The 144,179-nt window shown below is 43.4% G+C and overlaps 3 protein-coding genes across 12 annotated transcripts; 2 read left to right on the forward strand and 1 right to left on the reverse strand.

Annotated features, from left to right (window-relative positions):
• The first annotated feature begins 9,950 nt into the window (after positions 1 to 9,950).
• Positions 9,951 to 20,667, forward strand: CNOT8 (CCR4-NOT transcription complex subunit 8). Of its 3 annotated transcripts, none has more exons than XM_084839244.1 (7): positions 9,951 to 10,035; positions 14,411 to 14,593; positions 16,171 to 16,364; positions 16,875 to 17,036; positions 17,888 to 18,032; positions 19,195 to 19,305; positions 19,530 to 20,667. In XM_084839244.1, exons 2-7 carry the CDS (start codon positions 14,477 to 14,479, stop codon positions 19,677 to 19,679), a joined length of 879 nt encoding a protein of 292 aa, XP_084695370.1. In that variant the 5' UTR covers positions 9,951 to 10,035; positions 14,411 to 14,476; the 3' UTR covers positions 19,680 to 20,667. The 3 variants fall into 3 exon arrangements, with proteins under 3 accessions (XP_084695370.1, XP_084695369.1, XP_084695368.1); XM_084839243.1 differs by lacking the exon at positions 9,951 to 10,035 and adding an exon at positions 10,043 to 10,650; XM_084839242.1 differs by lacking the exon at positions 9,951 to 10,035 and adding an exon at positions 10,043 to 10,195.
• A 78-nt stretch (positions 20,668 to 20,745) lies between these two features.
• GEMIN5 (gem nuclear organelle associated protein 5) lies at positions 20,746 to 80,898 on the reverse strand. Of its 6 annotated transcripts, none has more exons than XM_084839241.1 (28): positions 80,639 to 80,898; positions 78,192 to 78,346; positions 75,923 to 76,104; positions 74,385 to 74,536; positions 74,111 to 74,224; positions 72,014 to 72,146; positions 71,537 to 71,699; positions 70,563 to 70,775; positions 69,529 to 69,614; positions 67,177 to 67,259; positions 63,845 to 63,981; positions 61,333 to 61,406; positions 60,131 to 60,312; positions 58,563 to 58,702; positions 57,407 to 57,578; positions 56,497 to 56,727; positions 55,760 to 55,867; positions 53,175 to 53,303; positions 50,831 to 50,926; positions 49,807 to 49,944; positions 49,313 to 49,460; positions 47,824 to 47,943; positions 46,882 to 47,092; positions 40,288 to 40,545; positions 39,865 to 40,027; positions 26,851 to 27,358; positions 24,060 to 24,156; positions 20,746 to 22,928 (listed from the first exon to the last, which is right to left on the reverse strand). In XM_084839241.1, exons 1-28 carry the CDS (start codon positions 80,805 to 80,807, stop codon positions 22,764 to 22,766), a joined length of 4,527 nt encoding a protein of 1,508 aa, XP_084695367.1. In that variant the 5' UTR covers positions 80,808 to 80,898; the 3' UTR covers positions 20,746 to 22,763. The 6 variants fall into 6 exon arrangements, with proteins under 6 accessions (XP_084695367.1, XP_084695363.1, XP_084695362.1 ...); XM_084839237.1 differs by having other exon boundaries at positions 56,497 to 56,724; positions 74,111 to 74,221; positions 80,639 to 80,885; XM_084839236.1 differs by having other exon boundaries at positions 74,111 to 74,221; positions 80,639 to 80,885.
• A 93-nt stretch (positions 80,899 to 80,991) lies between these two features.
• MRPL22 (mitochondrial ribosomal protein L22) lies at positions 80,992 to 103,791 on the forward strand. Of its 3 annotated transcripts, none has more exons than XM_084839246.1 (7): positions 80,992 to 81,051; positions 81,140 to 81,185; positions 89,204 to 89,339; positions 92,069 to 92,134; positions 99,515 to 99,592; positions 100,037 to 100,106; positions 103,329 to 103,791. In XM_084839246.1, exons 1-7 carry the CDS (start codon positions 81,027 to 81,029, stop codon positions 103,538 to 103,540), a joined length of 633 nt encoding a protein of 210 aa, XP_084695372.1. In that variant the 5' UTR covers positions 80,992 to 81,026; the 3' UTR covers positions 103,541 to 103,791. The 3 variants fall into 3 exon arrangements, with proteins under 3 accessions (XP_084695372.1, XP_084695371.1, XP_084695373.1); XM_084839245.1 differs by having other exon boundaries at positions 81,140 to 81,551; positions 103,329 to 103,627; XM_084839247.1 differs by having other exon boundaries at positions 81,140 to 81,551; positions 100,037 to 100,063; positions 103,329 to 103,606.
• Positions 103,792 to 144,179: the final 40,388 nt, after the last annotated feature.

The following is a 144,179-nucleotide window of genomic DNA, read 5'->3' on the forward strand; positions in this document are numbered from 1 at the left end:
TCCCTCTTCCAGTTTCTGTCCCTGCTGGATATCTTCCAGGGCAGTGATTATTACCTTGAGTGGCAGTTGCAGACTACTATTTTAGTTGTTCTTGATAATCAGCTGCTTCTCTCAGCTCTGGCTGAGTCCCTTTCTAACATTTTAGCCAGTCCACAGGAGGCTTCTTGAGAAGCTTCCGAACTAACACTTTTCCTTCTTCCGAAGCAGCTGAATGCACTGAGTAAAGGGCTGGTGTTGCTAGACTTGCATTATGCGCCATATCACCAAGGCATCCGTCAGTCAGGGCTCTACTCTTTAGGACAGATGAGGTGGAATTTTCATCGCATCCTTTGTTCTGCAAAAGATATTCAGTGTTTTTTATTTTTATCATGGTCTTGCAAGCCGCTTGAAATGGTGCAATAGACTGCTGGTTCAGATCACTGTCCTAATTTAGGGCATAGGGTGAGAGGAGCAGGGATGGGGAAAGAGATGAGAAATGCATGGGATCCACTCTCACTGGAGAACCTTTGTTAGTGCAAAGGTCAGGGAAACGTATCACCTCTCTACTGACTCTGTACCTTGGCCAGCATATAATAGGTCCATATTCAGTCCTCTGCCTCATCCCAACTGATTGTTTTCACTGATTTCTTAGGAGCTCCTGCTGCTATAGTGCCTCCGTCCTAGACAGCCAGTTTCAAAAGGAAATTTGGCAAACGTGATTGCAGTTCCAGTAACCCCTGAGACTGACCGTGGCCAAAGATAGCAGGCTCTGGAAACAATGGCAGCACATGCTCACTGCTTAAAAATAGATTGATGCACTGTTATGTTATGATCTTGAACCATATTAGACATCCCTCGAGAAATATTCATATTGGCTGGATGTACGAAATCCTCTGAAGTTTAATTTTTGTACATGCTCCAATACATCTTCCTGTAACTATGGACACACAACCTGAAATAACCTCAAACATCTCATCATGCAACTGAGGAGCTGCCATGTGAAGTAATATTGGAAATCTCTTAGTCCTTGATGATTGGCCTATCTGAAATTAGCTTATTCTAACTTCCCAGTAGCAATAACAATCACAGAAAAACATATAAGTTAAAAAAGTCAAGGACTTGGCGAGGAATCAACACATCAACAGTAGAATTCTCCTAATTATACAAGTCTTGAACTCTGCTGAAGTAAAGACCCATGCAGGGGTGTTGGTTGTAGTTCTTTTATGACATGAAATGATAATCTACTTGTCCATTTATTGTCCAATATACAGGCAATTAAAATATACACCTTACAGTCTAATCCTATGCAAGTAGGGTTACAATATTTAATTAATCAGATAGACGGATTAAAGTAGGGTTACAATATTTAGTTAATTAATCAGATAGACTGATTAAAGTAGGGTTACAATATTTAGTTAATTAATCAGATAGACTGATTAAAAAACCTTTGCTGTATGAGCATGAAAGATCCCCAGCTGATGAAACATCACAGAGAGATAAAATTATTTTATAAGAGAGGGTTTTTGAATTTGTGATTGGATGGAGGAAAAACACTCAGGACAGAAAGGTAGAGTTAGGTGTCATCCATGTGTAGGTCATGGGAGGTGAGGCTGCAGGCCTAATCCAGCCGATGGAGGTTCCCCATCTGGCTCATGGAGCCTCCTTGGATTTGTCCATGAAGTGGGGCAAGCCCCACCCCCAGAGGAATCCCCACTGTTATCTCTGATCTGAGATTGGAGATAACAGCAGGTGGTGGGGGATTCAGCTGGCATTGGGAGAAGTGGCTGGCCCTCCCAGGCCCAGCTGAGTTCCTTTCTCTGTGCCTCTCTCAGCATGAAGAAAGGCAAAATGGGCAGGGGCAGGGCGCTGACATCAGCAGACATAGCCACACCCCGTGACATAATCTGTCCGGTGTAGGAACTGGTGGGGGGAATTTGGCTCCCCACCTAAAATTGGTACTACAAGCCATGGAATCTGTGATGAATTCACCAGGACCGGTATGTAGACAGAAAATAGCAGAAGGCTAAGAACAGAACCCTAAAGGAACCCAACAGAGAGAGGGAAAGCAGAAGAATAGCTTCCCTGTGTGGAACATTAAAAGAGCAATTAGACAGGTAGCAAAAGAACCAACTGAGAACAGACTCACAAAGACATAGGGCAAAATAGAAGCCAAGCAAAACTGAGTGATGAAATGTATCAAAGGTGGTAGAGAAGTCAAGGAAGCTGTGGACCAAGTTGAGACCTTTGGATTTGGCATCAAGGAGATTATCCATTATTTTGGTAGGGTGATTTCAATAGTGTTGAGGACAGAAGACAGATTAGACAGGATCTAAAGCAGAGCTGGAGAAGAAAAGGTTGAGAAAACAGGAATAAGCAGCATCCATTTGTCTTGGAGATAAAATGTAGAAGGAAAAGTGGGTGAAATTGGACCATACACACACACGAATGTAGAATGGAAGAAACCATGGTGGAGAGAGAGATTGTTAATGTGATCATGAGGATATTAGCTGGGGAGATGGCCTGGGAGGGTACAGGATCAAGGGAGCACATGGGGGAGTTAGATGAGGATAACAGGGTAGTCAACCCATCAAGTGATACAGGGGAGCAGGAAGAGGAAAGGGTTGGGGGACAGACAGAACAGAGTAGAAGATTCTAGCACTGAAAAAGTAGGCAAAGTCTAAAGCAGTCGGTAGAGAGGAGGAACTGAGAATTTCTGGACCTGGAACTGATCAGGTTGGCATTGTTGTGTTGTTTGGACAGGTAGATGGCAGAAGAAGAGGAGAGGGAAAATTTATAGTGGACAGAATCAGCCATATTTTTCTGTTCTCCTCCTGAGATATTGTGCTGCACAAGAACATGAATGGAAATACGGGATGGAGTGAGTCAGGGCTAGGGACAAGAGGGGTGAATACTTTGTTGAAAGATCTGAAAACAGGGATGAATTGAAGGTGGAAACTGCAGCGTTTAAAGAGCAGGCATAAACAACAGATGAGAGGAAACAAAGCCTCAGAGAAAGTCATTGGATCAACGTACTGGAGGTCATGGGAGCCAGAGGCAAAAATGTGAAGAGAATGGACTGTGAGCCTTGTTGAAGGTGATAAGCTGGTAATGTTAGCGAAAATACCACAGGAGAGAGTTAGGGACGGAGCAGCTCAGAGTCCAGAAAGCCCAAGGAACATGTAGGGGGAATCTGTCCAAACGAGGAATTCTTCTTGTTTCAAAAGGGCTTGCCTCCTACTAAGGCTGCAATAATCCCATGCAGTTACTTGGGAATGAGTCCCAGCAGGGGCGTTGCTAGGTTCTTAAAAGATCCAGGGCACAGGCCCCTAACACAAATTTGCATATATATGTAATATATACATATCCGAGTCTAAGCGCACCTCATATATATATGTGTGTGTGTGTGCTTGTGTGTATGTGTGCTTGTGTTGTGCTTGCAGGTGTATATACATTCCATACATACATACATAAGAAGTTTGCACTGACTCCCCACCCAACTTCAACTCAGACCCAGATTCAATATTTTGGAAAACATCTTGCTTCTGCTTGGGCCAATTTATAGTCGGACCATTTCAGCTCAGCACCAAACCTTAGTCAAGATTTGGAAAAATGAGTCTTTATGCTCCCTGCTGATTACCATGGGAAATTAGAAAAAAACTTTTTTCTCTTGGTCAGAACTGGATGGTAATTTCAGGCATAGTAGCCCCCTAGAAGGGGATTACACCTGCCCAATGTCAGAAAAAATAGCTGCAGGGTTCATATTTTGATTAGGGGTGCACGAAACCCACTTACCTGGTCTCGCAGCTTTTCGCGGTGGGGGGGAGCTGCTTCGCAGTTCTCCTCCCGAAGTTCAGGCCGGGGGGGGGAAGGCTTCCCACCTCGCCCGGCCGAAATTCTGGCCGGGGGGGAAGCTTCCCGCCTCGCCCAGCCGAAATTCAGGCCGGGGAGGAGGCGCCTCGCCTCGCCCGGCTGCGAAATAAAAAGTTTTTTTTTAAAAAAAACACGCCCCTGTGATAGGCTACGTGACGATTAACGTAGCCTATCACGGCTAGATCTGCAAAGTCAGCCGTGATAGGCTACGTAAATCGTCACGTAGCCTATCACGGGTGACTTAAAAAAAAAAAAAAAGCGCGTACGCAAATGGCGGCCCCCATAGGGAGCCGCCATTCGCGTTCCTTATTTGGTCGCTGTAGTCTACGTAAATCTTTACGTAGACTACAGCGACCAAATAAGGAACGTGAATGGCGGCTCCCTATGGGGGCCGCCATTATCCATACGCGCTTTTTTTTTTTTAAGTCACCCGTGATAGGCTACGTGACGATTTACGTAGCCTATCACGGCTGACTTTGCTAATCTAGCCGTGATAGGCTACGTTAATCGTCACGTAGCCTATCACGGGGGCGTTTTTTTTTTTTTTAGTTTTATTGGAATGGCGGCGGTGGCAGCCGGTTGAAAGATCGGCTGCTGCCCCCGCCCCTGATGAAGATCCGACGAACCGCCGCCGGGACCCGCCGCTGGGAGGGACATTCGGGAAAGGTAAGTCCCGTCCCGGGGGGGTGCGGGGGCGGGGGGGTAAGGAGAATTTCTCCCCGAAACTTGTTCGGGGGGCCGAACACGTTGGCGCTCGGCCCCCCGAAGTTTCGGGAAGAAATTCTCCGCCAACCCTAATTTTGATTTAAAGGGAACTGCCAGTAATATTGTTATTCCTTGGAAGAACTGGATAAACATTTCAGGATTCATTGCCCCATCAGAAGAGATGATGCCTGCCAAATTTCAGAATGATAGCCACAGGAGTTTCAGTGCAAGGGTGGCCTTGACATTTTGAGGTCTCCAAAAGAGGACATACTCATCTCCCTATTTTCCTTGTGGACCATTGTTCTGAAAATTACAGACAGCCTAGAGTTGTCCCTAAGTAGAAATGAGCAAAGTTTCAGAAGGATAGGTGCAGCAGTTCATGTGGAAGGGGAGTTCTCCAGCTTGGGGGAGGGAGTGATTTGCTTTCCCTTCCCTTCACCCATTCCCAAATAGTTTTTGGGTAAGTTTGTATGAAAATGCACAGGTCATTAGAGGTGTCTTTCAGGCAAGAAACCTGCAAAGTTCCTGAAGGATATACATGCCTTCAAATTTAGAATTACTAGAATTTATTTACATTTCACCAATGTTAGCAGCAGGGGAACATGGGTGGGAATGTGCTATTGCACTCATGTCCTGCTTGTGGGTTTCCCGTGGGCATCTGGTTGGCCGCTGTGTGAACAGAATGCTGGACTAGGTGGACCTTGGTCTGATGCAGCACGGTTCTTCTTATGTTCTTAGAGAGTGCCTCTGAGCATATGCAGAATGCTTTTCTTTCACCACTGAGCACTTACATTCTCCCCTACCAATTCTATTCCCCTCCATGCGACCATCCCTCCTCATCCTACCATCCTCCAGCAACTCTTCATAAAAGCAGATGTTTTGTTTTGTGCAACTGTCCTCTACCTCCTCATTATACACAACCTCTCACTGTATCTTCCTCCCCATAACTTCATTTGTGCCAAGACTTCACCAGGATTCAGCCAATGAGTCTGTTTTCAAAACTAGGGTTAAATTATGGAGCAGCTCTGAGCATGTACTAAGTGCCTTTCCCTCATCACTGAAGCTAGAGTTCATGCAAAATTAAAACACACACATACACATACAAATGACAAAACATGCATAGGACTGAGCTGAAAGGGTAGTCAATTCATTAGAAGGAATTGGGCAGGCACTGTATGAAGCCTGCAGTACCATGCTCACAACTCAAGACTTATTTATGAGTAAACGCGCAGAACATCAGGGTGCAAACCTTCCTGCAAAAGTAACTTGTGGTGGAATCCTATGCACACTTTCACGTGGGCAAGCTTCATTAAACATAATGGGGCTTCTGAGTAAGGATACATAGGTTTGCATAAATGAGCAGTATTTATCTCCCATCCACTTAAAAAACAAACCCCTAAACTATTTTTATTAAAGCTTTCTGTTCATAGGAACATAGGAAACTGCCTTATACTGAGTCAGACCCTGGGTCCATCTAACCCAGCATTGTCGACACTGACTGGCAGCAGCGGCTTTCCAGGGTTTCAGGCCAGATTCTTTCCTAGCCCTACCTGGAGATGCTGGGGGTTGAACCTGGGACCTTTCGCATGCCAAGCATGTGTTCTGCCACTGAGCTACACCCCTTCCTATTGCTGGATAATGGCTACTGACAAACAAAACAGCCCGTTTTGTTTCTCTGCACCATGTGAACCCACTTTTCCCAAAAGCTTGAGTGAGGAGAAAAAACAATCCTCTTGTCTGTTTGTATAAAGTCAAATACAGTTCAGAACTTCTCTTGCCCACCAAAGAGAATTATCTTTAAGAATTCCCCAAGAAATGCTCTGGGTGGAATAAAGAAGAGAATGAAAGGACAGGATAAGGGAAGGAAGAAGAAAATAAGTATGGTAATTAGAAATGCAGTTTGTCTAGAGAGAATTCCCTAAGCCAAGTGGATCCTTTCAGAGAGGTAGTACTTCAGAGGAATTTAGGAGGCTGGGGAGGGTTTGTGAGGATTGCACGTATTTAAGTTAACTTTATGAGGTGAGGTGGCTGAGGGCTTTTTCTTGCTTTTTAAAAAACTGTACACCTATTTAAAAGCCTCAGCAGTTCCTCGATCATGATGCCACATACAGTCAGGGCCAGAAATATTGGAGCAAGGATAGCTGTTTTGGCAGTTGACCTCTGTACACCACCACATTGAAGTTGAAAGGAAACACACCCAGATGGGAGCGAAGTCAGGACTTTCAGCTGTAATTCAAGGGGTTGGACAAAAGTAGGGCACTAACCATTCAGGAAGTAGAGCCAGTGGCACCCCCCCCCCCATCGTTGGTGGCTCATAAGTAATGGAACGAATGGCTGACAAGCAGCTGCATGGCCATGTGTGGCCTGTTTCCTGGGTACCCCATGACCAATCAAGCAGATAAAAGGCCTGGAGGTGGTTCTAAGTGTTACATTTGCATTTGGTAGCTGTTCACTGGAACCCCCAACATGAGGTCCAAAGAAGTGTCCATGCGAGTGAAGGAGGCCATCATTAGGCTGAGGAAACAACATAAACCCATCAGAGAGATAGCAAAAACAGTGGGAGTGGCCAATACAACAGTTTGGAACATCCTGAAAAAGAAGGAATTAACTGGCAAGCTCAGCAACAGCAAAAGGCCTGGAAGACCACAGAAGACAACTAAAGTGGATGACTGCAGAATTCTGCTCATGGTGAAGAGGAACCCTTTCACAACATCTAACCAGGTCAAGAATGCTCTTGAGGAGGTAGGCATGTCATTGTCAACATCTACAGTCAAGAGACGGCTTTATGAATGTAAATACAGAGGCTTCACAACAAGGTGCAAACCACTGGTAACCCGCAAGGACAGGTCAGATTAGCCTTTGCCAGCAAACACCTAAAAAAAGCCTGCCCAGTTCTGGAATCAGATTCTTTGGACTGATGAAACCAAGATTAACTTGTACCAGAATGATGGGAAGAGAAAAGTATGGAGAAGGAAAGGAACAGCTCAAGATCCAAAGCATACCACATCATCTGTCAAACATGGCGGAGGCAGTGTTATGGCATGGGCATGTATGGCTGTCAATGGAACTGGGTCACTGGTGTTTATTGATGACCTGACTGCTGATAAAAGCAGCAGGATGAATTCTGAAGTGTATAGAGCTATACTTTCTGCTCAGATTCAGCCGAATGCTGCCAAACTGATAGGACGCCGCTTCATATTGCAGATGGATAATGACCCAAAACATACAGCAAAAACTACCCAGGAGTTTCTCAAGGCAAAGTAGTGGGATGTTCTTCAATGGTCAAGTCAGTCAGAGCATGCTTTTCACTTCCTGAAGACAAGACTGAAGGCAGAAAGACCCACAAACAAGCAGCAGCTGAAGGCAGCTGCAGTAAAGGCCTGGCAAAGCATCTCAAGGGAAGACACTCAGCATTTGGTTATGTCCATGGGTTCCAGACTTCAGACAAAGTCTGAATTGACTGCAAAGGATTTTTATCCAGGTATTAAAGGCGATCCTTAAGTGTGAAATGATGTTGGTTTGTTCCATTATGAGCCACCAACGATGGGGGTGCGTGTATGCCACTGGCTATACTTCCTGAATGGGTAGTGCCCCACTTTGTTCCAACCCCTTGAATTACAGCTGAAAGTCCTGACTTCGCTCCCAGCTGGGTGTGTTTCCTTTCAACTTCAATGTGGTGGTGTACAGAGGCCAACTGCCAAAACAGTTATCCTTGCTCCAATATTTCTGGCCCTGACTGTAGTTCTAACCCTCCTTTGGAATAATTTGAGTCCTACAGCTATTTAGGAGAAATTAAAGTGGAGGGGGAGAAAGAAGTTTGTGGAGGCTGACTGGATCCTTTCCTGTACCGAAGCTACTAAACTTCTGCAGAAGTCAAAGGTTCCAGTTTGGGGCAGTAAAATCAGATGCTGTGTGAAATACCAGTATTTCAAATGGAGCGCTTTCTTCCCTTCCTTCTCCATCTTCAACATTTCATTGCAAGCAAGTTCCCAACAGTGGGTATGTAAGAGCAGAAAAGCAGGGGAGAGAGGTTATTTGCACCTCAAAAAAACAAAACAAACCTACACCAGAGATTAGGGATAGCAACCGCCTAATGGCCACCTTAAACACCTTCTGATTAGGCTCTCTAATCCCTTGTGTGGTTATTTTTTTTTTTTAATCTTTGAGAAAAGTAAGCTTTATGCAGAGTTAGCACAAAAGCCACTGGACCTGTCTGAAATTTGGTAGGTTCAGTCAGCGCCGTAGGGGCTGCCAGGTCTCCAAATTCCATGAACTTATGTGGAAGTACAAAAAAAATATAGCTCTTTGACAGATTTTCTGGAAAAAATCTAATTTTACCTATGGCTAGCACAAAAGCCAGTGGACATGTCCGAAATTTGGCGGATTCAGTCAGCTCTATAGGGGCTGCTAGGTCCCCAAACGCTATGCACTTATGTGGAAGCACAAGTAAATAAATAAATACAGCTCTTTGCTTTGACAGATTTTCTTGAAAATAGCAAATTTTACATGTGATTAGCACAAAAGCCACTGGACCCAACTGCCTGAGACTGGGCAGATTCAATCAGATCCATGGGGTTATCAGGTCTCCAAAACTCATGTATTTACCATACAAACTAAAAGAGTTATGGCTGTTTCTGTTTTCAACTGCAAGTCAATGGGAAAATGTAAAAAAAAAAATGGCAATTAGGACAGCTCAAAGATCCAGGGGACAGCTCAAAAGATCCAGGGTCCATGCTCAGGTGAGCATTTCCGTAACGACGCCTCTGAGTCCCAGCAGGATCCTCAATGGGGCTTACTTCCAAACAAACATACGGAATACAGCAGCCTTCCCCAATCTGGTGCCCTGCAGATGCGTTGGACTACAGCTCCCATCACCCTCAATTATTGGGCATGTTGGCTGGGGATAACTGCAGTTGTCGTCCAACATGTCTGCAGGACACCAGCTTGGGGAAGGCTGATACACACAAGCGTGCTCGGGATTGCCGTCAGACAGCCCAATCCTATGCATGTTCAGTAGGAATTTCCAAACTAGCCTACTTAGGATTGCAGCCTTAGGGCGCAAGCCTAAGCATGTTTAGACAGAGAGAAAGTCCTACAACTCCCAGCATTCCCCATGCTGGCTGGAGAACGCTGGGAGTCGTAGGGCTTTTTCTGTCCAGACATGCATCGGATTGCGCCTGTAATTGCTGTAGTGCAGGTTGTCGGCGGAAACAAGCGGGTCCTCCCCATAACCGCCTCCCCGCCCTTCTCGGGGGACGCTGCCTCCGGTGCTGAGAAGCGCCACGCAGCGGCCTCCCCGGAAGCCTCGTCCGCCCGGTCCCGCGAACTCAGCGCCGCTGAGACATGCGCAGTCGGAGCACTGTTCCTTGCATCCGCACCCGCGGCCCCACGCATGCGCAGCCGGGCGCATCTCCAGTCCTTCCGGTATCGTACGCGGGACGCCGAATGTTTTTCTGCTCTGAAGAGGCTCGTTGCTGCTTCGTAAGGCGCATGCGTGCGAGGAGGAGAGGGGGAAACAAACAAACAAACACGCATCACCGAGTGATGGAGAAGCGGTAGGCTAGAGCGGCCCCCCGCCAGAGGAAGACGAAGGCGGCGCAAAGGATCAACGGCCCGAGCGCTCGGTTCTCCCGCGCTCTTGGTGAGGCGGCGGCGCTCCGGGGTTCCTGTTTAGACCGCGGGCCCGGAGGGCAGGCCGGAGACGGAGCCCCGGGGCGGGGCAGGTCCTTTGTTCGCAGACCGGATTTCCTGGCTGCCGCGAAGCCGCCTTGGCTCTCCTCGGCGCTCGCTCTTCCTCGTTCGCGTGTGCGGCGGCGGCGGCCAGGGGGCCACGCGGGCAGCCCCCGGGGCTTCCCACGCCGTCGCTGCAGTGATTTGGGGGCGTGCGGCCTCTCCCCTCAACCCCGAACAAGTAGAAGCGAGGACGGAAACTCAGATTCGGGTCTTCCTCAGTAGGGAGGAGCATGTGGAATTCGAGAGTAGTAGTAGTAGTAGTAACAATAATAACAATAATACAGAAATTGCCCCGCAAATGCTTTTTGCGTGAGGAGACGGAGGAACAAACTGCCCAGTATTGCCGCCCCCCTATGGCGACGGGTAAGCAGGGATGCGGCTGAGAGAGGTGCCCGCTGTTGCGGGACGGGCCCGCATGGTATCCGCGTTGAAGCAGCGAAGTGTCTTCTTCACGGAGCTTGCACAACTCTGCAGTGGAGCCCTGGCCAATCTAGTTAAAGTGCCACCTCCATCGGCCCCTCAGTCACCCCGACAAGATTCATTTGGGTGCAAGCATGGTGCGCTTCTTAACACTCAACAGACGTTGAAGGAGATCTCGGATATAATCGGGAGCTAGGCATCTTAGACTAGACTCCTATACCCACCTACCTGGGAGTAAGCCATACTGGATTCAGTGGGGTTGGTTTGTGAGCGGACGTATATAGGATCGCACTATTCGTCTAGGCTGTGGGCTTTATTGTGTAGATAGTTTGGCAAAGGACTATGTGTGAAAAAGCAAGAGTGGTTGAAGGAGGATGTTAAAGGCAGGAACTGGGCTGTGTCCAGTGTTAGTTCTACTGAGAGTGTAGACCCTTTGAAATGAATGGGACCTGTTAGACTAATGTTGGATGCAACCTGTGTGATGATCCTTACAGAGACAGGGTTTCCTGGGCAAGAAGAGAACTAAATAGGGAAAAGGCAGCAAGTGAGGGTCTAGATTAGAATCAGGTTGGAGAGAAGCGAACTCTCTTGCTGTTGAGGTCAAGTGCAAGGGGCAGCCTATTTCTGACAGGGCAACTTTGGGGCAGATTGCCTGGTGAAGGGGGAAGTGAAGGCAGATTCTGATTCAGAGTACAATCTGGAAATCCTGCAGTTGTGCTGGGCAGTCCAGATTTGATGCTGTGGAGACCTCCATCCTTAACAATGCCATTACTGAAAACAGGACAAGTGCCTTGGGTGGGGGGTATGGAGAAATATCCTGCTGCTTGGTCAGTCTGGGTGAGCAGAAGTACTCAGTTTCCTCAGTGATTAAAGTGATCACTTACATATAGTGAACCTATTTCCAACACTTAGGTGGTCTAAATTGTCATATTTTTTTAAAATAATAATTATACATAAACAAAGTTCTTAACATCTAAGAGGGAGCAGGGTGTACTTTGGAAACACCAGCACAGTCTGAAGCATCTGTAAGAAGGCAAAAGTTGTCTCAAAAGCTTGGGAAAGAAGACAAAGAAAAATCATGTTGATTGTGATTCATGGAGCTGTAACATTTCTGGAGATCTTGAAGCTTGGGGGTGGGGGAATGGATATTTTGGAGAAATTGAAATATATACAGTACTTTCTTATCAAATCTAAACTTATTTACTGCTTTAACAACAAATGCATCATTTATAACTTAGCATATAAAATGATACTATTTGTTATATTTATGAAATTTGCAGAGCAATCTTGTAAGTAAGTAAAACCCACTGTTTTAATGGAGCTTACTCCTCAGAAGTGTAAATTTCTTAGTTTTGTACACACAAAATTTGGAATATGCCCAATATTCGAGAGAGTGAGCGAGCTGCAAAACTGCTGCACTCTGTGCTTTCCAAGGTGTCTGTTGCGAGAGTGAAAAGTTTGACCACAAGGGAGGGGCCATGCCAAAAGGACAACATACAGATACTTGTTCCTACTATCTCCAAACTGGATCCAGCATCACCAGAAGAAAGCAAGCAGCAATTCACAGGCAACGAAGTCCTTGTATGCACCTCTCATGAAGATGGCAGCACCCTGTAGATGCAGAATTTTTTTGGATTTTAGTGTTTTATATGTCTACAGTATACATAGGAATTATTCTCTAGCATTTTAGATTGCCTTACATAAAAATGCTCATAGTACACATTTTGCATAAGTAAAACCTTGTTTTAAGAGCATTTCACTCTTCCCCCAAATAACATATTTCATAGGAGGTTTTTTCAGTGTGCCCCAGAAACACCGGGGGCAGGAAACTCCCTACAAATTTTCCCAGGATTTGACCCCAAGATTTCTTTCCTGGTTAGGCACTGCCAGTTCTAATCCCATCAGTGTATATATCAGGATAGGATTTTGTGCCCTAAGATGCATCACTGTAGACTTAATAACATTGAACGGCATTTGCCATTTTGTTGCCCATTCAACTGGTTTGGAGAGACCTCTTTGCAATCTGTTTCTTGTTTTCACTACCCTAAATAGTTTGGTGTCATCCACAAACTTGGCCATCTCACTACTCACCCCTAACTCCAGATCATTTATGAACAAGTTAAAAAGCACCAGTCCCAATGCAGATTCTTGGGGCCGCACTTCTTACCTTCTTCCATTGTGGGAACTCCCCATTCATTCCAACTTTCTTCTTCCTGCTCTTTAATCAGTTACTAATCCGTAAGAGCCCACATCTTCTTATCCTATGACTACAAAGTTTATTCAGAGCCTTTGGTGAGGGACTTTTGTCAAAAGCTTTTCGAAAGTGTTAAGTTAGGGGAGCAGAACTGCAGACTTGCCTGGAGTCCAAATCAGGCTATCCAGGGTTCCCCAGATGGCCACGCCTACTTCCCCTGGCTCCACCCCTTTCTCCACAACCACCAATTGTTTGGCAGTTTCCCAGCTTTTGTGTAGTTTTTTCCCATTCCAAAAAGTTGAAATGCTTCTCCTAAGGCTTAGCTACTGGCAGTAAGAGCTTTAAACTACAATATGCTCGGGTTTTGGGGGGGGGGGTATTTTTGCCCTGCCCCTTTTTCCTTTGGCTCTACCCCTTTTTATCTTTGGCCGCACCCACCACTGGAGTGTGGTCCCTGAAACCTCCGAAATGGAATTCAAACCTCTGGCTGAAAGATGTTCTGCACCCTTGGACTATGTTCATGCATTAAGATTGGTTGGCTCTGCCTATGTAGCTGGTTGTACTTGGGGAACTGGTAGCAGTTTGGAGAATGCTGCCTTTGAAATCTTGGATTTAAACATCCTCCTTAGGACCCTAAATTTTGCTTCCAGATCACGTGACTATGCTTCTTATCATTGCTGCCCACGTGTACAACAGCTGACTCCTCCTCTGCACTATCCACCAGCCGATCTATACAGTGTATGATGTCCACAACCTTTTCTAAGTTAGTCAAGTCACCATGTGGTCTACACACCTTGAGCTCCATTATTTTGGTGGGAAGGTGGGTTGTAAAATAAATAAAATCACAAATTCATTTCTCTGCATTCCTAATAATCAAATTACCCACTGCTAGGAACCCTCTGTCCCTAACCTCAGGAGATGTATCCTTGGTGCAAAAGGACATCAGTTCATCATCCAAGGAAAGGGTTCCTTTTAAGGGATTTTTTTCCCTGTTCCTTGGAATGATGCCTTCTTTCCCCAAGACCCTCCTTTTCCATGATGGCAGAGCAGCTGCAAGTCCAAGAGTGGGACACCTCTTTGCGATTCGTGAACCTTTTGTCTAGATACATTTCTGTTTCTCTAGGTCAGCTATTTTGGCCCAAAGAAACAGATTTGTTCCTTGACAGCCAAAATTTTATTGTACTGTGTGCACACCCACAACTTTTTATGGGAAGACATACATACATGTGACACTGTGTCTAAGACGTATACTGCAACAATTCCTTTTGGAATAGTAATATATTTGTATAGGTCAAATATGCTAATCAAAACTTGCACTGAATTATGAACACCTAAGGCTGGAATACCTATGCACTTCGAGAGTAAATCCTTTTGAAATCTCTGGGACTTAATTCTGACTAAACATGCATAGTGTTGGGCTGCTCATCTAGTATGTTGTTGAGTGTGATGTTTTTGGCTGTCATGAGTGTTCTGTTGGAATAAAGCACTATGACCTTTTCACATATTTAGGGTGGTTTATCTTGACATCTTGGAGTTCCCCCCTTGCCATTGTGACTTCGGTGCAAATACTTCAAGATGCCAGCAGCACTTGCCGAAAACAGTCAGGTGATATGTGAAGTATGGGCAAACAATCTAGAAGAAGAGATGAGGAAAATTCGGGAAATCGTTCTCAGCTACAGCTATATTGCAATGGTAAACATACTTCAGTGTTCAATTTCCAATTTAAATCCAGGGTTTTGCTCTAGATGTAGGTCATTTTGGTTTAAATTGGTCCATTCAGCTAGTCAGATGTTAAACTGGAAACTACTTGATATTTTAGAGGTACCTCTTTCAGTGGCCTGGTTTGCATATAACATTAACTCATGGCTTGTTGTTTGTCTAGCCGATGATTGAACAAACTGCGATTCTTTTTCAATCTCTGGATTGTGTGTTTCCCTTCGCCCACTCTTTCACTGTATTCTAAATGCCCTTGTGGTGCTGTAGTACTGGCATGTAGAGCATCTAGGATCCTTTACTGCTCTTGCCCACTACCTCTGTAGCCTGGTGAAACAACCCATGAATAACCCACAGTTCTGGGTACACGTGTAATGACAATCCATAGTTTAAACCACTCAGAATTCACAAACCGTGACCCTGTTCACACCTAACAACATCCCATTGGTTAAACCATGGGCTGTTGGGGACAAGTGGGAGAGAGCCACTTCCGCTTTTACTCCACAACCTATGATTAGCTCCTTTGGAGGTTGTTGAGTGTGATTTCGAAACCCAGACCCATGGTTTAGCCCCTAAACAACCCGTTGGTCTGGATTCGGACATCACACTCAACACCTGATTGTGGAGTAAAAGAGGAAGTGGTGGCTGCCTGGGAGGTAGCATGCTCTCTCTCTCCTGCTTGTGCACAACAATCCATGGGTTGTTTAATTGATGGGTTTTCATTGCATGCAAACCAAGTCCATGAGTTCTCTTTCTGGGTTGTTTGTGATTAAGAAACCTGGCTGTGAATGCTGGCCTAGAGAGATCTGGCAAGACAATTCTTGCATTCTCAAATAGAGCAGGTTCGTTCTGTCAGAGTATATGCTGAAGGATTCCATAACTTCACCTACTGATTCTGGATAAATTGTTATTTCATTTTTCTTTATTAAGTTTGGTGATTAGTCTAGAAGGCTAAGCAACCACATTGGTGTCTAAAAGGTTAGTGGGCTTGTAGCCCACATTTTCAAGCACATTTTCAAGGTTAGGAACTGGATAAAAAGCTGAGATTTTCAGAAGGTTGGATTGTGTAGTGAACACCATACTCTGCCCATTTTCTGTGCTCCTGTGGATTTGGACGTCACACTCGGATGCACAATGCTGATCTCAGTCTTCTTCAAAGTGATGACAAATGGAGATATTGAGCTACAAATACGCCACTGAATTTTAAATAATTTAGAACAGTACGTGTTCTACAGTGGTTATATATATGTCTCCTAAGAAATAGAAAAGGGAGGGGACTGCGTTTGGCTGTAGGCCTTATTTGTCTAGGCCTATTGTATAATTAATACCAGGAAGCAGGCAACTGTGGAATTCTGGAAATTATCTTGGACACATGCTTTATGATGATGGTTTATTAGTGTGTAGTGGAGAAGAACGCATAGTACTTTTAAGTAGAAGTTCTACTCTTTTGCCTGCTTCCTTGAAAGCTCAGGAAAACATAATATATTATTTTGGTACAATAGTCAGGTTTCACTGTTGCTAACAAGGTTAGATTATTTTCTTCTTTTCCTTCCTAGGACACAGAGTTTCCTGGAGTTGTTGTTCGACCAATAGGTGAATTTCGCAGCTCTATAGACTATCAGTATCAGCTCCTCCGGTGTAATGTTGACCTCCTGAAAATTATTCAGCTAGGCTTGACCTTCACAAATGAGAAAGGAGAATATCCTTCTGGAATCAACACCTGGCAGTTTAACTTCAAGTTCAACCTTACGTAAGTTTTTGGAGTTGGGGGAGCAGTTTCCCTGTTCTAGAAAAAGCTGTCGCCAAGTAAAAGCAAGAGCTTCTTTGCAGCTGACAGAGCTATATGAGGAAAAATTCCCATCCCAGTTTGAAGGGATTATGTTTCAAGTGAATATGAAATCACAGAAGCTGTTAATGATTGATCTTTTAAAAATGTGTGTAGTAGAATGGTGCTGAAAATGGCCTGATGTTTTCAAATAGGCAAAACTGAAAAAGGTATACTACCTCTGACTGACTGTTCAGCACCTGTATTTTGTATGTGTGGACAAGCAGTTTGGTAAATGTCCCTGTATACGGGAGCTACTTAGTCTTTTTGTGTGTGCTGACAAACAGCGTAGAAGACAAAAACACAGTTCCCCAAATCTATTAAAAATAATTTTGCATGGTAAACCGTGAAGTGAAAGTACAAGTTGAATTGCTTGGTCCATTGATGATTTAGGCACGATGAAGACTGATGTCTAGCATTTGTCTCTCTCATTAGGGAAGATATGTATTCTCAGGATTCGATAGACCTTCTTGCAAGCTCTGGACTGCAGTTCCAGAAGCATGAGGAGGAAGGGATCGATACCTTACATTTTGCAGAGCTACTTATGACCTCTGGTGTGGTGCTCTGTGACAATGTCAAGTGGCTTTCGTTTCACAGGTTGGTCAAATAGTCTCTTTTTTAACTATGGTCATACATAACACTTTGTTAATAGGCTTCATTTGCCTTTCTGATTTACAGAGCAAAAAGAAGTGCAGTCACAGTAAGTTTGCCAACTCTTTTTCCTGGCAGGACCCCTACTAGTTCAATAGTAACACAACTAATAGAAATTCAGCAGATAAAATCATCACTGAATCCTGAAAGTTTCATTGTCATGCAGCTGATAGTTTGGGGAGTCCTGCAAGGACAAATAATGGATACTCAGAACCATTGATCTGAGTACAGCAATAGAAAGTACAGTCATGACACTTTGTATTAATAGGGTATAGGAAGTACAAATGCCTGATAACCTTTAAATACTGGACTTAATACCTCATATTTCCAGAAACTTAGTAGTTGTTATATAAGATGGTGGTTGAAGCAATAAGCATTTTATGGATCTTTGTTAGTGACTTATTTTACTTTTTACAACCACCAGCTCTCAACTGCTTGGTTGGTTGGTGGAATTAAGTAGACAACTCAACCCAACTGGCCTCTTGTTATGAGTCCCAGCTGTTTTTCCATTTTAGACTAAAAAGACCCCCTGTGACTTGTGACTTCTCATATTTGTCACAAATCCCTGTAATAAGTGAGGAGTGTTAAGCAAGCATTTTTATCATTAGTGTTAATAATCTCCTTAGTTATTCTGATACTTACCTGGGAGCTATCTCTAGGCTGGCTCCCAAAAGTAGTAGCTACCAGCTGAGTTTGAAGAGTTTGTTAAAATAGGAAGAATGTAAATGATAATATACCCAGCTGTAGTTGGTTAAATAGCTATTGGCTGACCTCTCTTTGCACCATTTCGTTATCAGTGGCTATGACTTTGGTTATATGGTGAAACTGCTGACAGATTCAAGACTTCCAGAAGAAGAACATGAGTTCTTTCATATCTTGAACCTTTTCTTTCCATCCATATATGATGTTAAGTACTTAATGAAGAGCTGCAAAAACCTGAAGGTACAATACTTACTTTTACCATTGTAATTGCCAAATTTAGATAGGTTGATGGCTGCTTTGCATATGTTTTTTTGTAAGGATGCAATTAGCTAAAATATGGATTATGTTGTAGGTTATGTTTTTTAAAAATAAACTGTATAATTAAATTCTAGCTTTATGTATGCATGTTAGGGCTGGGATGTGTTAGTGGACTGCCTATTATTTGATTGTGAGTACATATTTCCTGACATCAAATGCCATTGTGTAAGTGGCAGCCAACTTTTTAAATTGCATCGTATTATTATCCAATACCCATGGTGAGAGTGTGTGGTCCTCAGCTCTGTCTTGGCAGCTCTCTGCAGAGTGACTACCTTTTCTCTTTCCTGCTCAAATCTGTTAGTGCCAATAAGCTGTAACTGCAGCCATCTGCAAACTGGAGCAGGCTTCAGGTGGGAGAAGCAAATACATAAGCTCTTCACACTGGCACAGGTCACAAGTGTCCAGGAATTTGGGCAACCATAGAGTCCATTACATTTGCTTTGGAGCAAGGAGCCTCCATGTGAATTGGCACAGAGCTCTGAAAAACTTCTGGGAGGGACTGGAGTCTGGCAGCTTTTAGAAAGAAGTAATTATTATAATTACCATAACTCTCTGTACTGTTTAGATAAATTAATGCTTTAAATACTGATCAGTAGACCAAGCCAAATGCCAATCTTAAAGCATGTAATAAGATGTGCATATAGCAAAAATAAAGTTATTTGAGGGATCTGTAACTAGGTGTATTCAGACTAGGGCTATGACCTAATATGTACACTAAATGTTTCTGAAGCTTGCTGGTATAGAATAGTCACCTAATTTTGTAGTAGTAGATTCTACTTTTAAATTGACCATTTACTAAAATTGGATAAATAACTGCATAACCTTGCTTTTAAAAATAATAATTCCATCCTTAAAATGACATTGTTTATTTACTAAATACTATGTGATCACTAAATTCGTTCCCAAGGTTGTTTGTAAACATGAATTTGAAACGAAGCCTTGATGATTTGAAATTCTTGTAAGATTTTGGTCTCTACCACTTACTCCTTCTATAGCTCTTGAATTGTCATAGCCAGAGGAAGGCAAATGGAACTTGGGCTAGTCATTCAGATTATTTGGTTTCATAATTTTTCCTCTATTGCAGGGAGGCCTTCAGGAAGTTGCTGACCAGCTAGACTTACAGCGGATTGGACGGCAGCACCAAGCTGGGTCAGACTCATTACTCACTGGGATGGCGTTCTTCAGAATGAAAGAGGTATGTTCATCTTGCCTCCTCCCAAATCATGAGAGTGCACAGTGGCTTGTGGCCCGACTCTCTGATCTTCTTAGCATCTTCAATCTTTTTTGGACTTGACACCACTTCCCTTCCCTTGAACTGTCCAGCATTGATGGAATGACCTGGCTTATATCTAATTATATGCCAAAAGATACACTGGATGAAAGCTGCAACCAGCACTGTAATATATTTTCTTTTTGCAGTTGTTCTTTGAGGATACAATTGATGATGCAAAGTACTGCGGGAGACTGTATGGCCTTGGTACAGGAGTGGCTCAGAAACAGAGTGAAGATGTAGAAACAGCCCAAGAGAAAATGAGTATTTTGGCTATTATCAACAATATGCAGCAGTGACAACTAGGTGCCATTCAGTATAACATGGGTCCATGGAGGTAAACTACCTCCTTTACATCTCTCAAACAAATGGTGGAAGAACTAGTGCTTTTTGGCAGAGGGCAGAAGGCATCTTTACTTTGAATCTTGATAGATTCTAATCAAGCAATTTCATAATGGCTGGTAGAGTGTTTTGCCCTTATGTAAAAACCAGATACAAACTACAATGTATATACTTCCTTTTTCTTTTAAACCTTACTGAATTTGCAAGGAGTAGGTCATTTCAGAACTTTCAGCAGAGCTGAGGTTCTCTCATGCACTTGCAAGTTTAGCTTTTGAAAGCTTATTTTAAAACTTCTTTTGCTCTCTGTGAGGGTGATGTGTTCCTAAGCCCTCTGCTAGTTTTTATCTTTTGTGTAAGTCAAATCTGTGAAAGTGATCCATTCAGCCCTGGTGGTGGAGACAATGCATGAACCGCATAGATCTGTCCTAGTAGCAGTCGTAATGGCTGTTCTAGCTAGTATTACAGCTAGCTTCTCTTTCCTCTAGATGGGCCATGTGTCATATCAGTAAGTTTAATCTTAACTACTGTAGAATGGAATAAAACTATCTGCATGCTTGAGACTGCAATAATAATTGGGACCAAAAATGGTTTCACTTCAAGTGAAATACTTTGCCCTTAATAGGCTGTTCAGCAAGTGGATAAAGTCACAAGTATATCTACCAATGAAGGGCTAGTAAAGCTTTTAGATTTCCCTTTTATACTACTTGAAGAGGAGCCCTAGATTGTTAATGGTTATAGACAAAAAGTGCATTTAATAGTTTTGCAAGTCTCATACAACTCTGAAAAACCAAAATCCTGTTGAGGGAGAGACAGAATCCTGATAGTGTGGTATTTTAACAAGCTTAAACTCTCCATTATGTAAAGTATTGCAAGCTGCTGTTATATGCTTGTGTATATATCATTGGTTCTTAATTTTGTAAAATAAAGAATTTTCTTAAGGCATAAGCCATTGACTTGTTCATGTCTTTTGAGAAGGTGTTAAAAACATTTTCATTAAAAAGGCCACCAGTTTTGCTTTGCAAACACTTAAGCCCCACAGTACAATAATAGAGGGCTTTAGAGTAGCGTTCAAGTTTTTTGTAAAATTTATTTCATAAAAGATCACCGTCTTTGAATTTTGTTTCACATTTTCTATGCTACATTAAGTTAGAGCAGAGGTCCCCAACCATTTTGGGTCAGTGGGCACACTTGGAATTTCAAGTGCTTTGGGCTCACAAAATGGTTTCCATGGGAGCTCGCCCATTCACAAAATGGCTGTCATATTGGGCATAGCACCCCAAATACAAACTAGTGAGCCTAAAAGAAAAGTAATTTGCCAAAAAACTTTTAAGTACAACGCAGAGATAGGACCTGAGCTCCAAAACACAAAACCACTCTTTTGAACTCAGTTTGCTGCTCCAACATCCATTTCACAGAAGACAGACTGATGAGGCTTAGAGAGAAGTAACCTGGCCTAGAAACTGAGTACAAGGCAGAGGTAGGGTCTGAGCCCCAAGTCTCAAATCCCATATTTGCCCCCATAAAACACACAAAATAATTGTTTCACAAAGTGCAAACTAATGGTCAGAGAAATACAACCCCCTGCCCCCACACACATCCATCCCACCCCACAAAAGGTAAAACCAACCAACACACACACAGCACATGAAAATCACCTATTTGGAAGTGGCTGGGTAGCAGCCACCCACCATTTTTATTTTCTAAGAATATGTCTGGGGCCTACATGGGGATTAGAGGCATTCTTGGAAATAAATTTGGTACCAGAGGCCAGTGCTTTGCTTTGCAGCATGCCAACCTCACAGTTAAAAATAAAAAATCAAGAGGCGCAGGGACTCTGGTGGGTACCAAGATACATGTCCCCAGGCATAATGGTGCCCATGGGTACCACGCTAGAGCCATAAAACAGCCCTTATGAGAGTAGAAGGGTACCTTTGGATTCAGTACAGTTACCCCTGTTACGTCTAAAGTTGGAACCGTGGTTTGTTCTAACTACTTTCTCTTACTTAAACCAGGACCACTGTTTCTATATTCTGGCTTGTTAACTAGTTTGAAAATGTCTTTCCAAGCTCAGCATGTGCACATTTCAAAAGCAAATACTTTCAATCTCTTCCTCCCATGGGGACAGGTGGAAGAGAAGTACTTGTACACCAGGCTCACAGGTTCATTCTTATAATGTCATTACACTTGAAAAAGGCTATTATAATGTCAGACGTAGTCATGTAAGACCTGATCTTCAGAAGCAGTTTTCATGGAGGAGTGAAATAGCTACATTATTCAATAGTTACCGAGTTAAATTATAGCACAGTCCAGCACTTGAGGAGCAAGATAATTCTTCACCATGGAAGTTGTGTGCTGCAATACTTGGGCTTGGCTTCTCAAAGGCATGGATGAAAAGGGCGGCTTTAACTCGCATTCTCTCCCAGCGGAAGCCAACTACTTCCCTATCGAGTCTCTTCATATATGGAAGGGTACTTGCTATTCATGCCACAATAAAGTAATGTCAACTGTACATGGGTTCTTTTCCGTCCCACTCCCCCTTGCTAGAAAACATCTTCATATACAGTTGCAATAATAGCATGCAATACACACCCAGTAGTCAGCTAAACTATTGCTCATACTAGCATTTTATGGGATCTGCATTTTCCTTGAACACAGTGGGCCAGTGTTCATCCTCAATCTTCGCAAAACTTTATAAAACCAATTATTAAAAATAAATGCATCTCACTTATAGAATGTACATTATTTTTAATTGGTTAGATATCACAATCCTACCCCTCAAAGGGAGGGATGATGCATGGACAGTTTATACAGTCTTGTGTATATTAGAAAGGCCCTCTGAAGAGTTTTCCTTCCCGTAGAAAATAATTTGACAGCACTGAAAAAAGTTGGGCATTTTGTTTTGGCAGTATTTCCCCCCCATTACTCCCAACTCAAATAGCTGACCAGCGTGACTGTATAACAGTAGGCTCCGATTCATCCATTCTAGAATGAAACATACTTCAAATTAAAGTCTTTCACATCAAGAAAAAAAAGCAGGAGATTCATGTAAAGAATTGCTTGCAAGCTTTGCATATATGATTCCCTCTGTATTTTCTAAGTAGGTCTAATGATTGCTCCTGTAATTCTGGAACCATCTCCACATGGCACTGGATACCCATGTGAAGCACAACAAGGCAGCACTCCAATACATCAGGAAAAGGGGAAGTCTGTAAAGAAAATGAATACATATTTTTGCTTGCTGGAAACCATGTAACTCCAGGCAGAGGTGGTATCTTACTGTACTGTAAGACTCTCATATCTTCATAATACTTGAACTGATGTCATACATAACATTACATTATGTACATTAGCACTCATGACTAGCATTTATTCTAAAAAGCAGCCCCACAAAACATAAAAATAAAATCCCTCCCCCACCATCTGAGTAAGATCAGGTTTTCAACTGTATAAATGTTTCCTGATGACCAAGCTATAAGGGCCAGATGAGCAGAACCTGTTCACAAGCCACTTCCTCTAGAAAGTGATCAGAGCTGTATAGTCTAAGATGCTGTTTGCATGTAACAATTCGTGGATTTGGCAATTCGTGGATTAATTAACCAATGAAGTGTGCCGGTGTGTGTGCCACTTACAGTTTCCAACAGCAACCTACAAATGCCGCATTTACAGGTTACTGTGATGGCCGAAACCAGGCACTTTGGGTTGTTCATTGGTTAAACAACCTGACATTAGCCTATGGTTTGTTCCTGGGTTAATTTTGGGTTGTTTAACCCACAGACAACCCAAAGTGCCTGGGTTCGGGACATCAGAATAACAACCTATGAATGTGGCATTCGTAGGCTGTTGCTGGAAACCGTAAGCGGCTTGCGTCCCTGCAATGTGTGGGTTAATTAATCCATGATTTGCCGCCAAACACCACCATTACATGCAAGCAAGGTCTAAAGCTGTTCTATTTTAATAAGACTATAATTTCACTTTTCTAAATTGAAGGGTTGTACTCTTGTTAGGAGGAGAATAACTGCACTGTTCACTGCAAACCACCTTTTTGTCAACTGCAGAATCACGGAGAACTTCCTAACTAAAGAAGGCGTTTGAAAAAACATGGGTTGCTGTCTGAACACCAAAAAGGGGAAGAGCTGAAAATACTAAATTCTGCCAGGAAGCTCATCAGTTCGTAAACAACCTTCACGAGACCCAAATTTCCCCTAATTTTCTTATGTCTATTTATTGACAGGCTCCTGCTGTTCAGATTGTCACTGTCACTACCCATAAGCTACGTTAACTCCAAACCTGGAGGCTGCCACTAAAATAGAATTACTCTGCCCAATTTTCAATCTTACCTTTATACTCTCTGGAAACTCTGCCAGTTTCTTATTTGCTTCTGTAAGTTGTCTTGTCAGATCTGGCAGAGTAATTGGTTCATTCACTTGTTCTTTACTATAAAGAGGTAAGTTTAAGAAATCACATTTCCAAAAATACATTGAAACAGTGAAATATTCCCTACTGGCTGCTCACCAGTTAAAAGTCATAGGAAGGGAGGACAGAAATTAAACAGAGCATGGTTATAAGACTGCTTCGGGCTAGACAACTTTCTGGTATTAAGCATTTCTCTCTAATAAATAGTAATATAAAAGCAATACAGCTAAAAGGGTGTTTGAAGCCACACGTTGGGATCACTCGCACTCTTTAAAGGCTTTTCAGTGAGTATTAAGAGCTTCAGAGGCTTCTCTGTCAGGGTAAGTATAGTGAATATGCAGAGCTGAAATCCTCCTCAAAAGCAACATGAAGTGAGCACAGGTCCATGTCTTGCAAATATGAACTCCCATATGTCTGCCTCAATTGGGTCAAGAGACATTGTACATACTGCCCCCTTCCTCTGGCAAGAAAGATGCCCAAAACCACACATCCCCCCACCTAAACTCTCAGTTGTGCTACGGTCTGGAGTCACTCCTGTTTCCTTACTTTCCTGTTATCCCAATGCAAAGTAAGAAATAGTGTGAACTCTCTGCACGTGCCAGAAGACTTGAGGTAGGGGGGAATAGGTGATGAGCCAAGCCATATTTGTGGACTGCTTGGGTGGTACCCAGGTAAGTTCTACCACCGATGGAACTGCTTCCATCAGAGGAAGGGACTGACTTCCCCTCTCTCCTGCAGCCCTCCCCCCACATCCCCTCAAAATCTGCTCTGGAGATCCTCTGGTCCAGATTTCCCGGGAAAGAGAGGTGAACGTTCCACTGCATGAGCTTTGACGCTGGATTTCACCCCAACAGCTGCCTGGATATTGGTGGGGGCTGGGCAGTCTGCTCATGTGACACCAATACTACACAAACTGCACTGGCTGCCAGTGTGTTTCTGAGCCAAACTTAAAGTGCTGGTTTTAAAGCCTTAAATGGCCGGACACAAGTTACTTGGACCACCTTTTCCCAAACCAGCCTGCCTGCAGTCTGAGGTCATTGGCAGATGCCATTGTCACCTGCCCACCACCAAGTGCAGTTAGGCTAGCAAGTACAAGGGACAGCCCCTTTGGTGGTGGCCCCGCATCTCTGGAATCTGCTTCCAGGCGTTTGTCAGGCCCCTTTTCAGGTCTTCAGAAAGGCTCTGAAGACCCACCGGTTTTTGCTGGCCTTTCCGTAGTCATCAGGTTCTATCAGTGATATCTGTTTGTAAACGTTTTAACTAAATAATTATTTATTGAGTTGCATTGCATTTGTTTTATATTGTTCTGTACTGTTTTAATATTGTATGCCATCCTGAGAGGGTGCTACCCTTAAAGGTGGCCTAAAGTAATTTCAAATAGATAAAGACCTGATCTGCCACTTCCTTAGGTACTCCTAAGCAGGGTGGATACAAATCTTAAATTTCTTAAAAATAAATAAATAAATCCAGCTTTTAAAATTTAAATCAGTTTTTGGATTTTAAAAAAATGTAAATACTAAGTTTTGCTTAAAGAATAATGAGTATTAACTATGTTAACCCTACAGTTCATTTCTACGCTGAATCAATACCTCTACCAGATACATTGAGTTAAAGTATTACTATTTAAATGAAAAACAAATTTGATTGTTTCTCAGATAAGAATAGTTACACTAGACCTTACTTTGACCTATCATTCATTAACATTTAATTTTGTTTGTTATTCTTTTTCTGTGAGGGTGGGAATGGGCCAAGTCAGAGTAAAGCAGAAATGAGCAAGACTGTAAATAAGAGAAGACAAAATTGGCCAGTGCACAGATTCCTATAGTCCCATACCTAACCTCACAAAGTGTCAAGGACGATAGGCCATAAGAAAGATCCTATGGCTGGGTTCACACAAAGTTATGGATTGAGTGTGGGTTGTTGTGTTGTATGAACCCAGCTGCACTAACAAACCATGTTTTGTTAACCACAAACAGCCCATGAAAAGAACCCACCGTTTGTTGCTGGGCTGTGAACTATGGGTTGTTTGTGGTTAATAAACCATGGTTTGTTAGCACAGCTGGGTCCACTCAACACAACAACCCACAGTTCAACAACAAACCACGATTTAACGACAACCCATTCTCAACCTTGAGCATAGGTTGCCGTGTTGTGTGAACCCAGCCTATATCTCTTATAGGAATATTTTAAAGCATGGTAAGGAACCTGTGATCTTTCAAATGTTGCTGGACTCAAAGTTCCTATTAGCTCGAGTCAGCCTGGATGATGGGAGGTGTAATCCAACAACATCTGGAGGGCTACAGGTTCCGCGTCCCATTTTAAAAGGAAAGCATGGGAGATGTATACAGCGCAATGAAGAAATGCAAGGCCTGGTTGTAATAATGAAACAGACTAAATAACACTGTCTGTACAGTTGCAAATCAACATGGATTTGCCCCACTATTTATGAATATCAATGGAAATTTTGATTTAAAATTAGCTTTTTTTCTTGTTGATTTAAATTGCCTGGATTTAAAATCAATCCACCTTGCCTTCCAGACAATTAACTAATTAAAAAAAATACATAGTTGGGGTGAGTTTTTTTGCAGCTATCATACTACGTAAGATGAATTATGAATTGGAGTCACATTCAATGGGATTATACCTGTGGATATAATCATGATTAATAGTTATACTAATAATCACTTCCCCCAGCAAATCTTTAACAAGTCTTACTTCTGACTCTGACTAATCAGGGATTCCGCTTCTAAATCCTGCTTGTTGCTGACATTTTGGTGGAAATTGTTTTTCTGATGCTGGTAGATCATGTCTGCCAGAGTCTGTTGAACTCGAGAGATATTCCTCTGTGTACTCTGGATTGCAGCATGTTCTTCTGAAAGGAGCACTCTACAGCCCCTTAGTTTGAGTTGTCTTTCTGCTAATAGGCCGGAGTTGCCTGCTGAGTCAGTTTCTGAGACAGTGTCATTATTGTACCCTTTGCAAATGAGATCTTCAATCTTCACTTCGCCCTCACTTGCCGTTTCGTCAGGTAAGGAGACTCTTTCAGTGTTGCTCTGGCCAAGAGCGGACCCCTCGAGTGAGAAAGACGAGACCAGAAAATCCACAGCTGGGTTCCACCACAGATCATAGAGTTGCCCATAAGCCACAAAAGCCTCTAAACTTCTGAAAGCTGCCATGTTTTGTGAGTCTGTTCTGTCCAGCTTGTCTCTCAGATGATCACAGCCTGCCAAACAAAATATACACACAGTGGGAAGCTTTGTGCACCTCACCCTCTCTCCCAAATCAAAATTCTACATCAGGAAATCCAAAATTCTGCCCCGGAGAAGTGAATTCACTGCTGCGAACTGCATTGTTACAGACTGCTTTGTTGAAGACTGGGGAAAAAAGGATCTGAGGCATGAGGTGTTAGGTTTATAGAATGGTTTCAGATACTGGAGACAAAATTCCTCTAAACAGTGCCCTGATATCCATTATCAGCATATAGAACAAGAATGATGTAAACAGTCGTCTACCTTTTAATTGATCAATCAATTTTATTCAATTAATTTAAATAAATGTGCACACAACCAGAAGTGTTTTGGGGAAGATAAAAAAAAAAAGGTAAAGGTGTCTCCAACCAGTCGTGTCCGACTCTAGGGTGTGGTGCTCATCCCTGTTTCTAAGCCGAAGAGCCAGCGCTGTCCGAAGACGCTTCCGTGGTCATGTGGCCGGCATGACTGAACACCGAGGTGCATGGAACGCTGTTACCTTTCCCGCTGAGGCGGTGCCTATTTATCTACTTGCAATTTCTTGGCAGGATAGATACTGAAGTATAAAAGTAGCATCAATTTTTAAGAAGCAATAGGTATCACTCATTTTCAGAAGGAAAAAACACCTTTAAATGTTCTTTTCATTCCTTATTATGTGAACACAAGAGAAACAAAATAGCATCACAAAGAATTATGTCTCCACCTAACACCTGATCAATGAACTAAAGCTTTAGTTCATGGAAATGCACCAAGTAAACAGATTGGGGCTGTAATCCTAGATGCAATTAGGGAGTAAGCCCCACTGAACGTAACGGAACTTGCTTCTGAGTAAACATGGATAGGATTGCACTGCACAGCTTGCAAACCTACTCCAGACTGGATGATAAACTGTGTGATCAGCCAACCCCAAGAGGCAAATCAATACCTAGTGTGACACAACCCCTGTTGCAAGGGCACAGCATCCCAAGCATGCAGTTGCTCTGGAATTGTATTTCACACAAACCATGGATGAAATACTTGGACACAAAACTTTATTTTCACACAGGCAGCTGTGATATATTACCTCCTGGAAAGTGGGGAGAAGAACACATCATTAAGGAAAACGAGAGAGTTCCATGTGAAAAATCTGGGGTTTTCATTCTCAGACTATGCGACACTGTCATTTAGGATGTATTAAAAGCGAGCATATAAAGTCAGGAAAGGAATAGCACTGCTCTAATTGGCAGTGAATAGGCCTCAGGTGGTGTATTGTGGCAAGAATGTACGAGCCACCTTGCTGGATCAAAAACGGAAGTTCAGTTTGGTACAGCACTCTGTCTCTAGCTTGGCTAGACAGATACTCCTGGGAAGCACACAGGCAAACAGGGAAAAAACCCTGTTTGTCCCAAGCAAAATAGTATTTCACATACTGCCTCTGAATATCACGGTCTCATTTCAGACTATCATGTCCAATAATCAACACTAAGATTAAAGTGTTCATAGAAATCTTTTTCCTTAAACTGAGAAGCTCCAACCTTGCAAGCTTTTCTTCATAGGGAAAATTATTCAACTCGGTATTCATTTTGGTTGCTCTTTTCCAGCAGTATTTATTTATTTATTGCATTTATACCCCGCCTTTCTCCCTCTCGCAAGGAACTCAAGGTGGCTTACATTATCCTCCTCCTCACCGTTGTATCCTCACAACAACAACCCTGTGAGGTAGGTTGGGCTGAGAGTCTGTGACTGGCCCAAAGTCACCCAGTGAGCTTCCATGGCCAAGTGGGGACTAGAACCCGGATCTCCCGGCTCCCAGTCCGTCACTCTCACCACTACACTACACTACACTGGCTCTCAATACAGTACAATAAACTTTTTGAGATAGGGTTACAAAAACTGTATGCAGTAAGACCACACTATAGATTCATGTAGTACTGCTCTAATACTTGCTTTTAAAAACAAAAAAACCAAGATCAACTACTGTACTGGATTTAGTTTTGGAAGAAGGGCGAGGAGTCAGGTGTGAACTTACACAGTCATATGCAGTGTCTAGTAGTATATGTACACTTATCTGGTAGAGCAGTTGGCAACTACTATGAAGTTAAGTTTTCAGAGCTGCACAATGAAGGTCAGTGCTTTTTGCTACTAACAAGAGCGAGGTAATGCACAGTAGTTGCCTTGCACGCTTTCAACCTTTACCTTTCTTGTTGATAGAATGTTTCTGAGTCTACTGTGAGAAACTGTCATTCCTGCCAAGAAATTAAGGCCCTCCTTTTCTCCTCCTTGGTGAAGGGAGGGGTGTGTGTGTGTCTTGTGACAGTCTTTGTGACAGTGAGACAAGACCTATAAAATCCTGGGCAGAGTGACCTGCTACCAATTCTCACCTGAGGGGGGGAACTGTGCCACCTGCTCAGGAAAACAGCCCTGGGATGACACCCCGTAGCATTCCGGGAAACAATGCAGCACCAACTGAGGGGAGTGTGATCTACCAGTTGAGCGGCGTGTGGGTAAGCTTTCCTTTGCTTTTATTATCTGCATCCATTTTCCATCGGTGATTTATTCTTTCACACAAGTGGACGTGGGTCACATTGGTACTTTCGAATCTGTTTAGTGTGGGTCCTGGCTGGATCAGGCCACAAATTTAAGACAATTGGCGCAGCAAGCAGGGCACCAGACTGACCAGTCCAGATGTGGGCAAAGGAAGCTGTGGGGCTAGGGGCCAGTCAGATCCCCAGATGTCTGGCGACATCGGTCGGGGGCAAAGTGGCACAACTGTTGAGTAGGGTCATCCCCACTACTGTTTGGGATGCAGATTTGTGGAACAAAGGATTCACCACTGCCATTTCAGTGCAATGTATGCAAGAGCTTGGAATAGACAAAGCGAAAAAATCTGAAGCTGCAGGAGTGGGCTGGATCTTTTTGACAGCTTTAAGAGATTTGTGGGATGTCAACCAGAAGCACGAGAATGCCATCCAAGCTTTGAAAGATGAAATGCGGGCTGTTAAAGAACGCAATGCAGTGTTACAAGAGGCGTTGGCGACTACTGAAAGGAGATGTCAGGCCATGGAAACAAAAGTGGAGTGCCTAGTGATAGAAATCGCTAAGATGAAGAACTGTCGTGGCCAGGCATGGTGCCTAAGTCAAGCTAAAATCCAGGCACTCGTTATCCAGCCCAGTTGGGACCCCGAGAAGCGGGACAGAAACTTCTGGGAGTCTTCCTCGGTAGGAGGACTGAGGGGTAGGATGGGGGCCTGCCCGAAGAGTCAGTTACGCAAGTGCGCCTACTGATTCAGAAAAAATCTAAGGGCCTCCCAGAGCAAAAAGATCCTCAGGCTACATTCACCGTGAGGGTTTCTCTCAAGCTAAACTGCAGGAGTCAGCCAAGCATCTTCGACAGTTGCTTAGAGACCACAGGCACTTGCTGTACCCATCTGTGGATCAGTGAGCACATGGTGTGTTCCTTAGCTCCATGGGGTTGCAGAAGAGGGGAACTCTGTGTAACAACCCTGGGCTTAATTAGGTTTTGTGAGGTGTTCAGCCCACTATGTCGACACTGATGGCGTGGCTTTTAACTGCTAAGTGGCTTTGATGTTCAGATGTTTTGGATTGGGATGAGAGAACATTCCAGCCCTGGCAGGATGCGGCAGAAGCTGGATAATTACTGCAGAACATGGCAACTCAGGCTGCAGTTTACTCTGGCAACTTCCAGGGGCCAAATCAAGAGGCTTTTACAGCTGGTACGAGGTCCAGGCGCATGCATAATGGGTCACCACACTTGAAAGGAGCCTTGCTTGCTCTGCTGGTACCAGGGACAGCCAGTGGGACAAGTGGTTCCGTTGCTTGGACAGTTGAGTGATACTGACCAAGGCGGACCCTGGCAAGAGCTCCCAAACAAGGGAAAAAGGAGGGGAAAACAAGCAAACAGTGTCAGAAAAGACATGTTTTGGGGGCATTAAGGATGGAATGTTGCTGGGTGAAATTGATGGGGACCCTACCCCCCGCCCGGTATTGTTTGAATTCTGGAAGGAGCATGGCTTAGTTAAATGCAAACCCATAGTGCAGGGGAGCAACTCCAGCTGCACCACCCAAGCCAGATTATGAGTGGAGTGGAGATGAGACCCCAGTCCTGCAGCCTCCCAAGCTGTACCCTGACTTGCAGGGGTGCAACACATCCCAACCACGATAGAACTGGGTCTTGACCATTTGAGTGGGGCAAATGAAGACCGCTTCCTTGGATGACCCAAGACTGCCTTTTGAACTGTATATACCTACAGTATATCTGCTGACATGGCCTCTGAAGTCTATGGCAAAGGCACGATGACAAGTTGTGGCCATGTGGATTTTGGATTTTACTCAAGCCTGTGAATGGGTGGAGACTATACTGGGCTACTAAAACAACACCTCAGACTGTTAATATCTGCCCATGACCTGAAGGGGTGGTCCAAAGTGTTTTGCCAAGCAGACTTTGGACTTAATAGACATCCTGTTTTAAACTGTTTTTATAGTATGTTGTACATCGCCCAGAGTGGCTGGGTGACCAGCCAGATGGGCGATTAATAAATTTAATAATAATAAATAATCCTTGGGGCGGGGGGGGGACATGCCTTTTGAGCATATGCACACCCTAATTTGCAATCGGAGGCCCCAAGATAATATGTGGGGCAGAAAGTGTGGCTCTTCTACCCGAATCAGCCACTCAAACGTGGGCAAGGTGGTGGCAGATGGGGGAGGGTAGAACCTATTAGGTTATTCCCCCATGTGTGTGCGCGCGCATGTGCGTAGATGCCATTATGATTTAGGCAAATTGTGTAAATGTGAATAATGTGCTCAGTGTACTCAGTAATCTTGTTTTTATTTTGCTTTAGAGAAGTGTTTTTTATATCTGTACTTGTGCCTATAGTTCTTGCCATGTTCCTGCCACAAGCCTTCTGCTCCTCCTGGCCATCCAGCACCTGTCTTCTAGGTCAGCTAAGTCTCCTGTGAGTCACCCTGAAGCTAAAACAGCAGCAGCTTCTCCCACGCAGAGATTGAGATGCAACGACTTGCTATGGGGCATGGGTGTGGGCTGGGGAATGTTTGTGTCATGATGGATTAGCTAACGAGTTCGGACATGTATTGTAACTTAGGCCCAATCTTTTATATTCATCAGCAAGGGTTACATCAAAATAAGAAAATGCAACCTGAACGGAACGGTTTGGTGAGGGATGCTGCCTGTGCTAGAGTGATGATGTCGGCATGGGAATGAGATGTTTGAAATCGTCTAAGCAAGTGTAAACTTTTACTGAAAGTCACTGGTGGTGGGATATATTTGTACATTGGAATAACACTGGATCTGAAATCTTATGCATCGTGATGGAGCCCATTATTGCATTGGTTATTGTTACCTTCTTGCTTAGCTTTTTAAAAAAAAATTATGTAAGCTTAGCAAGCTACAGTATACGATATTGTATTTTAGTTTAATTGCTTAGTGGACAGCTACATACGGAACCCCGTGAAAGTTCAAGGGATGGAATGTACTAGACTTGGTTTCGGAGGAAGGGCGAGGAGTCAGGTGTGAACTTACCCAGAGTCATATGCAGTGTCCGGTAACATATGTACACTTATTTGGTAGAGCAGTTGGCAACTATTATGAAGTTAGAGTTGGTTTTCAGAGCTGCACAGTGAAGGTCAGTGCTTTTTGCTACTAACAAGAGTGAGGTAATGCACAGTAGTTATCTTGTACCATTTCAACCTTTCTTGCTGATAAAAATGTTTCTGAGTCTACTGTGAGAAACTGTCATTCCTGCCAAGAAATTAAGGCCCCCCTTTTCTCCTCCTTGGTGAAGGGAGGGGTGTGTGTGTGTCTTGTGACAGTCTTTAACTCAGTGAGACAAGACCTATAAAATCCTGGACAGAGTGACCTGCTACCAGTTCTCACCTGAGAGGGGGAGCTGTGCCACCTGCTCAGGAAAACAGCCCTGGGATGACACCCCGTAGCATTCTGGGAAACAATGCGGCACCAACTGAGGGGAGTGTGATCTACCAGTTGAGCAGCGTGTGGGTAAGCTTTCCTTTGCTTTTATTATCTGCATCCATTTCCATCAGTGATTTATTCTTTCACACAAGTGGACATGGGCCACGTTGGTACTTTCAAATCTGTTCAGTGTGGGTCCTGGCTGGATCAGGCCCCAACTTTAAGACAACTACCATGTTTGGAATTATTAGGAACTTGCTCTTTTCACTACTGCATTACACTGACCTGATAAGTTCAAATGATCTCCCTCTGATCCCACTATCTCTTTCCCAAGTAGTCCCAGAAAATCTCAGCAGCATTCATGCTAAATTCAGACTCTTTTTTTTATCCCAATATGCATCTGTTTACATTTTGGGAGGGGTGGTAACTCAGTGGTAGAGCACATGCTTTGCATGCTAAAGGTCCCAGGTTCAATGCCTGGCATTTCCAGGTGGAGCTGGGAAAGATACCTGCCTGCATGTCTCTGCCAGTCAGCCAAGACAGTACTGAGCTAGATGGACACATGGTCTGTTTCAATATACACAGCATCTTCCTTTGTTCCTACATGCGCTCAAGTTCATCCATCACTCCAGGTGTATTCCTATGTCAGAACAGACCATGGTTTGTTGTGAAAAGAGCATGCCAGAGCAAGTCTTGGGTTTGTGTGCTCCTCCCTACTTTCCCTCACATACAAGGGGAGGACATTTAAAGTTTCTGTTCATTGTTTGGAACAAGGTATAATTTCCTCTTTCATCCAAGTACACGAAACAATGGGTTGTACAATCCATAGTTAGCAAACAAGCCAAGGATATCACATCAGTCCTGGAACTACAAACCACTGTTTCACATATTTGGATGAAATGGGAAATTGCACTGTTCTAAACCATGAGAAGAAATATTGGCACCCACCATGAACATTTCTTTTTGTTAGTGACCTAACAAAAAGGTCACTTAGGACCTGGAGACCCTGACACGAAGAAACTTTCACAGTAAGTGCCAAGATTCCTTTGTCTGTTGGTATGGGAGTGTCTCCAGCCGGGGGAGAAAAAAAGCAATGTGATAGACAGGGCGGGAAGAGCAGTTGTTTCATTACAGAGTGAGCATGATTTGCAACACTTTCCTCTCCAAGGTTGTCTATGAGGAGGAACAGGTGTCTAATGTTTAGTGTTTTATGAATATATTTGCCAAGGCCTGGGTAGCATGGAAGAAGCCACTCTACCCACTGAGGGAGCACTTAGGCCAAATACTGTGTCTGGTGATGATGCTGGTGGCTATAGCTCTGCATTACAACTGGATGGAATCTAGGGTGGCTTCTGCAATGAAAGCAGAAGCTTTGGAAAATTTTGGGAGGGCTCTACGTAGTTTCACTGGGCCTGGACTGGGATCTTGTGGAGATCCTCTAGCCCTGGGGTCCCCACCCTGTGGTTACCTTTCACTGGTGCCCACCAGGTCCCCTGATCATCCTGTCTCTTTTTAGAGAGATTTTTTAAAAAAGAAAAAAGAAAAATAAACGGTGAGCTGGTGTTCTGCGAAGTAAACCAGTGGCCTCCAACACCATGTTTAGTTCTAAAAAAGCCTCTGAACTCCACGTGGGCTCCATAAGCATTCTTAGAAAATAAAATGGGCGGTGGCTGCAGCCTTGCACTTGATTTTGATGCCCGCCCAGAAAAGGGTATGCTGGGAGTGAAGGGTGCAGCCTGGAGGGCTGGGGGGTGAAGTGAGCATCTTGGGCGGCCTTGGGGTGGGGGGAGTGAGGGGTGGTTTCTGTGTGCTCATGTTCGCTGCTGTATGTTAGCTAGTTTGGTTCTTTGTTTTGGTCTGGTTTGTGTGTCTTGCCTGTTTGTGTGAGTGTGTGTTGTGGTGGGTGTTTGGCTTGTGCTTCTCAGAACATCACCAGCTTGGCTTCTGTACAATGTTGTTGCGCTCTGGCATTTGGGGCTCAGACCCCTTTTCTGCCTTGTACTTAAGCTTTTTGGCCACTCTTTCTCTGAGCCTCATCAGTTTGCCTCCTGTGAAATGGGATGAACTTTAGAGTGCACATGCCTGGGTCCATACTTTGACCTCTTTCTTCTGCTGGGACAGGGAGAAACAGAAGAGGGGGAAGAAGAATGCCTAGCATGTTTGTGGCTGCACTTTCTTCCTGTGTCATATGCAACTGCACAGAGGTGTCCTTTCAAGTGACCTCCCTGAATAAACTGGGATCCCTGCTGGTTGCAGAAAAATTCTGGCAAGACAGGCTCTTGGGAACAGTCCTTCCCTGGTGAGAAGGAAAGCTCTGTGTCACCAAGTGGAGGGTTGCAGAACAGTTATCAGGGAAAAAAGCATCAGTGATGCCACATGGAGGCTCCTGAGATTGTGTGATAAATCATCCTCTTCTGCCATCTGGTGGCCTGTGACAATGAACACGTGTGTCCTGCATACGCTGCTGTAAGAAAAAAGGAGGATGGCGATGGAAAATCCACAAACTCAGGTTCTACCGCTGGGGGAATCATCCCATCCAGCAAGCAGAGGAAGATCCTGTCACTGCAATACAGGCCTCGGGTGCAAAATTCTTAAGTGTTTTCCAAACTTCAACCCAGAGCCATTGGAGCCAAAGACAAGGTGGGAAAGAGAAAGGAAAGCAGAGGAAAAATAGGAGGTCACAGGGGTGTTGCTAGGTTCTTAAAAGATCTGGGGCACAGGCCCATCACACAGATTGATGGCTAGATAGCATCACTGATGCAATGAATATGAACTTGAGCACACTCTGGGAGAGAGCGAAGGACAGGAAGGCCTGGTGTGCTATGGTCCCTGGGTCACGAAGAGTCGGACACGACTTAACGACTGAACAACAACATATATATCTGTATATATCTCCGAGTCTAAGCGGACCGTGTGTGTGTGTGTGGCGTGCATGTGGCGTGCTTACGTGTGTGCATAGATTGCATACATACATATATAAGAAGTGTGCACTGAGCCCCTGCCTCACTTCAACTCAGACCCCTATTCAATGTGTTGGAAAATATCCTGCTTCTGCTTGGGCCAGTTTGTAGTCAGTCCACTTCAGTTCAGCACGAACCCTGAGTCAAGGTTTGGAAAAATGAGTCTTTATGCTTCCTGCTGACTACCATTTTTCTCTTTTTTCTCTTGGTCAGAGCTGGATGGTAATTTCAGGCATAGTAGCCCCCTAGAAGGGGATTACACCTGCCCAATGTCAGAAAAAATAGGTGCAGGGTTCATATTTTGATTTAAAGGGAACTGCCAGTAATATTGTTATTCCTTGGAAGAACTGGATAAACATTTCAGGATTCATTGCCCCATTAGAGGAGATGATGCCTGCTAAATTTCAGAATGATAGCCACAGAGGTTTTTGTGCAACGGTGGCCTTGACATTTTGAGGTCTCCAAAAGAGGACTTATTTCTCTCTATTTTTTTTGTGGACCATTGTTCTGAAAATTACAGACAGCCTAGAGGTGTACCTAAGTAAGAATACAGCAAAGTTTCAGAAGGATAGGTGCAGCAGTTCATGTGGAAGGGGAGTTCTCCAATTTGGAGGAGGAAGTGATTTGTTTTCCTTTCTCTTCACACTTCCCCAATAGTTTTTGGCTAGATTTGTATGAAAATGCACAGGTCATTAGAGGTGTCTCCCAGGCAAGAAACCTGCAAAGTTCCTGAAGGATATACATGCCTGCAAATTTAGAATTACTAGAATTTATTTACATTTCACCAATGTTAGCAGCAGGGGAACATGGGTGGGAATGTGCTATTGCACTCATGTCCTGCTTGTGGGTTTCCCGTGGGCATCTGGTTGGCCGCTGTGTGAACAGAATGCTGGACTAGGTGGACCTTGGTCTGATGCAGCACGGTTCTTCTTATGTTCTTAGAGAGTGCCTCCGATCATATGCAGAATGCTTTTCTTTCACCACTGAGCACTTACATTCTCCCCCTACCAATTCTATTCCCCTCTATGCAACCATCCCTCCTCATCCTACCATCCTCCAGCAACTCTTCATAAAAACAGATATTTTGTTTTGTGCAACTCTCCTCTACCTCCTCCTTGTTATGCACAACCTCTCACTGTATCTTCCTCCCCATAATTTCATTTGTGCCAAGACTTCACCAGGATTCAGCCAATGAGTCTGTTTTGAAAATTAGGGCTAAGTTATGGAGAAACTCTGAGCATGAACTAAGTGCATTTTCCTCACCACTGAAGCTAGAGTTCATGCAAAACCACCACCACCACCACCCCACAAATGACAAAACATGCATAGGACTGAGCTGGAAGGGTAGTCAATTCATTAGCTGGAACTGGATAGGCACTGTATGAAGCCTGCAGTACCATGCTCACAACTCAGGACTTATTTTTGAGTAAACATGCAGAACATCAAGGGGCAAACCTTCCTGCAGAAGTAACTTGTGCTGGAATCCTATGCACACTTTCCTGAGTGTAAACCTCATTAAACATAATGGGGCATCTGAGTAGGAATACATAGGATTGTATAAATGATCAGTATTTATCTCCCCTCCACTTAAAAAACAACCCCCAAACTCCTATTTTTTAATTAAAGCTTTCTGTTCATAGGAAGCTCCCTTATACAGAGTCAGACCCTGGGTCCATCTAGCTCAGTATTGTCGACACTGACTGGCAGCAGCGGCTTTCCAGGGTTTCAGGCCAGATTCTTTCCTAGCCCTACCTGGAGATGCTGGGGGTTGAACCTGGGACCTTTCGCATGCCAAGCATGTGTTCTGCCACTGAGCTACACCCCTTCCTATTGCTGGATAATGGCTACTGACAAACAAAACAGCCCCAGTTTTGTTTCTCTGCAACCATGTGAACCCACTTCTCTCAAAGGCTTGAGTGAGAAGGAGAAAACCCAACCCTCTTGTCTGTTTGCATAAAGTCAAATACAGTTCAGAACTTCTCTTGCCCATGGATGAGAATTCTCTTTAAGAATTTCTCAAGATATGCCCTGGGTGGAATAAAGAAGAGAAAGAACGAACAAGATAGAGGAGGGAAGAAGACAAGAACGGTGATTGGAAATGCAGGGGTATAGAGAGAATTCCCTAAGCCAAGTGGCTCCTTTCAGAGAGGTAGTACTTCAGAGGAATTTAGGAGGCTGTGGAGGGTTTGTAAGGATTGCAGGTACTTACATTAACATTATGAGGTAAGGTGGCTGAGAGCTTTTTCTAGCTTTTTTAAAACTCCAGAACCTATTTAAAAGCCCCAGCAGTTTCTTGATCATGACACCACATAGTCCTAACCTTCCTTTTGGAATAATTTGAGTCCTACAGTTATTTAGAAAAAATTAAAGTGGAGGGTGAGAAACAAGTCTGTGGAGGCTGATTAGATCCTTTGCTGTACTGAAGCTACTAAACTTCTGCAGAAGCCAAAGATTCCAGTTTGGGGCAGTGAAATCAGATGCTGTATGAAATACTAGTATTTCACATGGAACTCTTTCTTCCCTTCCATCTCCCTCTTCAAAATTTAATTGCAAGCAAATTCCCAACAGTGGGCATGTAAGAGCAGAAAAGTAGAGGGAGAGAGGTTTTTTGCACCTCAAAAAAATCCCCCAACACCAGAGAGTAGGAAGCCTACTAATGGCCACCTTAAACACCTTCTGATTAAGATCTCTAATCGCCTGTGTGGCTTGACAGTTTTTACTTTTTGTTTTAGTCTTTGAGAAAAGAAAACTTTAGGCATGGCCAGCACAAAAGCCACTGGACCTAACTGTCTGAAATTTGGCACGTTCAGTCAGCTCCACAGAGGCTGCCAGGTCCCCAAATTCCATGCACTTATGTGGAAGCACAAAACAATTATAGCTCTTTGCTTGGACAGACTTTCTTGAAAAAAGCAAATTTTACCTGTGACTAGCACAGAAAGCACTGAACCTAACTGCCTGAAATTTGGTAGGTTCAATCAGCTGCATGGGGGCTACCAGGTGTTTTGAGAAGGGACCAAGGGCAAAAAGGATAAATAACTGAATAAACAGGAAGAGATAGAAAATATAGGCCAGTAAAAGTTTCTCTCAGAGATGGGGGGGGGGGAGAGAGAGAGAGAGAAATTTTGTCTGACAACTGAGCTAGGCAGGGAAAGAAGTGGGAGGGGTTCTAAAGAACCAAAACTTAACATTATCCCCTGCCTCTTGAGTTGGGAGGAGTAAAGTCTGGTCTGCAGCCCCTGCCACAACAACTGAGGAAAAAAAGCTTTATGCCCCTCTGCTGGCATGTGAAGGCAGGAGGAAGGAGTGCACAGTCTGTGTGTCCACAGCACTGCTCCGGGGTCAAAGATTTCCCAGCACCTGGCATTCAAGGGATAGTGGAGAGAACCATGTTCATTTAATGTCAAGACAGAAGTAGCGGATGGTTGGATCCAAGAAAAACAAAAAAGTTGTTCAAGAAAGTCACCAGACCACCTTCCCCTAAAAAGGTTTTCTGAGGACGTGGGATGGAGTCAGTGCATGCTGGAGGGTCCAACCCTTCATCTATTTCTATGTATCTAGGCAAAAATGAGCCAAAGGAGGAACGAGGCTTTACCTGTAGGAAGGAGGAGGTTGCAGATTTCTTGCATAAGGCGGAAGTTCCCAGCATCGTAGCTGCGGGTCACAGCTCCAAGCATGGCTTTTACAGCCTCTTCCCAGGAAGCTGCCTGAAGGCTCAGAAGTGCCAGGGTCAGTTCATGGGAAATATGGAACAGGAGCTACAGAAAGAAAGGAGAGGAACCGTGAAACAATGCCAAATTCTGGAGAACGATGCAAGTTAAGAAAACCGATGCAAGCTTTCTCAAAGCACATAATGTATTCAACGCTGCAGAATATGGGACTTCTTGAGCAGGCTGCCAAACAAATTAAGAACTATTGTTGGCCATGCCCCATAAATTACATTGACACCACATTCTCTCACCCTATCTCCCCATTTAGAGACTATGTTGGCAGCCAACGGAGCTCATGGACAAATTACCTGCCTGGGATGAGTATTGCTAGTAGTAGGAGGATACTCCAGAGTTCTCAGCTGCTCAAATAGGTTTTGTGACTGTTCAGCCGTATTCACACCAAATATGCTCTGCCATACACTGACCACCATGTCTATGAAAGAGCAGTCTTGCTTCACTGCCCAGCTGTGGTAGCAAGATGTGGATGGGCTTTGATTTTCCACCAGATTATGTTCATTAAGGCTCTTGTGAAGCAGTTCGTTAAGGCAGAACACCAATCTGTGCCCCTATAAAAGAACAAGACACCAAAACATAAATAAGTTTTCAAGAACCACACAATGAAAACCAATCTGGATTGGGAAAGTATATTTCTCATAACACTTGACATATTGCATTCAAATGTGTTTAAGTGGTTGAAAGAGTAAGTGTAAGGCTGCAAAAGCAAAAAAGATAAGGGCCTTGGGATAGTCAGAATTTTTTTTTTATCAGAAACGTGAACATCCAAGGTAATGTTTTCTGCTTGTTCAAGAAATAGTAAAAGATACTCCACCAGAACAGGATGGATTGCTTTAAATCATGATTTATGTCACGAAGAAAAAGGACAAAATGAAATAATTCATTTAAATCAAGTTTCTAACATTCGAACGTATTTACTAAACAAGTATTCATTCTTGGCGCTCTCTTTCTCTCCACACACACATGCACACACATACTTAACTGGAAGCTTTTGCTTGGCGAGCTAACCTCCATATTCTTGGCTTTAAAGATCTGGCTACAGATCTCCTTTCTGAGTTCATGGATAAATTTCTGCATGAGTTATTGGCTTTGCCTTCTGATTTTCTACTTGTTATTGAGTGTGCTTATCGTGTTCCCAGTTCTACATGAGGCATTAGAGCAGGACCTGTTATTGTTCAATTTTTACGTGCCTCTACAAAAGATTATCATATCTGTTTAGTAAGAGAGTGGGGTGAACTTCGGTGGGGCCAGCAAATGACAAGATTATGCTCTTTCCTGATTATACTAAAGTAATCGCTGATAGAAGGCAATTCACCAAGGCGAGAAATCTGGCAATGCAAATTAACTTGCAATATCATATCAAATATCCTGCCACATTTTGCATTTTTGTGAAGGCCAGATGAATAAGTTTTTAAGTTCTGATGCTGCAGAATCATTTCTCACTGGTGTTAAAACTGAAACGAGGGATCAGTTCTTCAGTTTCTTGAGCTAGAATACAGTCACTTTCTATCTTTTTCTTTTTACTGCTCCTCCGAAGCTTCGTTTGGGTTATAGTTGATAAGAAGTCTGGGCAGCATGCCAGATCAAATGCACTGTATATTTACTGCTTCCCCCCTTCTCTTCTTTTTTCCCCCTTTTTCTTTTCTTCTTTTCCTCTTGTATATGTATAACGTATATGTAATTCCTGTTATTGAGTGTGTTAATTTACATATTTTGAGTAAATAACAGGTTATATGTAACTACTGTATTAAGTTTAGCTTAATAAGTTTATGTAGGTACATACATGTCTGTGTATGCGTGTGTATGTATATGTATACACATATGCGTGTGTATGTGTGTGTATATGTATGTACACATATGAATACATCTCCAGATATAATATTAGTTAAAATATCTAATTGGCTTTTATTTTTTTTTAAATTATTGTTATTATTACTATTTCTTGTTGGTTAAATTCGTAATGTTTAACTTTGCTTTGTGTATGTATTTAATATGAAGGAGGGGCTAAGCTGAGCACTGCGGTTGCACATTGGTCCAAACTGAAGGCAAAAGTTTTTATTTTTTGTTTTTGTTAAGGTTTTTTGTTTGCTTGTTTATTTTGGTTTGTTAGGGTTTTTTGGCACTTTTTTATGGTAGGTGGACACAAATGGGATTATTTGAGTTTTATTTTTATTTTGTTTTTTTTATTTTCAATTTTTGTTCATATTTTGGAATAATTTCTTTTTTCAGTTTCTACATAACAAGAATTATTTTGATGAAGTCTGAAATGGTTAGTCCTAAATGTAAATTAAGGATGTATTTGTTATACCAATTATGGTATATAAATTTAGTCGTTGTTTGTAAATCCAGAAAGATGTGTTTGGGTGGAGGGGCAAACAATTTGCTTTTGTTTTTTCAATGTTTAACATGACTTCATGGAATGTCAAGGGGCTGCAAAATGTTAAGAAACCAAAAAGAATTCTTACCAAGTTAAAAGAGCTTAATGTTGACATGGCCTTCTTACAAGAAACTCATTTGATGGCTGCAGTTTGGCAGATGTTGCAGAAGGATTGGGCTGGGGAGGCCTATGTCACAGACACTTCAACACGGTGTAGAGGGGTGGCAATTTTAATCCATAAGCAACTTTCCATCTTAGTTCAACAGGTGATTTTTGATATTGAGGGGCGTTTTTTGATCTTGGTAGGAAGGTACATGGGCAAATTAATTGTTATGATCAATGTATATGGGCCAAATATTGATTCTCCGGCTATGTTTCATGATTGTTTTGCTAAACTGGTTGATATGATTATTTGATTGTGGGTTGGAACTTTAACGAGGTCTTAGACCCTTTGTTAGATAGGAGTACACCTTCTCCTAAGACTCAATCTGCGGTGAGACTGGCACTTCAGGCTTCTATGATGGAATATGGTTTAATTGATGCTTGGAGAATTTTACATCCTGCTGACAGAGAGCATACTTTTATTTCACCAGTTCACCGGAATTGCTTTAGATTAGGCTACTTTTTGAATTCTACAACTTTAATATGTCAAATCAAAGATTGCAAGATTGATAGATTGGTAGTGTCAGATCATACCCCAGTATGTTTGGAACGGCGATTTTCTGATACTCCTAGGGCCCCTGGTCTTTGGTGTTTTAATGTTTCACTTCTGAATGATGAGAAGTTTAGCCAGACGTTAGCTAAACTAATAGAGTATTTCAATACTAATGAAGGTACAGCAGGTTCGTGTGCCACTGAATGGGAGGCTAGTAAAGTTTTTATAAGGGGCTGAATTATCTTTTATGTTTCCTATCAAAAAAGCTTAAAAAACTCAACAGATGCACTTAAATAAGAAGCTGAAATCTCTCATAACTCAGTTTGTCACTTCCCCTACAGCACAACTTTATCAAGAGCTACAGAATATTAAGTGTGAGTTGAATAATATCCTTTCACAACAGGTGGAGTTTGCTCTGACATGTCTATGAGAGAAATATTGGGAAAATGGTGAACGTCCTAGTAAGATCCTTGCATGTCGTCTTAAACAGCACCAACATCAAAATGTTTTTTCAGCTATTAAAGATGAGAGTGGTAAAGTACATACTTCTCCTACAGACATAAACTCACAATTTTAAAGTTTTATGCTGTACTGTATAGTTTTATGCGGTACTGTATAGTACCGGTAATAAGATATCAGTGCAAGATATGGACACTTTTTTCCCTCAGATTCATCTTCCATGTTTGGATTCTGCACAACAGCTCCTTTTAGCTCCTCCGCATTTAGAGGAAATCATGAATGCAATAATGAAAAAGAATAGTGGGAAATCACCCGGACCGGATGGATTCCCAACTGAATGGCAGAAAACATTCTCTAGCTTTTTAGCCCTAAAGCTGTATCGCTTCTATAACCATATTTTTAAAGTGGGCAGTATTTAACCTTTCTTCATTGTTAAATGATGCTTACATTACTGGGATTCCTAAGCCAGGCAAGGATCATACCTATTGTGCAAACTATCGACCTATATCATTAATTAATGTAGATATCAAAATATTAACAGCAATCTTGGCCGATAGATTACAACAGGTCATGGCTGTATTGGTTAGACCAGACCAGGTGGGATTTACTAAAAATAGACAGGGGGCTGATAATCTTAGATTAGTTGTTGATCTGGTTGCTTTAAACTCTGAAAGAACTGATCAGGCAGCCATCATTTCTTTTGATGCAGAAAGGGCCTTTGACAACATTCATTGGAAATTTATTTTTACTACATTGACTAATTTTTTTTTCTATAGAATTTCTAAAATGGGTTAAAATTTTATACTCAGCTCCTAGAGCAAGAGTACTGACCAACGGTGTATTCTCAGCTTTTTTTTTTTACTAGGGCAGGGCACCAGACAACGTTGCCCACTTGCCCCATTGATATTCAATTTATATTTGGAACCCCTGGCATGCGCTATTAAACAAAATAATAGTATTCATGGATTTGTCCATTAGAATTTAAAATAGTCTTTATGCTGATTATCTTTTGTTGTTTATATCGAGACTCCAGTCGTCAGTTCCAGCTTTAATGAAATTGATTAACACCTTTGGTGAATTGTCCGGCTAGTCAATTAATTGGTCAAAGTCCGAAATAATGCCGACTAGACACAGGATATACTCTAGTGTATTAGCCAATTGGCAATTATGATGGTGCCCAGAGTTTATTACTTATTTGGGAATAATTCTTCCTAGAGATACATCTCAAATGATTAATTTATATTTAAACAAGTTGATTAATGATATTTCACAAGATATACATAGATGGGCATCTTTAAAGTTGAGTTTATGGGGTAAGGTGAATACACTTAAGATAAATACCATACCCCAAATTATTTATATTATACGAGGGATCCTTATACTTATACCTGGCAAATGTTTCCAAAAACTCAATACTTTGTTTTGTAAATTCTTTTGGGGTTCCTCTCCACCAAGACTATCTTTAAAAAGGATGCAATTTCCAATTAATGAAGGTGGGTTCGGTTTTCCGGATCTAGCTATGTACTATAGGGCCTATTTGCTGACCTCTACTAAATTTTGGTCTTTTCCACTCAAATTAGATTTTCCTCTGTGGTCAGTATTGAAACCGTCTTGTCTGGAGCCTCTCTTTAAGTGGATGGCATTAGGTTCTCGGCATATTAAGGTAGACAAGAGTTCCTCCCACAATTTTGGCAGTTAGGGAAGTCTGGCATACAATGTTACGTCAATTACAGTTTGATCCATTTTCCCATGCTACATCAACTTTATGGGGAAATTCAGATTTAAGAATTGGCAAGAAAATGTTTTTATGGTGGACCTGGACAGATAAGATGATCTTTACTTTAGATCAATTAGTGGGGGTTGATGATGAGTTTTTGGTATTTTCGATTTTGCGAGATCAATATGATCTGCTGGCTTCAGTGGAATGGCAGTATTTACAACTGAAACATCTGTTGGTATCTAGATTCAGACATGCTGCTTTTACTGCCTCGGAGTCTCCTTTGCTATTGGAAATACTTATCAAAGCTGATCAGACCTATCGACCTACAGTTCATGTTTATAAACATTTATTATCAATGAATAAATATGACACAAATGGTTTACAGCAGGAATGGAACAGGGAATTGGAATGTCCTATTTTGCATAACCAATGGACTGTCATTTTGGTGTCTGTATCGGACACTTCAATGGAAGTCCGGTTACGCCTTATTCAGCAAAAGCTCTTATTTTGGGTCTATTGAACGCCACAACGTCTTTTTAGTAAAGGCTTGTCAAATTCAGCTAATGGTTGGAGATGTAATGCACTCGATGCTTCTTTTATTCATATGTTTTGGAAATGTCCAATGGCTGTCTCCTTTTGGGAGTAAGTTACTGTACAGATAAATTTTGTATTGGAAAGCTATTTAATATTTATTGATGTAAATGTTCTTTTAAATTACGTACCTGCTTCTTGGAAAGTAACACATGGTCAGTGTAAATGGATTTTATGCAACCCCCTTTTGGTTGCTAAAAGACTGATACTATGATATTGGAAAGATAAAAGCTCACTGCCTATAATGCAATGGACTGAAGACTTAACAACACTAGCAACATTTGAAAGAGTGGTATATAGACGGAACTTGCAAATGGACTTATATGCAGATATTTGGCCTGCTTTTACTGAAGTTTATGTGTAACCTTTTTTTCTTCCCTCTTCTCTCTCTCTAATATTGTAATGTTAGAAACTGAGGATTTTGAATATGTTGTTGTATTTTTATTTATATTGCATTTTTTTAGCTATTGTAATGTTTTCAGTTTGTTTTGTAAAAATTGACAATAAAAGATTAATTAAAAAAAATAAAACAAAAACAAATTGCTATTCAAGCAAGAACACCAAAAGGAGAGATCAACTTGGCCTGAAGTGCATTTCAATTCAAATTAGAGCTACTCTTCTCTTCCCCTCCTCTTCCTTTTCCCTCCACTCCCCTTCCCATGTGCATCTTGCCCTTTTAATCTGTAATGTTAATCACTCCTTTTATGTGCATGAGAAGCTTTAACTCAACATGTTTGGTAGAGGGTCATGGATTCTGTTTTAAGGAATGAGTGTAGACTTCAATATGATTTTTGTATTACATCCAGGCATTATTTTAAATCAGGTTATTTCCTGAACACAAGGATAAATTAAATACTTAATGTTTTTTTTAAATCATCACTTTTTATCTTCTCTGAACAGGAATGATTACTTGGGCCTACAAGCCCAAGCACAACTTCTAAATAGTAAGCAGCCCCTCCCTCTGAACAAACATGCTTAGGATTGTGCAAGGGATGCATAACAGATGAGTTAATAGTTAGATGTTTTAATACTACTACTACTAATATAATTTTAAAATAACCATAATAATGATTATGCCCACTGACCAACAAGTTCTCCTGCTTCTGGAGGACCTCTTGTGCCCCAATCCAGTTTTTGGAAGACAGAAACTCCTGGGCACATCTGAAGGAAAACGTTGTTGACAGGTCTTTCTCTCCAGCTATCAGAGCCACCTCAGCAGCAGCCTTAAGCGATGCGGTGTCTCCCTTTTTAGCCAGCACTTTGGCTGCATCATAGGGCGAGGCAGCTCCCAGGTAACTGAAAAGGAACCATTAACACAAAAAGTGTAACCTTGGTTTGAAGGAAATTCTTAGTTCACCAGCAGACATAGCTTGTTCAATACATGTCCTTTCAAGACCTTTTGGCCTCCTAAGTCCCTTTTGCTCGATTCCTTCTCTCTGAAGTACTTGCTTTTACATCACAGCAGGTTGAGGAGGTATTGGGTGACCCAAGGAGAGATCACTTACTGCTTACACTGGAAGTAGAACTGCTTACACGTCTCCAATTTTGAATCTCAGAATGAGATCCAAGATCATACATGCAAGCCAGATTGTTTACAGACACATATTAATATTATTTGGCAGTACTGACAAGGCATTATCATCTCCCTAAACCAGGGGCGTGGAACCTTTTTCAGTCCAGGTGCCGAATTCCAATTTGGGAAAGGTCTTGGGAACCTCATCTCATCTGTGGGTGGGCCAAAAGCAAAGCCAATCAAATGATTCAGGGAAGAGAAATATCCACCATGTCCAGATCTCATGAGGACAGGAAAAGACCAGACACTTCTAGTGTGGCTGAAATAAACAGCCCTAGCTAACAACCACACACCCCAATCTGTGCACCGTCATTTCCCAAAGCTCTCCAGCACTCTGCACCATTCATTTCCTCCAGTGTCTCATGATGGATCCCAAGGGAAGGTTCCCCCCAAATTGGCTATTAGATTCACTACAGCTATCAATGAAACAAGAGCATTTTGCTGGCACTGATACCATTTGGCTGCCATGGAATAATGGCCATCTTTCTCCAGCACTGCTGCCCAGCTGGTGTACAGATCCTTCAGAACCGGATCTTCAGGACGCAGCCTAGCCTTGGCGATTGCAATAGCTTCCCTGAGGGAAATGAGAGAAGAGAAAAATCCTTTAAGATAAACCATACTATTTTAAGTGCATGAACTAGGATGTCCAAGCATACTTCTGTTCTACTTCAAAAGGAAGCTGACCCCAACAATGATCTGGAATTGCTTTCACCAGCTTAAGATGCTGAAAGGTTCACTAGCTGAGAGCGGTATTCTAACCTGATCTGAAGACCGTAGCTTAAGAGCAGTATTATTACAGGCCACACTGTGAATGGATGTTATAGGCAGAGAGATTTGGTTGACACATGCATGTTGGTCTCTCATCGCTCGATTACTTAAGAGATGACGACTCTTCACTGAATATGTGGATGATTTCCACTGAAAAAAATGTGTTTGAGTAGATATAAGGTAATATGAAAGTCTTATATACAAAGGGCTGGATGCGCCTGATCTTGGAAGCGAAGCAGGGTCAGCCCCGGTTAGTACTTGGATGGGAGACTGCCTGGGAATCAGGCTTCCTGCACTGAGCAGGGAGTTGGACTCGATGGTCTTGTAGGCCCCTTCCAACCCTATGATTCTATGATCTCTATGATTTGATGGTGCAACTGGGTGATGAATGTGTATGTGTGAATTAGTCCTGCATCCATGCAGGGTGGGCAAGAAGAATCCTTGGTACTAAGTTAGCAAAAACTGAAAGTCAGGAGTGACAAATGCCCAATGCTACTGAAAGGAAGAAAAGTAACCACATCCTCTCCTTATACAGCGCTACTACAAAATTTGTTACATCTTTATGTAGACTAAGAATCAATGTTCAATATCTGTCTTTGTCAACTGCCATTTAAAAAGTATTCTATTCAAAGGGCTTTTATAATCACTTTTGAAGTACTCCCGGCTATGGATTTATTTTATAATTACATTTCCAACTTTTCAAAATATTCCCCCTGCCCTACAACTGAATCTGGGTGGCTTTGTGTAATTGGAAAATTTACTACAACTTCATGTATCCAGAACTTCATTTACTTCATGTATCCAGAAATAGAAGTGAAAAGAGTCAGATGAAATGACTGAATTTGATTCTAATATAAAAACAGTTGGGATAAAGAAGTGGGTCTGAGTGTTAAGTAAAAAGCATTTATTAGGACACGAACAACCCTCTTTCATGTTAGTAAAGGAGATTGTAGGATAAATTAACAACATACAAAAAAAGATCTCAGTTGGGTATCAAAATAGAGGTAATTTCTTACATCACCTCTGCTGTTTTGATATTCTGATTCCTCAGTTTTCTACCACTTCTTCACGTGTAAGAGGAGACAAACTGACACTTCAGTCCTGTCCCTCCCACCCCCAGACAAAGATTCTCATCTCTATGCTGAAGCAGATAAAAACAACAGGAGAGCAATGACCTGAAAAAGTTATGAGATTTCAGCAGCTCCACAGCCTCATACACTTTATGGAGAGAGAGGAGATGGCAGGCGGCCTTGACATACTGTTCTTGAAAAGACAGCTGCTTTGCGAAGGCTTCTACTGTCCATGCCCAGGCCTGATAGCCAGCTAAAAAGAGGGGAAAACAGTAACAATTAACAATAATACAATGAGAATGAAGTGAAGACACATGAGAAAAGACTCCCTGCAAGAAGAAATAAAAACCATTCTTGTCCTGCTGTGCAAAAGCAATGCAAGATTCTTAATTATCGGGATGGGAGAAGTACTTCAGAATTATCATGGAGGCCCAAAAGGCATCTTCACAAAAAGGTCCAGTGAGTCCATGACTGAACTAGAGGCTTGAACCCAGCTCTCTCAACCCCAAGAGTCCCTCCGCTGGACCAGCTGGGTAGCCAGGTATTGAGTTAAGCCTGTTTCATAGCAAAGTAGAAGGATTTGTGGATGCCAGGCCTACCCATTGGTGAGACTGCCACCAGTTGATCTGTTAGCTCTCCCCTTTCTGCAGCTGACTGAAGAGCGCCTTTCAGGTCTCCTTTCCACACCATGAGCTGCTGAAATAACTCTGGGTGTCCGTTCTCTAAGTGGCCTTTTCCTGTTGGGAAACAAAAGATGCTTCTTGGTTTGGTGCAAGCATTAAGGATAGTATGCCTTGAACAATGCATACAACAAAATAAGAAGAACAAGGATAAAATCCTTGTAAAAATGCATCTGAGAACAGAGTCTGCGCTGGCCGACTACTGTCAGCTCCTCAGTTTAATAGTACTATTGTCTCAGAGTGATTGTATATATTGTGCTGTCAATTTGCTATGCAAATACAGGTTTAATAGTGATCATTCCTAGATTTCCTTGCTAACTCATGCTATATAGCAAACCAACCACCACTTACTTTCTGTAGCTGGAATGCATATTACGTAATATGACATACATTTAATATTGCACCACTCTCATTCTGGAGCTACCCTCTGAGACTACCCAGAAGCTTCAGCAGTTAACATGATGGCAGTCTGGCTTGAAAGAGTTGGATTGCTAGCACACATACAGTGGTGCTTCAAGGACTACCTTGGATTTTACAGAGTTCTAGACACCGATCAAAACAGTGCTTTGATTTGTATCTATAAGCCCTTAACGGTGTGGGGGCACAACTTACTTGAGACAACCTCCTAGCTTATGACAGGGCAAGAGCTAGAGGAACTTCTTTTGTTTTAAGGTGGCAGCTTAGTGATTCAGTAGAAGCTACTGGATTTTGTTAGAAGCCATATTCTGCAACTTAGGTGCAATCCTACGGAAATTTAGACAGAAAAAAGCCCTGCAACTGGCTGGCTGGGGAATGCTGGGAGTTGTAGAACTTCTTTCTGTCTAAGCATCCAAGGATTGCAGCCTTAGTGTGTGTCTACAGCCACATAAATATCGAGATATCACACCGCTCATTTTTACCCCAAAATAAGTGCAGAAACCCGATTTAAGATTTAAGGACTAACCTTCTGCTTCCATCATCTTGTACAGGGCAGGTCTATCTGTGAATAGCCCCAAATGGACAGGATCCCTTGAACGAGAGGGTAAATCTTCATTCAGATCTACAAGGAAGATCACAAAAAACAAGATTAATTTCTATTTGTCATACATATTTATGATCCTTATAACTGAGGGAAAGATCTTCAAAAAGTTTTTAGAATTCCTGATAACTTACAAAGCACCACCGGCGTACAAAGAACTTTAAGAAGCTTGCCGTCAAAAACTACAATTACTTAACAGATTCCCCACGCCCAATACTGCCACTCTGATGGGGAGTCCAGATACACATCATTCCTGCATTCAATCTGAAGTCTTTCCCTTTGCAAGTAGTTTTCCATTTAATCTCTGGCGCAACAATTCATTTTGATATGCATTGATATGCATTAAAGACTCATGCACCTGTATCATTGTGGGTGCTTACTTCATTAAAATGTAAGCAAGAATTAGCCTTTAGCTTAAAGGTAAACATGGAAGCAAATATAGCATCCCTTCCTCTTTAGTGTTTGCTCAAATGAGAACTATGGTTGTTTCACAAATTATGCTAAAATATACCTTTTTGTTAGGATGAGGCAAAGGCGTGATGAAAAATGCCTAATTGGGGGGGGGTACTAGAAACAAAAAAAGAGGGGGAAGAAAAATGCTATAGGCCTACCTTGCTTGGCTCAGAAGAGCTCTGAAGAGCAAGAGAATGGTCCCCTTGATGCGACCACTGCAGTGGTTAAAGAAAAACTGAATGGGAAGGGATAGGATCGGCCCCTTTGGGCATGTGCACTGGATGGGGGGCTCTCTGCTGTCTAAGAAAATCTAGGACAGCCTCCCCCAACCTGGTGTCCTCCAGATGTTTGGAACTACAGTTTCCAGGATTCCTGACCACTGGCCATGCTGGCTGGAGCAGATGGCAGTTGGAAGTAGGGACGTACAAATCCCCTTACCTGGGCTTTGCAGGGGGGTCCGCAGGGGGGAGAGGCAATCCATTCTCCCCCCCCCCCCGGAATCCTTGCTGGCCGACTCCACTCCGTGGTAACTCTGTGGAGCTGCTGGCCGGCTCTGTTCTGCAAGCGATACAGCCTCCATTGCCGTGCCGTATCGCTGCTGATGAGAAACAGGAAGTGATCCGGCCGCAAATGGCATCCGCTATGCCTTTTGCATCCCTGTTTCTTCTTGCGATAGGCTATGCGTCTGTATTTACGTAGCTATTTATGCAGCCTGAAAAAATGTCCCTGTTTTTTCACGTGATAGGCTATGTAAATAGCTGTGTAAATACAGATGCGTAGCCTATGGCAAGAAGAAACAGGGACGCAAATGGCGTAGCAGATGCCATTTGCATCCGGATCACTTCCTGTTTCTCAGCAGTGATACGGATGGCAACGGCGGCCATATCGCTTGCGGAATAGAGCCACCAGCAAGGAGGATTCGGCTCTGCAATGATCTGGCGGGAGGCGAGTGGGAACGTTCCGCCACAGACTCCGGAGGCTGAATTCCCTGGAATTTGGCCTCATTGGAGTCCATGGTGGAATTCTCCGCCATCCCTAGTTGTAAGTCCAAAACATCTAGAGGGCACCAGGTTGGAGAAGCCTGATCTAGAAGTCCAGTTCTAGAATGTTCCAAAGATGCTCTGTGCAGGCTCTCCAATGTGTGCCCCTGCACAGAAGGGATATTCTATGTGAAGGTAAAGGTGTCCCCAACCAGTCATGTCCAACCCTAGGGGGTGGTGCTCATCTCCATTTCTAAGCCGAAGAGCCAGCGCTGTCCGAAGACGCTTCCGTGGTCATGTGGCCAGCATGACTGAACACCAAGGTGCACGGAATGCTGTTACCTTTCCCGCCGAAGCGGTACCTATTTATCTACTTGCAATTTCTTGCTTTCGAACTGCTAGGTTGGCAGGAGCTGGGCCTGAAGACGGGAGCTCACTCCGTCACGCAGCACTCGGGTCTCGAACTGCTGTCCTGCCGACCTTCCAGTCTGCAGTTCAGTGTCTTAACCACTAAGCCACCACAGCCCCATTCACTATGTGAAGAAGCTCTTAATGACCATGTACACCATCACAGCAGTTCTTTTCCTGGCACCCAAGTCCTATACTTCAACATTCCAGCCTGCAATACATGTGCAACATGATTTGTGACATGGTACAAGCATGATGTGGATGGGTTCAATCTGAACATCTTGTGTGCTAGTGCAACAAAACACAGGGTCAGGCTGACAGCCTACTGAGGTGCCTAAGTTTAAGGTCATCTGAAAAGTCTCAACAGCCATACATTCTAAATGGGCATGAAAAAGAGTAGCCATCACTACAGTCATTTCTAACTGTACCTTTTGAGTGTAAGAAAGTTGCTAGTCTCAAACAGTCCTGGTGCAGCTCCTCTTTTGATCTGTGGTCCATAGATGTGCTGAGAGGCAGGATGGAGCGAGGCTTTTTTCTCTTCACAGAAGCATCTGACCCTGTAAAGAGAGTTGCCATAATCTCATAGTAGGCCACCAGTGGTAATTTCCATCCACAAGCTTCGAGGAATCCATTTTCAAAACGCATTGAAGACGGGGTTTAGGGGAAAGACACACTTACAAATGCGGCTTTTACTCTGGTTCTACTCCACCCCAAATCGATAGTGTCAGATGACGTACGCTGCTCTCCGTAGCTAGCCTGGCGTTTCTTGCCCTAAATCAATTTTTTTCCCCCAAACTCACTTTGGATTTTCCTGTCATAGCGGCTTCAGTGCTGTTCAGGAATCTGTGTGACCTCAACTGGCTTTGGCACAGGCTCGTGGAAGCGGCACTGACTAGTGGAAGGGAAAGTAGTGGGGGGCCAGGGGCAGGGGGATTGCAGAGGGGTAAACATGTCCACTCAGAAGTAACTCATTGCCTTCAGTTCCACGTCACCGCCTCTCACTTTAAATAGACAAGCTTGGGAGTGGGGGCAAGGCAGCCAGCCCTGCTGTTTTGAAACTGTGCAGCTACACAGGAGCACAGCTGAGAAATGGTGGATGCCTGCTGATTCGAAGCTGCACAGCTAAGAAAGGGTGGATGCCTGTGTGGATGATTTTCACATACTCAGAAGCACTTCATTGAGCCCGTGTGTGTGTGTGTGTGTGGGGGGGGGGGAGCCTGTTGACTGGGCAGTAAATATACATCAAAGTCAATGTGCTAGTCACTCTTCCTCCTCACCAGCTCTGTGCTCTCTGCTCCCAGCGCCTCTTGCATTCCTGCTCATTCTGCTCAGTCTCTGGGCAGCAGCAGCTGCCTGCTTGCCTGCCTGCCTCATAAAAGTGTGTGTGTATGTGGGGTATACATGGTTTGTCATGAACATCTACTCATAAGCAAGTCCTGCATTGCACTTCGCTGAACACGTCAGGGAGGGGAGCAAGCCTCCTGCACATTGGCTGCCCTGCACCTGCACAGTCGCTGATGTTCATTTCTACTTGCGGTGGGACTCGCCCACCCCACCCCAACTAATGCGGCTTCAGTTCCCGCATACACTTCAAAAGTGGAAGAATACAGCACCGTGTGTACCATAGAGTCAATTATATTCTGTGAAAATGCAGGTTTTGCCCAAATCGCTTCTGTTTAGATTGGCCCAAAGAGAGAGAGAGAGAGAGAAAGGGGATGGGGAGGAATGCCTCTTCTCTAAGATAGTGCCTTCCACCCAAGATTTTTATAAAGTCGTGCACTGAAAATTACTAAGAATTTTAATAAAATCTGGTGCCACTTAACTGGTACCACTTTTGATCAAAACATTGTTAATCAATATAAGCTATTAATTGGTTAAACACTGTAGCCCTAATTTAAAACAAGGCATTGACTGTTCATCAGGGAGGGTGGTGTCAACCCTGACCTTTAGTTGTTATAAGATCTTCCTATTGTTTTCCCCCTCTTCTGAAGCTCCTGGTACATTATCTGGGAACAAATGGACCATGTACTTTTAAGCGTTTATATTTTATATTGTTTTATGCTGTATTTGTGGTTTTAATTTTTGTGAACCACCCAAGGAGCTTTGGCTATTGGGTGGTATAGAAATGTAATAATAAATAATACAAAGGAAAAATTAACCTCAACTCCTACTTTATCTTAAATATCACCATTTAAGAATTAGAAGATAGTTATAATGCAGAACTTCCTAAATTAGTGGGGCAGCCTAAATGTAGCAGATGTGAAAAAGGCAAAAGCAACACCACAGCCAATTAGGAAAGTGAGAAAAAGGACAAAAACGATCCTGATTGCTCCTGGGTGATCATTACGTCTAAAACCTAGAACACAGGATATAGTTCTAGACCCCATATCAGAACAATAACCTGCTTTGTGTTTTTTATAGTGTTATTTGCCTCTTGTATGTTCTAGGTATTGATATTTTATTCTATTGTATTTCTGTTGACATCATTAATTTTATTCATGCCTCTGAGAACACCATCCATTTGGTTAAAGGGTGGTTTAGAAATATTTTACATAAATAAAAACAAATAAACAAAGACATGCCCATTACAAAATGGTGTTTGAGGCATTTAACGTGAAATAATAACATATGAATATATTAGATGTTACATTGGATCCCATCTCTAATTCCTAGGTTAGAATCCAGCCCAAGTTAAGCACTTTTTATGTCCTACTCATTTCAATGGGAGAGAAGCATACACTTTAACATCCACTCAAATAAATGGAGCTGAAAAGAGGTTACATTTGGCTGGATTGTGCCCCTAGAATATATGAGCCTGTGAAGTTATGCCTGAACACCTATCCAGTCTCCTTTTCTATGTTTTCTTAAATTACAGAGCATCTCAGGTGTACTAAAACTGAGTTAGTTATATGAGAAGGAGCCTTTGCATTTTAAAACTGAAAAGGATTAACCCTGTTTTTATTCTACAGAACCTACCTAGATACTTCTATACTTACACAGGATGCTTACCAACCTGGTTTTATCTGATCCTTCCTCACAACAGGGGTTTTGAGGATCATAGATGGTTTTGGAATGTCTGGCCCGTGGGCAAGTGATGGACCTGCAGGTGAATCTCTGTGAACTGTAGTGAAGAAAAGAATGATGCCTGTATAATGCATGGCAGAAATGCTCATCCCTAACAAATGCTATAAACAGAAACAAACAGCTGCACAAAAACCCAAAGCAGAGTCCTGGGCAAAAACAGCACTGATGCTCATCTGCTTCTCATTGGCTATTAAACATTTCATTATCTCTGGCTTTCAAGGTTGGTTAAAAACAGACGAACTGTAAGAGAGCCAAGAAAAAGCCAACCCAGTGACTCAAGAGTCTGTCTGGTTTCAGAATCAGGAAAGAAAGTGCAGTGACATCACATAAACTCATCTTGCTGCACCAGATAAAACCCAGAGTTTGCTTCAAAAACATGCATTCCGATTTGATATCTACAGAAAAAAGCCAACAAATTATACTTTGGTTGAAAGCCAGGAACTGACATTTTTAAAAGTGAACAATATGACAACGAGGCAGCCATTACTCATAACCACTTTAAACTTTTCAAAAAGGTAAACACTGCTCTCCAGATTGGTAAAGAAATTCTTATGTGCATTCTTGCATTTGCAGACTAGAAGGGGCATTGTTTCCTTAAATCAAGACCTGTGGAAAACTTTGGACAGATGTTTTGGGAAAACAGAAATGTAGGGAACTGCTAAATACCTTCCATGGAAATTCGCTCAACTGTTTCCTGCTCCTGTTGCTCCTTTTCTCCCTCTTGGTCTGACACCCCATTCTCCTCCAAGAGAGACTCTTTCACGTTATCTCCATCATTCATCCAATCACTCACATCCTGTGCTGAAGGCAACTTCCCTAATGGCTTCTTTTTTTTCTTGGCCTTTGGTCTGATTTGAGTGCTTCTCTTTTTCTCCAACTCAATGCTCTTTTTTCCTGCTAAACACAGAATTGTTCTGAAAATAGCTACTTCAGGAATTACACACACACACACACACACTTTGAAAACTCCTGAAGTATCGGTGCACTACAAGATATGGTGCGCCAAATCCATCGTACTAATAGATAGTAGTCACAACCCATTTCTTGACTTCTCCAGGACCTCCCCCCCAAGAGAAATGGAACGGGGACATGCTGTCCCTTTCCTTGGATCTTTGCCCATGATCCAAAGGAGGAATGTTCTCATACGAATGCCCTCATCTTCATTATACTTCAGAAGGCCTCACTTTCTGCTAACTTAGGGATGGTCACTAGAACTACAGTTTTCTACTGTTTGAGAAATATGGAACTAAACACAGCAACAAATTTTATTTATTTCATTTTTATACTGCCCAATAGCTGAAGCTCTCTGGGCAGTTCACAAAATTAAAAGCACAAAATTTACAACAGAAAATACAATATAAAATATAATAGATTAAAACTACAGAATAAAAATGCAACCAGAGCAAAACCTAGCAGCAGTGCATATATTTAAAATGCAATAGCAGATAGAAGAGCTAAAAATCTGGAATGCTAAAATGCTAAAAATGACTGGGAAAATAAAGAGGTCTATTTTTTCATCACAAGTTTTAGCATTTCTCCTGACACCCTGGTGTCAAAGCATCAACACCATACTGACCTTGGGGAGGGCGGCTGTGCTCCTGCTTTATAGCTACCCATTTATGAACACAAAAGTCATCGGCTCCGGTATAAATAGAGTCTGCTTCCACAGGTGACCACTGCACACAAAGCAGCCGTCCCCGGTGTCCCCGGTAGTTGTGCAAGGGCTCTTCCTTTAGAACATCCCAAACCTGTAAACAAAACCTCTCGTTTTTAAAAGGACATCAGTTCACGTTCTATGGGATTTCCTCACCAAAACCTCAACTCTGGCTTCTAAAGATATTCTAGACTAGTGATCTTGATTTAGAACAGAAATAATGGTCAGTTGCATTTTCTTGGGTATTTCTCTTACTCCTATCTTATCAGGAGAGAAATCTGTCCAGTGTGACAACTGAGCTGTGGCTACTGGGTGATAGAGAAATGTAAGAAATAAATATGTAAAGAAGTAAGAAGTGGGGTCAATGCAAATTAGTCACCTCAGAGTAGTCCTTGAGACCCTGGATCAGGAGTTGGATCCAGGATCTGCCTTCCACAAGATGAAGGGCTCCACTCACAGAAGGTCCCCCCGTTTGATTTTTAGGGGGTCCCCCCCCCCCCCGCTCACTCGATTCAGCAGGGTCCCCTGAAGGATTTTCAGAGGACTGGGGAAGTCCACTGCCACAGTGCAGTTGATCTAGTTTAAATCTGGATCCAACTCCAGCTCTACTTCAGGGCACATTAAAAATGGTTCCGCAGAGCCCATGTAAAGATCTAGCCTATGCCCAAGACACATTAGCTTCTTACTCTCTCTCTATACACCCACAAGTACAAAATATAAATAACACATTTTGTTCTTGGGTACAAATGCCACATTTTTAACTTGTTGATTACATTTTGAAACTAAGCCAAGATGTGAAAAAAGCACACTTGTTCTTTCTTCTACAATATATACAAAAGCAGAGATCAATCTTTTTCCATATACTGACAATTTACACACATTCTCCGTAAACACCAAACAAGGCACAAATACATTGTGCACTCCGTTTTCTCACCCAAGTACAAAATTCAGTCCTAGAAGCCACCTTTCCAGGCACTGATTAAAAACCAAAGAGGCACTCCTCAATCCCACAGCCATCTGATTAGTGGTGCCAGTGAAAAAAACCTGAATGAAAACTACAGCAGTTTCATAACCATACCTGGGCAGTGCCATCATAGCAAACAGATACTAGCCTTCCATCATGATGGGGGTTCCAAGACAAGCTAGTGATCTTAGCTGTGTGTCCCACCAGAGTACGAAAGGGCTCAGTTATTGTCACAGGCTTCTCTGGAAAGTTATCTAGAGACAGAGTAGAAGGATATTAGAAGCAGTCAGACAAAATGCCATTAAATGCATTTCACGGAATAAACATCACTACAGGATGTACCATTGCTATTTGGCCAGAGAACCTGGCTTCCAACGACATTTGTGTGGTGCAGATGCAGGGAAGCAGCAACACAGCACAAGTGTGTGTAAACAGCAATGCTTCTGTCACAACAGCCAGTGCTAGATTCCTTATATGCAGCCAATCTCTTGCCAAGTACTTTTCAAAGAGTACTCAAGGATGGTTTTCTTACACAACCAGTTGTCTCAAGACAGGGAACTATAATAACCTGCTTCAGTTTCAGAATTAGTGAAGAGTTAAATCCACGAGGCATTATACTGGAAACATATTATATACCACCCCCACCTGCCCCACTGGTGGTCATATTACAACATATGGAAAACAGCACATATTCCCACAGCTAATGATGATGCAATACACTCCCTGCAACCCATCCACCCAGATCACTTGGATCTATTAGCATCCAAGGTTACAACTGAGAGAGGGGAAGAGGGGACGGAAGAGAATGGGGTTGTTCACATGACATGGCACCCATGGTGAGGCTGCACCACGTGTGGGGCATGTACAGCTGCCATTTTGAATATGTAACCCCACTTGGGGTTGTTGTGTCATGTGAACTTGGCGAGCATGGTTTCTGTGAGGGTTAAACAACCCTCGCATAACCCATCGTCTGTCTTAGGGGTATGTGAAGGGTTTATCTCTGTGTGCGTGTGTCTTCCTTCCCACACGTCACCCCATTAAGCAGGGTCTTCCTGATCCTCTATGTGGCATTTTCAGGGGGCTGGAGGGGCTGCTGTGGAAAGGAGGGGACAGGGAAGTCCACTTCCACCAGTTCAGTTGATCCACCTTAAATCTGGTTACAACCCATGCTCTGTAAAAGCCAGGGATTTCTGGTTGCATAATAAGCTCTTTAGTCATGCTGCCTCTTGGCTACATATACATATCCTAGTTCCGTATCACAGTGTTAGCAATTCAGTTCTCTGTTATTCCACTGTTTTGATAAGATGCTCTGACCCTAAAAGCCCAAGAAAAGAAATGCCAACATTAAAGGCAATTTACCACAGTTCATGGACTTCTTTGCCCTTTTCCATGGACAACAAACTTCAAGGAGAAATTAGCTTCACAGAAACATAGGAGCTCTCTCAACTAGGAAAAAAGAGGATGGTTTCTAAGCCATCTTTATGGACACTTCTATAACAGGAGGTTTGTACAAGGACACACATTTGGCATCACCCAAATACCACACAGAAGGAAGAATTCTGTACTGTTTGAAGCTGTGGAGAAGACAGCATGGCTAAGAAGGGGAGAAGTAGCATCACTACCAGTTTATTACCTGGTCAGACAGTGATCGATGGCTAAGATCTAAAAGTATAAATAATCACCTATGACATTCTTGATGTTATGTACATAAATGACAGCATTGTTTGAGCCAGAAGCTACCATGTAACTCAGTTCTGGCTGTGTCCCATGGTCATGATGCCAGCGAATAGCATTGATGAGTTTGTGGTGCTGCTGGATGGTACACAATAGTTTCAAGTCAGGAGCCAGAAATATTTCAATTGATCTGGAAAGTTAAAAAATGTGGGTTGATCAATTCACAGAGTACATCATGTGGCAGACAAGAACTTTTGCCATCTATCCTCCTCAAAACAATCTATGTAAATCCTAAGGACATCCTACAAATTTGAACAGCTTAATACAATAACAGAACCATCTGTTTCAAAAGACTAATAAATTCCTAGTTTGAGTTATATATGCATGCTAATTTTTAGTAGGTGGTGTTGTTGTTCAGTCATTCAGTCATGTCCGACTCTTGGTGACCCCATGGACCATAGCACGCCAGGCCTTCCTGTCCTGCGCTCTCTCCCGGAGCGTGCTCAAGTCCATATTCATTGCATCGGTGATGCTATCTAGCCATCTCATCCTCTGCCGTCCCCTTCTCCTTTTGCCTTCAGTCTTTCCCAGCATCAGGGTCTTTTCCAGAGAGTTTTCTCTTCGCATTAGGTGGCCAAAATATTTCAGCTTCAACTTCAGTATCTGTCCTTCCAATGAGCACTCAGGGTTGATTTCCTTTAGGATGGACTGATTTGACCTCCTTGCAGTCCAGTTGGCTTAAATCAAGTCAAGCTTGGTGAGCACAAAGGTCCAAGAAACGTTGCTCCAGAGTATTAAGACATGCTAACATTACAGAATACTATCTAATAAGTAAACAAAAGCTATAAAAACAGCTATAAAGTCAGACCATCATCTAGCCAGCTTAGAATCCTACTACTGATAGTGCTAGTTATATACAAGATAGTGGAGAGTCAAGGAAGTATCCCTTCCATTCATCCATCATGTGCTCTCCTGCTGTTTAATTTATGGACTCTGAGCAAGATACTAGGCCTCAACTAGACCTAGACTTCATAAAGGTTAATTTTGGTGGAACATGGTGGGCTGGTCGTGACATCACACTCAATCATAGGTTAGCGTGATGAGAACAAGCCGTAGCAGTGAAACGCACCCTGTTCTAACCATGCTGATCCTAAACAATTGTGCCTACTGCAAATGTCAAGTTAGTATTCACTTAAATTTTAGCACGTACCCATCTTCGTTACCAATCGCCAAGATACTGCCATCTGGTTTCCAGCTGATCTCTGTGTGTGCTGGTAGTTTGTGCTAAAAGAAAGTAGACAAAAAACTTTGGAACCTTATGAATTCTGACACCCATTTCCATAGATCATGCAAAAATAGATGGAGAAATAGGGATCCCTGCAATTAATGATTTAGGTCAGCCAACATTCCAGCAGCTACAAGACAAGCAAGTGGGGAAAATTATTTGTCACCGTATAACTCTCACCTGCCTATAGTTTCCTGAAACCATTTGCTTACACTTTTCAGTTCATAGCTGGATACAAGTTATCTGAACTAGCTTCCTGAGAATAGACATGACTATCACTACAAAAGAAAACAGGCAACATTCAGGGGACATGTAATTTGGGAAAGACCCAAAGAGGGAAGTCTCATTTCAGCATAGAGATCAAAACCTCTGTGCTATATTCCAGCTCTGTGGGTTCTTGTTTCCTGCCTTACTTCTGTGCAGCAGTGTTGGAGACACTTGCTTACCCCAACAGGGACGTGCATATTGTGCCCATTAAATTAAATGTGTGTGTAAGACAATGAAAAGCTTTCGGCCAACCAACATTTGGCTGACACCAAAGCCAGAACCAAGGCAATTGTTCAATTAAGCTTTCCTGTGCAAATAATTTACAGACCTGCAAGAACAGTGGGTAGCAGCTTTGCCACAAGAGATAATGCAGCATCCTGACACATAGAAGGGAATTCAACAAGGGACAGATGGGTTCAGAATTCTATTTACTTGGAGCCTTTCTAAAAACAGCTTCTGAAATTATAATAGAAGGGTGGGAATTTCAAGTGTTTTAAATTTATATCAGATGTGCAATCAAGGGAGGGCTAGAAATGAAACTAGCACCCTGCAACCCAAGCATTGGCTGCTTAGTTCAAATCAGTGTGAAATTCAGCCCCTCCATCAGCACCCTCTCAGTATTACTTTGCCCTCACTGCCTTATCAGGATTAGAAGGTCACAACACTACAGTGACAGGAGAAGGAAAAACTGGTATTCACCTGACCAGATCTGTGCTCTACATCTAGCAACCTTAGAATCTCTTAGTTCTCTCCTTTTCTGCCCACTGCCCTAGTAGTGCACAGCCTCTTCTCTCTCTCTCTCTCTCTCTCTCTCATGCCTATGTTACTTTACTCCAATCTGAGTTTGTCCAAGGTTCCTCTTTTCTTCAGCTCCATGTCTTAACGCATGCTTTTTCAGGTCCCTGCTTTTTAGACCACTGCCTATTTTTATTTTTATTTTTTTTATTTATTTCATTTCTATACCGCCCAATAGCCGAAGCTCTCTGGGCGGTTCACAAAAATTAAAACCAACTTCAGGGGTCCCAAACATGGCAGCTGTGGGGATCTCCAAGGTCCATGAAGTTCTCTACTCCCTGTGCCCCCTCCCACACCCTTGGAAAGTGTTAGGGCAGTTTTCTTTCTCTCCCTTTCTAGCCTCACTATTTCTACCCTGCCTGCTCTTTAGCTCACTGTTTCTCGCCGCTTCGCCTCTAGACTTGCTTTTTCTCTACCTCTTTGCCTTCCTATTTCCCTCTCCCTCCCAGCCTCTAGTTTTGCTATTTCGCTCCCCCTGCCCATCTCTTTAGCTCACTTTTGACAAGCCTGGCCCCCACAACAGCCATGGTGTGACTAGCCACATCCTCCATGGGAGCCATTTTGTGGTGGTGCCCACAGCATTTTCACAAATTCCCAAATGTGCCCATGGGTCCTGAAAAGTTGGATACCCCTGGCCTACTTTGTCTCACTGACCTTGTTCACACGGCATGACAGCCCATCGTGGCTTTATATACCTGTGAGGACTGTTGTGTTGTGCTGGGCACCCACAGGCACCTAGCTTGCTGTGTTGTGCAAACCCAGGTGGCAGGAGTTGTTTGAGGGTCAGACAACCCTCAAATAACTGTAAAACAAACTGTAAAAGCAAGCCAGGCCCCATGCAAAAATGGCACCGATGGGTGCCCGGCATAACATGACAGTCCCCATGGGTAAATTAAACCACAGTGGGCTGTTGTGTTGTGTGAACCAGGTCACCGTCTTTAACCATTCCATCTCTAGATCAGCTTGTCTAGCACTCTGCTCTACTTTTCCTCATGGCATACAGCTCCTGCTGACCTTAAATGCTGTGAAGTTTTTCAGAAGCCCCACCCTTCCTTTGGGTTCCTGTTTCTTAGTGCTTTTCTTCAGCCTCTTTCCCTCTGGGCTCCTGGTCCCTTAGTTTCCCAACCTCCTGGAGCCTCTTCCCAGCCCACAGTCTGCCCCTGTGTGAGGTCTTAATCCCTGCCAAGCTGACAACTTTCCACTTCCTTACAGAAGATAGACTGCAAACAGCCCAGTTTCCTGAGCAGCTGAACATTCAATGGAACTATACCAGCTAAATCTATCAGTGTCAGAGGCTTCACTGCCAAGTACACAATATAAATGGAAAAGATGTAACAGTAAATTTCCCATCTATGGCCTATGAGTTCTTACTCACTTTCACTGAATTAGTTTCTCGGATGAGTTTGTTGATGTCATGGGCTTCTCCACTAAGTTTCCAAGGATTGTGTTGCAAGACTATTCCCTCTCCGGCACAGCTATACAAGGTTACGGAAGGCCCGTCACCATCGCCTCCTGCACGAGAAAAATAAATAAATTACGCTATTTTAAAAAGTATACACCTTGAACACAATTGGCAGGAAAAAAGTTTACTAACTGGCCTAGCAGAATATATTAGGCGTGACAATTTTCTTTTGGCAATATGGTGGCATCACTCTTTAGAGACTCAGAGCCAGGGTCCCAATCCAACCCACCCAGCATCCCAATCCAGCCCACCCAGGGACCCTAGGTGGCCAAGCCCCCTCCCCCGGCTCCACATTTGGTGGTTTCCTGGCTTTTGTGCAGTTTTCCCTTCAATTTGTAAAGGTTGAAATACCTCTCCTAAGGTTTAGTTACCGGTAATACGAGGTTTAAGCTAAAATAGGCTGGTGTTTTGGCCCCCTCCTCTTTTGCCTTTGGTCCTGCCCATCACTGGAAGGTGTCCCCCCCACCCCCGAGAGCTTTGCCAAAATTGAATTCAGCCTTGGGCTGAAAGAAGTTCAACACCCCCACTTTAGGGGCTTAAAGCAGCTTTGCACAATATGGCCCAAGGCACAAACCTCCTGATATTAACACTCCAGAGAGCCATGGCCAACTGTGAGCTCCCTATTGTTTGCAGCCATATCACACGGTGGTTTCAAACTTTGTGTTATTTGTATGTCCTACACCTTACACAGCTCAGTGTGCCCAATAAATGACACATCCTTAAAAACCTTAAGGGTGCAATCCTATGCATGTTTAGACTGAAAAAAGTCCTAGAACTCCCAGCACTCCCCAGCCAGCCATGCTGGCTAGGGAATACTGGGAGTTCTAGGACCTTCGTTCTATCTAAACTTGCATAGGAATGCAGCCCAGGAAAACTCAACTACTCTCAGCAAAATTCAGAGCCTTCAATATAACAGGTTTTTAACATTTTCATTTATGTAGTGTAGGAAGAAAGTATTTTTCCAGCCCGAAAGCTCCCTCATGCAACAAGATTTTAATTGGGTAGATGCTCAATTTAGATTTATCCTGTGTAATTACTAAGACTAACATCAGGCCCCAGCTTCTCACCACATATAATAGAATGGTGGATGTGGTTAAAAAACATACTTCAAAGGGCACTTTTAGTAGGTCTATTACGTGAGTCTATGAAGAATATGGAATTATGTATGAAATTGTAATGTATGAAACGGCTTAAAGTATGAAACTATTTTAGGATGTCCAAGGATGCAGGCACTACAGTGTAAGTCTTCTGTTCACACCAACAATTACAGCAAAGTCACCTGAGGAGGAAGAATTAACCAGATGCACACTGGTGCACCAGATTAATAAGCAATGGTGATTTCCTTGACTAATGATCCAGACTGCATGGCAACATTTAGAGAGGTGGCCCATGACAGTCATTCCAGCAAAGGAACAGAACACTGAGTGGGGATTTTTCCAATTCGAACACTGATCCCTTTGTGCACAGCAAGCCTGGAGAACACAGACAATGTAATATGCTCTGAAATACATTATTGCAGTATAATCTGTAGTTCTACCTTATGGGCACTTTGATTTTGTATTTTGATCCACACTTCATTCTGTTAAATAGATGACCCCTGAAATGAACCACAGATCAAAGCCTTTGGTCTGAAATCACACCCTACACCTCTGTATTTAATTACGAGGGCATAGAAAGAGAGTTAACATGATTTGCTATTGGTGCCATTCTCAGCAATGACTATCTCTCTTTCACGTTAGCTATCTGAAGATGAAATAAGATCATATGCCTTTTGCAGTGAGGGTAGGGGGACGACTTTAAAAGCAATGGGTGAGAAAGTAGGGGATAAGAGCCTGATAGTAAAACCACCTATTTTTAATATGAATAAAAGAACAGTTTCCCCCTGCACATCCTATACATTTTGTCTGCTAGCTGGACTTTCTAATCCTTCTCTAAAGCACGTTACCCATCAAGAGCAAACTGGACAGAGTACTCAGGACTATTTATTTATTTATTACATTTCTATACCACCCAATAGCCGAAGCTCTCTGGGCAGTTCACAACAACTACTTGAATCCTCAACAACCTTTGTGGGCTAAAAACCTTACAGATATGCATGGTGTTTCCTAGTTAGCACTAGTCAGTGGCAGAGCATGTGGTTTGCCTGCAAAAGGTCCCTGGTTCCATCCAGGTAGAGCAGGAAAAAATCCTGCCTGAAAGTCCAAAGAGCCACTGCCCGTCAGTGTAGTGACAACACTGAGCTAGATGGACCAACGGTATGACTCAGCGTAGGGCAGCTTCTTACGCCCCTGTGTACTTCGGTCAGATAATATTTATTTATACGGTGCCACTGGGGTACATGTGGCTATACAGAACAACATAAGCAACCCCCTCCGCCCAAGCTCTAATCCCCTCAAACTCATCAGGACCACTCCCTGATCATCAACCCTTTTTATCTTTCCCAGATCTGGGCAGCACACAAACCTTCTACCCAAAGATGATCTGGGAAGATCCACTCCCACAAAGCAGGCAAAGCAAAGCAAAATACGGAAGCCTCCTCTTCCCTACTACAGAACCTGATTCTACTGATTCAAAGCGTGGGTCTAACCTTTAAAGCCCTACGCAGCTTAGGACCCCAAAACCTGTTGGATCACTTTTGCTTGCATCAATCCACCCATTCACTGAGAAAGGCTACAGATTACTTTCTCCAGGTGTATCCTGGAATGGCGAATGCAAGAGAGCACCTTTTCAGTGGTAGCTCATTGTTTCTGAATACCCTCCCCAGGACCTGCCAGGTGACCTTGATACTATCATATAGGTGACAGAGAAAGACACACTTTAATCATTTTTAACTTAGAGCAGTTAAAAATGTTACTGTTTATTTGAATAGTTTGCTGCTGTTTGCATGCCTTCTTTTATTATTCTCTATTATTACTGCATCTTACTACTTCACTAGCCACCCTAGGAACATAGGTTTATGTTGAACGCATGGCATATAAACTATATAACAAAAACATGCATACATATGATGTGGTGCATGCGATTTGTTCAGACCTCTGGCAAGAGCCACTTGTGCCTCCCCCAACATTTTGAAATGAGGGAATGCAGGAGTGGTGGGAACTATTGTTAAAAGCAGCCATTTTTCCATATCTGAGGAGGCATTACTTCCTTTACTGTGGAGGGATAACTCCCAGATAAACATACCCTTGGGCTGGATTGTGCTATTTCTACAGTATAACCAAAGCATCTGTACTCCTAAGACTCACCAAAAGACAACGGAGGAACAGGAGGTCCCCAGGCTAATGTGTACACAGTTTTCTTGTGGTAGGTGCTGGAGATCTGTGGGGGCCTATTGGGGATGATCAGAAAGAATAGGTGTCATTTTTAAATAAAGGGCTTTGATTGTGCATTATCTGATGTAAAATACAAGCAAGGCTGAACAAAGGTACTAACAGAAGTGCAGAAATGGAGGCAGAGGCTAGAACAGCAGCACTCCTCTGCATTCCTCCATTGCAAGCTTTAGGACAAGACTGCCAATAACCTATTTGCATGTGCAGTTTCCTATGTCTGTTTCCATCACAGGAAATAAGAGTGCAATTGGTAACTTCCCAAGATCAATTCTGCCCAAATTAGTTTACTTTTTAAAGGACATGTATGGACACACAGAATAAATACAAATGTACTTAGAAAAGCAATACTAGCAGGTTAGTTCTCTACACCATAGGAAAATGCACAAACATTTCCCAAAGCTTGGGCTGCAAGAAAAAGGTAAGACAGATTTGTTTGCTCTACACTGTTAATACTAATGCCAATACTCCTAGCAGGCAACCCACAGCTATGGGTTGATAACGTGGGAATACAGGTAAATAGTGTTAATGTTCAGGACAAATTAGGGACATTTCTGAACTGGAATTTTTTCTGGAAATGCTTTTCCAGAAAGATCCCCAATGACCTAAATCAACTGGGATCTGATTTAGTACATTTGATCTGTATGCAGTGAACCAACCAGAAATAAAAATACACTGAGAAGATGTAATGCTGGTGGGAAAAAACTCCCTCCGCTGAGGCCGCCCTCATCGCCAGAGTGTAGGCTCAATAATGAGCTCTAACCCATGCTGGGTTGGACTTGGCATGAGTCCTCCTCCACCCACATTCAAACCATCTTCAGTCTTGCTTCACTGCCCTCAGCTCAGGTGTATACCAAGGAGCTGCCCAGGTCCTGCTTAGAGGGAGAGGGTGCTTCGGAGTGATCGTGTCAACTGCCTTAGTCATCTCTGCTTCAGCAGGACCACCAGCCAAATCAAACTGACTAGAGATCTTAGGTTTCTAAATTCCCCATCACCAATTGACTTGCTTAAGCAGGAGAACTACTGTTAAGCAGGTTCATTTCTGCTGTGCACATTTTTTTTCCTAGCATACTTTAGCCTGTTTTGCTCAGGATTGTCTGGGGCAGAGGACCAATAGCCCCTTCCAACACTGCAATCCAACATTTTTTTAAATTATGCACTGAAGACAAGGATAGGTTGGGTTGCCAAAGAAAGAGGAAATCTCGCTGATGACAGCCAGTAAAAAATTGGAATGTGTCTAGGACAGCATAGTTATTATACTTACTATGCAGAAGTAGCTGGTGATAGCCTGCGTATGACTGCAATTCCATGATCAGGACATTAACATATAACACTACTGGCCATGCCGATTTCCCTGACTCCATGAGGAGTTTCCACCTTAGCACCAGCAACCACTGGAAATGCATGGTTCTAAGAGGAAAACTCACCATGTAATCAGGGCCACATGGAAGTTATATTCAACTCCCTCTTTAAAATAAACATACAGATCAGGCCTCAGTTCATGCTTTCAAGTCTTTCCTTTAATTCACCCTTACTCTTCCCTTAGAGTTTGTCTGATGTCAACAGAGAGTGATGACCACCAATTTGGATGGCTTTAGAAGGGGATTGGATAAATTCATGGAGGATAAGGCTATCAGTCCATCCTAAAGGAAATCAACCCTGAGTGCTCATTGGAAGGACAGATAGTGAAGCTGAAGCTGCAATATTTTGGCCACCTAATGCGAAGAGAAAACTCCCTGGAAAAGACCCTGATGCTGGGAAGGACTGAAGGCAAAAGGAGAAGGGGACGGCAGAGGGTGAGATGGCTAGATAGCATCACCGATGCAATGAATATGAACTTGAGCACACTCCGGGAGAGAGCGGAGGACTGGAAGGCCTGGCGTGCTATGGTCCATGGGGTCACGAAGAGTCGGACACGACTGAACGACTGAACAACAACAAGACTATCAATTGCTACTAGTCCTGATGGCTATATGCTACCTCCAACATCAGAGGCAGGTTGCCTATCTACACCAGTTGCTGGGGAATATGGGCAGGAGGGTGCTGTTGCACCCATGTCCTGCTTGTGGGCTTCCCGTGGGCAACTGGTTGGCTGTGTGAACAAAATGCTGGACTAGACGGACCGCTGGCCTGATCCGACGTGGCTCTTCTTACGTTAGAGTACTGCAAGAAGGCACTGTCTTCACATTCTATGATCTCCTTGCAAAGCATATTAGTTTACTTATGTTCAGCCCCCTCACATTGACTAACAAAACCAGAGTCATAACTTACTTGCTGGAGTAGGTGTCATAGACGCCGACTTTCCCATCATCTGTTCCAAAGGCTAAACAGCCTTCCTTTGTTGTGTGCCAGGATAACTGCAAGCAACAGAAAAAACCATAAGGGTTTCAACACTTTGCAGATGCCTGGAATTAACGTATATGCTTTCCTATGTTTTATCCCTCAACTTATCAAAAGGTGAATGTGAAACTGAAAAGACTTTAATCCAAGTTGCCATTTGGGAATGTAAAGATAGTTGTTTTTACTGCATCTGACTCTAATTCTTCCAGGAATTAGAATTAATTCTAATTCGTAGTGGCAAAGGTTTTTTTTATGCTGGGAACATGAAGAAAACTCCGAATGGTACTTCTACATTATTGAGATTAACCTAATTGATGTTCACTGATGCTGGGAGCGTCATCTACTTCAATAGAATGTCTGAAATAAATAGCTATACAAGTGAACATTTGTTATCACTGCTCTGTATCACTGCAGCTTCACGTGCGGAAAGGATCTTGCTCACTCGACCAACAAAACAGGTATAAACTCTAGCGCCAAGTTAAAAGAAACAAGGCTTGCAGCCTCTTAGGATGGACTTGCTGGCGTAGACTATTTTTCCAGTACAGGACCTTGATGGTTTAAGCCATTGCCACCTACTAAGCAGTTATTTATTGATAGTGGGATGTAAGTCCAATCATTCTTGGCCTAAGCCAAATTAATTGCAGTTTAAAACAGTGAATTCTGCCCTACCTTGTGACATTTTGTTACCTTATCTTTAAATAGCACCTCCCAGTGTTGTTGGTAAGTTGTTAAAAGCATTTCTGATGGTTAACAGTTGTTTTTTGTTAGTGCCATCTGGGTTCAAACAATTCCCAGGACTGCTGGGAAAGTGAGGTCTGTGTTCTCTTACCAGGCGACCAAGGCACAAGCAGCGATCTGTAAGCATTAGCAGGTTCCCATTCTGGTCACCATCAGTATCAGTCTGGGAATCAGAAGGAATGAAACACACACGGAAAAAAAACAGAAGCAGCAAAGTGCACACTTACAGCAGTGACCTTGGATTTAATGCCCTGCCAGAAGGTTTTCACATCATAGTGATTGCTGATGGACAAGGTGTTCCACACCCGGAGCATGCCGTCTCCAACTCCTACAGCAAGGCAGCCTGTGTCCACTGGGGAGAAGGCCAGGCTGTAAACAAAACCCCCAAGAGAGGGCATAGTCCAGCAGCAATTTAAAGTTGCCAGGTCCCAACATTTCACCTAAAGAAAGAGAAAAGTGCCGATGAAGGTTTAGAAAGAATACAACAAAACAAAAGCCATAGAAACATTTAGGGGGAGAAACTATCAAAGCATTTCTCCAGAAGCATACTACTTCCCAAAGGGGAGCACGGCTGCTGAGCATGTATCTTCTCCAAGGCTAATGAGATGGCCCTCTTGGAATTTTAGGGTTCTACACCCCAGATTCATTCCCCTGTCTCCCCCAAATAGAAGAAGCCAGGCTGGGTCTACTTATTTCCAAGACTTTCACTCACCCCTGGCTTCTATAAAAATGACACTCTGAAGGAGACAGATTATCAGAAGTACTAAAAAAGTCAGAGGCATAGATGACACAGAAGCAAGGCTTTCATTTGCCGAAGAGCTGAGACAACTGAAAGTGGATGGAGAGAAGACCAGAAGAGACCGTGGGAGGTCCAGAGGTTGTGAAAGAAGCCGGAGAGTGAGTTATAGGGCACCACAGCAAGAGATATCCCAGAAGCATCAAGTATGACAGGCCCTCCATTCTCAAGGCATCCCTGGCAGACACACCATATGTACATTCACACAGCATGTAGGGCCCTCTCCTCTCAGAGTTACTGGTAATATATAGAGAAATGGGGATGGGGCACTCTTGCCTCATACTAGAATTGGCAGTGGGCTGCTGGGAAAGATTCATGGCCACCGATGGCAACTTGACAGGAACACTGTGGAGTCCTGAAAACCAGTATAGTTCTGGAGTGTTTTAATAGGCATGTGGTTCTTACATCTCTGTCCATTGAAATGGAGAGAAGAAGCTGCCTGTCCTCTCTTTGCAAGGAACACAAATTGAACACTATTCTGGAGTGGTTTTGTCCTTCAGATGAAGCTCCCAGAAGATCCCACTTCCGCTTCCCAGGTTGAGTCAAATCCCATTGCAACAGTTCACCTCTGTGAAGGGAAGAACAGTAAGACATGTAGAAATCAGGAATATAAGAAACAGACACACACAGAGAATTATAATGGAAATGTACATGGAGTCCCTCCTTTAAGGGCTGGAAACAACACACCATACTAAGTGTTAACACATCACATTCTGTATATAAAGCAAACTGTCTAGAAATGAGAAATGTTGCCTTTTGAATAAATTTCCAGAAACAGGGAGGTTATGGACTGCCAGGAAATAATCCCCCAGTCCAATGCACATTTATTTCCCCATTTCGGTTGCCTTGCATTCAGTCAAGTTAATCTAAGAATCTACTCACCCGAAACAGCTGGATAAGATCTGTGTGGGCTGGCTTTGGGGCCAGTGGAGTGTTAACCAGAGGCGCTCTTTTACAGCTGCTTCAGCACCTCCACCTCTTCTTTTCAAAAAGGGCAACTTCAGAGTCATTACCACTACAGGAAAAAGAAGAAGGAATAATTACCAAATACTTACCCCAAATGGTAGAGACTGCCATGCTCCACTGACATCAGGACAAATGAGAGACACACTTCAAACACAAATTGGGTCTTCCACTTTTAAAGAACATATTTGGAACACACTTGTGGATAATTAGAAAGTTTATAAACTATTCTGGCTTCAGTTCATAGAATCAATCTATTTCCTAGCCCTTGACTTCCCACAGCATAAGCCATAAATTCTTAGGACTGGCTAGGACCTCTTAGGCTATAATCTTACACACACATGGAAGTAAATACTAATGGCCACAATGGGACTAACTTCTGACTAAACATGCATTGTTGGTTTTCACAGAATCATAGAATAGGAGGGTTGGAAGGGGCCTAGAAGACCATAGAGTCCACCCTGCCAGCTCAATGCAGGAATCCAAGTCAGAGCATCCCCGACAGATGGCTGTCCAGCCTCATCTTGAACACCTCCAGTGTGGGAGAGCCCACTACCTCCCTGGGTAATTGGTTCCATTGCCGTATTGCTCTAACAGTCAGGAAGTCTTTCCTGATGTTCAACCAGAATCTGGCTTCCTGTACCTTGAGCCCATTATTCTGTGTCCTGCATTCTGGGATGATTGAAAAGAGATCCTGGCCTTCCTCTCTGTGAAGTACTTGAACCTTTCAAGTACTTGAAGAGTGCTATCGTATCTCCCCTCAGTCTTCTCTTCTCAAGGCTAAACATGCCCATTTCTTTCAGTCTCTCTTCAAAGGGCTTTGTTTCCAGTCCCCTGATCATCTTTGTTGCCCTCCTCTGAACCCTCTCCAGTTGGTCTGCATCCTTCTTAAAGTGCGGTGCCCAGAACTGGACACAGTACTCCAGATGAGGCCTGACCAGTGCTGAGTAGAGGGGAACTAGTACTTCCCAGGATTTGGAAGCTATGCTTCTATTAATACAGACCAAAACAGCATTCGCCTTTTTTGCAGCCACATCACATTGTTGGCTCATCTTCAGCTTGTGATCGACAACAATTCCAAGATCCTTCTCTCTTGTAGTGTCGTTGAGCCACGTATCCCCCATCTTGTAACTGTGCATTGGTTTCTTTTTCCTAGGTGTAGAACTTGGCATTTAACCCTATTAAATGTCATTCTGTTGTTTTCTGCCCAGCGCTCCAGTCTATCCAGATCACTTTGAATTTTGTTTCTGTCTTCCAAAATATTAGCTATTCTGCCCAATTTTGTGTCATCTGCAGATCTGATCATCATTCCCTGCACCCCCTCATTCAAATCATTAATAAAAATGTGGAAGAGCACTGGGCCCAGGACTGAGCCCTGTGCTACCCTGCTCATTACCTCTCCCCAGTTTGAGAAGGTCCCATTGATAAGCACTCTTTGAGTCCGATTCTGTAGCCAACTGTGGATCCACCGGATTGTTGTTTCATCTAGCCCACTTTGAGCTAGTTTGCTCATCAGGATATCATGGGGCTTTTTGTAGAAAGTTTTGCTGAAGTTGAGGTATATTATGTCCACAGCATTCCCACAGTACACAAGGGAGGTTACTTGATCAAAAAATGAGATCAGATTCATCTGGCAGGATTTGTTCTTGACAAATCCATGTTGGCTTCGAATAATCACTGCATTGTTTTCAAGGTGTTTACAGATGGATTGCTTTATCATCTGCTCCAGAATTTTCCTAGGGATTGATGTCAGACTGACTGGTCTGTAGTTCCCAGGTTCCTCCTTTTTACCCTTTTTGAAGATAGGGACAACATTAGCCCTCCTCCAGTCATCTGGCACTTTGGTTAGAGTACCAGAGCTTTGCACTTTGGGGGTACTAATTGCAGTTACAACTTGTCAGTACTATTCTGTAAACAGTTGACTAGATGGTGAAGCACGAAGCAAAGACATTGAGAAAAACACACACCCTCTTCAAGCATTGCCAACCCCATCCAATCAAAATTCTCTATACTTACCTCTGCCTCTAGTACAGCTCCACACACGGATGGTCTGATCTTTGCTTCCTGAGGCTAAGCAGTAGCCTTTTGTTACAACGGCATCTTCTGCCACACTTCCAGTAGTGGTGTCTTCTTCCAAAAGTACCATGAAATCAAGTTTAAAAGGTAGTCGTTTATTTTCAGATGAAAGCTACATCAGCTTTTGGGGCTCTCTAAGAGCAGCTAATATATACAAGAGTGTTACTACAAAATTGCACACTCTTCCTATGCCCCAGGTACATGTTGTACATACCTTGGAACTCTTCTTGTCTACTGCAAATACCTTCCTCACCAAGCATAGGGCACCATGCCAAGGAATGTATTTCATCATCATGACCTCTCAGGCGATGAACAACATCTCCCTTTCTGTTGATGTCGATAATGACCACGATTCCATCTTTATAGCTTAAAATAAAAGGAGTTATGCTAAGGAAGAGATACTTGATGCTCTGCTAATAATGCTTTACTGAGTTATGCCTGCACAATATGCAGCCCAGTCATGTTTGGTGAAATCTTGTCCATGTTCCCCACCCCCTGCCCCAAACCTTCTCTTACTCTGAAATAAAGGAATGGGCAACATATGCCTAGAGAGCTAAGCAAGGAAGCATTATACAGGCTACCAGCTGAATGAAATCAGAGATTCCAGCAAATATGAATTCTAAACACACATTAACACTGTTTCCTAGAGGTTCCATAACCAGAAGACAATTAAGAATCATCTTAGCATGTTAAGCGTTAATGATTCAATTATTCTTACATGACTCTAATGAATCTGAATTAATATCAAGAGTCAGTTGGCCTAGCTGGTTGGAACATTTCCCAGCCTGTCTGAAAAGTAAACGTTACATAAAAGCACAGGGCTGAAGATATACAGTTCATACGGAAAAACAGATGCTACTGAACATCAAGAATCTGCTTTCTTGGAATTCCATCAGTTTGTAAAAAATGTAAAATACGCAGACTTGGCGCAACATGTTCATAATGTGACTTCTGGTTTTGAAAGATAAAACATTGCAAAAAGCAAGAATGGCTATCGTTAGCTATCTCTAAAGATGGCATTGCTTTCTAGACTCAGATGAAGCGCTCTCTCTCTCTCTCACTCGCATGCACCCCCCCCCATAATCAAATATTATTATTATATTAAATTTTATACATCTATATCTCTTCAGTGTAAAACATATCCAGGGTATCCTGTAGAGTAACAAAAAAACTAAAAACATCAACAGCAAAATAACAAAAACAAACAGCACAATAAAACAACAGGATTAAAACTGCAGCAATTAAAATAATAATTGCTAGCACAGATTTAAAATGTCTGCACCTGAAGCAAAGCTGGTGTCAAGGGAGCCACCCTGGCAAGAACATTCCATAAAAGGGGTGCCAAATGACAAGGCCCTCTCCCCAGTCAGCCCCCACCTCCTTTCCACTTCAAGGCACCCAGATGAGGTTTTCAGCAGATGAGGTTTTCAGTTGAAAACATACTTGTTCCAACCAGATGGTGATCTTGTCTTCCTTGCTGTCATAGCAGTATTTTCTTACGGTTTTATACTGTATTATTTGTATATTGCTTAGACATTTCTTTTAATGTGATTTATAAATATCAGTGAACAGTTTTATATATCCTCTATTCCTCATTTTGCAGGGCCAAACACAGCTCTAAATGGTCTAACAATACAATCCTATACATGCCTACTCAGAAGTAAGTTGCACTGAGTTCAAATGTGCTTACTCTCAGGTAAGTGTGTATATGATTGCAGCCTCTATCAAGTATGTAACCTTAGTAGTACTTACCCAATGGCTACTAAATTCTCATGGTGCGGAGAACAAGTGAGACAGAATATCGTTCTAGGCTCTGGGAAGAACTGCTGGCTGTCATTTCGATTATGCCAGTAACAAACTACTATTCCCTTCTCATCACCAGACACAACCAAGTCTTTCACTTTGGGTGACCAGTGCAATGCAGAAATTGTATTCTGAAAAAAGCAACAACAATGAAAAGATAGATTAACCATGGACGTTCTCTGAAGTTTTTCTACAGACCTACTGTGTACAGCAGGGCTCAGCAACTGATGACCAGTTGGTTCCTTGAGGAAGGCCAAATTGGAGGCAAAAGAGGTATAGAAAAAGTGGCATCAGCAGTTTCTGGGTGGCCACTTTCAGGGGTGGGGATTGAGGCACTGGTACTCCATCTCTCATTTTCTTCTTAGATGTGGCCCTCCAGGTAAATTGGTTGTTAGCCAGAGTGTAACCTATTAAAAGGATAATTTATTGCAAGGAATGAACAAGTACTATTTGGTTTCTAAAAACGGTTTTTGCAGGGAAAATGCAAAGACATGTTACAATCCGCACACATCTTACTTAAGGACAGTATATCCAACTGGGATGAATATGTGGTTCAGATTTCTATCGCAACTCTACCAGTCATAAGAAGCCAATAGGACCAAGACTGTTTAACAGCCCAATCCTATGCATATCTACTCAGAAAAAAGTCTAATTAACTTCAATGAGACTTAACCTGGTACATTTAGGATTGTAGCCTTAGGGAGCAGTCCTATGGCCGCTAGACAGTGGCTAGACAGCCATAGGATATGCTGGTATCTGGCAAGGGACCTTGGAGCCTACACTCCGAGGTCGGTTCCCAGAGAACCAACCTCCCCCCACTTCTGCACTGCCTCCAAGGCAGCGCGGAACAGCCCTGTCCTCCGTGCTCGCAAGAGGAGCGCTGAGCAGCCAGAAAGAGGCATGGCTGGGGGCGTTCCAGGGTGGGGAGAGCGTAGTTGCCTGTACGACACATCCTATGCAGGGCAGGAGAAGCATGGAGGGAATTATCCCCTCCATACTTCTCCTGTCTTGCTTTGGATAGGCAGTCGCCTCTGAGTTCGGAGGCGGCTGCCAGCTAGATAGGATTGCACCCTTAGCGACTGTTTCAATCCAAATGGCACTGTGGTCCTTTCAAGGTGCAAAAGCAAGTTCCAACCCTACAATAAATGACAGCTATTCCCAGGGCTAAAGTTTCATAACATAATAGGCTTCTTCAAATATAATGTTAAAAGTCCAGCATGAGAGATGAAGCTCTCAGATAATCACATTTGCCCATATGGACCAAAAAACCTAAGGGGAGGTTGGCACACACTGAGGCTTTTAGTTTTCTTTTTCCAAGTAGCAGCCCTCTCCTCCACACACAGCTTTTATTTATTTATTTAAAATAATTTTTAGAGAGCAATCCTATGGCTCCTGGGCAAGTGATCCAGGGCCTATAGCATTGTTCAGATTCCCCCTTCTGCCCTCAGAATGGGGAGTTGGAGATTTGAGCCTCCCCCCCTTCACAGCTGGCATAGAACAAACCACCCCGGCTGCTCTTCGAGGTTGGAAAAGCAACCTTGGCGGAGGAAAGGGGGCATTCCAGTGGGTGGGGAGGAGACAGAAGAGGCCAGGATATGAGTTATCCTGAGCCTCCTCCAGCCTCGATTGGATGCCTCCGCGTTTGGGGGCTTCCAATCCCCGAGGGTGCAATCAATAGGATTGCACCCTTAGGCTGCCTGTACCTTTAACAGTAATTAAAAAAACCTTTTATAAGTCTCATTCTCTTTGTAACGCAGTATATTCTGCTCTTCCATCAAAATTGCCCTACATCTCACCCAGTCATGATCTTACAACACCATTTTAAAAAAAGCTAACTGAAAATTAATCTCAACTAAAAGGGACCTAAATATATCCCTGGGAGGTAAAAAGGAGCAGAAAAAAAGAGAAAGAAAAAGACACACAGAAAGGAGCAATATGAACACACAATATGAACAAACAATATGAAGCATTATGAAATTTCTTAGTTCATATCAATGGCCGCGATCCTGACCACTCTTACATGGAAGTAAACCTTGTTGAAAGCAAACAGTGTTTGTTTCCATGATCTTCATATCCAATACTCTCACGAAACTGTGGTGTTTGTAAACTAAAGTCTGCAGTGTTCATAAGTCAATGGAAAGCTTTCCATGAATCCAGAGAATTTGCACCACACATCACAAGAGATCCCGATCTGCAGCCATACAGCCAGCTGTTTTACCTGATGCAGCATGTGTTCCATCACAACAGTCAGTGTCTGCGTATTCCAGATTTTCACAGCTCCATCATCAGAGCTGCTGGCACAGTAGTAGTTCTGACCAGGATTGGGGCAAAATGAGAAACCAGAAACTCTTTCAGTGTGGCCAACTAGCTCCCCTATGATGACAAAACACCACAGCTGTAAAATAAATCAACTTTTTGGTTTCAAAAAACTTGAAAAAAACCCTCGTGAAACAAGGCTTACTGGCTGTTATTCTACTCATACAATGGAACTGACCTTTCCCCTCCTTCCCCCTGTAGCCCCCCAAAATCTGTTCCAGAGGGTCCCCCAATCCCGCAGAGCAGATGTGTGTGTGTGGGGGTGCAGACAGAGAAATCACTGATGAAAATTTATCTGCTGGTGGGAGATGCTAACTGGGTACAGTCCACTGTCTACACGCTTTTAGCATTATGTCCAAATTATGTTCAAAGCTGCTGCATTTCACTCCTCTGTCTTAATGTCTATTAGAATATTATATATGAACATAATGTTATAACCTGTCTTTGCTAATGAAGGCACAAGTATGTTGTTGCTCTAGAAACTATTTGAGGGGCATCACTGATTTCCCACACAACATACCTTAATTCAGACACCGGTTAAAGTAACTCTATATACAGGAAAAGTCTCATCCTACCTAGACTTAAGGGAAGCATCCCTTATGTGGGAGTGGCAGCTCAATGCCAGGAGCATATGTGTTGCACGCATAATATGCTAGGGTTCCATTTCTGGCAAGTCTCAGGTAGTGGGGATGCAAGAGACCCCTGCCCAGGACCTTGACGAGCTTCTGCCACTCTGTGTACACTACACTATACTGAGCTAAATAGACCAGTAGTCTGATTTGGTATATGGCAGTTCCTCAGAGTCTCACTGAACTCAATGAGATGGATCCAGCATTTGTCTCCTGTGGATGTAAGGGCCCCTTCCATCTACAGAAGGCTTTTGATCCAGTACAGCATTTCCACTGGCAGAGTAGGGGAGAAGGCAATTTTAAGTGATTCCCCGCACTCCCTGCAAATTGGCTCCAGAGGTTGGGGGACCCTCTGGAACAGTGGGGGAGGTGGCAGTAGGGGCTTCAGGGTGAAGGGGAATTGGCAAAAGACACCTTTCTTTCCACTGGCAGGAGTGTTCTGAGCACAATTCTGTCCAGGGGGATGAGACTGCTAGCAGAAGGAAAGCTGGATCCAACCCAACGAGGCTTACTTCCAAATAAACATGCATAGGATAGTGCTGAATATTAGCCTCAGTTCCCTAACTGTAACAGGGGAATGTGGATGTGCCTGCTTCACAGGATACAGTAAAGATCATATGTAACACAATGCTACTTTTGCACAAGGCAGGCTACACAAATTGCCCATTCACGGAGGATGTGAAAATAAGCAGCTGTTAGTTACCAAGCATATAATCCGTAGTATTTGCCTGTTTACAGTCATTTACCTCCAAAGACAGCCTTCTAAGCCTAGAATAGCAACATTATGTAGTCACTCGTGAGAAACTAAGGACTGCCTTGTTTGAGCAGATGCAAGGGTCCCAATTCAGTCACCCTGGCGTACCCTGATGGATATACCCCCCCACTGGGCCCAACCTCTTTTAACCCAAGCACCCGTCGTCGTTATCCAGCGTTTGCATGTCCTTCTCCCCCCGCCCCCTTCTAAAAGGTTGAAATGGTTCTCCTAAGGCTTAGTTTCTGGCAGTAAAACCTTTAAGCTAGAAAATGCTGGTATTTTTTATATTTGGCCCTACCCTTTTGAGGCTGGCCCTGCCCCCTTCACCTTCAGCCCTCTCACCACTGGAATGACCCCCCCCCCCAGGTTCTCTAAAATTGAATCCAACCCTTGGGCTGAAAGGGGTTCCCCAATCCTGTCCATATAATCCAGCAACCAGCAGATGCCCCGCAGAAAACTCACAAGTACAGCATGATGGGGAGAGAGCCATCCGCTGATGACAGGTTTGCTCCCATGATCTGGTATACAGCTTCTGAATAAAGAGGCTCTATTGCAGCTATCATGGGAATAACAGCCACTTTGAGACCTACTCAGCAGAAATAAACTCGGGGTGAAGGAAAAGCATCACCTTCCCTGAAAAGCATCACCTCCAACCACTAGGTAAAACTACTACCCAATTTGGCTTCCATTGACTTTTTTTTTTTTTTTTAAGCAAGTCCACCATCTGAATGCCGCCTTGAGGACCATGTTCTTGGTGAACGAATTAATGAATAATCTCCAGCTTTGTTAATAATGGGGGGAAAAAAGTCTAGTGCAGCCTTTCCCAACCTGGTGCCCTCCAGATAGACTGGACTACAACTCCCATCTTTCCTGGGCAGGCAGGGGAGGCTGCCCTGCCCAGCGAAAGCCCAAAGCTGAGGAGACCCCGCCCACCGGCCCATGCAGGACGGAGCGGAGCATCGGTACCGTGGAAGGCGGGCGCGGCGGGGCGGACTGCCAGGAGACACACGTTGTGCCGCGCCGCGAAGCCGAAGAGGCGCCCGTCCTGAGAGGTGTCGCTGCACCGGCTGCAGTACCAGTTGGGGGAGGCCGGCAACACTCTCTCGGCCGCCCCAGCGCCGAGCCCCGTCGCCATCTCGCCCTCCTCCTCCTCTAGCGCGCTTCGCTCTCCCGTTCCGCTTCTCTCTGGCTCGCAGCGGCTGTCACCACGCGCCGCCGTAAAGCGCCCGCTCCACCCCACGTGCTGTCGCAAGCCGCCGAACGCTCCCGGGGCGGTACGGCGGCCCCTTTAGGCCAACCTCCGAACTAACGCGCTCCTCAGGCCAGTGCCGTGAAGACGGCCGACTACTCGAAGATGGCGACGCCGCTGATGCTCTGCGGTGCGTCCGGCGGGGGGAGCGGGTGGCGGCGAAGGCGGTGCGCGTTTGTTTGGGCTTCCCAGCATTAACGTATCCTTTCCCCCCACAGGGGCGGTCCGAGCGTGGAGCGTCAGCGGCTGGGTCCGGGCCGGCAGGTGAGTCTGCCCTGGAGGCCTCGCGGGCCCGTAAAGCAGGGGTGGGGAACTTGTGGTCCTTCAGAGGTCGTTGGACTGCAGCTCCCATCATCCCGCACCATTAGCTCTGCTGGCCAGGGCGGATGGAAGTTGCCGTTCAAGACTACCCGGAGGGCCTCACGTTCCCCGCCCCTGCCTGAGCGGCTCACTGGCTTGCGTGGGTACAAAAACGATGAGGCGACCTCCGGTCATGAAAGCTGATGGCACACTAGATCCGTCGGCCTTCGAGGTGGAGCAGGACGCCTTTTTCTCTTCGCTGCAACAAACCAGCCCTCTGGAAGTTGTTGCAGAATCAGGCGCAGAAGTGGCACTATTTGTTGGGAATAGGTGAAGGATTTGCCTTGTGCTCTGTTCTTCCTTTCCTCTATGCCCTTTTGGCGTTTTGTTCTCCTTTCCCCACCTTCTGTATATACGCTGAATGCTGCTTTGTGGACGATCACTAATTATGTGATATATATATCCAAGCGTTAATGAAATTGGTAGTTTATATTTCTTGCAATTCATTTTTTTTCTGACCTCGCTACCAACATTACTGCCACCCCACCCCACGCCCCTGTGTCTACTTGCCAACGGAGAATAAAGTTCCATGCAATTGATGAAGCGGACTGTGGTCCAGGAAAGCTTATGCCATAATACTTTTGCTTGTTTTAAGGTGCCACAGGACTCCTTGTTGTTGTTTTTTCCTGCAACATCTACCCCCTGGAAATTGTTTCAGTTGTGGCTGCTCTATCCATCTATTCGTCTTGGATTTTACTTCCTAGGGTTGGGCAGTTTTTAATGAGAGGTGGTAACGACTGAGCAAGCTTCAGTGGAGGCCCCATTTTCCCCTCTTGTCCCATTCTTCCCCCTCTCCCCATTGAAGCCATGGGGTTAAATCCACCATCGCACTAGCGGATGTACACCAGTGCAATGGGGCTTTCTCCCCTCCATGCTGCGGTCCTCTGTGCCATCTGAAAATCTGCTCCCAGGAGTTTACCAGCCCTCCAGAGCAGATTTGGAGTTTGTGTGAGGGGAAGGGGAATCACTGTAATGAATGCTATTTTCCAGATGCAATGGCAGGGGGCGGGTGCACATATTTCTTTGCTACCAGCACCACAGCATAATTTCTGAAATGGATTCTTCTCTGAAACAGGTCTGTTACGTGAATGATATACCATAGTTATTTTTCCTTCCCTTGTTATGCATCTGAAATCCTAAAAAAAAAAACCTAAGGAGACTGTTAGGGATGTAGCAGCAGGAGAGCATAAGAAGTCAACCAGATCAATAGTGATTATTGAGATCAACAAACAAAACTTCCAAAGGCTTCTGAAATTCACCTGGCTCTATCAGTCTCTGAGGACATTAGATTCAGTAGCCCTATGAGTGCTGTGGCTTGTTGAGTGCTGATGTCTTTGACTGAGAGGGAGAGGGCTAAGCCATTGTGTTACCAGGGTCCATGCCAGGCTCTGCTGCTCTCTGTGTCTTCTGCCTTCTTGGATGGGGCAGGAAGAGCTACTAGATCATCTGGCTTGAAAAACTTGGGGCCTGGCAACAGCAACAACTTCTGTGTACAAGCTCCATCAAGTCAGTAGGCAGACAAATCTGTTGCTTGTACTGCTGCTATATCAGTGTAGTGATCCCAGGGCCGAGCAGCCCTGCTGCAGGATTGATTAAATTTATGCCCACCTTTCCACAAGAATACTGCTCAAGGCAGCTGTCCACTAACTCCATGGGATGCACAGCAAACCTTGTTGATCCAGATCTCCAAGCTATGCCCTGTTGTGTGCTCGCTCTCCCTTTGTGTATGCCTCTTGCTACACACACACTTTATGTTATTCTCATAGGAAGCTGGTCGGATTATTTGTTAATTTAGTATTGTGTAGTTTAACAGGCAGTGGCTCTCTGGGGTTTTAGGTGGTGAGAGGACTTTCCTGTCACCTGCTAACATCATCCTTCTAACTAGAGATATCAGGGACTGAATTTGGGATCTTCCACATGCAAGCCATGTGTGGTGTCACTGAACTACCATCCCTCTCTAAATTCCATGACTTCAAAGTTGATGGATCAAGGTTTAATGTATTTACATAGTCTTGTTCGTCCTTTTGCTTGACTTACTCTTCTACTCCATTATTTGATTTATTATTGTTGTTAAATCAAAATTCTCCATCTCTAAGTTCAGGAACATTGCAGAATCCTTCTGCTCATTTTTCAAGTGAGTACCATTTTATATTTAAAGAGAAAAACGCTCATTAAAAATATTTCATGTGAAAAGGGTGATTGCTAGTTTTCGTTTATCCATGTTTTAAATGTCAAGTGTTGTTTTCCCCCTTAAGCATCTGTTTTGAAGCTGGAGGTGGAAAGTTTTAGTTGTCTTAGATCAAAGACCGAACAAATCAGTGGGATGCTAATTAGAAGCAAAGGCCAACATGTGCTCCCTTAAGATAAAATGTCCCTTACACAAATAATTAGCATTTGTTTGTGATTTCACTGTTCTAGTGCTTCATCTTGTACTCCCAGAATATCTTGTACACTGCAGTCTAGTGACATCTTCTAAGTTCATCCAGCTTTTTATTCATGTTTTCAAGACTTGATAATGTTATTTGATAACCTTATCAAGTTATCAAATAAAATCAATTGGCACTTGAAAGAATGGTGCTAACAGATGACTTAAGCTCTACTGTTATGGAATATGGTTGGATTTTTTAATGCTATCCCTATTCCCTTCATTAATTAACATTATTCACAGTCCTTGACCACACTGTACTCAAACCAACATCAAAAGTACATGAAAAACTATGTTATCAAGTGAGCCTAAATTAAAAAATAGTCAGCAATCAAATTAGAAGCAAATTTTAAAGGGCTAGTGTGTTACTCCCTTGGCAGCAAAACCAACAAAGAGTCTTGAGACACCTGATTTATTGTGGAATAAGCATGTGTGGACTGCAGCCCACTTGTTTAAAAAGCCAAAATCAGCCAGAGTCTGTATATAAGCAAGAGATAGGAAATTACACAACACTAGAATGTAGAAGTATCCAGAGAATGCCTCACTGAATAGAATTCCCTTCACCTGACATGAAAGCAGAGAAATGAGCCCCCTTTTGGGAGGGCAGATTGTACCTGAATCCAGTCTTGAGTACAGATAGTATTGAATGAATGAAGGAACATGGATCAAGTCCTCACCTCTGAGTGAATGTCCTGGATACCATGCCCTAGGTCACCTCCTGAATACTGCAATGTGTTCTGTATTGGGCTGCCTTTGAAGATGGTCCAGAAACTTCAGTTAGTTCACAATACAGCTGCCAGGCTGCAAAGGAGGACCAGGAGCTCTGGGTACATTACACCAGTGCTTCGTCAATTGCACTAGATCCTGGTCCGTTTCAAACGCCACCTAAAGTGCTAGTTTTGACTTTTAAAGCCCTGTGTGGCTTGGGATTAGGGTATCTAGAGGTTCACGTGTGCCCACATGTGCCTAAGACCTTCAACACAGGCCCTTCGCTGAGTGCTCCCACCAGGTGATCTGCTATTGGGGAGATACTAGGAGAAAGGACACCTACTGGGGAAAGGACACCTTTTCTGTCCCCTTCAACAACAACAACAAAAAGGGGGGAAGGACACTTTTCCTGTCCCCTTCAACAACAACAACAAAAAGCCCCAAAGTGGGGAGTGGGGCACAAAAATCTTTGTGTGAAACATAGCTCCATGTTTTGACTCGACTCTACAGTTAATACGAAACTAAAGTGTGGGTCAGTGTCTCATCAGCTGACCAGGAGGGGGCATACTTCTACTGTCTAGAAGAGGCTATTCTTATAACTAATTTTCTCAGTAGGATATTTTGGATGAACAGCGGAACTCTGATCTCCATTACTGTAAAGTGCCACAGGGGACATTGGGGATAATACACATGCATATGTAGTCTTCGATCTGTGTGTGTGTGGGGGTGGTGGTGGTGGTGAATGAATCACAGCGTCAGTTGTATTCGTTTGATTTAAAATAGCTTTAATGTGTATGAGCAAAACATAAGCAATATACTTCATTTGTTCCCTCTGGAGAAGTTAATTCTAGAACTGAAATTCCTTCATGTGCTGCTGCTTCTACCAGTCCAATCAAAAGAATAGTCTAACGGGCTGGAGTTAAGCTAGGAGGGAGGCAGAATTGCGTCTTGTTCCTAAAGTTAGTTCAGTTAGTATTGGTGTTTGAATAGTGATATGAAGACCCAGAATGCACCTTGTATCTTTTCAGACCCCCTCAAATGGAAAAAAACAATATTTTTGGACAGCTTAAAATAAAAATTTTATGAAATGTTTTCTCATAGTCAGTAATATGATTTGATAATACGACTTTTTTAAAAAACTGATTTTTACCCCAAGGTCTGTCAAATACTTTTTCATAATTATGAAACTATTTTAAAAGAAATGTATCTGTAAATATCGACAGTGATAAGCAAATATGTTTCCTATGTTCTGCAGGAGAGTGTGGGAGTGAAAAAGTGTGTGTATGAATAAATAGCTTTGACCGCTAGAGGGTGCTGTCACTTCACATAGGCTTTGTAATTTACCTGCTTACTAACTGCAGTCTTTTTCTTGAAAATGGGGTTTGGTATGGAGACAGTGGACAGGATCTGAAAAAATACATACATATTCCATTGCCCAACAGGACTTTGGGCTTGTGTTCCTTAGATAGCAGTCCTCCCTATGCCACATGGCAACTTGCTCCTGAAACTGAGGACGCTTTCAAAAGCACTTCACAATATTACATGGGGACTCTACTCTTCGAAGGAAAAAAGGAAAATATCCCACTGGACCTGCAAAAGTCCTTTGCTGCCCCTAAAGCTGTATTTCAGGGCATAGCTCCATCTGATCCCTTCACGCAGGCTGTCTGTTGGGTCACATGTAGCTGACAGGTCCCTATGAGCGTTCTCCTCAGCTGAGAGACAGTTTTCTCTCTCAAGTGGCGTGGGCTGACATGGCCCTGCAGAGAAGAATAGAGCCTGACTACTTGTGTACAGTCATGCGTAGGAATCGAGGAGACTGCCCTCCAATGTTTCAGGGAGAATATAGGAATAGCTGTGCTGGATCAGACCAAGGGACTATCTAGCCCAGCATTCTGTTCACATAGTGGCCAACCAGCTGTTGATGTCCACAAGCAGCACATGAGTGCAACAGCACCCTTCCACCCATGTTCCCCAGCGACTAGCGTACATAGGCATACAGCCTCTGATGCCATACACATCTGATATTACTAGCTAATGCTAGGTATGTGTGTCAGTATTTAAATTAAAAATATACATAAACTTAAGCTTATCATTCTCTCTCTTTCTGATTCAAGTCTTTCCATACTCATGTAAGTATAACCAAAATTGCACCAACCATGCACAAGAGGGTGTGCGGATGGTGTGGTAATCCTGTGGTTTACAGGGGCACAAACAATATTTGATGGGGGAAGCAGCATAATCCATTAAGGACTGGGTGGTCACAGAATCCTGACTGACTTAAGAGGAAAAAACTGAAAATGGGTGGGAGGGGGGAATGGAATGGCTGGAAAAGGAGGACAGAGGAAGAGGCATAATTGCAGCTGATGCACAATGCGGCGGCCCGCCTGATTAAAGGCAGCCATCAGTGAGACCACATCACTCCAGTGCTGAAGGAGTTGCACTGGTTACCAGTTGCTTTTCAGGCCCAATTCAAGGTGTTGGCATTGATCTTTAAAACCCTATATGGTTCCAGCCCAGTCTATCTTAAGGAGTGCCTCCAACAACACAGGGATGCTGCTCAACAAGATTGGCCTTGGTAGGCATTCTGTCTGCCCCATCAGCCAGGACAGCTAGGCTAGTGAGGACTAGGGAGGGGGCCTTTTCTGTGATGGCCCCCACTCTATGGGTTTCCCTCCCTAGTGACCTCTGCCATGCCCCCTCTTTGATGAGCTTCCGGTGGGCTTTAAAAACCTGGCTGTTCAGGCGAGCATTTGGAGTGGGTTAGGGTTTTTTAGAGCAACGTTGTTTTGTTATGTTGTTTTGTTCAGTTGATTATGTAAATTTGTTATTAGTACTGTGTGCCCCCTGGAGTGGCCAGATAGCTGGCCAGATGGGTGGCTAATAAATAAACAAACATTGATCTCTAAAATGTAGACAGAGCCATCTCATTTTTTGAATAGGTCATTTTCTGGTTCATACTGAGAAGCTATTTTTAAATAGCTGAGAGCCAGTGTGGTGCAGTGGTTTGAGCATTGGACTAGGACTTGGGAGACCCCAGTTCTAGTCCCCACTCACTCGGCCATGGAAGCTCACTGGGTGACTTTAGGCCATTCACAGATTCTCAGCCCAACCTACCTTACAGGGTTGTTGTGAGGATAAAATGGAGAGGAGGAGGATTATTTATGTACACTGCTTTGGGTTACTTGGAAGGAAAAAGGCGAGATATAAGTGCAATAAAGACATAATAAATAAATGTCTCCAGAGATAGAAATAAGATCTGCCCATAACAAATATGTAGCTAGGATTGGCCACAAGTGTGTCTATTCCACTCCACCCTCAGAAAGCTCAAAGTGGAGAGTAGGGCCAGCGAAGACTGAGCACACTCAGTGGGCATGAAATGCTGACTGGGTGTGTGTGGAAGCGGAGAGGGATGGAGTCACTATAGCATTGAACAGAAGCACTCCACACTGCAACATTTTGTTGCAGGGCACCACTTTTAATTAGTCTAAGCAGACATTCATACATACGAAAGAAGTTAAGTGTAAATGTGACAACTGCAATTTGCATGACTGAATTCCCATTGGCAGCTTTAGAGGACGAAATCCATACTTGTTGGGAGCGAGCGGTCTTTGCTTTATCATAATACTTTTCAGGCTTTGAGAACTTGACATTCTCAAGGTTTTTTAAATAGCCAGTATGTTATGATTTACAAAGAAGTAAATTAAGTTTAATATTGAAAGCAATTAATGACTGAAATTATTCCCATTTTTCCTGAAGTACCCAACTCTTACTTTGCTGTCTTTACAAGACAGAAGCATTACATCACACATCTGGAATAATGGGAGAATACTGTGATATAAAATGCATGATCTCAAACATTTCAGTAAGTGGTATCCATTGGTTACTTCAAGCCCCCTCCCCACTGGATTTAGCATTGCTGATTGAATCTGTACAAATTTGTTAAGCAGTTGGTATTGAAACAATGATTGGGAATGTACCTGAACAGCATACATGTAACTCTGTATAGTTAAATAGAGTAGTATCATGGCTTCTACACTGCCTCAGTTCGCATGTCACAGTAAGCCACCGTGGGTTAATTAACCTGCGGAGCTCTGAGATATGTGTTGGCCACCATTTTGAATATGCAACCTGGGCATCATGGGTTATTTGAGGGTTAAACAACCCTCGGCTAACCCTAGATGCCTGGGTTCACACAAGCCGCAACGTGGCTTCCATATTCAGAATGGTGGCTGGCGCGTGTCTCGGATCCCCGCGGGTTAATGAACCCATGGTGGCTTAATGTGACGTGTGAACCAGCCCAGTCTGTCCTATCTTTACCTGATTTCTGGCCCTAGGCCTACTGCTTAGGCAGTAGGGAGAATGAGCCAGCTGTGAGTACAAGTTTCAGTGTGTTTGGGTCAATGTCATGATGCGTGTCCCCTTCTAATTCAAGAAACTGTAAGGGCGTAATCCTATGCATGTTTAGACAGAAGAAAGGCCTGCAACTCCTAGCATGACCCTGCTGCCCTTGTTACTCTACTTTTAGAAGGGGCAATGAAAGTGCTGCACATACAATTGTCATATTTCTGCCATAAGTAAACACAGAACAGCACTATGGTGGCTGCATGTGTGGTTACATCGCTGTTGAAGTGAGGCTGTAGCTGTCGGCCTGGCGGTGGACTGTACACACCCAATGAGTGCTAAGTTATAAGACCATAATAAGCATGCATGTTAAAGCATGTAGCAAGCAACATCTAATCAGCAACAAGTACCAGAAGCTTCAATGGAATGACAAAATCTTGTCTCACAGGGTACCAGCATCTTGCAGTGCTCCTCTTCTGTCAAATATCCATACAAGTGCATCTCTTGGGCAAATTGGAAGATGGGAGAAGAAAAATAGAATCGTTTATCCTCCCCAGCAACCCGGAGAACCTCGAAGACCTGCGGTATGAACTCACCTAGACCTCTTGTCTATATGTTACAGAACTGTAGAGTTGTAATTATCCATTGCTTTTGGTCTGATTTTGCAAGCAGCAGTTTCTCAGAACAAGGTTGGATGATTTGTAGCACCGCATTAGCATTTATAATTGGGAGCCATTTATTGACTCCCAGAGGCACTGCCTGTGTCCCAGGAGCTCTTTGACACAATTAATGAGTGAAAAAAAAGCATTACAAAGTAGTGCCTGCAACAAAATGTTGCCATGTGAAGAGCTCCTTTTCAGGTGCCACCCATGAGCTCTTTCAGATAAGTCCCATCTTTTCCACCTCTGTTCTCCCCACCACAGCGCTCAGTTAGCATTCCGTAGCCATTCTCAATCCTCATTGGACTGTTCGTGGGGGGGGTTTCCCCCATGTATAGATTTCCTCCTTAAATGTTCATAGTTGTGCAACCCTTGGGGTCTACCCTAGTCTGCTAATTCCTCCCTGTTGTGTTGCATTGTGCTCTTCGGCTACATAAGAGCCAGTGTGGTGTAGTGGCAAGAATGTTGGACTAGGAGCTGGGAGATCTGGGTTCTAGTCCCCACTCAGCCATGGAAGCTCACTGGGTGACTTTGGGCCAGTCACAGACTCTCAGCCCAACCCACCTCACAGGGTTGTTGTTGTGAGGATAAAATGGAGAGGAGGAGGATAATGTAAGCCACCTTGGGTTCCTTGCAAGAGGAAAAAAGGCGGGGTATAAATTCAATAAATAAATAAATAAATAAGGATCCACACTCTTAAGAATTGAGTTTGCTATTAGTATATATGATATGTGCTCTTTTCTAATGCAGATGTGAGGTGGCCAAGCGCATTATATTGCGTTTTGAATTGTCCTCCCCCCCTCTCTGCTAAGCAAAATAAATCCTGAATCTTGAATAAACCTAAAAGGATAAAGCTTCTGTGGTCTTAAGTCTGTAGGAAGTGAGCCTTTCTCTGTCCTCTGTGTTCAGCTAATAAGTTTATTTTTTTCTGGCCTGCATTTCACTGCGATCACATCTTTTTTCTCCCCCCATGGACTGCTTTATGGCTGAAAGTGTATTTAGCAAACTGAAGCAGTAGCATCCTTTGTCAGCTTGTACTGTATGTGGAACTAGATAAACTGAATATTTAAAGGCTGGTAACTGCAGGAAAGAAATGCTAGTATTGAAGTGCTTGAAATTGCTAGCTGGTAGCATGATTATGGGAAAGTCTGGGAAACTTGTATGAAAACTCTTTCCAGTTTTCCTGTGAGGTATAGTAATCTTAGTCTTGAATTTTTTACATCTTTTTTTTACCTTAAAATAATGAATTTACTGTCGGATGGTTTGGCTTGCTGTTAAGAAAGCTAAAATGAAAAATGTTTACACTGCAGACAAATACGGTGTAATTTAAAAAAAACTGTTCCACATTTTGTCTTCTATGCACACTCATTGGGTCTGCTAGAAATATAATTTGAAGTATATGTGCTGTAGTTTTGAGCAACTAAGGGCATATGAAACTTCAGTTATCAAATGATTAATGTGCCTGTGTGAATCTTTCTTCTCTTTTTCAAAGGGTTTATTTTATTTATAAAGAATTGCATTGACATTCACTATCTGGCCCTAGCCCTTGTGTTGGCTGGTGAAGCAGTGGTGGCGAAGAGCTTGTTTGAGGCAGTCATAGGCTGAGGATTCAACCTGCACTGACATATTATGTGCTTTCATTTCATTAAATGCATCTCACCTGTAGAGTTTGAGGCATGGCTGTGAATGGGTATAGTACTTGAATTGCCTTGTGTTGGGCAGTGCCTGAACAATCTGTGCATTCTTTCTTCTCCTGCTCTCAAGAGGTTACTGATTTATTTATTCTTTGGAAGATGGAAGGGTAAGAACTCCGCTTGCCCGCACTTCATTGCTGAGCTGGGTGTGTGCAGGACTTGGATCCCTTCTTCTGTGACCAACTGCAACCCTTTGGAGGGAGGGAAAAGCAGGCCCATTCACCAGTGTAGTGGAGAGGAGCAGTGGAAGGCGAGAAGTGGAAGGTGCAGGGCAACTGATCCCTATGTTTTCTCCAAGCTTTTGTTAAATTTCATTGCTTTAGTGCACAGTAGTTATGATCTTTGCCCGCTTGAGGGGCCATAGTTCAGAGGTAACATACATGCTTTGCATGTAGCAGGTCCCAGATTTAATCCCTGGCATCTCCAGTTAAAAAGAGACTTTCTTGCCAGCCAGGGTAGACAATACTGGACTAGATGGGCCAATGGTGTAACTCGGTTTAAGGCAGTTTCATATGTTCACTTTGCACAGCACTATCTCATGCTTTGCCGCAGCTTAAACTTTCAAGTAATTTGGCCAGGCTATAGATAGCAACCATAACGCTGTCTATTGGAAGCATGCATCATGAAATAGGCGGGGGGAGCGGGGATTGGTATTTTCAAACAGTGGTAGAGGATGTGAACATAGGAAGAACCACGCTGGATCAGACCAAGGATCCATCTCGTCCAGCATTCTGTTCGCACAGTGGCCAACCTATGGGAAGCCCACAAATAGGCCTTGAGTGCAATAGCACCCTCCCATTCATGTTCCCCTGCAACTGGTACACAAAGGCATGCTGCCTCTGATACTGATAGCCTTATCCCATGTATTCAGTTTATGATAAAATACTCACCCCCAACCCCAATAATAGTAACCATTCTACCTAAAGCAATTCTAGAGCATAAACATCTCTTTTTTAATAGGAAATATACCACTGTCGAAGAGAGATTAAATACAGCATGGACAAAATGTGGTACCTGGCAAAACTGGTAAGAGAAAACCTTTTTCTAAGCTTCAAGCTTTTCTTTCAGTGTCCTCATAACGTGTCCATGTGGTTGAGTTTGAAATTGGTTTTTATGCCGTGCCTTGCATAAGCCCTGGATACAATGTTGTGTTGTAGCAGCCATATCGGGGGTCAGACTAAGTAGCCTCATGCAGTCTCATGCTTCATGTTCTTGCTGAGCTCTTGCTCTCTAAAATATATGTTTGTAAGCTGACAAGACACAAGAATGTCTTATCTAGTTAGCAAGGCTAAGGTCAGAATAGTAGATATCATGTTCTTGCATATTATGTTCTTTGTTTATCATGGCCTATAACCCAGTTCCTGGGATATAAACAATGGTGCTAAGAGAGGAAATGTTGAGGACTGCAACCCCACACGGGAGGGGGAGGAGGAGCCGTTTCATATGTGTCACAATGTCTATAAAAACAATGTGCTGATGTAAATCGGGGCTTCTGGCTCTTTGGAAATGATTCCAGCCTTAAGCCCTCGTGTTAAATAAAGAAACTCTTTTTCCTTCACTCCGTGGTCTCTCTGACTCTGAGTTCTGCAACATAAATGGTGCCGTGACTCGGATGTGGCTGGCTCTGAGACAGAGAGGTGGCATTTGCCTGCTCTTAATCGCCGCACCGGGAGGGAGAGCTCGGCGCATGCCTCCCTTTCTTGGCGCCACCGACCTTTTTGTCGGGTAAACGGGAGAGGACCTGCGCCGGGATCGCCCAAACGGCAGCGAGCAGCAAGAGAACCTTGGGAAGTAGAGAAAGGAACTTGAGCCCTGCCTGTATCGCAGCTGCAATTGAGTTGAAACCCACATTGGAAGCCTTCAGGAGTAAGGCAAGTATGGAGTAAAAGGGCCCCGCCTTTAGGGAGAAAGGCCACTGGGCAGAAAAAAAGAGGGCCCCACCTTATGAAGAAGGTCAGTGTTAGTATACGTATACAAAAGAACCTACCCCTTGCGGGTAGAAGGGGGGCCTGATCACACCCCCGAGCGGGCGCCAGTACTCAGCTGGCCAGTACTCAGCAGGAAGCTGGGGAAGCCGCTTTCCGCTCTAGTGAAAAGTGAGAAAAGTGGGTGGCAGGGACATATGAATGAAGTGGTGAAAATTGATAATTGTGTGAGTGGCTACTGCGGTTTCTGTCGCATACCGTTGACCGTCCGGGTGCCCTGGCCAGTAGCAAAGTGCTTGGTGTGAAATTCCTTTTGTGTCGGTCAGTGAGACCCTTTACTCACTGACCAATCCCCTTCCCTCGTTGTGTCCGTCTTCATCTTAAGAGGGAGGATATAGAAGGTGTGGGAAGCAAGATTTGCACCTCCTTGAGATGTATGTTAAAAAAAAAAGGAAAAAGATTTTTTTTAAAAAAGGATTGAGAATAGAGAGAGGAAACAGCAAAAAAGCTCAAGGCTGAGCTGAGACAAAAACAAGAACAAGATCTGAGGCTGTTAATCAGAGAAATGTTGCAGGACAGCCTGGCTTTTAACGAAGCGTGGGAGTGTGAGGCCGAAGAAGTAGCTGTTAGCCTAGCGCGCCGAAAGGGGGGGCAGGAAAATTGCCCACAACGTTCTGAGTTGTGCAACATCATCACCTTGCCTAATTGAGATAAAATCCCTAAGAAATGGAAACTGAAAATGAAGACCCAGAAGATGAAGGCGCAAAATGGAGAATAAAGGTGAAGAATCAGCCCCCAGGGCACAGGCTAGACCCCTCTTCGAGTGGAAAGTGTGCCATAAGATGGTCCCAAGGCAGAATGAAGCGGAGAGACCATGTTGAAGATCTCTGTCAAGGTAACCGTGTTTAGCTTTAAACTGTGTTAGAATTGCATAGAGCCTGTAGCTACTGACCATCAGCTATATGATTTCTAAAGGGCGTAACCATTAAGCTTTTGCCGTGGGATTCCCTGCAATGAAGAAATCTCACTGATTTAAGTGTCCAGTGTTACACTGCCTGAGTGTGTGTGCTGACGAGACCGAGAAACCAGACAGCATGTTCCTGGCCAAGCCAAAATCATGCTACTACCATGCTCCTGGAAGCTGCAATAAACTGTGTAAGCTGGGAGACCCAACCTAATTGAGAAAAAAAGAAGATATTGGAGTAACTGTCTTGAAAAACAGTGAGATCTGTGTAGCTGGCTGGCTGACGCTGTCAGTGATGTTACAACTTTAAATTAAGACTGTTTTCCTGTTTGAGACCCCAGCGAAGAAAGCTGACCCGAGTTATTTGTTGCCCGTACCAAAGGAAAGATTTAGCTGCCCTGCACCTCATCCTGTCCTGTTTTAAGCTTGGAATTTACAAATACAAACAAACTGAGAAGCTTGCCTTTGAAGTCCTGCAAATCACCCCACCGCCTCCCCGAAGAAGATTAATGGCTGCCTGAAAAAAATGCAAGTATAAAGCAATGCCCATCACCCCCCAGCGTCCTGAGTTTTGGCACTTTGCTTTCGTGTACCAGGTTAGAAGAAAAAAAAAAGAGCAAGTTTTTAAAATGTCTGTAAGAACCTGACAGAAGTAGAATAAAATTTACAGAGGAGTTGCCCAGGTTAAAGCGTCACGGCTAGAGAGCTGAGCTGTGCCGCTCTGTTTAGACAGAGGCCTTGCTAAAAAGTTAAAGGCCCTTGTCTGTCAGAAGGGGTGTAGGGCCACACTTCCCCTTTTTAAACTAATGCAAAAGTGGGGAGCCTTTGCTGGAAACATCTCATCTTCATTGCCCAGAGCCTTCTCTGTTTGCCTCCATCATTGTCTGGGCTTTTTAGAGACACTCTGCACATGGACTAAAATTTTAAATTGTCAAAGACTTGCCATGGACAGTGCTGTGAAGCTTTTGATAAACTTAAACTCTCATCGCTGTAGACCGTGTGTCTGTGTTTGTAGTCAGCTCAGTGTACAGCAGGCTGAGTTTGATCTGTGACTTTTACATTTCCTTCTGCTAAAACTCATGCAGCATAAAGTTGCTGATGCAAAAATGGTGACCTAGAACTCTTTGCGTGTGTGAGTATGCCCATCCCTTAATTTTGATGGGCCCTGAGCTTTCAGCCAGAAGAGCAGTATGATTGCTGGATCTGCTCCATCATGCCTTACCATGCAAAAAGTGTTTTCCATTCATTGTGTTAAATTGCAAAAAAGTTTGTTGTGTATATTTTATGATTTCTTAGATATCATAAAATATATGTGATATTTGCAGATTAGTGTTAGTTGCAACTCCAAATGATACTGAGTGTGTGGTTCCCAATGGATGACAAGGAGAAAAGACAAAGTCAAGTAGAGAAAGACAGAGGCAAGTAGAAAAGACAGAAATAGAGAAAGTGGCAGAAAGATAGAGAAGAGAGAAAAAAGAAGAAAGAAGAGGCAAGAAGCAAAAAGAAAGAACATTTGTAGAGAAGAAGCGTGGCCATAGTTGCCCCCAAGATGAATTAGAAGCAGCTTATTATGCCTAGAGCTTATTACCTGGGGTAAAGTAGCCACAATAATGTAATAGTTCTTTAAGATGAAGAAAATGTAACTAGAAGGAGAAGAAGAGCCTATCCCAAATGTGTGTCATTGGGACTAGTGTAAGGCAGAAAAGTTTAAGTAAGTGAGTTTAACTTGAAAAAAGACAAAGAGACAAGGCTGGTGCATAAAGAAGAAAGTTTTATGTAAAAAGTTTGAAACATGATCTGCAATACAGGCAGATCAGCAAGAAAAAGAAAGCAAAAGAAAGAGAGAGATTTCTGTTCCCATACTAATAAATGAAAGTGTTATCAAGCACTTTGGGAAGCGAAGTCTGTTTACAGGAAGCTGTGCCTGAGAACCAAACACTTCTAGCCTATGCTGAAAATGCTTGCTAGTGTTGTGCTGCCTCATGGGTAACATGTATGGTATAAGACCCATTTAGCCCAATAGCTCGTGGTTCAGAGAAGCTGTCTGATCCAACCATTAGGTATGCCTGTGTGCTGTAAGTTACCCAATAAAGTCTCCTTATAAATAAACCCCCCCTGCTGAAATCCCAAAACACAAGCGGGGCTAAAGCGCCTCACCCAGTATCAAACCCTGCTGTTAAAAGCCATGAAAGCAAGTATAAAAAAAGTCAGTTAACATGACTAAAGTGTCTGAAGTGCTGCAAGGTGCCACCGAAGCCCCCAGAGCGTACTTAGAGTGTCTTTTAAATGCCTATCGCCAGTATACCCCCCTTGACCCAGAGGCCCAAGAAGACGTGGGCGAGGAAAAGAAGACCCGGCAGAGGCAAAAGATTCTTAAGAAAGAACCAGTGTTCCCAGTGCAGACAAGATGGACATTAGTGGCATGAATGCCCAAATAAAATAAATCAAATACAAAAGAGAAAACCAAAGGGGCCAGAATGGGCGAAGAAGGAGACAGCTTGAGAGGGGCCGTGACATTGACTGTGAGGGGCCGTGACATTGACTTCATGATTGACACTGGAGTGGCATCAAGAGCAAGCAAACGTTAGCCTTAAACAAGAAGTCCAAACACTGGGCAAAGTTCTTCAAGCCCAGCGTTGCTTTGTCTTAGAAAATAAGCCCCAATTCCCATCACAGAAGTTCATCCTTTCCAACCAAGAGTTAAAGTATGGGTTAAAGAGAGAAAAAATAACCCTTTAACTCCCAGATAGAGAAGACTGAAAACTGTTATACTTTCCACCCCCGCAGCTATAAAAGTAGCTGGAGTTAAACCCTGGATACATTGGACACCAGTCAAGACAGCGAGAGGGGGGGAGTAGACTATAAACAAAAATCCTTTGAAAGGATTTCTTTCCTTTTCAAAAATCCTTTAAAAATCATTCTAAAAAAGCAGTAAGAAGACTCAGGCTAGACCTTACTGTGGGCACACCTGGAGATTGTCCACCCTGCGTACAGTCAGACCTGCAACTAGAGAATTGAAGAAGGGGACTAGACCCTACTGCAGCTAGCCAGGTGAATAGCTGCCCAGCGTACGGTCAGATCCCAAAGAAAATCAAACATGCGTGTTGTAGTGTTAGTAATGTTGCATTGTGTTTCCTTAATAAGGTGCAAAAAGGGGGGTCTGCCCCTAGAGAGGGAAATCTGTCCCAGCAATTCGCTGATAATTACTGGCTTCACCTGGCTAACATCACGAGAGTAAAACATTTTTGTTTGCCAAGAGATATACCTGCAAACAGGCTTATTAGCTCTTGTCTAATACCTGTCTGTAGACATCCTGAAAAAATTTAAAAAGATACCATGTTACGCAATTATAGTATAGGCTTAACTTATTCCCAAAATGCTGATTGGGGCGTAGTTGCAAAGATCCTACCCCCTACAGAATTTACTTTACATACCCCCATCGTTGCTGAAACAAATACTACGTGTGCACAAATGCTTAATTGTCAAAATTTTGCCAGAAAATATAAAGCTATCCCTGCCCCCCCCCCCTTCCACTGTAATGAAATTCAAAACATATGTTTTAATGATGCCCACATACTTTTGCCTCATGGATAGTTTTAGACGTGTAGTTCCCGCACTTGGTCATTCATTCCTGCCAACTTGTCTAATAACCACCCATGTTGCCTCAGCCGCCTGGTGCCAATTCTTCCCCTGTGGCCCGAGAAAATCCATTGACGGCAGCCTCGAGCACTCCAACTAACTAAAAATTGTAATAGTCATGTGCAGTTATATTCTGACTCAGAAAAATTGGCCTTAGCAATGTCACTGGTTAGGGTTCCAGGTTTAGCCTTGGCTAATAGTCTAGAGATCAACTGGTTAGCTTGCAGCTTAGCCAAAAGCATAAATGCCACCTCACGAGCATTGTCATTATTAAATAAAGAGTTGCGTGATCTAAGAGGTGCAGTTCTAGAAAATAGAGCTGGTATAAATTACCTCTTCCTTCTTCATCATTTAAATTGTGAGACACACCAAAAGCTCTGTTGTTTTAACTTAACTGATAATGGCAATGCTGTAGATGAACAGATCAACAAGCTGCACAATATAGTAGCTAACAAAACAATAAGACAAAACAATTAGCTAAATTAGTTAACCCCTTAGCTTCCAGATCTTAGCTGGCTTAAAGCATTGTTCATCCTAATTCTACCAGTGTTGTTCATAAGAGTTCTGTTATGTCTCTGTGTTCCTTGTCTTATGTGCTGTTTAACCAATCTGTTTTATGTTTCAGCTAGTAAAACTGCTGCCCTTTACGCTCTAATAGCCCAACAAGAGGCTAAGTAATATGTATGTCACAAAAAGCTTTGTATGGTTATCAAAAATACTATAATTGTAATAAAATTATGCATTTAAGGGGAGAATGTAGCAGCCATATCGGGGGTCAGACTAAGTAGCCTCATGCAGTCTCATGCTTCATGTTCTTGCTGAGCTCTTGCTCTCTAAAATATATGTTTGTAAGCTGACAAGACGCAAGAATGTCTTATCTAGTTAGCAAGGCTAAGGTCAGAATAGTAGATATCATGTTCTTGCATATTATGTTCTTTGTTTATCATGGCCTATAACCCAGTTCCTGGGATATAAACAATGGTGCTAAGAGAGGAAATGTTGAGGACTGCAACCCCACACGGGAGTGGGAGGAGGAGCCGTTTCATATGTGTCACAATGTCTATAAAAACACTGTGCTGATGTAAATCGGGGCTTCTGGCTCTTTGGAAATGATTCCAGCCTTAAGCCCGCGCGTTAAATAAAGAAACTCTTTTTCCTTCACTCCGTGGTCTCTCTGACTCTGAGTTCTGCAACAGTGTAAGTCTACTTAAAGCAACAGGAGGATGTTTTGCGATTTAGTGCATGAAAGTCTTGTTTTCCTTTTTCCCCTTCTTCTCCACAAACAAAAATTAAACCAAGAGAAAATTTAGAGAAGACAAACTTTTGGTTGGAATGCATTGAGTAGCAAACACTGAAGGAATAATGGTTGGTTTAGATTTCTTTCTGGGAAGCAGTCAGCATTCTTCAGCAATCAGCATGCCAGCTCTTCAGAGAATCAGCAAGGCTGAAATACCTGGCTTTGAGGGGGTCTTAACTCAGAGTCAGGCATGGGAGGGGTGTCCCAGGAGATCGCCTATACAGTGACTGCATCTTGAGAAGAAGACCTAAGCGTGTACAATAGATTTGAGAACCCTATTGGTAGGAAGCGCTTTTTCTTTTTCAGTGGTAGCTGGAAAGTCTATTTCCATGATTTCAGATGAGGAATTCTCTTTTCCTCTATATTGAACTGGGAGTCGGTAATGCCCTTCGCCAAAGTTCTTTACAGTAACATAAAATCATACAGAGCAGTAAATAAGACCCAGTGCTGTTGTGGTTCTTCTGTGTTCAGACATATTTACCATTGAAAGTTGGTCAAGTGAAGTTCATTATGAGCTCTATTTCACTAAAGCAATTATACTGACAGCTCCTCCCACTTCTCCTTGTTGCTTTTCATTTCAGATACGGGGAATGTCCATTGATCAGGCATTAGCTCAATTGGAATTCAGTGATAAAAAAGGAGCAAAAGTGATCAAAGAGGTATGTCATAGATTTCTTTAGAATTTCATTTTCCGGTCTCTGTTAAATCCATTCATTTGAGAACTTTTGTGAGGTTTATCACTCAGATCTTTTTGTTGTGCATAATCTTCATATCTTCTCTGGGTTCATTATTGGTGCATTTTGGCCTACATTCTCCTACTGTATAGAACTTTTTTGGAAGTGCAAAAGCTTAACTAAGGCAGCAGTACTGTGCACATCTATCTGGGAGTAAGCTCCACTGAACAACATGGCACTTACTTCTTAGGATTGTACTGTGAAGGAGGAAAATAGGCTTTCACCATGCGAGTCTTTTCACTAAGGTCAATGCATTGCTTTGTTTGTTTATTTTAAGGTGGTGACCTATTACTGTGTACATAAAACTCTGTTTAAAAACATGCATGGTCTTTATTTGTGATTGATTTTGTTTTTCCTCTTCCATAATAGGTCCTTCTAGAAGCCCAAGAAATGGCGGTGAGAAACAATAATGTAGAATTTAAATCCAACTTACACATTGGTAAATAGTTTATTATTGTAGGAAACATTCTCTGAAAAACTGATTGCAATCTAGGATAGCAATACTATGAACCAGATTAGAATATTAACCGATGTGTACAATTCTTAGCCATAACACAACTGTTGTATAACCATGATTATACATACTAATCTGTAATGTGCAGCAGACTATTTTCCATGATGGAAGTTTTCTACTGTTGTATTTTTCCAGGAAAAAATCTGAAAATGAATTATTTCATAAAATTATTAACATACCAATTAAATTGGGCAGTTTCAAAGTTATAATTAACTTTTTTCAGCTGACTGTCTCTAGAAAGCATATATTCATATATAATCTTATGCACAGCTCTTTAGGAATATGAGAATTAGTATGTTAACCATTTTCAGTGCCTTTTTTTCTTAACATTTAAACAATGGGCTATTCATAAATAATGTTGGATTATAGCTTAGTGTTATATGCATGAGCCATGAGTTCACTTGCTTCCTCTTCACCCCTCTTGCCAAGATTGGAAAAGTTTGAAATGTTCCCAGTCCTGATTTGCACAAACTGAATCCCAAGACAAGTTAATCTAAATAAGTTTCTGAAAGGGATATTTCCCTTCACCACCACCACCATGCAGCCACTTTTCACCCTTTCTGGACAGAGAGCCCTTCTGAACAATATGAGGTGTGAGTGGCTGTTGGAGTAGGGGGGAATTGCCCCAAACTGAGTTTGGCTCCTAAGATGTGTTAATTTAAGGAAGTGTACTGAAGGAGGATTTCCTATCTCCTCCGCAGTCCATCCCATATTGTTCAGAAGAGCCACACAATCCTGCAACTAACCTTTCTGAGGGTGGTGAACAGCTACAGGGAGGAGGAGGGGACAGGAAACTTTCAATGAACTTCCTTAAGTTAATTTATTCTTACTTATCCAATCCATAGTTTTCCAAGTTTGGATGACACACCAAGCTATAGTTTGCTGCAAACTTGAGAGCAGAAGTTTCTGGTGGTGGTGGTGGAGGAAGGATGGTGTGAGTTCCGTGCTCATCATGGTTTGGCATTATGTCCAAATAGCCCCTCTCTAAGAAAATTATGCTACTAACTTATTGTGTCTTAAAATATTTAGAAGTGTTCCAATAAAAATATTTTCCAAGTAAAGCTATGATTTTTTTTTTTAAATTAAACCATGTTAAGCCTGCAGTCCTATACCTGGGACTAAGGTCTGCTGAACTTGTTGGGCCTCACTTCTGAGCAGTTTTTACTTAATACATACATCAACTAACTAGGTTGATTCAGATCCCAATTGATTTAGGGCGGAGTTCCCTAACCTGGTGCCCTAAATTGATGTTTTGGACTACAACTCTCAGGATTCCTGACAATTGTCCATGCTGGCTGCAGCTGATGGGAGCTGAACTCTTAACACATCTGGAGGGCACCAGGATGGGGATGGCTGACTTAGGACATTTGTATTCCAAGTTTTCCACCAAAGCAGCAGCTCTTCAATACTACTGCTGCTGCTCCTCCCCCCCCCCCCCCCCGGCCATAAAACTTGGTAAAACAGAATAAAAGTGTCACCACCTTGTGAGTTTTCCTGTCCCCCACAAGCGGTAGCCACTGAAGTAGACTGGGGGTGGGGAAACGCACAATGCAGTGGCGTCACATAACACATTTTGTATTGCTAGATGTTACTGTGGGAATGAAGAAGAGCTTCAGAACCATTGTTTTCAGTGGCAGCCACACTGCTGTCATAACATTTAGTTCCATCTTCAGACAGGCTCAGTTCAGGGATTTTAGAAATAAAGGCATTTGATTAATGAGCTCGATTTCATTGTAGAATTGTATTCACATCTGCCGCGTTTTTGATGCCTTTATTTTTTATATACGCACATACATAAAGGCTATTCCCTAATTTTGCTGTTGCCTTTTTATTGTGTGCAATATGACAAGATTTCATAAACATGTTTCTAAGAATAAGAGGCAATAAACAATCCTGTGATAATTGCTACATAGAGGTCCCCACACATCTTGCTCATGATGGTGGCTCCCAACTGTACCTTGTGCAAGCAAAGCCATGTATAAAGCAGTGTCTGTGAGGAGCCAGCATAGCTTCCCCTCCTCCAGCCAGTTTCCTCTTTGCATGGTGTGCTGCTTATTGTGCCAAATGCATTGTCTTGACAGGTGCATCCTTCTGAATGGAGCCTGCCTCCCACTAGGGCAGCTTTTCCCAATCTGGGGCCCTTCAAATGTCTTGGGCTTCAGTGGTTCTCAGCATACTCATCAGCATAGCCAATGGTCAGGAATACTGGGAGTTGTGGTCCAAAACGTCAGGAAGGCATCAGGTTAGGACATTGGAAGTTGCCTTATACTGAGTGAGAACATGGGTCCATCTAGCCCAGACACTGACTGGCAGCAGCTCTCCAGGGTGTGGGGCAGGATTTGTTTCTAGCCCTACCTGGAGATGCCAGGGATTGAAACTGGGATTCTCTGCATGCAAAACATGTGATCTACCACTTTGAGCTACGGACCCTCCCCTGAAGGGAGGTTAGAGAAGGCTGCCTTAGAGCATCCAGCAGCCCATTCCCTAAGGGCCCCAATGTATGGCTGCTTCCTTTAGAAGTATGAGCAGAACTGTATGGAGGTCCTGGACAAGAGTGGGCTATTGGACACCCTAAAGTGAGGCAAAGATGGGGTGAATTGTAGCTCAGTGGTAAAACCCATGCTTTGCATGCAGAAAGTCCCAGTTTCTGTTGCTGGCATCTCTAGGTAGGTCTGGGAAAGCCTGCCTGAAACACAGGAGAGCCACTTCCAGTCTGCACAGATAACACTGACCTAGATGAACCAATTATCTAACTTGGCATAAGTCAGCTTCTTATATTCCAAGATGCAGCAGTCTTGGAGGGGAAGCTACAGTGGCTTCTTAAGCAAGCCTACTCCACAGCCTGATCTGTTAGTTCAGGGTGGAGGATTGCAGCCACTGTGTGTTAAGATGTATTCATAAATGTTACCCGCTATCCTCAAATTGTAACTTTGCCATGTTTTTTTTTTACTACACCCATCCATACAGGTGCTTTGGTTCACTGCCTTGGCTCCTGAACCATTTCGTAATTTGGGGTGAGACACATTAAAAAGATAATGCAGTTCTGATAATGCATTGAGTGAGCTGCATGTTCTGCTAATGGTTTCTTTAGATTGATGCTCCAGCCAGGATTCTCCTCTTATTTTAATTTTATTTTCTATCTTCCAGCTGAATCCTTCTCTGGAAAAGGCCACTATCTGAAAAGGATCCGCTACCATGGCAAAGGCTTTTTTGGCATTATGGACAAAGTCAAGTGTCATTACTTTGTGAAATTAGTAGAAGGCCCACCTCCACCTCCAGAACCACCCAAGACTGGGTTTGATCAAGCGAAGGAGTATGTTCAGCAGCTTCGTAACCGAACCATTATTAACACGCTGTAATATTTCCCTCATTGTGTATATTTTCTTCCTTTTTGATAAACATGTAAATAAAAAGGACATTTTAAGAAGAACTTTTGAATTACATTCAGATTTCTGGGTAGAAGCATATAATGTATATCATGACTAGGAGAGAACAGCCAACTTTGGAAAAGTACAGTGCCTCAGATGATACTTGAGAAAATGCTAGGAAGTGTCCCTACTGAGGAGATTACCGTCTGATTTATACTTTGGTTCTTAAAATTTTCATTGAGGTTCTTTTCCAGCATTATTTTCACTGAGAATACTGGATCTTTAAACTGCAGGTATGGTCTAGCATATGCTGTGAATGCAATTAATGGGATACCTAGTCTGAAGTGGAGGGGGTGGGGGAGGTTGCATTGGCAGAGTGGCTTCAGCGTTGGAATGATGATCAGGAATCCTAGCTTGAGTTTGTAACTATTTTAGATCTGCTGTCGTAATTAGCACTTTGAATTCTGTCTGGAAACAGACCAATAGTTAGTGAAGCTGCTGTAACAAGAGAGTCATGTGCTTCCTGTAACCAGCCCTGGTCAACAGTCTGGCTGCAGTGTTCTGGACCAATTGAAATTCCTGAACAGAAGGCAGCCCCACGTAGTGCATGTTGCAGGAGTCCAAACAGGATGTGACTAAGGCATACATGACCGTGGTCAGATCAGACATCTCTAGGAACAGGTGCAGTTGGCTCACTAGCCTCAGCTGTGCAAATGCACTCCTGGCTTACGCCAAAACCTGGGCATCCAGGCTCAAGGCCATGTCCAGGAGTACACCCGAACTGCAAGCCTGAATCTTCATAGGGAGCAGAACCCTATCTAGCACAGGTTGAATCTGTATTCCCTCTATTTTCTGATCTGCCTTTTGACTAATACAGACAAGACAGAGCACCTCTGTCTTGTCTGGATTAAACTTCAATTTGTTTGCCCTCATCCAGTTTGTTTCTGACATCAAACACCAGTTTAGAACTAGAACTTAGTGACTGTTTCAATCCAAATGGCACTGTGGTCCTTTCAAGGTGCAAAAGCAAGTTCCAACCCTACAATAAATGACAGCTACTCCCAGGGCTAAAGTTTCATAACGTAATAGGCTAGGAACTAGAACTAGAACAGCTTCCTTGGATTTGGATGGAAAGGGAGAGAGTCGAGTATCAGCATACTGATGGCACCAACCCTCCAAACTCTGGACAATCTCTCCGAGGGGTTTCATTTATATGTTAAATAGCATGGGGGAGAAGATAGAACACCAAGGGACACCACAGGCCAAGGCCATAGTGTTGAACAGGAATCCCCCAGCAGCACCTTCTGAGATTGCCCCTCCAAGAAGGACTGGAGTTGCTGCAGAAGGATACCATGGTCAATGGTATCAAAAGCTGCTGAGAGGTCCAGCAGAACCAACATGGACGCACTCCCCATGTCCAGTTCCTGCCATAGATCATCCACCAAGGCAACCAAAGCAGTCTCTGACCTATAACCTGGGCTAAAACCAGGTTGAAATCAATCTAGCTAATGTGCATAATCCAGAAATTCCTGGAGCTGAGAAGCCACCACATGCTCTTGCCCAAGAATGGAATATTAGAGACTGGCTGAAAATTCTCAAATACAGTGGGGTTCAGTGAGGGTTTTTCTTAACAAAGGTCTTACCATTGCCTATTTTTAAGTAAGATGGAATCACATTTTGCCATAAAGAGGTGTTCACCACTTCCCGTACCTGCTCAGCCAGTCCCCTCCAGCTGCTTTTATAAACCAGGAAGGGCAATGGTCCAGCATAAGTGGTAGGCCTCACTTCTCCACATCCTTAGGCTGTACAAACTAAACAGTATCCGTTGTATATGGACAAGCACGGCCAAAGTTACATTCCCCAGGCTTGTATCAACTATGGCATCCTAGTCGGCATGTATACGATTGGTTTTATCTGAAAGTGTTGCACAAGTTGGTCATGGCGGGCTATTGAGTGGCCCACCTTTTCTCTTTGCAAGCCAGAGTGCAATAGGCCTCTTGACAACCTGAAAAAGCTCTGCTGGGCAACTGTGCAGATGCAATGGTGGCAGAGAACTGCATTTTTTCCCCACAGCTCTCTTAACCATGAAGTAGGCTTTAAAATGAGCTCTAGCCATATTCGATTGAACTTGTTCTGAGTTTCCTGCCAATGTCACTCTAGTCACTGTCCCACTCATTCCATTGTCCACAGCCCCTGGAAAACCAGGGACTCATTTGGCTCCACTCCGTGGAAGAGTGTGCTGAGGACTCGATGGTCTTGTAGACCCCTTCCAAACCTACTATTCTATGATTCTATGATACTATTCTACGAGGAGTGATCTTGTCACCTGGCCAGGGCATTTCTCCATTTCTAACGTCAACCAGTGCTTTGACAGAATCACCTGCTAAGGTGACAGGAAAATCCCCCAAAGCCATCAGAAAATCTTCCAGATCCATCGGTCTCTTGTGGCAGACCATTGTTAATTGGCCCCCTGCCTCTGCAGAGGCTTCAAGTCCCAGCAAGTCTAAACCCCACCAAGTAGTGATCTGTCCATGACAACGGAACTAAAGAAAGTTCCTCCACCCCCACATCACCATCATTCCACCCTACACAGAAGACCAGATCCAAAGTGCCCTGCTGAATGAGTGGGGTCAGATACTAATTGGGACAGACCCATGGAGGCCATGAAGTCCTGAGCCACTCCCGATAAGGTGGCCTCAGCACAACAAGCCATGGAGATTCCAGCACCAACCCTGGGACCACCTTGGCTAGCTCAGGAAGAGAGACTGTTGAGCAGTGGGGCAGGCAGTACACCAACAGAATCCCTATTCTGTCCCAAACACCCATCTTCAGATACACACACTCGAAACTGGAAGACTGAGGGATGGGGCGCTTGGACGGGGGATAGAATCATGATAGACCACTGCAACTCAACCTCTCCCCCGCCCCTTGGTCTTGCCTGCTGCAACACTGAGAAGCCAGGTGGGCAAAGCTGGAAGAGATTTACTTCCCCAGTCTCATCCAACCAGGTCTTTGTGATACAGGCCAGACTGGCACACTCATTCAGGATCAATGAGTGATGAGATAATGAGATCAACCAGTCTGGGCTGGCTGCTGTTTTCCCATTCACAGACCCAGCATTCATAATAAATCATTAAAGAGGAGGAAAGCGCAAGTTGCTTGGGTTCAACTGCTAATAACTGGCATTTCGTTTTGATGACTGCACTTGATATCTTCTCATGAATTCCAGAAGGGAGAATAAGGTTTCTAAGCAAATGCACAGTAAACAACCAATGAGATGTATTTTCAGTCCAGTAAAACGTAACTGCAGATGGCACCACTGTTCATTTTCTGGCAGTACGTAAAGAAATATGGAAAACTTGCAACCCTCTAAAGTTGCCTCTTGGCACCCACAGTTGCACTAAACTCCCTTATATGTGCACAAGCCAGCTAACCTCTGAGGAAGTAAAATGCTTTGCAGTAATTACAGAGCATGTGTGCATAGATTCCAAACAGGTGCTGATTTAAGAGTTTATTGGTTTTAATGGGAAACAACTTATTGTGCATACATTTTAATTTTATTCTTAGCTGTAAATTATAGAGCAAAATTCTCTTCCTGCAATGAAGCAGTAATGATGATACCATTTGTTTTAGGTGATAGAGTAATCTATTGTTAGTTTCTCATTTTAAGCATACTAAGCGGCTTACAGAAAATGGATAATTGTATGTAGTGATACTTCTTTAACCTGTTTATAACAGATTATTAGCAGAATTAGGGACCTGACTTTTGAAGATTTCAAAGGTCCTCCTGACTTGCCAGTCCATCAATGGCAGTAAATGTAAAGGACTTCAGGGCTGGGAATACAGCTTCTTCCTGCTACCATAAAGCTTGGTGGGAAGCTTTATTCCATAAAGCTGGAATTCTTCCTTCCACAGAAAGCCTTTCTATTCAATGCTAGACCCATTCCCGCCCACTCCCCTTGCTTCCTGTGAAACACTGGTTCCCCCCAAAATGGTCAGGTGTCTCACGTTACCTTCATTTATCCTGAACAATTTACCCTAGTCTAAAGGTCTGAGGTGAAACAAGTGATTCCTTTGCCACTCACCAGGCTCCTGATACACACTGAAAGAGTGTAAATCACTCATTTTTGTAAATTACTCCCTATAAAGTAGGATGTCTGCTTGCAGATTTTCTGCTTCCTAAACAGGGGGGAGGCCAAGGAAGCAGAGAATCTCCACTCATAATTTCATTTATTAAAGCAATATTTAGGCTGCTTTTCATCTGAAGCTTCCGAGGCAACCAACAAAGCAATACAATAAAACAATTTTTAAAATTGATTATAACCAACAATTTTTTAAAATTGATTATAACCAACAAACAAAAAAAGCAAAGTCAACAGTTAAAAACAATATAAGCAATAAAACAAATAGCAAAAGGAAAATTGTTAAGAGCCTGGGGAATGGGGGGTGGGGGAGAGAGAGAAAGACATCTTCATCTGGTGCCAATAGGCAAAGTCAGTGCCAGCTAAGCATCTCGTGGACAGCATTCTACAGCTGAGGCACCACCACTAGAAAGGCCCTGTCTTTGGTGTCATCTGGACTTCTCATGCAGATCTTAACAAAGTGACAGATTCATATGGAGTAGATGGTCCTTCAGCTTTATGTGACAAAACTGGCATTGTGAACTGTAGTGGAAACAAATTGGAAGTAATAGAAAATATATTTTAATACTGGCAAGATGTCTTTGTTCCAAGCAGCCAGTTCTAGTTAATAATTTGTATGACATGTTCTGAACTAGCTGAAGGTTCTAAATAGTTTTCAAGGACAGTCTCTCCCTCATAAAATATATTGCAGTAATCAGGTCTGGAGGTTACCAGGACATAGTTAACTGTAGCAAAAGTTACCTCTGTTCATGAGGGGCGGCAGCCTAAGCTGGTAAGAGGCAATTCATGCCATGGATGTCCCTTCAGTATCCAAAGTAACTGACATATCTAACAGCACTCCCATACTTGATCGTTGAGGAGAGCAACCCCATCAAGAATACATTGAACACCACCACTGCGGCCCATCAAACAATCTGTCAGCAACCTATGTCCTGTCTGGATTGAACTCATTCAGTCTATGAGTTCAATCCATAGAACTCATTCAATCACTCTAGGCTCATGTTCAGCACCTGAGTCAACTGAGACATCCTACCCTTGCAGAAAAATAGGCTCGAAAATTACCCCCCACCCCTTCCAAAAAGCAGTTTTTCCTTCACCACTGAAAGCTATTGGTAGTGGAACATACTTTTCACAGATCCTCTCTAATAAAAATTATTAGAATTTTTATTCTAATAATCAGCCACAAACTGGACTAGGTCTTACTTGCAGGAATTTTGCCAAAACGTAAAGCAATCTACATGCATGTCCAGCATAAAAAATACAAGCAAGCTCATTTCAAGCTTAAATGCTTTAAAACACTCTATTTGTCCTTATTTCTGTGTTTTTGTGGCAAGAACACCCTAATAAGTACAACTTTGGCAAAGAAGTCCTTGTCAATATCCATATTTTCCTGATAGTCTAGTATTTAAAAGGTGTTCAGGGTTCTTCTTTAATATTCCTGTGACATGGGTAGGTTCCGTCTGGATAAAGTATATACATTTTACTATCTGATCATCAGCTGCTGATTTCAGGCTTACAGTACAATCCTGTACATGTCTACTCAGAAGTAAACCCCATTGAGTTCAAGAGGGCATACTCCCAGTTAAGGCTGCAGTATATAGACTTAAGCATGTGATATTTGCCCTGCGTATATGATTAATATATATTTCACAAGTTGATTCTATGATTCTATAAGTATACCTCTGCCCAAAATTGTATTTTACATATTTTTAAAATGGAAAATGTTAACTCCAACCTTCCTCCTGTCAGTTTGCACTGCTATATCTTTAAATCTCTGAGAAATTTCAGCATGATGTGGTTTGAGGAATAGGATCACATTCCATCAAATTACCCAACCCACTTAGCCTAAGGTGTCTCTTAATATACTCTAGCCAAGGGAGGGAAATCTTCTCAAATGCTTCTTGTGCATCTAAAAAGTACCTTTTTGGTAATCTGTTGGGCAAATAAGCTTTGATTTAACCTACTAGTTAAATCAAAGCTTACCCAGTTAGTTGAGCTAAAATAGAAATGTTCAATGTGGCAAGGATGTTCATGTCACTTTGTAAATTGTATATAGTTGCATGAATATGTTATTTCCTGCATGGCATAGAAAGACTGGCCAATGTAAGAAAGAATAATATGAAAAGCAGCCCAGGGAATGAGAGTTTAATTTATTATTTTAAAATGTTCTGTGCCACCCTTGAAGATAAAGATTCTCAGGGCACGTTAAACAATATTTTAATAAATAAAACAGCAAATGGGTAACAAAATTAATAAGCATAAAACAGTGAATAAAATGTGGCAGTAATAAAGTAATCACAGTTGAACAATTAAAAGCCTATAAAAATAAGAAGTTAACAAAAGCAGGTGGAGACTGGGGGCTCCAATATCAGTGGAGCTGTGAATCTGCTCTGGGTTTCAACCAGAACTCTAAAGGAGCTATCTAAGGTGCTGAACCCAATCCCCCGATAGGTCTAGCACTTTGGATGGCTCCTTTAGGATTCTGACTGAAACCCAGAGTGGATTCACAGCCTCACTGACATCGGAGCCACCAGCCTCCACTGGTGGCAGGTATGTTTCCCTGAGGAGAGAACTCCACGAACAGGGTGCCACCACTGAGGAGGCCCTCTGTCCAGGTACCATCCACTTCACTTCTGACAGCAGAGGCACCCAGAAAAGGGCTTCAGATGATGATCACTGCAAATAGGCAAGCTGATGTGGAGGCAGGTCTTCCTTCAAGTATCCTTGTCCCAGACCATGGAGAGCTTTAAAGGTAAGCAGCAGTTGACCCACAGGAAAAAGTCCAGTAACTAATGAAGATATTTAAGAATCTGGAGACCCTTCTATTGGTCCCGATCAAAAGCCTTGCAGCTGTATTTCATAAAATTGTAATTTTTCTGTCTTATATATATGTCTGATTTACCCTCTCGATGAACACCCTCCTCTGTATCATGTTCAAAGTGAAGATTTGAATGACCTAATATATGGCTCTGATCTAGCAATAGCAAGGCACAAGCCAATTCGGCAGCAGAGTGAATGTGTCGATGGGTATGATTTTAAGTAAAGAAGCAATCCTGAATCTTGTTCTGGATACTTCACTCCCTTGTGAAATACTTTAGGCTGCAGAGTCAAGCACACAGATAGGTTTCCCTGTGTTTTGATTTCCCAGTCATTAGCATACCTGTGTTTGGGTTGAGCATCTGAGTCCTAATTATGGAAGAAAATCCTTCATTAAGAATGGTAAGAGACCTTTAGCAGAGGGTGATCATTAATAGTGTGACCTCCAATTATGAAGTTATTTTGAGAGGGATCCCACTGGGGTCAGTGTTTTGGGTCTTTACCACCCACTAATTGTATTAATTAGATGCAGAGAACAACGTAGATTCAGCATTATCTATATCTGCTGATGATGCAAAAATTGAAGAGCCAGCATGTGTAAAGGCAGGCTAAGCTTTGAGCAGGGACAGATTAAAGGCTGTAGGCTGTGCTTGGTATAATTAAGTTTAATACAAGGAAAAAATGAAGTACAGTGAAACTTTCCTTCAAGTCTGCCTCCAACTTTGAAATACTTTGAAATACTTCTAGCTGAAAAAAAAATCAAGAAGTTTAGGTTACAATCCTAAACACAGTTACCTGGGGTAAGTCCTACATGCTCTACTGTTTTTATTCTTTGCTGTTGTTCTATCTTGGTTTTATTATGTGCTGTTTTTATTCATTTTTTTCATTGTTTGCATTTTATGTTCCAGCAGGCATTCAATCTTTAAACTGTTGCTCTGATTTTATTTATTTAATTTATACCCCACCTTTCTACCAAAAAATGGCACTCAAGGCAGCTTACAGAACCAATTAAAATTGATTAAAACAATACATTAAAATGCAATAAAAACACAACAATCTCAGAATTGAAGCACCCAAAAGAAGCACCCAATCCACTTACAGGCTGAAGCCCTTCTTAAATAAAGTGGTCCGTGCCTGCTGGCAGAAGGACTTCAAAGAGGGAGCAAATCTAGCCTCCCTTGGGAGAGAGTTCCATAGCCTGGGAGCGGCCACTGAAAAGGCCCTCTCTTGGGTCACTACCAAATGAAAGATTATTCGATTTACTCCTGGCTGTTTAATATTTTCAATATTGGAGGGAGCAATCCTATGACCGCTGGCAGCAGCTAGATGGCCATAGGATATGCTGTTTCTGGGAACTGACCTTGGAGTCTGTGCTCTGAGGTTGGTTCCCGAAGAACTGACCTCCCCCCACTTCCGCGCTGCCTCTGAGGCAGTGCAGAACAGCCCTACCCTCTGTGTTCGCAAGAGGAGTGCGGAGCGGCTGGAAAGGGGCGTAGCTAGGGCATTCCGGGGCAGGGAGATCGTAACTTCCTGCAGCTTCCTCCCTCGCTCGGTCCTCCCGCGGCTAGACAGCTGCAATTGGCTGTCTAGCCGAAAAAGCAGGGCAGGAGAAGCGCGGGGGGAAAAATCCCTTCCGTGCTTCTCCTGCCCTGCTTTGGATAGGCGGTTGCCTCTAGCCAGCTGCCCATCTAGATAGGATTGCTCCCTTAATGTTTTAATATTTTCTTTTTCTATTTATTTATTGTTTTGATTCTTATAGTATTGATATTTTGTTTTGTTTTTATTATTGTAAACCACCCCGAGGGCATGTATCAGTTGGGCAGTATATAAATAAATAAATAAAAATAATGTATTGTACACCACTCAGAGAATTTGGGTTATTAGGCCATTTAGACATGCAATAAACAAATAAATATTGAACTTAACAAGGCTTACTTCTGAGTAGTTATATATAGGATTGCGCTGTCAACTTCCTGCCAACTGAAACTTCCTGCTGTCAGTGGTCAAGTTTCAATTCTTAACTGATTATCACTTTAGTTTATTATATGAATATCAAATTCTTGCTCCAAGTAGCTCAGGGTAGTGTACGTTAAAAGTTATCTCATTTTTATCCTCACAACAGCCTTATAAGGTGGATTGGGCTAATTTATATGTATAGATGTACATTTAGAAATAATAAGTATAATTTAAGTAGGAATCCAGTACATCTCACCATAGCGTGGAAGACTGTGACATAGGTGACGTATGTGCCTGCCTGTTCAGTCTGCTGCTCAGGTACTAACTGTTGATGGGCAACAGTTCTGATGGTTATCCTTAAACCAGAATTGGACAGGGCAGCCCTCAAATAGAGGATGCCTTTAAAGAGAGGACAGTTGTTCAGAAGCCCTTCAAACAGAGGACTGTCCTCTCTAAAAGAGGACTCATGGCCACCCTACCATACTGGCTCTCTTCAGTATGCTTCTCTGGTTCCATTGCTTTTCATAGCTGCAACCCAAATAAGTTAGATATGAGCAATATGCTGGGACCGACTCCTGTTCAGGTTTAGTGAGCCTGTCTAATTAAGGGCCAATATGCACATGGGGAGAGCCCAAAGTGCATTATAGATCAACACATGGCCAGGTTAGTTTTTTCACTGATTGTGTTTTCCACATACTTCATACTGGGCTGAAAATCAATTTGGCCAGACAAAGGAGTGATCAGAAAGCTGTGCAGCAAACTCTAATGCACATCAAATTCGCTCAGTAACCTGCACTGATTTTTTGGTTAAGTGAACTGGCCTTAAGAGTCATCTTTGGCTTACTTGATTACAGCTCATATCTGTGACTATACCAAGATCCAAGGATATAAAGCATTAATATCTGGAATGGAAAAGTGGAGTATCATCCAGAGGGAAAGGCCATAGCTCTACATCTATTCTAGCAAGTGGCTGACAGTGTTAGAAGAGAGGCAGCACTAATGCTTGGAGATCAAATGTATCCACAGACCCCACCCTCAGGTATTAATACGAAGCTGTTAATGCAAGTTAATGCACCATTCACAGTTTCATTTGGTACAATTTGGGGAAAGGCCAAATTGTGGTGAAGCACATGGTTTTACGTAAATGGTCCCAGGTTCAATTCCTGCTATCTCCATGTAAGGCTAGGAACCCTGGAAAGCTGCTGCCAGTCAGCACAGAAATAACACTGAGCAAGATGAAGCAGTGGTTTGACTCATTAGAAAGCAGTTTCCTGTGTTCCTAGTATTGAGAATTAGTATGATTTACTCTAGTCCAGGGGTCCCCAACCTTTTTGGACTTGTGGGCACATTTGGGAATTTGAGAAACTGCTGTGTGCACCACCACAAAATGGCTGCCATGGAGGATGTAGTTAGTCACATAACGGCTGCTGTTGAGCCCTGGCTAGTCAAGAGTTGGGGCGGGGGGAGAGAAATAGCAAGGCTAGAGGCTGGGAGGGAGGGGGAAATGGAAAGAGTTGCTCCCCGGCCTGTTCAATGTTCTTCTGTCCACACAGACTTTCCCCCTTTGCTTGCTCTTTCTCTCACTCTCCACTTCCAGACTGTAGCCTTGCTCTTTCTCTCCCCCAACCCCTTTCCTTGCTATTTCTCTCCCTTTCCCATCCCTAGCCACCTTCTTTCTCTCCCTTCCTAGCCCCTAACCTTGCTCTTTCTCTTCCACCCCTCACTTTATCTTGCTGTTTCTCTTCACTCCCAGCCTCTAGCCACATTTTCTCTCCCATCTACTCCTTTGCCTTGCTTTCTCTTCCTGCATGCTGAACAGCTGATCAACAGCAGGTTCAGGAACAGGAAGGAGAACCTGCCACTGTAATGTTTTTCAATTGTTTATTAAGCATTTTTTTTGAAGGGGGGAAGGAGTGAAGAGCTGTACTTGAGCCTTTGGCACCCCTTGCTCTAGTCCAGTCTCCCCCAGTCTGGTGTCCTCCAAATGTTTCGGACTACATCTCTCAGGATTCCTGACCACTGGTCATGCTGGCTGGGGCTGGTGGGAGTTGAAGTCTAAAGCATCTAGAGGGCACCAGGTTGGGGAAGGCTATCTTATCTATGGTGAAGAGACCTATTGATAGTGTTTTCTTGTGATTTCACCCTCCACAGCTTTAGGCAAATCATACATTCTCATATGCTATGCAGTGGAGGTTGGTAGCTGCAATTTCGGTGGGGCTGTAAAACCATTCTGGGTTTCAATCAGAACCAGCCAGAACTCTAAAGGACCTATACAAGGTGCCACATCTTATCCCCCAAATAGGCTCAGCACTCTGGATAGCACCTTAGAGTTCTGGCTGGTTCTGACTGAAACTCAGTACGGATTCACAGTCCCACCAAAATTAGAGCCACCAGGCCCCACTGGTGCTATGTCTTCAACTACACATGTATTGTTGTTGTTTATTCATTTAGTCGCTTCCGACTCTTCATGACTTCATGGACCAGCCCACACCAGAGCTTCCTGTCGGCTGTCGCCACCCCCAGCTCCCCCAAGGTCGAGTCCGTCACCTCCAGAATATCATCCATCCATCTTGCCCTTGGTCGGCCCCTCTGCCTTTTGCCTTCCACTTTCCCTAGTATCAGCATCTTCTCCAGGGTATCCTGTCTTTTCATTATGTGGCCAAAGTACTTCACTTTTGCCTTTAATATCATTCCCTTAAGTGAGCAGTCTGGCTTTATTTCCTGGAGTATGGACTGGTTTGATCTTCTTGCAGTCCAAAGCACTCTCAGAATTTTCCTCCAACACCACAGTTCAAAAGCATCTGTCTTCCTTCGCTCAGCCTTCCTTATGGTCCAGCTCTCGCAGCCATAGGTTACTATGGGGAATACCATTGCTTTAACTATGCGGACCTTTGTTGTCAGTGTGATGTCTCTGCTCTTCACTATTTTATCAAGATTTGTCACTGCTCTCCTCCCAAGAAGTAAACGTCTTCTGATTTCCTGGCTGCAGTCAGCATCTGCAGTAATGTTTGCGCCTAGAAAGACAAAGTCTGTCACTGCCTCCACGTTTTCTCCCTCTATTTGCCAGTTATCAATCAAGTTGGTTGCCATAATCTTGGTTTTTTTGAGGTTGAACTGCAACCCAGCTTTTGCACTTTCTTCTTTCACCTTCGTCATAAGATTCCTCAGCTCCTCCTCGCTTTCAGCCATCAAAGTGGTATCATCTGCATATTGGAGATTGTTAATGTTTCTTCCAGCGATTTTAACCCCAGCCTTTGATTCATCAAGCCCAGCACGTCACATGATGTGTTCTGCGTACAGGTTGAGTAGGTAGGGTGAGAGTATACCTCCTGCCGTACTCCTTTCTCAATCTTAGACCAGTCCATTGTTCCGTGGTCTGTTCTAACCATTGCTACTTGGTCGTTATACAGATTCCTCAGGAGGCAGATAAGATGACGTTGTATCCCCATACCACCAAGAACTTGCCACAATTTGTTATGATCCACACAATCAAAGGCTTTAGAGTAGTCAATAAAACAGAAATACAGTCAGGGCCAGAAATATTGGAACAAAGATAACTGTTTTGGCAGTTGGCCTCTGTACACCACCACACTGAAGTTGAAAGGAAACACACCCAGATGGGAGTAAAGTCAGGACTTCCAGCTGTAATGCAAGGGGTGTGACAAAAGTGGAGCACTAACCATTCAGGAAGTACAGCCAGTGGCATACACACACACCCATCATTGGTGGCTCATAAGTAATGGAACAAACCAACATCATTTCAAACTTAAGGATCACCTTTAATACCTGGAAGAAAATCCTTTGCAGTCAATGACTGCCTGAAGTCTGGAACCCATGGACATGACCAAATGCTGAGTTTCCTCCCTCGAGATGCTTTTCCAGGCCTTTACTGCAGCTGCCTTCAGCTGCTGCTTGTTTGTGGGTCTTTCTGCCTTCAGTCTTGTCTTCAGTAAGGGAAAAGCATGCTCTATTGGGTTGAGATCAGGTGACTGACTTGGCCATTGAAGAACATCCCACTTCTTTGCCTGGAGAAACTCTTGGGTAGCTTTTGCTGTATGTTTTGGGTCATTATCCATCTGCAATATGAAGCGACGTCCTATCAGTTTGGCAGCATTCTGCTGAATCTGAGCAGAAAGTATAGCCCTATACACTTCAGAATTCATCCTGCTGCTTTTCTCAGCAGTCAGGTCGTCAATAAACACCAGTGACCCGGTTCCATGGGCAGCCATACATGCTCATGCCATAACACTGCCTCCACCATGTTTGGCAGATGATGTGGTATGCTTTGGATCTTGAGCTGTTCCTTTCCTTCTCCATACTTCTCTCTTCCCATCATTCTGGTACAAGTTAATCTTCGTTTCATCAGTCCAAAGAACCTTATTCTAGAACTGGGCAGGCTTTCTTAGGTGTTTGCTGGCAAAGGCTAATCTGGCCTGTCTGTTCTTGAGTGTTACCAGTGGTTTGCACCTTGTTGTAAAGCCTCAGTATTTACATTCATAAAGTCATCTCTTGACTGTAGATGTTGACAATGACATACCTACCTCCGCAAGCGCATTCTTGACCTGGCTAGATGTTGTGAAAGGGTTCCTCTTCACCATGAGCAGAATTCTGCAGTCATCCACTTTAGTTGTCTTCCGTGGTCTTCCAGGCCTTTTGCTGTTGCTGAGCTTGCCAGTTAATTCCTTCTTTTTCAGGAATGTCCAAACTGTTGTATTGGCCACTCCCAATATTTCTGCTATCTCTCTGATGGGTTTATGCTGTTTCCTCAGCCTAATGATGGCCTCCTTCACTCGCATGGACACCTCTTTGGACCTCATGTTGGGGGTTCCAGTGAACAGCTACCAAATGCAAATGTAACACTCAGAACCACCTCCAGGCCTTTTATCTGCTTGATTGGTCATGGGGTACCCAGGAAATAGGCCACACCTGGCCATGAAGCTGCTTGTCAGCCATTCGTTCCATTACTTATGAGCCACCAAAGATGGGGGGGGTGCCACTGGCTTTACTTCCTGAATGGTTAGTGCCCCACTTTTGTCCAACCCCTTGAATTACAGCTGAAAGTCCTGGCTTCGCTCCCATCTGGGTGTGTTTCCTTTGAACTTCAATGTGGTGGTGTACAGAGGCCAACTGCCAAAACAGTTATCCTTGTTCCAATATTTCTGGCCCTGACCATAGATGTTTTTCTGAAACTCCCTGGCTTTCTCCATTATCCAGTGGATATTGGCAATTTGGTCTCTAGTTCCTCTGCCTTTTCGAAACCCAGCTTGTACATCTGGCAATTCTCGTTCCATGAATTGCTGGAGTCTATCTTGCAAGATCTTGAGCATTACCTTACTGGCATGTGAAATAAGTGCCACTGTTCGATAGTCTGAATATTCTTTAGTGTTTCCCTTTTTTGGTATGGGGATATAAGTTGATTTTTTCCAATCTGTTGGCCATTCTTGTGTTTTCCAAATTTGCTGGCATATGGCATGCATCACCTTGACAGCATCATCTTGCAAGATTTTAAACAGTTCAGCTGGGATACTGTCGTCTCCTGCTGCCTTGTTATTAGCAATGCTTCTTAAGGCCCATTTAACCTCACTCTTCAGGATGTCTGGCTCTAACTCACTGACCACACCATCAAATCTATCCCCAATATTATTAGCCTTCCTATACAGATCTTCCATATATTCTTGCCACCTTTTCTTCCTCTCTTCTGCTTCTGTTAGGTCCTTGCCATCTTTGTTTTTGATCATACCCATTTTTGCCTGGAATTTACCTCCGATGTTTCTAATTTTCTGGAAGAGGTCTCTTGTCCTTCCTATTCTATTATCTTCTTCCACTTCCATGCATTGCTTGTTTAAAAATAATTCCTTATCTCTTCTGGCTAACCTCTGGAATTTTGCATTGAATTGGGCATATCTGCCCCTATCACTGTTGCCTTTTGCTTTCCTTCTTTCTTGGGCTACTTCCAGTGTCTCAGCAGATAGCCATCTTGCCTTCTTAGTTTTCTTTTTCTTTGGGACGTTTTTTGTTGCTGCCTCCTGAAGAATGTTGCGAACTTCTCTCCATAGTTCTTCAGTAGATAGGAATTCCACTACTAAATCTATCTATTAAATCTAGTCCCTTAAATCTATTCTTCACCTCCACTGCATATTCATTAGGAATATTAGTGAGCTCATATCTAACTGATCTGTGGGTCTTCCCTATTCTACTAAATCTAGTCCCTTATCTGTCTACTAAATCTAGTCCCTTAAATATATTCTTTACCTCCACTGCATATTCATTAGGAATATTAGTGAGCTCATATCTAACTGATCTGTGGGTCTTCCCTATTCTCTTTAGTCTGATTCTAAATTGTGCAATAAGAAGTTCGTGATCTGAACTACAGTCAGCTCCAGGTCTTGTTTTTACTGACTGTATAGATGTCCGCCACCTTTGGCTACAAAGGATGTAGTCAATCTGATTTCGGTGTCGACCATCTGGTGAAATCAATGTATAAAGTCGGCCTTTAGGATGTTGGAAGAGTTTGTTATGCACAGAGAGTTGTCTTGACAAAATTCTATCAGCCTATGTCCTGCTTCATTTTGTTCTCCCAGACCATGCTTGCCTGTAATTCCAGGTGTCGTTTGACTACCCACCTTAGCATTCCAGTCTCCTGTAATGAAAATAACATCTCTTTTTGGTGTATTATCCAGTAGGTGCTGCAGATCCTCATAGAACTGATCTACTTCTGCTTCTTCAGCATCTGTGGTTGGGGCATATATTTGGATCACTGTGATGTTAAATGGCTTACTCTGAATTTGAATTGAGATCATTCTATCGTTTTTTGGTTTGTATCCAAGCACTGCTTTAGCCACTTTATTATTAATTATGAAGGCTACCCCATTTCTTCTGTGATCCTCATGTCCACAGTAGTAGATCTGGTGGTCATCTGATGTGAAATGGCCCATTCCAGTCCAAGCATTGATTTATGTCAGGGGCAGGCAAATTGTGGGCCTCCAGATGTTTTAGCCTACGACTCCTATCATCCCTTATCATTGGCTATGTTGGCTAGGGTGATTTTTGTCAGGACTGTGGCACAAAGGGAAGGGTTACTCTGCACCTCCCGGCACACTATGGTCCCGTTTCAAAACAGATCCCCAACTCCTGGTGAACTATTGCTTTAAAAACAACAACAATACTCACATGATGCTTCAGGCAACACATTTAACATGACATGTAGTTAGGTTCTTAGTCCAAAAATAATAGTGATAATAATACCACCTTACTTTATAGGGTAATGGTAATTAATGTGACATGCCTGAAACATTATAAAGTGCTATATAAGCTCTTTAGGGCGCAATCCTATGCATGTTTAGACAGAAAAAAGTCCTACAACTCCCAGCATTCCCCAGCCAGGATGACTGAATGAGGAATGCTGGAAGTTGTAGGACTTTTTCCTTTCTAAACATGCATAGGATTGAGCCCTTATTTATCTTATCACATTCGCAATATGTATGTGAGATGTGTATGATTTCAGATTCTTATTTTCAAGATCAGTAAAATTAATAATTTTACCTATCAATATGGTCTGTCCCTGGAGGCTAATGGATTCTGATGGATTCCAGAGGGCTCTGGGGGATTTTCCTGCTGGTATGGCTGGTGCTCCTGTCAAAGCCCAGGTCACTCTGCGGAATGCAGAGATGACTCGGGCGGTTGACATGATTGCACCCAAGTGCCCTCTCCCTTCGAGTAGAGCCCGGTCAGGTGTAAACTCCTTGGTTTACACCTGAGCTGAGGGCAATGAAGCAAGAGGGGAGACAGCTAGAATGCAGGTGGAGGAAAACTCGTGCTGAGTCTGACTGAACACAGATAAGAGCTCATTATCGAGCCTACTCTGTGGCAGTGAGGGTGGCAAAGAGACAGTTCTTTTCCACTAGCATTGCATCTTCTCAGTGTCGTCCAGCGGAGCTTTTGCAAGTGGTTCATGGCCTGTTACATTCTGGGCCAGGGAGAGAGACTGTGGAACCCTCGGTTGCACGCTGTGACGAGTTTGCACAGCACTTTGAAGATGAAGTCGCTCAGATTCGTCATGAATTGGACACCATGATTACTGCAGTTCCATTGGTAGGGGTGTTCAGAGCACCATCTCGCCCAGTTTTATTGGATGAGTTTGAGTTATTGAGGCCTGAGGATGTGGACAATGTGCTTGGCCAAGTCCGATCGGCCACTTGTGTGCTTGACCCTTGCCCTTCATAGCTTATTACATCAAAGAGGTCTGGCTGGGTCCAGGTGGTTGTAAATTCCTCCTTGAGAGAGGGAGTGGTGCCGGCCTCTTTAAAAGAGGCGGTAATCAGACCACTCCTGAAAAGCCTAACCTGGACCTGGAGGACATTAACAGTTATAGGCCAGTGGCCAACATGCCCTTCCTGGGCAAGGTGCTTGAGCAGGTGGTTGCAGGACAGCTCCAGGCACTCTTGAATGAAATGGATTATCTAGATCCATTTCAGTTGGGCTTCAGGTCTGGTTTTGGAATGAAAACTGCCTTAGTCGCCCTGTGGAATGACCTCTGCCAGGAGAGGGACAGGGGGAGTGGGACCCTGTTGATTCTCCTGGACCTCTCAGCAGCTTTCGATACCATTGACCATGGTATCCTTCTGGATAGGTTGTCTGGGTTGGGAGTTGGAGGCACTGCACTACAGTGGTTCTGCTCCTACTTGGATGGCCGATTCCAGAAGGTGGTGCTGGGGGATTATTGCTCTGTGCCATGGCAATTATGCCATGGGGTTCCACAGGGCTCTATTTTATCCTCCATGCTGTTTAACATCTTCATGAAACCACTGGGGGAGGTTATCTGGAGGTGTGGGCTGAGGTGCCATCAACATGCGGATGACACCCAGTTCTACCTCTCTATCTCATCAAACCCAGGTGAGGGAGTGGTTGTTCTGAATCAGTGCTTGGGCATAGTAATGGACTGGATGAGGGCCAATAAATTGAAACTCAATCCAGACAAGACGGAAGTACTGTTAGTGGGTGGTTCATTTGCCTGGGTAGGTGATATTCAACCTGTTCTAGAGGGGGTTGTACTCCCCCTAAAGGATCACGTTCGTAGTTTGGGGGTACTCTTGGACCCAGAACTGTCACTTGAGGCACAGGTGAACTCAGTGGCACAGAGCATGTTTTATCAGCTTAGGCTGGTATACCAACTAAGCCCTTATCTGGACAGAGATAGCCTAGCTACAGTTATCCATGCTCTGATAACTTCTCGTCTGGATTACTGCAATGCGTTATATGTTGGGCTGCCGTTGAAAACGGTCTGGAAACTTCAGCTGGTTCAAAATAGGGCAGCAAGATTGTTAACAGGGACTGGCCAATGAGCTCATATTACGCCAGTACTTTTCCAGCTGCACTGGCTGCCGGTCCATTTCCGGGCCCGATTCAAAGTGCTGGTATTAACATTCAAAGCCCTTAATGGCTTGGGGCCAGGTTATCTGAGGGATCGCCTCCTCCCATATGTGCCTGCTCAGACCTTAAGATCATCTTCAGAGGCCCTTCTCTGTGAGCTCCTGCCAAAGGAAGTGAGGCGGGTGGCTACTACAAGGAGGGCTTTTTCTGCTGTGGAATGAGCTCCCTAGTGAGGTTCACCTGGCACCTACATTGTATTCCTTCCGGCGCCAAGTGAAGACCTTTTTATTTTCCCAGGGATTTTTTTAGCATTTTAGCTTTCTAGACTTTTAGCTTTGCTGTTTCAAATCTGTATTTTAAATCTCTGCATTGCTGCTAGGTTTTATTCTGGTTGTGTTGTTATACTGTGGTTTTAATGTTTTATATATTTTATGTTGTTTTATTGTGTGCTCTTTGGTTTTAATGTTTGTGAAACACCCAGAGAGCTTTGGCTACTGGGCTGTATTTATTTTATTTATTTATTAAATTTATTAATTGCCCATCTGGCTGGTCACCCAGCCACTCTGGGCGATGTAGAACAAAAGAACAGTTTAAAACAATAAAATACTACATAAAAACATCATATTTCTAAAAAAATACCTTAACCCACCCCAAATGCCTGCCTGAACAACCATGTTTTTAATGCGTGGCGGAAGCTCATTAAAGAGGGGGCATGGCGGAGTTCCCTAGGGAGGGAGTTCCACAGAGTGGGGGCCACCAAAGAGAAGGCCCTCTCCCTCGTCCTCACCAGCCTAGCTGTCCTGGCTGATGGGATAGAGAGAAGGCCATCCGAGGCTGATCTTGTTGAGTGCCCTGTCTGGTGTTGCTGGAGGCACTCCTTGAGGTAGGCTGGGCCGGAACTGTATAGGGTTTTAAAGGTCAAAACCAACACCTTGAATTTGGCCTGGAAAACAACTGGTAACCAGTGCAATTCCTTCAGCACTGGAGTGATGTGATCACGCTGGCGGATGCCTTTAATCAGGCGAGCTGCCGTGTTCTGTACCAGCTGCAGCTTCCGAACCGTCTTCAAGGGTAACCCCACATAGAGTGGATTACAGTAGTATAAACCAGGGCTGGATCTACACTTACTGCCTTTTTTCGCTTCCAATGAGGTTTCACTGCCCGCTGTTAACACTATGAAGTAGCCGCCTCGAACTGGAACTGGAATTTCCCACTTCTGTGCTCCCGCTTTCAATACCCTAATATTCCAGTATTTCCCCTTAATGTGCTCTGATTTTCCACCTTCGCTACCATATAAACAGTCATAGTCCCCTCCCTGGCCTGTCCATATGCGGCAGTGTTTGTATGTCCCTCCTGTCCAATCACAGCTCTCGACAGCCCCATGTCTTCTTCTGGCTACTGATGGCATAGCTTCCTCAGCAGCCCCCGTTTCCTCAGCAACAAGCAAAGGGCTGGATGTGAAGCTTCACAACTTCGAAGCTTTGAAGATCATGCCTCAATTAGGAAAAAAACCATTTCAGAGAAGCCCCGATTCTGCGAGGCTAACGCCTTAATTTTTAAAAAAAACATCCGCAGCAGGGAATAGGAGGGGATAAAACTTAGTCTCATTTGAAGGGATATGACAACCCCCTGCTCAGTGCAGGAAGCCTGATTCCCAGGTGGTCACCCATCCAACTACTGACCGGGGCCGACCCCGCTTAGCATCCTTGATCAGACAAGCGCTCGCAGGAAAACAGCAGGGAAACAGCACAGCGCTCGAGTGTAAACCGAGCTTGTGCATTCGATGAAGCACTGCAACGGGGAAAATGGGTGAGTGTGAATAATCAGGTTTTAATGCGAGAGCATTTAACCCGACGGGACACTGAATTCATTGCGATGGCGGGCGCAATGTAGATCGGCTCCAGGGCATGTACTGCTGATGGGAGCAGATGGTTGGGAAGGTAGGGGTGCAGCCGCCGTATCAGATGGAGTTGGTACAGCACTGTCCGGCTCACGGCTGACACCTGAGCCTCCATGGACAGCTGGGAGTCTAAAATGACCCCCAGGCTGCAGACCTGGTCTTTCAAGGGTAGCCATACCCTATTCAACACCAGGTCAACATCCCCCAACCTCCTCTTGTCTCCCACCAAAAGTACCTTGGTCTTGTCAGGGTTCAGCTTCAGCTTGTTCCTCCCCATCCAGCCACTCACCGTCTCCAGACATTTGGACAGGGATTCTATGGCCAACCTTGGTGAAGATTTAAACGAGAGGTAGAGCTGTGTGTCATCTGCATATTGATGACACCGCAACCCAAACCTCCTGATGATAGCCCCCAGCGGCTTCACATAGATGTTAAATAGCACTGGGGAGAGGATAGAACCCTGTGGCACCCCACAAGTGAGTGGCCACCGGTCCGAAACCTCCTCTCCCAGTGCTACCCTCTGGTACCTGCCGGAGAGGAAGGACCGGAACCACCGCAATACGGTGTCTCCAATCCCCAACCTCTCCAGGCAGTCCAGGAGGATACCGTGGTCAATGGTATCAAAAGCCACTGAGAGGTTGAGGAGAACAAGGAAGGAGCATTCGCCCCTATCCAGAGCCCTCCTCATATCATCCACCAAGGCAACCAAGGTCGTTTCTGTCCCATGCCCAGGCATGAAGCCCAACTGAAATGGATCTAGATAAACGGCTTCTTCCAAGTTTGCCTTCAACTGCATTGCCACCACCCACTCAATCACCTTGCCCCAAAATGGCAGAGTCGAGACTGGGCAAAGGTTGTTCAGAACTTAGGGGTCCAAGGAGGGCTTCTTCAAGAGTGGTCTTATCACTGCCTCCTTGAGGGCTGATGGCATCACTCCTTCCTCAAGGGAGGCGTTCACCACCGCCCTGATCCCTTCACCCAATCTCTCTCTGCAGCCCATAATGAGCCAAGATGGGTAAGGATCAAGTAAGCAGGTGGTCGGCCTTACAGATGAAAGCACCTTGTCCACTTCATCAGAAGGAAGAAGCTGAAACCGATCCCACAAAACCGGTTTGCCACAGGCCACCTCTTGCTCACTAACTGTATCCATAGTGCACGGAATAACTTTCCTAATCCAATATAGAAATTAATTAAATAAAAACTGCAGGTTTCCCAATGTCCCCTGGAAGGCAAGCTTTGGGCATGACAGGCAATTCATTTTACAAGTAAATGTTTATTTATTAAATGTGTATTATTAAAATATTTATTAATTAAAATATTTATATTCTGCCTTTTGGCTCCTCATGGCCCCCCCAACATTTACTTCTCCCCTAATATTAGGGAACTAAGGTTAATCCAAAGATCCTACTGAACTGAACAACAGAATAAAGTATGACATTCTTCTCCACACATTCTCTAAGCCTTCAAACGAGTCCATACTCCAGAAAATAAAGCCGGACTGCTCACTTGAGGAAATGAGATTAAAGGCAAAACTGAAGTACTTCGGCCACATAATGAGAAGACAGGATACCCTGGAGAAGATGCTGATGCTAGGGAAAGTGGAAGGCAAAAGGCAGAGGGGCCGACCAAGGGCAAGATGGATGGATGATATTCTGGAGGTGACGGACTTGACCTTGGGGGAGCTGGGGGTGGCGATGGCTGACAGGAAGCTCTGGCGTGGGCTGGTCCATGAAGTCACGAAGAGTCAGAAGTGACTGACCAAATACACAACAAAATGTTGGTTTACTCAAGAACAAAATCCTGATTACTGAGCCAAATTAATCCAGCTGCACTTCAACTACGTGTAATTTAAAATAATTACTACTTAAACAGAAATAAAAGAGAGCCTATAATAACAATAATAATCATGGCAGCTTTGGTTGTTACCCATATAACTGTTTGGAGCCCTCCCTTAGGAAAATGACTTAAAAGGAGAGGAACAAAAAACATAAATCTATGGAATTGGTGCCAGAGACTGATTTGTTGAACATTAACACATAAACAAGAACCGGAATATCTCAAGGGTGTGTACTGCATCAAGAAGCCTAATTTTATATTCTATTGACAGCATCAACAATCTCTTCTTGTTTCAAGAATTCAAGCCCAGATACAAAGGGCAGACTGCCATAGAAAAGAACAAGCACAGGACAGCTGTGCATTCTCCTTAGTGGTCTCAGTATGCCATCCACCTCAGATGTCTCACTGAGGAGAATAATTTCTGTCTAAGCACATCTTGGCTGATTTTTCCAGACCTGAAGCATCGATCAGTGTGACTGAAAATGATGCAGCCAGGAAGTGCGGCTAGAGATTCTATTTGATGTGTGTGTATGTGTGCGTGCACGTGTGCGTGCACACACACAGATTCCTTCACACGAAGAGCTCATGTTTGTTTATATTATTTCTTTATATTAATAGTTCTAAATCGCTTTTTGACCCAAGAGCCTCCAAAGCAGCTTACAAAGTAAAACAATTCAGAAAAAAAAGGTAAAGGTGTCCCCAACCAGTCGTGTCCGACTCTAGGGTGCGGTGCTCATCCCCGTTTCTAAGTTGAAGAGCCAGCGCTGTCTGAAGACGCTTCTGTGGTCATGTGGCCGGCATGACTGAACACCGAGGTGCACGGAACGCTGTTACCTTTCCCGCCGAGGCGGTACCTATTTATCTACTTGCAATTTCTTGCTTTCGAACTGCTAGGTTGGCAGGAGCTGGGACTGAAGACGGGAGCTCACTCTGTCACGCAGCACTCGGGTCTCGAACTGCTGACCTGCTGACCTTCCAGTCTGCAGTTCAGCATCTTAACCACTAAGCCACTGCAGCCCTAAATTCAGAACACCTTAATAAAACATCAAACAAAATGCAACTCATTAAAAACCCACGAGGCAAGTATACCAACTGGTATATCAATAAAACAAGAACAACCAAGGAACAGATTGTTCCAAGCCAAAAGCATGACAAAATAAAATGGTAAACCTGTAGTGTGGGAGACACATGAAGCTCTGGGGGAGGGAGTTCAGCATCAGTAGCCAATCAGATGCCTATGGGAAACACACAAGACCATAACATGTTTAATCTGAGGGTCATCTGTGACTGTGCTTCTTCTTACCTTGGCACTGTTGTGGTCTATGGCCTGCAGGGTTATGGACCAGTCACAGATAGTTAGTTACACTTACTTACTTACTTACTAAAAACCTTACATCCCACCTTTCCACTATAAAATAGCAGCGAAGACAGCTAATAACATCCAAACCACAATATTAAAACAATGAAAACAAAAATCAAATCAAAACAAGAAAGACAGTGTAACAGAAATTAAAAAGTGAAAGGACCAGGCTCCTGTGGGAGAGAATTCTACAACCTGAGGTGCATCCACAGAAAAAGCCCTCTAATGCGTTCCAGCCAACCTGGCATCAGCCTGTGTCGAGATGCAGAAAAGCAACTCTCAATTGGATCTTACGGTTTGGGCAGCAGTGCCAGTGGAGTTGGTTATTCTGGTATTTGGGCCAATGCAGAACCACATGTCGTGGTGTTCCATTGTGTGAATGTAGGGAGCCTTACAGAGGATCCTTGGTGCATTTAAGCTGAAGTACCAATGCAGAAAATAAAGTTTGTTTATTTATTAATTAAATTTATTAATCACCCATCTGGCCGGTCACCCAGCCACTCTGGGTGATGTACAACATTAAAAACCGTTCAAAACAATAAAATTCAACATTAAAAACATCACATTTCTAAAATTACCCTAACCAACCCCAAATGCCTGCCTGAACAACCACGTTTTAGTGCGTGGCGGAAGCTCATTAAAGAGGGGGCATGGCGGAGTTGTTAGACCTAGATAGGTGAGCTAATGGTCAGTCTTCGGGGTCTAATACCTCACTATGCACCGGTATAAAAATCAGATGTTTAGGCCTGACCTTTATTTTTAAATATCACTTTTTATTTTTAAGACATCCTAGCTCAAGATAATGTAAGACAATACACAGAGTCACTCTTTTTTATTATTTCATATGACAATCCTAAATGTTATCTTGGTATAACTGATTGCACAAAATGTTTAAGGGTATGGGTGGAGCAACAAGAATTTGGGTTCTTGGCACTATGTAATGATACTACATTTTAATTAAGAGTTTGTTTTTTAACCTGTATTTTTATTATGGTTGGTTGCCTTGAGCACCATTTTCAATGACAAATATTTTCAAAGATGATTTAAAAGTGTGTTGTTGTTCAGTCGTTCAGTCATGTCCAACTCTTCATGACCCCATGGACCACAGCACACCAGGCCTGCGCTGTCTCCCGGAGTGTGCTCAAGTTCATATTCATTGCATCGGTGATGCTATCTAGCCATCTCATCCTCTGCCGTCCCCTTCTCCTTTTGCCTTCAATCTTTCCCAGCATCAGGGTCTTTTCCAGGAAGTTTTCTCTTTGCATTAGGTGTCCAAAATATTTGAGCTTCAGCTTCAGTATCTGTCCTTCCAATGAGCACTCAGGGTTGATTTCCTTTAGGATGGACTGATTTGACCTCCTTGCAGTCCAGAGGACTCGTAAAAGTCTTCTCCAGCACCACAGTTTGAAAGCATCAATTCTTCGGCGCTCAGCCTTCCTTATAGTCCAGCTCTCACAGCCATACGTTGCTACTGGGAAAACCATAGCTTTGATTATACGGACCTTTGTCAGCAAGGTGATGTCTCTGCTTCTTACTATGCTGTCTAGGTTTGCCATAGCTTTCCTCCCAAGGAGCCCAGGACTTTTATTTCATGGCTACAGTCACTGTTTGCAGTGATCTTGGAGCCCAAGAAAATAAAATCTGTCACTGCTTCCATTTCTTCCCCTTCTATATGCCAGGAAGTGATGGGGCCAGATGCCATGATTTTAGTTTTTTTTAATGTTGAGTTTCAAACCAGCTTTTGCACTCTCCACTTTCACCCTCAACAAGAGGCTCTTGAGATCCTCTTCGCTTTCTGCCGTTAGGGTGGTATCATCTGCATATCTGAGGTTGTTGATAATTCTCCCGGCAATCTTAATTCCAACCTGTGATTCATCCAACCTGGCATTTCTCATGATGTACTCTGCATATAAATTAAATAAGCAGAGCGACAATATACAGCCTTGTTGTACTCCTTTCCCAATTTTGAACCAATCGGTTGTTCCATGTCTGGTTCTTACTGTTGCTTATTGACCCTTGTACAGGTTTCTCAGGAGACAGGTAAGGTGGTCTGGTTCTCCCATCTCTTTAAGAATTTGCCACAGTTTGTTGTGATCCACACAATCAAAGGCTTTAGCGTAGTCAATGAAGCAGAAATAGATGTTTTTCTGGAATTCTCTTGCTTTCTCCATGATGCAGCGAATGTTGGCGATTTGATCTCTAGTTCCTCTGCTTCTTCGAAACCCAGCTTGTACTTCTGGTAGTTCTCAGTTCACATACTGCTGAGGTCTAGCTTGTAGGATTTTGAGCAGAACCTTGCTGGCATGTGAAATGAGCGCAATTGTACGGTAGTTTGAGCTCTCTTTGGCATTGCCCTTCTTTGGAATTGGAATGTAAACTGACCTTTTCCAGTCTTGCGGCCATTGTTGAGTGTTCCAAATTTGTTGGCATATTGAGTGCAGCACTTTAACAGCATCATCTTTTAGGATTTTAAATAGCTCAGCTGGAATACTGTCATCTCTGCTAGCTTTATTAGTAACGCTTCTTAAGGCCCACTTGACTTCACTCTCTAGGATGTCCTGCTCAAGTTCAGTGACCGCACTATCATGGCATTAAGGTCTTTCCTGTATAGTTCTTCTGTGTATTCTTTCCACCTCTTCTTAATCTCATCTGCTTCTGTTAGGTCCCTGCCTTCTTTGTCCTTTATCATGCCTGTCTTTGCACAAAACGTTCCCTTGAGATCTCCAATTTTCTTGAAGAGATCTCTAGTCTTTCTCATTCTATCATTTTCTTCGATTTCTTTACATTGTTCATTTAAGAAGGCCTTCTTGTCTCTCCTTGCTATTCTCTGGAAATCTGCATTCAGCTGGGTATATCTTCCCTTTTCTCCCTTGCTTTTCGCTTCCCTTCTTTCCTCAGCTACTTGTAAAGCCTCATCAGACAGCCACTTTGCTTTCTTGCATTTCTTTTTCTTTGGGATGGATTGAGTTGCTGCCTCCTGAATAATGTTACGGATCTCCGTCCATAGTTTCTCAGGCACTCTGTCTATCAGGTCTAATCCCTGAAATCTATTCCTCACCTCCACTGTATATTCATAAGGGATATGATTGAGGTCATACCTGAATGGTTTAGTGGTTTTCCCTACGTTCTTCCATTTAAGCCGAAGTTTTGCGATAAGAAGCTCATGATCTGAGCCACAGTCAGCTCCAGGTCTTGTTTTTACTGACTGTATAGAGCTTCTCCATCTTTGGCTGCAAAGTACGTAATCAATCTGATTTCGATACTGCTGAAGTCCATGTGTAGAGTCGCCGCTTGTGCTGTTGGAAAAGAGTGTTTGCTATGATCAGCGTGTTCTCTTGGCAAAACTCTATTAGCTTTTGTCCTGCTTCATTTTGTACACCAAGGCCATGCTTGCCTGTTATCCCAGTTATTTCTTGACTTCCTACTTTAGCATTCCAATCCCCTATGATGAAGAGAACATAGTGTTAGTTCTTTTTTTGGTGTTAGTTCTAGAAGGTGTTGTAGGTCTTCATAGAACCAATCAACCTCAGCTTCTTCGGCCTCAGTGGTAGGGGCATAGACTTGAATTACTGTGATGTTGAATGGTTTGCCTTGGATTCGTACTGAGATCATTCTATCATTTTTGAGATTGTACCCCAGTACTGCTTTTCCCACCCTTGTGTTGACTATAAGTGCTACTCCATTTTTTCTAAGGGATTCTTGCCCACAGATGTAGATATAATGGTCACCTGAATTAAATTCGCCCATGCTTGTCCATTTTAGTTCGCTGATGCCCAAGATGTCGATGTTCAATCTTGCCATCATGTTTGACCACCTCCAGCTTACCTTGATTCATTGATCTGACATTCCAGGTTCCTAAACAATATTGTTCTTTACAGCATCGGACTTTCTTTTATCACCAGACACATGCACAGCTGAGTGTCCTTTCGGCTTTGGCCTAGCCGCTTCACTCTTTCTGGCGCTACTTGGAAATTCCCTCTGCTCTTCCCCAGTAGTATATTGGACACCTTCTGACCTGAGGGGCTCATCTTCTGGCGTCATATCTTTTAGCCTTATGATACGTTCCATGGGGTTTTCTTGGCAAGAATACTGGAGTGGGTTGCCATTTCCTTCTCCAGTGGACCACATTTTGTCAGAACTCTCCACCATGACCTGTCCGTCTTGGGTGGCCCTGCACGGCATAGCTTATGGCTTCACTGAGTTACGCAAGCCCCTTCGCCACAACAAGGCAGTGATCCATGAAGGGGTTTAAAAGTGTATATATGTATAAAACAGCTTGATCTGTGGGAGTCTTGATGGTGCAATGCTCTGAAGAACGTTCCAGAAATGCTTAAAATTTCCAGATAAGATAGCAAGGATTAATGAACGCTCAGCTAACCAAAATCTTGTTCCTAGGAAGAAAACCAAATATGGTACAGGTTGGATATATTTTCTACTCCTTTGATGCATATTTATGCAGAATTCATTATTTTGGAATATTCTTATAATTTGGGGGTCTGTAACCCTATACACAGTTACCTGATAGGACCTCATTCTCAGTAAAGACATACTCCTCAGTAAAGGAGTATACTGCACGTCTTGTTTCTATGAATGTTGAATCTGTAACTATGACTTCATGTTTCAATAATATATTTTTTAGAAAAGTGACTCATAAGTTTGTATAGGTATATATAGATACATAGATATATTTCAGTGATGCTGTGCCTAAGCATGGGATAAAAATAATTTTAGGTACTTCTGCACTTACATGATTAGTCCATCACATATTTCTCTTTATTTATTTACTTCAGAAGAATAAAAATGTTATCTCTTCTTTCAGTAAGCTGCGTATATAAATAAAGATTGAATTAAATGAAAAACAGAATGGACTGCATGATCCAGGCTGTGAGAATACTGCTGTTCATAATTTACTGGTTAAGGTGTTCGCACTTCTTGTGCAGCTGCTTTTTCTTTTTCTCTACATTAAATTCCCAATAGTGCATTAAGATGAACGTGACTGTAGTTAGTAAATTTTCCCTTGTGCATTTTAGAAGCTCAAGGTTATGGGTTAGGACAAGGGCTGTCAGGCCATAAAAGGTAAAGGTAAAGGTGTCCCCAACCAGTCATGTCCGACTCTAGGGTGCGGTGCTCATCCCCATTTCTAAGCCGAAGAGCCAGCGCTGTCCAAAGACACTTCCGTGGTCATGTGGCCGGCATGACTGAACACCGAGGTGCACGGAACGCTGTTACCTTTCCCGCCGAGGCGGTACCTATTTATCTATTTGCAATTTCTTGCTTTCGAACTGCTAGGTTGGCAGAAGCTGGGACTGAAGACGGGAGCTCACTCTGTCACGCAGCACTCGGGTCTCGAACTGCTGACCTGCCGACCTTCCGGTCTGCAGTTCAGCGTCTTAACCACTAAATCAGGCATAAAAGAACAGCTTGAGTGCAGGAGCCATACTGCTTCACACTGGGCTTGATCTCTCAGAAAGGAGTCAACATTAACCAGCCTGGCCCTGATACCCTTATTTTTCTAATAGTAATGTACAATCAAATGCTGCATTTCCAGGTTAAAGTGGTGTGAGGACTAGAACTTTTAATCTTTGTTCACCAATGGACAACTGGGGGTAGAGCACCTGTGGTGTCTTTATATGAAAATGCCTTGGGTTCTCTGAATAGAAATGAATGACCGTGTGTTATGCCTGCTTCTATTTATTTGTACTGTTTCCTGTTAAAAGATCAGATTAACCATTATGAACTGTGATATATAGCTCTTGGCCTCCTGTGACTATCTTGCTCAGTGGGCAGGCAAGCCAAACCCCATAAGTGTTATTATCCTGTTCACAAATCATTCTGATGGCAGTGTCTCATTTTATACAATTTCCTGGGGCAAATGCCTCACCCAGCTAGCTTGGCCTCTGGGTGGGCTATTGTGGCGGGTGGGTGAGACAGCGGGATCAGCCGTGATTGGTGGCCTGTGGTGGTGCCAGCAGAGGTGGTAGGGGGCGGAGAGCTGTCTTAAGCTCCCCATGCCGCTCCCTAATGCCTCTCTGACTCATGGCTCCCCCCCACCCTCCCTTATGCAGTGTGGGATTGGTCTGGTCATCTTTTTGGGGACCAAGTAGGAATTTTTGGCTCACAGTCTTATTGGCCTGGGCTGTGCGTCTTTTCGCCACTTCACACTGTAAATGGGGGTGGTACATCCTTAGGCATATCTGTGGTTTTAGGTCACATTTTGGTGCTGTTAAGATGGGCATTAGGGATGAGAATAGGGATGGTGAGCATTCAGAGGCACACAGCTATTGTCACAGGTGACGCCTGAGGCCTCCCGCTCTGGGTTTTGCGGCCCATCGGGGGGATAAGGGTTACCTGGGAGGCCAACTCACCTCACCTACCCGGTGTTGTGTGGCATGGGCAGGGGTGACAAGGGAAGGCCTACCTTCCCCCCAAAGGGGTAGCCCTGTGGGGTGGTGAGATCACACGTCACCACACAGGCTTTGAATGGTTTCGCCCATTTCAGGGACAGCTAGGGGCTGCCCCAGTTGAGTTGCCTGTCCTGTTTTTCCCCTTTGCAGATTTTATCAATAAATGTGGCCCAATTTGAACCCAAGAACCTGTGTGAGTCTCTTATTTCCCCATGTCTGCTCGCAATAGGAAAGCACAAAGTGGTCCTAAATTGCTGACTGGATTATCTGGCTGCAGGCAGACAAATGGTAATGTGCTGAAGGTAATGTGAAAAAGCAGGGGCTTTCAAACTTCCTACCTTTAGAGAATCCTTTTCACATCAGTTTGTGTGTGAGGAAACCTGCCTGAACATCTGACAATGAAAGCCCCATGTGTGTTGTAGAGGGTTCCGGAGCAGGCTCTTTGGTCTTCAGATCATGAGGAAGGCTGGATAAGGCTTTTGGGTCTGGCAGCTGTGCTGCAGGTGAAAGTTACCGCACCTCAAAAAGGATATTGTAGAATTGGAAAAAGGGCAGAAAAGGGCAATTAAAATTATCAAAGGGGTGGAGCAACTCCCCTATGAGGGAAGGTTACAACAGCTGGGATTGTGTAGCTTGGAGAAAAGGCAAGTAAGAGGAGACATGATAGAGGTGTACAAAATTATGCATGGTGTGGAGAAAGTGGATAGGAAGACATTTTTCTCCTTCTCTCATAATACTAGAACCCAGTAGGGGTCATCCCATGAAGCTGATTGGTGGGAGATTCAGAACAGATAAAAGGAAGTGCATAGTGAAACTGTGGAATTCGCTACCACGAGACGTAGTGATGGCTTTAAAAGGGGGTTAGACAAATCCCTTTAGGAGAAGGTGTGACATATCACCCTTCTTCCACCTGCAATCATTATAACATCATCACTCCTCATAAATATTTTCACAACACCAAGTACTGATTCTAGCTCCAGTACCTCTTCAGTACCTCTATACTCTCTCAACCTCTTCATTGAAGTAATACCTTGGTGTGTGTGTGTGTGTGTGTGTGTAAGGAATACATCAACTACAATCTAAGCAACCACTTTATTAGGATGCTGCCACCACCCTCCTCCTCATGAGGGGAGAACCTTCCATATTTCTATGTGGGGGGTATGTAGAGTCATAGACCATGGCTTATTCCTAGATTCATCTAACCATTTTACTGGTAACAAATGAAACAGAGAATGGTGTGGTTTAAAAGAACAAATTAAAATGAAACTTTATTTACATGGCATAAGATGTTTCAATGCAGTTTTGAGTTTTATGTGGTAAAAGTTTTTGTTTCCTTACCTACTCTACCCTTTCTAAGAGTAATACGTCAAAATAATAAATATACCTCCCTCCATCTCCCAGGGGAATCTAACCACCCCCAAAGCTAGAGCCCAGTGCCCTAATCCTACCCCTCAGAAAGCCAATCCCCATCCAAACCTCTAAAGAAAACCAAGTGCCTGTTATTCCCTCTCTCTCCCCCAACTGAAAAAGCAACAGCCAATCACGAGACACCATTTAAATCTGAACATTCTAACTCTCTCCTCCCACTTACTTACCATAGCCTTTAGGAGAAAGGATATGTTAGAATACATCAATCAAGCAAATACACATTAAAATATACAATTAAATTACAAAACAAAATACCATTTAATCACAGAAGGCTATCAATGGCTACTAGTCTTGATGGCTCTATGCTACCTCCGGGATCAAAGGCAGTGAGCCTATGTACACCAGTTGCTGGGGAACATGGATCGGAGCATGCTGTTGTGCTTGTGTCCTGCTTGTGGGTTTCCTGTGGGCAGCTGGTTGGCCACTGTGTGAACAGAATGCTGGACTAAATGGCCCCTTGGTCTCATCCAGCATGGCTTTCTTATGTCCTTATGTTCCTTAAGAACATAAGGACTAAAACTGGGGTGGCCAGGTATGAATCGCCAACAAACAGGAAATGCAACACCCAAAGAGAGGACAGGAGGGGACACATAATTTGCATAAATTCAGTATATGCTAATGTATATGTAAGCATGCACATTTAGAAATAGTGACTGTGATTTAAATAGAAATGCAGGACATCTCACCATCATGGAGAAGACAGTGAGAAGTGACGTGTGTGCCTATTCAGTCAGCTGTTGTCCAGGTGTTAACTGTTGATGGGCAACTTCAAGGCCCCTGCTGCTCTCCTTTCTTATGGTTCTTTATCTTGAAACCAGACTTAGACTGGACAGCCCTTCAAATAAGAAAGGATGCCTTCAAGTAGAGGGCTGTCCTTTGACAGCCCATCCAATAGAGGATTGTCCTCTGTAAAGTAGGAGACATGGCTGCTTTATCTCTCACAGTGGGGAAGTTGTTTAAGGCTGCTTGTTTATTATGACCAAACTTCATATGTAAGAACCCCCGATAAGCTTCTGAGGTTCCTAAGAAAACTACTGTGATGGAGGGATCTGAGTACACACAATTTTTCCCCTGTCCTATTTTGCAGGGTTTTGAAGTGCTACAAAACACACACACGGCCAAACTTGTTGGATCAGAGACAATAGTGAGACAGAAAACAATCAACGATTAGCCTTCTCCAATCTGGTGCTCTCCAGGTGGGATGGACTACAATTCCCATCTACAACTGTGCTGGCTGGGGATAATGGAAGTTGCAGTCCAAACCATCTGGAGTGCACCAGGTTGGGGAAGTCTTCATGACCAACTATGGTTCTGTCACACCACTTTCAGTTCTCTGAAATAAAACAAATTGTCTGTTGTCAGCTCCAGGCCAAAAATTTGGTGACCCTGTTTATTTGTGCACAAGGGATGGTGTTTTTATAGTGGGTGTTCTGCCTATTCCAACACAGCAACCATCTGTGGTTGCTTTGAATTTGTTCCTCCATTGTTTTAAACTTGGTTGTACATTTGTATCTAAATTAGGGCCTTAAACATGTAGCAAAAAACGACTGGCTTAACTTCAGCAGTCGGCTTTACTTTTCAATGAATTATGTTCAAAATTGGAAATTGCTGCCTGTTTCCACCAGCAACAACATGAGCTATTTTTTATCTGTACCGTTCTTTTCTTTCGGAGCGTATCTGTGTCACATCAGGTCCTGTATTTCTTTATTCTGTGGGAGTAGTTGAATTTGAACAGATTACTTTGTTTGTCTCTCCCCATCTGTTCTTCTGCCAGATATTTGCTTCTTAGAGGCCTTCTGTGCATAGATTGGGAATATTTTCTTCCCCTCTTTTCAGTGTTGAGAGATTTATATTTTAATGAGTATTTGTTTTATCTGTCACATGCTAGACTTATTCATTTGATAGCTGTAATCTTCCTGAATCTCAGGCAGCTTTTGCATGTTGTCTTGATGGAGTGTGCAGAGATTTTCATTTCGCAGTTGAGGGTTTTGATCAGATTGTTAGCAGAGATCAGTCTGATGTGGCTCTGAGTGCCCTGCCAGCTGTGGGAGGTCACTGCGCAAATGTTTTTAAAGTTAGGTACCGAGCATTTGCAGGATTGTCTCTTCATCATTCTGTGAAAAAGCATCTTAATAGATTGTGATGTAATCTATTGCTTCTCTTTGCTGGGTTAGGGCATTTTCTACAGGAGGCATGTGGGACTTAATCAGTTTGTATCAGATGAATATAAAACCGACACTGGCAATGAGGTACATTCTCTTTCTCTTCCATATTTAATACTACATTAACAACATTTGTGTGTGGCACAAATAGCAGAATATCGGGCTCCTATTTAGGGCTTTTCTACAGGAGGCATTTATCGTGTGCACATCATTCCCTACCTATGGTTGTTTACAAGTTCTTTACATGACGATGTGACCCTCCAGTTTTGCTTCTGTGTCTAACAAGCACTTTCGTCAAGTTTTTTTTAGAGCAGGGAAAATGCGTTATTTCATTGTGAAAGCGAAAGGACAATTTTCTCTTGTCCTTATTTGCACTATTCAGCTATACCACAGTGCCACCTAGAGTTTATGTAGCAGAAAAGCAGGAAAGGAAACACTCCTCATGTAGTGTTCGTATCTCAATTCTGCCATGAAAGTAGATACAGCGGATTAACAGCCTTGTGTAGAAAAACTTTTCATGTCTTATGTGAAAATGCTCTTAGTTCTAGGAGTGCTACTTCAAGTTCTAGTGGAAGGTGGTAAAGAGGTTTCAGTGGGTTGGGGCCCCACAAGATTTATTCATTATTAGAGGCCTTCGCCTAATTCCCCCAACTTCTGAAGTTTGGCAGATGGTGATCTGGGCGGGAGCTTTCTCAGTTGGGGCAGATGGCATATATGAAATGACTTCACTGGATTGAAATTTGATGGTGCTAGGTGAAGGCTTTATTTAGTTGCTCAGGCTTTTCCAGCATGTTTACTGTATCTGGTTTTTAACTCATTATTTTAACATTGTGCCCGATATTTGTATCAGTCTTTCATGCCTTGTTGTTTTTGTTTGTTTTGTTTTTTAACATAAAGTTTTAATTGTACTTGTTGTTTTACTGTTGCAACATGTAAAAGGTACCCTGGGAGTCTAATCGTTGCAAATAAATATGCCAAATAATAAATAAACATATAAACAAATAAATACATTCTCGTCAAGATTGGAAAGCCCACTTTAGGAAGGATTCAAGATTAAATTCTTGAATTTAATCCCTTTCCTATGTTGTTTCCTGCACTGAATTTTAGATTGTAAGCTCCTTGGCGGAGGAACCTCTCTTCTTGTCCTCTGTAAAGTGCCATGCACACTGATAGTGCTATAATAATATTAGTATTAATAATAAATGGCTAAAAAGCCATGTATTTTATGATCATTTCTTGTAGATGCTTTTAAAATACATAATAACTATAGCAATATCATCAACAGTCAAACAGTCCCCTGTCCCCTGTTAAGCAAAGGGATTGATGACGTTGGCATGCATGTTGGCCCTTTTATAATAGTAGCTCATAGAGCAATCCTAACCACTGATGTTGCCTGCTAGAGAGGGCTATCATTTGACAGACATTGGCAGAGAGGAGCTCTGATAGGTGTGTGTGCTCTACACCATGGAGGCATCCACTGCACCAGTGGAAAGCTCCACAGACGGAAAGCTACTGCCAGTGGTAGTAAGTGTAGGGGAGCTCTAAGGGCAGGGAACAGCTGGCTTTGGGAGCCAATCTGGACCCCTCAGCTATGCCAGCCTGGAACAAGAATAGCTAATTTGCTTTCAAAGGGGGTGGGGTGTAAACTGAAGTGATCTGCCAGGCTGGAAAAAAAAAAGCAGTGCTTTCTACCCTGCAGGGCTTTGGGGGTGATGGTAGATCTGACTGCTCCCTCCCCAAAACCCACTTAGAATTTCTCTGCCTGTGTGTAGAAACAATGAGTTGGCCAGAAATGGTATTGCTCCTGTAGAGTCATCACGTGCATAGCACGAAACACGAGCGTGTGTGGCAACGGCTTCCTTTTTCTTTCCTTAAACGGTGCCTTGCCAGTTTCACTTTTCAATGACTGTGGGATTTGATGGCCCTTTTGAGGAATGTGTGCAACAAGTTTATACCTCAGTAGCGTGCCTGTGTAACCTGGATTGGAGGCAAGTGCTGAAGGCACTTCAGTGTTCGCACCCCCCGTACTAACCCTAGTAGGTTCCAACAATCAGACAGATACATAGCAAACAAATAACAGGTAATTTAAAGGGGTAGGCAAACAGAGAGGGAAGGCTGAGTTCAAAATGTAGCTGGGTTCAAAATATAACAGTTCAGGCTTCTGCGTTTACCAGTTCAACAGTACCCTTCTTCCTTTTCTAGGACTTTCCCCAATGAGTCAGTTTGTGTAGCAATGAACCCAGTAGAGCGACCTTTGCTTCCAAACTGCTGGCAAAGATTATACCCTTCCAGGCTATAACCATATCTTTCTGTCTGCTTGTCTGTCTCTTTGCTTCTTTGGCTCTTTTCTCACAGAAGGATAAAATTCCTCCATAGGTCAGCGGCACAGGTCACAGCCAAGGCTTTTGGGAAATGTAGTCCCAAGACCCCACAGTCCCATTACATGCGATTTACAATGCAATCTTATGCATGTTTATTTGGAATCAAGTCCCGCTGTGTTTGATGGTGCATATTCTCTAGTGACTGGGTTTAGGGTTACTGCCTTTCTTATTGTTTTGATGAACAAATGTGACAATGAGTAACCCCTGGTTGGAACACTCATATGACAAATGTATGAGAATGGAGGCAACTTCAAGAATATGAGGACTGCCTGCCCGCAGTTTCCATTTGACTCATACAATCCATCCTTCTCAACTGGGAGAAGAAAGGCCATGATCTTCCTAACTGAAGACTGCCCTCCAGTTCCCAGTGCTGTCAGCTAGGCAGTCCAGTGCACTACGTCCTTCCTCTGACAAAGATGAAGTGGTTATTAAATGCAATAGAAACCATTCTGTCTCTTTTCATTAGAAGAGTCACTCTTATCTTTAGGTCTCAACATTCCTTGGAATAAAATCGGGTTGAATTACATGACTTAAGTTGATAATTCTAGACCACTGATTACATTTCCTATATAAACATACAGCTACTATTTGATATTCAGTATTTTTTTTTGAGCATGAGAATCTTCGCCTCATGTGAAGTCATTAGAATACCTAGTCTATCAATGAAGCTGGAAGTTAAGCATTCTTTCCCATACTCATAGTGACACAAAGCACTGAAGACTGCTGAAATGGGGTGCAATCTAGCAAAGGATAATGTACCTAAATACTCTTAGTAGAAATAAAATGCATAATTAAATGCTAATAAGACTTAGGTATGACTAATATTTACTGGTTGATTCCCATAGTCCTTCCATTTCAGGAAGAAAGCCTGAAGACGAGACCAAGAAACTAAATGATGCTCCTCCTTCACAGGGGTAGGCAACTTGTGGCCCTCCAGATGTTTTGGTCTACAACTTCTATCAGCTTTAGCCAGCATAGCTAATGGTGAAGGATGCTGGGAGTTGTAGGCCAAAACATCTGGAGGGCCACAAGTTGCCCTCCCCTCCACTAGATGATTCATTTGTTTTTCTACATAAAATATTAGCTTACATAAATGGAAAAGCATTATAAACTACACATAGTAGCTTTTTGCACTTGCAGTTCCTGAACCAATAGGCAACTGAGTAGGCGATGTGCACAAGGAAGCTGGCTTCTCTGTGTATACCTTCTTTGCAGAATTAGGACCAATGCATAGCTTAACGTCAGAGCTGTTGTGGTAAGCCCTGGAACATGTCATGTAATTATAAAGAAGAGGACAGCCTCTGAGTTTGTGCCCTTTTCACGCTAACTATATTGCCTGCCCTTCGACTGGGGCTTCCAGGGACACTTTAGTCTTTGCATTCAGCATCTCTTCAGTCTATCTATAGATTGCAGGGAGAATAGTCTTTCAATAATGCCTACTCAATCACACTGACAACAAAGGTCTGCATAGTTAAAGCAATGGTATTCCCCATAGTAACCTATGGCTGCGAGAGCTGGACCATAAGGAAGGCTGAGCGAAGGAAGATAGATGCTTTTGAACTGTGGTGCTGGAGGAAAATTCTGAGAGTGCCTTGGACTGCAAGAAGATCAAACCAGTCCATACTCCAGAAAATAAAGCCGGACTGCTCACTTGAGGAAATGAGATTAAAGGCAAAACTGAAGTACTTCGGCCACATAATGAGAAGACAGGATACCCTGGAGAAGATGCTGATGCTAGGGAAAGTGGAAGGCAAAAGGCAGAGGGGCCGACCAAGGGCAAGATGGATGGATGATATTCTGGAGGTGATGGACTCGACCTTGGGGGAGCTGGGGGTGGCGACGGCCGACAGGAAGCTCTGGCGTGGTCTGGTCCATGATGTCACGAAGAGTCGGAGGCGACTGACCGAATAAACAACAACAAACAACGCCTTCTCAGAAGTAAATCCCCATTGAGCTCCATGGTGTTTATTTCCCAGTAAGTGGCAGCCCTAAACACCCATGTACATGTGCCAGGGTGTTGTGGTCCAAATATTATTGCCATACGAAGTGTGGAGCTGCTTTTAGTGGGGGCATATTCCATGGTAGCATGACAATTAAACTAGTCCAAAGTAGTACATATGTGGCTGCTGCTGAAATAGTTACCACATATCTAGTGCCTCCTCCTGCTGCCCAAATGTTTAATGGAATATGCCTTGGGCCATAGTATCAGGGTGTTTCTGTTTTTCTGCCATTGACAGCCATGGCTCTGGAACAGCAGCAGGGGGATGCAGAACATAGTGATACTACACCACAAGGTAAAACCTACTAGACATCGTGGTGGGGTTAATTCAGCAAGAGGCCATTTTTGGTGGCAGCCACCAAATTACCATAATATCTGGCTTGGTCTTGTAATTTTCAAAAATTCAGCCATACCCTGCATAGTCTCATGACCTTAAAATGTATGTGTGCATGTTTTAATTCTACATGTTACGCTAACTGCATGGCTTGCAGCCAGATCAGGTTGAAAAAAAATGTAATCCTAGGCATGGGGGTGGGGTGATTTCCCTTTGGACCACAGTGCATGAGGAGGGGAAGCTTAACACTTCCCTCCGCAGCCACACTCCTAATAGAACCCCCCCCCCCTGCAACGAGAAAGAGCTAGAAAGAAAGTTCCTATTGGCACCAATGGGAGCATTTTTTCTATCACTAACTGCAGTGTGGGAGGTGATTTCTGTCAGGCCTGCATCTGGGGAGGGAAGGGTTAAACCTCTGCTCCCCATGTCCTGTGGTCCCAGTGGAAATTGGGGGGGGGGGATTCATGGGATTACATTTTTAAAATTCCTTGATGTGGCTGCAAGCCTGGCAGTGAAAAATATCTTCTAATCCATCCCATTCTGACTTGTTCCATCTAGAGGCACTCTTCTGTTGGAAATAGCAAAAACAACACCAGCCTCTAAATTAGAAAATGAAAGACAAATCAAACCGGACCTACACTATTTCAGTAAAGGCCTCTTAGGACGTAGTCTGTAGTCACTACAAAGCAATTTCGGCATTGTTATTTTTCTTTCAATATACGTAGAGGTTTGCAGGATGGGATGGAGTCATCAAAATTGCTACCTCTCCAAGGACTTTATTTAGATGAATAATGAAAAACATGGTGCCTCTGGATGTAGAAAACCCCTCAATAGTCTTTTTTTTTTGCCAAGCTCAAGCTGATTTCTTTAACCTCATCCTCCTTAACTTCACACTGTGGACTGGCATACTGCATTGGACAAAATAAGCCATACACATAAAATATCCCATTAAACATTTGTTCAGGTTTAGAACCAATGTCCTTTTCTATTGAGCCTATTCCAGAAAGCTGAAATGTTTTGACAAACCTAATAATAACAATAACAACAACAACAACAACAACAACAATAATAAAAATATCCACCAGTATTAAGATGCATCATTTCTGGCTGATGCTGGAAGCACAGAAAATTCAGGAGATGGAAATCATTTCTGGGGAGATTTCCAGCTTAGTTTTGCTAGCTAAAGCCTTTGGTATATTTAGGTCATCCCCAGTCAGTAACAAATCACTTTTTCCCTCAAGCTTTCACTATTCAAAATGATGACATAGTTGTAAATAGCACTCATTTCTCGCTCTAGCACCACCTGCACAATGGTAAGGTGAGATGGTGGCAAGCTGCCAATCCATCTGTAATGCTGCAGTTAGTATGGCATTGTGTGCAGAAAACTAAGCCAAGGTAATGTGTTGATAACAGAATGAATTTGCTCTCTACTGCCTTCGTAGAGCATTTGGTCATAGGAAGCTATGCTTTGTTGTTGTTCAGTCGTTCAGTCGTGTCCGACTCTTCGTGACCCCATGGACCATAGCACGCCAGGCCTTCCTGTCCTGCGCTCTCTCCCGGAGCGTGCTCAAGTTCATATTCATTGCATCGGTGATGCTATCTAGCCACCTCATCCTCTGCCGCCCCCTTCTCCTTTTGCCTTCAGTCTTTCCCAGCATCAGGGTCTTTTCCAGGGAGTTTTCTCTTCGCGTTATGCTACAAGAAGACAAATAGTCCATCTTCTGTCAATATAGCCAGAATGAAACTTGATGAACCAGTGTAACCAACAATCTGTTGTTTTAAAAGGACCAAGGTGCAGCAGCTCCGATTAATTTTCCAAAGCCTGATTTCAAATGAGCTCTGTACATCAAAGACAATACAATAATAGTAAATAGGTTAATGAGTACAAAGGTTAATGATGATAACAACAACAACAACAATAAACACTTTTGCAGAGAAATGTAATCAAAATCAGACTCTTTCGAAACTGAAATCAACATCCAGGCAAATGGATTTAGGGCAGTAGTACGAACTAGAGCTGTGTGCAAATGGCCTCTTGAAATTCTCCACCTTATTGTGTGCTGAGAAATTTGGGAGACAATTTCACTGAATTTCTCCAGGGTGAGGAGAAATTCCCAACAGTTTCTCACAGGTTGGGATCCCTATTGGCAGGGCTTGTATTATAGCTTCTTTCTTTTTTGGTAAGGGTTTCTGGGTTTTTCATACTGCAACAGCATCAACTGTCTTGGCAGGCTGGCCCTCAGTTTGCATCCACTGCAATGCAGGTGGGGGCCATGTTGTGTCTAGCTCCCACAATGAGGTGGAGCTAGTGCTCCGGCAAAATCTGTCCTCCAATTTCCTGAAAGCTTTCTCTCCCCATTCTCTTCCATTGTTCTGCCTTGGTAAGGATGATTTAATAGTTTATTTTGTGGTTTTTTGAGTGTACCTAATCATAGCTAGAGCCTTGTGTGGCGCAGAGTGGTAGGTGGCAGTATTGCAACTGAAACTCTCCCCACGACCTGAGTTTGATCCCAGCGGAAGCTGAGTCCCAGGTAGCTGGCTC

The sequence above is a fragment of the Heloderma suspectum genome, chromosome 2 (genome assembly GCF_057233095.1).
Source record: "Heloderma suspectum isolate Gila_16-S chromosome 2, 16-S_ref, whole genome shotgun sequence".
NCBI lineage: Eukaryota > Metazoa > Chordata > Lepidosauria > Squamata > Helodermatidae > Heloderma > Heloderma suspectum.

Coding starts and splice junctions, on each gene's coding strand:
- CNOT8 (XM_084839244.1), top strand. CDS start 14,477: ATGCCAGCAGCACTTGCCGAAAACAGTCAGGTGATATGTGAAGTATGG. Junction 17,037..17,887: donor AAGTGGCTTTCGTTTCACAG/GTTGGTCAAATA, acceptor TTTCGTTATCAG/TGGCTATGACTTTGGTTATA. Junction 19,306..19,529: donor CGTTCTTCAGAATGAAAGAG/GTATGTTCATCT, acceptor TTCTTTTTGCAG/TTGTTCTTTGAGGATACAAT.
- GEMIN5 (XM_084839241.1), bottom strand. CDS start 80,807: ATGGCGACGGGGCTCGGCGCTGGGGCGGCCGAGAGAGTGTTGCCGGCC. Junction 78,347..80,638: donor CGCCGCGCCCGCCTTCCACG/GTACCGATGCTC, acceptor TTGTCATCATAG/GGGAGCTAGTTGGCCACACT. Junction 24,157..26,850: donor CTGATTAGTCAGAGTCAGAA/GTAAGACTTGTT, acceptor ACCTCTTTATAG/TAAAGAACAAGTGAATGAAC.
- MRPL22 (XM_084839245.1), top strand. CDS start 81,397: ATGAGGCGACCTCCGGTCATGAAAGCTGATGGCACACTAGATCCGTCG. Junction 81,552..89,203: donor GCACTATTTGTTGGGAATAG/GTGAAGGATTTG, acceptor CTTGTCTCACAG/GGTACCAGCATCTTGCAGTG. Junction 92,135..99,514: donor TGTGGTACCTGGCAAAACTG/GTAAGAGAAAAC, acceptor TTTTCATTTCAG/ATACGGGGAATGTCCATTGA.